Source organism: Amblyomma maculatum, chromosome 3, assembly GCF_055883805.1.
Source record: "Amblyomma maculatum isolate TAMU_Amacu chromosome 3, ASM5588380v1, whole genome shotgun sequence".
In the NCBI taxonomy this organism is placed as follows: domain Eukaryota; kingdom Metazoa; phylum Arthropoda; class Arachnida; order Ixodida; family Ixodidae; genus Amblyomma; species Amblyomma maculatum.
Window position 1 is genome coordinate 33,643,201 of NC_139346.1, and position 144,179 is coordinate 33,787,379.

Below are 144,179 nucleotides of genomic sequence, written 5' to 3' on the forward strand. Positions count from 1 at the left end.
GGCAAAGCAGTGCTAGGGTACAACCCCAAAAACGACCGAATGATTTCACTTCGAATCCAAGGTCACCCTTTCAACATAACAGTTATCCAAGCTTATGCACCGACCACTACTGCTGAAGAAGCTGACGTTGAGAGATTTTATGTGGACCTACAATGCCTTTTAGACCGCACCCCATCATCAGACGTCGTTTTTCTCATAGGAGACCGGAATGCTAAGGTCGGGAGTGAAGAAATATCCGGAATTATAGGCAAGTTCGGTCTTGGCGAGCCAAATGGAGCTGGGCAGAGGCTAGTAGAGCTTTGTCAAGAAAACAACCTGACCATAGCGAATACTCATTTTCAACAGCACAAGAGGCGCCTGTACACATGGACTTCACTGGACGGTCTGTACAGGAATCAGATCGATTATATTCTTTGCCGGCAGAGATGGAGAAGCGCTATACAAGCAGTAAAAACAAGGCCTGGGGCCGATTGGAGCACCGATCATCAGCTTCTTGTTGCCAAAATTAAGCTTCGATTGAGGAAAACGCAGAAAACTAGAAGGCCTTTCAGGTATGATCTGGATCGAATTCCATTAGAATATGCTGCGGAAGTGAGGAATCGATTTCAAGAATTAGATCTAGAAGACAGAGAGCCCGAAGAGATGTGGACTGATGTTCGTGATATAATACAAGAAGTTGCTACTAAGGTAGTTCCAAAGCAAAAGAAATGCAAGAAAGCAAACTGGTTATCTGAAGAGGCTTTGCAAATAGCTGAGGAAAGGAGGATGGCAAAAGTTATGGGAGAAAGAGAAAGATACAAGGTTCTCAATGCGGATTTTCAGAAAATAGCAAGGAGAGATAAGAATGCCTTCCTGAACATACAGTGCCAAGCAGTTGAGGACAACAACCAATTAAGGAACACAAGAGCTCTGTATAAGACAATCAAAGATATCAAAGGAAGCTTCTGTGCTAAGCTGGGCGTGATAAAGGACAAACGAGGCAAGGACCTCACTGAAGCCTCAGAGATCAAGGAGAGGTGGCAGGAATACACAGAAGAACTGTACAAGAAGGACCCGAATGTGCAAACCCAACATAAGACAGTTGTGATTACTGATCTCGAGCCGGGGCATCCTGAAGAGTGAAGTTGAATGGGCCTTAGCCAGCCTTGCTAAGAACAAAGCTAGCGGAATTGATGGCATTCCAGCTGAGTTGCTTCAAAACCTCAACCATGACGCTGTTAACATTCTGCATACATTATGTCAGAAGATTTGGACAACCCTGCAGTGGCCACAGGATTGGAGGAGGTCAGTTTACATCTCCATTCCAAAGAAAGGCAGTGCCAAAGATTGTTCCAACTACCGCACGATCGCGCTTATTTCGCATGCTAGCAAGGTGAAGTTGAAAATCCTCCAAGGAAGGCTGCAGTAGTACGTGAATCGGGAGCTTCCGGACGTGCAAGCTGGGTTTCGCAAGGGCAGAGGAACTAGAGACCAAATTGCCAATCTTCGCTGGATCATGGAAAAAGCAAGAGAGTTCCAGAAACTCATCTACTTCTGCTTTATTGATTATGCGAAAGCGTTTGACTGCGTAGATCACAGCAGATTGTGGCAAGCTCTCCAAGAGATGGGAGTTGCAATTCACCTCATCTGTCTCCTCAGGAACCTGTATAAAGGGCAAGAGGCCACAGTCAGAACTGGGCATGGTCTTACTGATTGGTTTACGATTAAGAAAGGAGTGAGACAAGGCTGCATACTGTCACCCTGCCTATTTAACCTATATACTGAGTGCATCATGAGGAAGGCCAGTCTGGACGAGTCTTCAGCTGAAGTGAAGATTGCTGGAAAACGTATCAGCAACCTTAGATATGCGGACGATACCACTTTAATGGCAGAAAGTGAAGTGGAACTCAAGAGACTTCTGATGTGCGTACAAGAAGAGAGTGAGAAGTTTGGGCTTAAACTGAACATTAAAAAGACAAAGATCATGGCGTCTTGCCCTATCAAGTCCTGGAGCATCAATGGACAAGAAGTGGAAGCTGTGACAGATTTTCTGTCTTTGGGCTCTAAGATTACCTCGAAAGGAGACTGCAGCCATGAAATTAGGAGATGCCTCCTTCTGGGAGAGAGAGCAATGGTTAGCCTTGACCGCCTAGTAAAGAGCAGAGACATTAGTCTGCCAACCAAGATCCGTATAACTCGTGCTATGGTCTTTCCAGTTGTGATGTATGGATGCGAGAGTTGAACTGTGAAAAAGGCTGACCGCCGAAGAATTGACGCGTTTGAATTGTGGTGCTGGCGAAGACTCTTGAGAGTTCCCTGGACTGCCAGAAGATCAAATCAGTCTATATTGTCGACCATAAACCCTGACTGCTCATTGGAGGGTCAAATTCTAAAGTTAAAGCTCAGCTACTTTGGTCATCTGATGAGAAGAGAGGAGTCGCTGGAGAAAGATTTGATGTTGGGAAAGGCTGAGGGTCACCGGAGAAGGGGTAGGCAGCGAACGCGATGGTCAGATGGCATCCTCGAGGCACTGCACATGAAGTTATGTGATGTTAGAAAGATAGTGAGAGACCGGAAAGCGTGGCGTGACATGGTCCATAGGGTCACGAAGAGTCGGACACGACTGAACTGAACTGAATTCGAGGTCATTGGAACTGATAAAAATGTTTTAATTAACCAGACTTTAAATTAACCAAACATGCAAAAAATCTGGCCCAGGCAAAAAATTTAATTGCGAGAACACACTAAGAAGAACACTAAGAGAACACACACACATCTTTTCACCCATAAGCACATGGTCAGCCGTGTTCATGATGCTGCCTTCTTAGTTATTCGCCCAAGACGCTGCCTTCTTGCCTTCTTAATTGTTCGCCCAAGAAAGCGTTTTCTGCTTTCACGTGTTCTAATTACTTTGTGGCAGTGGACGGTGCTCGCCCTGATCATGGCAAGATAAAGCGAACATACTGAAAACCAACAGGCTTGCGCAACCGAACGAGCAGAGCAAGGCGCTGCCGGCTCTCCTGTTGAGGGCACTGGCTAGGATTTCGAATTTAGTGAGTCTGAAATATCGAGGTGTTTGCTGTAGATGCGAGTTCTTTCTTCTGTTAGGGCTGGTGATCAGTGACCAGATTTAATTGTTAGAATCGATAATCTACCGTGAGATCATTGCTATGGGTGGTTTATTGTACCAAATAATGCATGGTATGCCGCAGTTGTTAATTGTTATACCCGATATATTGTTTAAAGCAGTATTACAAGTGGGTTTGACACCTTTACACATAATGCCAACTGTTAAATGTTAGAGCTCAAAGTGGGCGCACTTTTAATATGCAGCAGTTCAAGTTAATGAAAACCAGTCCATTCTAGCTGAAGCATTGCCCATGTCCAGAGCAAGTGTTGTGCTACTGATGAACACTAATACACAGTGTCTCCAGTAAAATAACAGATGCACTGTCGCGACCAAAAGAGGAGACTATGGGAAAGCTTCCCGCCAGCTTTTCTGACAGAGAAGCGGTTATTTCTGAGCATGCATAAGGTACTCTCCCAAATACACTTGCCATCTTGCCCAAACAATTTTGTCTGGCACCATCTTCTTATACATAAAAAAAAAAATCACAGTGGCTTAGCTCTGTTATGCCAGGATATACGTAGCGTGAGCTTGATTTATCTTGGCGCATCGACCGTGTGTCGCTTTGCATTTATATACATGGCGAAATCTCCTCATGCATGTGTAGTAACGCACAGCGTGCCAGTTGTGCGACAAACGGTGGTGTGCGAGCACCGGTCAGTGAACAACGGTGGTTTACGAACGCCGGTCTATGAACTACAAGCTAGGAATGCCGGACTACTCTGTCATGGGCACGGTTGCTCTCCCTGTTTCTTTCTCTCTCGCTTGACACACCCCAATAGAACTAACATCCTCTTCTTCCAGGTGCTGTTGTTAGAACAGTTATCTACGCCTTTAAGAGTGGAATGCAATAGCATTCTTCCTCTTCTTTTATTCATGCTACAAACACCGGTGTGTGAGCGCCGGTCTGCGAACACCGGTGGTTAACAAACGCTGGTCTACAAATGCCGAGCTACGAACACTGAACTACACTGTCATGGGCACAGTTGCTCTCCCTTTCCCTTTCTCTCGCACGACACACCCCCTTTCTTCTATTCCTCCTCCCCCTTCTTCTTGACTATATTGTCATGGGTATGGTTGCTCTTCCTTTCCTCTCTCTCGCTCGACACACCCTTTCTCCTTTTCCTCTGCTGGGGTTATGGCGGCGGCAGCAGCTGTGTCTTGTGACTTAGCGTGTCTTTCGAGCATGCACAGCTTCCTTCCAACCCACGTAGTGTAGCTCACGCAACAAAAGCAGTCACAGCAGTCCGCGCGACCTCTCCACATTTGCTCAGAAGTGTACCTGTCAACAAACACACGATTACGGAATCAAAATATAAAATTTTTACTCGCAATTCTCGATCCTAGAAGGCACGCATGGACAGAGTCAACAGTTGCACAGCCAGTTCACAAGCTCCCACCAAGCTTGCCATAGCACGATCACGGCTGGGAACTGACAGAGCTGATGGTGTCCACAACTCTCCAAGGCAAAGAAAAAGAAAACAGAAAACAGAGTTCCTGGAGCAAAAATGCTGTACAGGCTTGCATGCTACTCTCTCTATAAAAGGGAGGGGGAAAAAAAAACAAGAGAAAGAGAGCGCACGAAGCCAGCCATCTTGCTTCCTTTTGTCACGATTACCTTGGTTTGGTGTCACAATTACGGTCACTGCACAGATGTGGTGGTGAGCGCGCAAGCGCAGAGGAACATTGCACAAAGCAGGCACTTTGCATAGTGGCCGCCATTTGGGTGAAATCCAGGTGCAAGCAGCTGAAGCCAACGACAAGTGACAGTCTCCATGTTCTCTTCTCAACCTCTGCTAAAAGCATGGCTTGTGACGAAGTTAGCACACCATGGTTTCCACAACAGTTGCTGCAGCTATATAAAACTTGAAATTTCTCCAACCAACACTTTTCTCCAACCAACCAACCAACAAAATAAAAGTGTTGGTTGGAGAAATTTCAAGTTTTATTTAATTATCAACCCAACCAGACAGGCAAATCTGTCGAAATGTTTAGCTTGCTGCAGCTATGCACTACATTCCACTGCTGCATTCAAATGTGTGCTGGGTTGCCTCTAATGTGGAGTACAAGCCCACAAGAAACATATTCTGATAGCTTACTCTGCTGGTGGAGAGCAATGGAAGGCTAAATTTAGAAGCATCAGCAAATTCAGCTTGTCAAACTTGTTGTCGGTTAGTAAAAAGCATATCCAAAGGTTGAAGCCGGCTGTGGCACTCGTCACCACTGAGCACCACCTGCGCTCTAGAGCTTATGAGGTGGTGGTGCTGTGCCCTTCAGCTGCATAGTTAGCAGTCACTAGTGTGCAGTGGGGCGCTCCTTGAGGTGAACAGGCTGTTCATTGCTCTTTTTGAAGCTTGGTTAGATGACTTGCTCGAAATTGCCTTCACGCCGTCAAAAGGCAGCCTTTAGTCAGCAATGGAGGAATGTGAGAGAGCAATGCCTGTGCTAGGCACATTCAAAGCCTCCCTTCACACTGTTCTCTTTCTCTGCTTTGTTTTCTTTTTCAGGATGAAATTGATCACTCACACTTGGGCATTCAGGTGTCCAGTCAGGGGGACCTGTGTTGGCAGTCTTATGACAGTTCAGGAGCATGGACAAACAATGAGAGCCGAGGCCAAGGGCAGACGAGTTGTTGGATGCTTGCAACCGTGGCCTGCTTTGAAATGGTGGCCGCTGGAAAATGTCAGCGATAATGGCATCACTTGCTGCACTCAGGCCCGTAACGACTGCAGCAGCTTGAGCTTTGAATCGAGCATGGCTCCCAGTTCCTTGAAGGACTCGGCGTAGCTCTGCTCAATCCTCTGCCGCACCTGCTTGTTGACTTCACTGGTTCCCTGCAGTGATGTGAAACACAAAGCTTAACACATCTAAGACTTGCCCCGAGGCAATTCTTAAAGATTGCCAAATGCAGCAAGGCTAAAGAAAATGGAAAAGAAATCATCATGAAGAATAATAACTATGAATTAATATAAAAACTTGCACCTCAATAAGAACTGTGAAGACAGAACTTTAATGTCGCTCCCAATCTACAAACAGCAGTTTAAACAAGTTACGGAAACTGAAACTATTAAGAAATGCATCTTGCCAATATAATCTCAACCACGGTGGCAAAACTTGGAAGCTAACAAAAAGTCTAGACAGATGAATAAAAACAGCGCAGCAGGCAATGGAAATGAAAACACTTCATTCGTCTAACATTGTAACAGGAACCTCCTCATCAAGTTTGGCTTCATTACAATCTTTCCCTGCATAGTTCTGTTTTTGTAGGGTTGTTTGGGTTACTTGGTCACAAATGATGGCATCTATGGCCACACTGATGCCACCTAGTTTTCTGCAACAAAGAGCTCGTAAGTTGTTGCATGAAACACAATGGGGGCCGTTTGTGATGAGGCACCATTGCTAAGGCTTCACACTGCCCAAAGGGTTGAGGGGGCATGTACAATTTTGGAGAAATTCTTCCTCATTGCCGACAGTGAGCACAGTGCAAACAAAGCACTTGGCAAAACTACAAAAAGCTGTCGCTGTCACTCAGTTTTTGTATCAAATAGGCAAATAACCATATTTCAAACATTCATTAGAGTAAAACTGCTGTGACAGAAACAGTCTTCAACAGCTTTTTAGAGATATCTGATAATTTGAACATTTTTTCTGGGCCTTTCGAAGGCCAAACTAACGCGATATTACTTACATTAAACCTGAATGAGATTGTGAATATTTCGATACACTATTGATAATCTGCAGAGTGTTGCTAGGCTCAGACTGCTTCGCGCTGCTGCCATCAAAGATGCTTCTTTGAAACTGGCCAATGTCAAGCATAAGAGAGTGAATCATACCACTGGCACACTCGAAGCCTAATAATCTTGTATTAAGATTACGGTACAACTGATTCTTGCGACGCCTTGGACAGAAAGGTAGCAAAGCAAGCCTGGCAAGAAGCATTAATAAGGTTAGCTTCACAGCACAGCCAGCGTTGCACCAAATCCTGGCTTCCCCACATAGCAAAAGTGTAGCATAAAAAATGGTGCTGCCAGATTAAGGCTAACAGGAGAATGAATCTTCTTTTTCATGCTTGAAGTTGTACTATAGCCTATCAAGCATCAGCACTGCTTTGTGGCCCTGCTTCGTGGGCCGTCGCTTCATAGGTTGACGGCAAAGTTTGGATCGAGCAATCCTGCATAGCACCTCTCCTCAAACTTGGATTAACTCGGCTGGTGCAGGCCGTTGCTTTGAATTTTGATACAAATACAGCAGCAGATACAGCAGAAGTTGTTCAAATTACTGTTTTACTGCAATTCAAATCAAGGCAGATTACTAGTTCCAATGTTGGCCTGTGTCGCCCGCCGGATCTTCACTATGAAGCGCAGTCTCCCATGCTTCTGCGTCCTTGGCAAACCGCTTCGACTATTAACCCCTGCCCCTTAGGGTGACATCGGACTCCCTGGACACCTACGAGCGGTACCGGAAATCCGATGTCACCTCTTCCGAACAATACAAGTTTTCACCACCACCACTAGCTCCAAGGCATACCCTGTTCAGTAAATTAATTTGGTGTGGCATCAAATGTCCATAATTTAAGAACTAATTACTTCAACCTATTATGTCACTGCAAAACTTCATGAATGCCCAATCGTCCGGAAACGGCCGCTCATATTTATCGAACATCTGGAAGTCTGCATTACTGATACAGTGCAGTCCACTTATAACAATATTGAGAAAACCTGAAAATCCAATCGTTATAACTGATATCGTTATATCTGGACCGGAAAAAAAAAAAAAAAAAAAAAGCACTCCCACATATTTTCCATGCTGTAGGCTTGCCTGCTTACTAGCGATGAGTAAATCGGGTTGAACAATGCTAATCATTGTAAAGAGCACTAAAATCTTTTTTATAGCATACTAAGTAGCCATAAAGTAACTTGAGCATACTTAAAGAAGTCGGAAATTCGCGCTCGCTAGAGCAGCAGCTGAAGCTTGACAATCGCTGTGAACATCACTTTCAGTAGCGTGTACGCTGGTGGCAGTCCTTTTTGCGTGCACGAAACCGATTAGCGGCTGGATAAGCTGAAGAACATCCCCAGCCTTGACGATCGTTAAAATCGTAGAGTGCGAATGTCCGTATTTTTTAACGTGGCTTCCAACCTTGAAACCCTTTCAAAATTCCCGATGAATATAACGTTTCATTTCGTGAGCTATCACGCCGTCCGTCAATGTGATCGTCGCCATCTTCCACGGATGCGAAATTGGTGATGGCAATGACAATACGACCACAGCAGCACCCTTTACGTGGCTGCGATTGCAATGATGATAGTGCTTATTTCATTCCGTTTTCGCCGCATTTATAGTTTTCATGTCACTGTCTACTAAATATCTTATCTTTTATTGAATATTCAGTCAAATTTTCATGGTAAACACCTACCGGGCGGCGATAAATCTATCGTTGTATCTGATGTACCGCCGATAATCAATCGTTATATCTGGTTTAATTTTATATAGGCGCAATAGAAAAAATTATAAATCACAAGAATTTAATCGCTATAAGCGATATATCACTATATCTGGTATCGTTATAAGTGGGCTGCACTGTACTACAAAAGCGAAATAGGTGAATGACTCAGCTCTGCTGAAAAGTTGCAGGATGCAGCAGACGTCATATGCACCGCTGTGATGTGCCTTTTCACGACTTCTCATGAAAATGGCCACGTGGCCGCACATTTCAGAGTCAAGCTCCACAACTCGCACAGTAAAACAACTGCAAGAGCCACAAGAAAACAAAAAGGAACAAAAAATAAGAAAGGGCTGACCGGTAGGAACGGGTCCTCTTCGTCAAGACTGATGGATGCCACCAGTGTTGCAAGCAGGTCTACCGGTGCCCGTCCCACCACGGCCTGGAGGTCTGTCGCCGCCGCTTCCAATTCTCCCAGCAGAGCGGTGAACTGCTTCTGTGACGCCTGGACAGCATCCCGCACGGCATGCTGTGTAAGATGTCCAGAGAATGTCTAGCAAACAAGGCCAGCTGAAGCACAGGAGGTAGTGGTTGGCCACACTTGAGAGTTTATCATCCCAAAGTGAATTATGCAATAAGAGACTCCATAATGAAGGGCTCCAAAAAGTTATGGCCAATTCAGATTATTTAATATGTACTGCCAATACACAGTACATGAAAAGCGACCGCAGAAAGACACAGCAAACTTGAAATTGACAGTCAAGCCCCAAACCAATGAGCCACCCTGGTAGGGAGCGCAGGTGGAGGCGCCCAGCTGTTTAGTTGTGAATGATAGCCACTACCGGCCAGGAAGGCCCTACAGTTTCCCCATGACAAGCCGGTGAAAAGAGCCAACTGGTATGCATGTTTTTCTACTGCCACCCTATCATAAGCGCAGACAGTTCGCACGCTGCGAGATGAGCAAATTTAAGAGCAGATTACTGTAAGCATGCTCTAGCTTTTCCTAGAAAAATGTTCCACTCGGAACCGATGTCGATGACAACAGGACGAGCAAAACAGACCACGCAAAAATTTTCAAACATGCTTTCCACTGCCAAGTCTGTGAATGCTGATCTTGAAGAGCACGCACATTGTGCCTTTATATCAGCCACAGATGATGTGCGGTAGATGATCTATGCACCATGAAATCTAGTCGCCATATCCATGCTGCACTAACAGCACCAGAAATGCTACCATTGGGCAGGTACGAGTGTGTGTAGCTCAAATGGCCACCGAGTCTGATCCTTTCGAGGTAGTTTTTTTAGGATTGTAAGAACATTTGAACATTTCATATATATTGAAGCGAATTATGTAATATCTGATTCAGAATTTATAGTGAATATAAATATTTGAAAATTAGACTATTTTTAAAAGACTTCGATGAGGCATTTGCGGCGTTCCTGAATCGTGAACCTGGCAACGCTGAAATTTCTTTCGCTGTTCTAACTTGCGGCTGGAGTGACTAATACTTTCTTAGCAAGAAAAGCACAAGAGCAAGTTTTAAATAGGCGGCTTCTTTGCTGCTGCAAAAGAGAGCTGGCTCAAGCTCTGAATAAAAGTTGAATCTGTGGCCAAGTACACGATGAGCTCGTCTCGCTCCCCGTGTGCCGTTCATGGCATTGGCAAAACGTTGCCGCTGCATTGCCTGTGCCGAGAAATGAGGAAACTCCCAGCCCACGGATGCTTTGACTACATGTTATTTTTTGTTTCCACCGAGGTTGAGTCCAGGAGCAAGCCACTACAGAGAAGCGCGAGAGGTGAAAGCAGGGCACGAATCTCGAAATGGGTACCTAAACATCTGCACCAGTGTGACCGAGCTGGGAGACGTGAAAGTGAAAATTCGATAGCCCACAGGTTGCCCTTCTCGCCCAGTCGTTGACGGTTTGCAAATGTTTGTTCACAGCTGAGATGCGTGATGGAAAGGTGGGTCGACATCTGAAGAAAACTTGGCCACTGTCACGTGGGTAGGACGTATGAAAAAGCTTAATGCTCTGCATTTGAGACGCCTAGCACACTATGAAAGCCTGAATATGGCTTTGGCCAAAGTTGCGTGTACTCGGAATCGGTGTGCCCGGCCCACCCGAGAGAAATAATTCCCCAGCCCGGGCCCAAACTGGGCCCAGGGTGGAGGAGTTCCGAGAGGCCCAAGCCTGTGCACACCTCTAGCAAGCCTAACTTGAGATCAAGGGGTCCTGGAGGGCTGCATTCTGATCGCATTTTCTCATTTCAGTGGTGAAGCTTGAGTTGTCAGTGCCTGCCACGATCTTGACAGGGGCTTCATACAGACATGTCGCCTGCAAATAGCCACCTGTCACAGCACCTTCCAACTCCGAGATGAAATTTCTTGATTGGTTGAGCAGTTGATGACCCCACGACGTCAGGTGACCGGCCAGCCAAGTGCTGACTAGTCAGCATGTTATGCGACATCAAGCATTCTCTCTTGACCAAAGAGCGACGTCTTTGATGGGTGCAGGATGCTACCAGCCAGTCAAGGATCTTCGTGACAGACGTAGGGCGCTGTCAACAGTTTCTCATAATATGGACTCGAATTCTATGTATTAAACAGAAAACACAGGGACCAGACCACTGGCATGTCACGAGAGCTTATTCGACTGGCACGAACAGCTAGGACAGATGCAGCGCAACCACTTACTTCATCTGTAGAGCTGGCTTCTTTCGTCTTTTTCTTGCCCTTCTTGGGCATCGCGTGGCGAGCGGGCCGTGCCAGTGAGCTGCCCATGGCTGCCACCAAGCTGCACCACCCGATCACCTGGGCAGTAGGAGAGAGAACAACCACTGAGGTGTGTTGCTCGTGCCAGCCTAATGCGACAGCACAGATGCCAACTGCACTCTACCAACTCAAGGAAGCTTATGCCCCCAGAGAGCCCTGTAGGGAGCCCAGTGCACTTCTTATTGGTCGATGAATGCTGAACTATACGACCCTTTTCTGCACCGGCTACTTCCATCGTATTCTGGCTGTCTAGTATGTGAAGTCTCCCAACTGTGCTGGATAACTAACACAAGCATAAGCGTTACCTATGACAATGGTTCAGAAACAACTTTGGGGCAGGCAGGGAGGGCCTACTTACCTCTGTGGCATTGGCAAGCGCTTCTAGAAAGACATGCGTTGAGTGTAAGCTGTCCACCTTGAGATCCTTTACCTTGGACACCATACCTGGGCACAAAAAAAAGAAAATAGTACACGTGGGAAAAAAAAAATGTCGGGCTCAGCTTCAAGGGACCCGATGGCAAAAGAAAATTCTAATCAGAAAGCACTGCCTTCACAGGCTATGTTCCCCCGTCCACAGGTAAGAGATTCAACTCCTATGCCATGGCTCAGGAGGCTGAGATATGCTGAACTCAAGCTGGCCACTCCTTAATTTCAACTATGTACAGGGTTGTACACTTATAACACGGTCACTGCTTTCAAAGTGCCACTGTGTCTGACCCGGCCACACAATGAAGCTAGGTGGCCAGCAGTCCGAAGCGCCACCTCCAGGTCGCTCTTTTGTAGTATCGCTTTGCTTCAAGGGGTCATGACAGCTAAAATTCAAGCATAAACTGATTACAGTTGAACCTAGATATATCGAACTCGAAGGGGATCGCGAAATAGTTTGATAATCGATAATTCAATATACAGAAATCGGCTTGTGACGGCACTTACGATGCGAAAAAAACAATACCGTATCTGTCAACCCACTCCCGTAATGAACCCACCCTCCACTTTTGCACCCGAGAATTCGGAAAACAAACAAAAAAAAAAAAGCGTTAAGGCCAGCTTGCTCACATGCAAGCGATTGAGCGATCTCAGTGACGAGCGGCAGCGACAGAGCTAAAAATTTCCAACTTGTTGGAACTGCGTCCCTCTCGCCGCTCGAGCCACCACGGCAGCTCAAAACAAGGTTTCTGTGTTGCCGCGGCAGAAATCGCGAGCGTTTTCGCTTGCATGTCGATGGCGTGCGTCACTCCGTTTCGACGTCTCATCCACAGCTCATTTCTTGGCAGCGTGCTAAGATGCTGCGCAGTGATAACGTCATGGTGTGCTTATCTTTTGATAGCTCCTGCGGTGGCGGGGAGCGAGAGTGCCCGTGATGGCTTGATTGCACAAGCCTGGTTCGATTTATCACGCTGCGCTTAGGGCGGGCATGGTCCACTGCCATAAAATCATTGGAAAACGTGATAGCTGCAAATGCTGTTTGGAGCGAAAAATGCTAAAAGCCGGTGTCATGATCACAGCTGACCCCGTGCTTTCATTGATACAAAGATAAACGACTCCCGCAAGAAAAATAAAAAAAAAAAATCCGCAGCCGCCATATCTTACGCTATGCCGCGCATACTGCACAATGATAAGAATGATGAATGACGTTTTAATGACATTTTAAACAAGAATGAACGACTCTCAAAAAAAAAAAAATATCTGCTGCTTCCGCAGGTGCCATAGCCACGTCAGTTGCCGCATGCAGAGAGTTCACAACACACGCTGGAGAAAGCGTCCGACGTTCTGTTTGAAAACAGGCTGAGCTGGCTCGGCGCATGCGTAGCGCGTGCTACTGCGAAAGAAGGCCGTGAGTGAGGAAGGAGACCGATAGCTCGGCAAAAAAATGGGCACACCCTTGTGCTTCGCTCTATAGTGTTTTTCCCCTCTCGTTCCCACTGGTTCTCTCTGGTTCATTCACGCACATGGTTTGCAAACGTCACGTCCTGGTACGCAGGAAATGATAACCGCAGATGCGCGTGCCTTTGAGGAATGGGTGCAACACTGCCCTACACCAGCCGTCGCCGAACTGTCCCCTCTCATTCCTTTCACGCGTGGCTTGAAAACGTCACGCGGCAAACGACCGAGGGTGATGCGATCGTCTTTGGGGAAAGCACGCTTTCCAGTGCATGGTGCGGAGTTCAATATGTCGAACGACGGGTGAAATTGAGTTCGATATATGACGCGACTTTCCTATTCTTTTACATGGGATTTTCAAGGGGATATTCCGCGAGTTTGATATAACCAAAATTCGATATATGTATCCGGGTTCGACTGTATTGTGTTTCACTTCACAGATGTGAAATTATAATTCCTCAAAATTTGAACTCATTCCATGCAGCAGATATTTTTAAAATAATTTTCGTTTTATCATTTCGAAAGCAACTTCCTGGTCTGGCAACTACTGGCCGCTGATGTCACAACAGCATCTCATTCCCATGTCGTCTGCTATTCGTGGCAACGGCTGCACTCTTGCATGCACACCGTGGACGGTGGTCGCGGAGTTTTTCCTTCAGCAAAGAGATTTTACTTTCACGTTCTTTTTATTTGAGAAGCCTTCACTATATTATGCGACTTTAGTGATTCTTGGAGAACTGGACTTGTTTTACGTTTCCATTTAGAGACTAATGAGGAGGCCGAAATCGATGGGCTCATGCTGTATTATTTAAGCATACAATCAGGAGTATATTATTCGTGTGTTATGAGGCCTTGTTTTAGCAACAAGCACTCCCTCATTTAAAAAGGTACACATCCGTTTCCTTCTGCCATGTGTGCCACGAAAGGCGGGAGGGGGTTAGTGTGGTGTTGCTGATGATTGACGAGCTATCGCCCATTGTTTCGGTCTAAAAACTAAGAAGAAAACCCAACAAGCGTATGATGACGCGAGAGCACGCCTTGCGACATTAGAGGAGCAGACGAAACATTTGAATGAAGTGGTGGTACCTCTTGAGATGCTGTTGCATGCACGTGTTAGCCAAACAATTATTTTCGCTGGTAAAGCCTTTTTACAAAACTATCTTCAATCTGGCCACGACAAGCGCACGAAAGCATGTAGCCCAGCTGCTGCTTGAGTCCCATTATAGTAATACCCAATACAGTTCGAATGCGCTTCTCTGCCTGCTTTGAACAAGAGCCTCCCAGCCGCCAAAGTCTGTTTCGCCTCCCCTGCAACCGTACGCTTACGACTGTGACCAACTCCCGAGCCTAACCTTGCATTTTTTCTGGTGCTACATGCCCAGCAAATGACTCGTGAGAACTCCAAAATAAGTATACACCATTTAGTGTTTAATGTTTAGTGCTGAGCCCTGAACTCCTGCAGGAATGCGCCAATTAGCCGTCAAATGGCAGAACCTGCCAATATCCTCAAAGCTAGAGATTACCAGTAGAGTTGAACGCGGAGAACAGAAGTCGGTTGTTGTCGCAGCATACAGCATCCCTAGAAGCAAGCCGAGAATGATACTGAAAAATAAGGCGGGCATTAGGGCTAAGGCGGACAAGAGGCCTGCTGTTACCAGCGCCCGATGAGTATGAACGGCTGCATATGAATACGTGGAGGCAGCAGTGTATAAGTGGTTCATGAATGTTAGGTCACAAAACATCCATTTTTGGCTCAATGATTGAACAGAAAGCGGAGGATTTCGCTTTCATGCTCAACAGACCCAACTTTAAAGGCAGCTCTGGTTGGCTGCAGCATATCAAAAAGTGTCGCAGTATTATCGGCGGTGCTGTTACTAGTGAAAGCTGCACGGTAGACGTTGGCAGCGTGCACAAGTGGATTGAAGAAAACTGGAGCGACATTACGACAAGATACCATCCCCGTGATATTTTCAATGCCGATGAGACTGTTTTGTTCTGGCAAATGTTTTCAGACAAAACGCTGGCCTGTCGTGATGACAGGGCTCACGGTGGGAAAGTCAATAAAGCCTAAATATCAGTGTTACTCGCCATCAACATCAACAGATCAGCCAAGCTTCGACCGCTTGTGATCGGAAAGCAAATCGCCACAATGCCTGAAGAATGCACTTTCTATTCCAGTGACCTACAGATACAATGAAAAAGCTTGGATGACAAGCAAACTTTTTGGCAAGTTGCTCAAGTCCTGGGACGACGACCTGGTAAGCCAAGGCAGGAAGGTCTGCTTAATTGTTAACTGCTCTGCTCATCATTGCAACATCAGCAGCATCGAGCTTCGTTTCCTTCCGCTGAACACAACGCCGGTGCTACAGCCTTTAGATAAAGGTGTCATTCGTGCACTGAAGGCAGGCTACAGAAAGCGCCTTGTGAAACAGCTATTGCTAAACCTTCGCACTGGCAGGAAGTTGAAAACTGACCTCCTGGGCACAATAACGATGTTGAATGCATCATGGAACGATGTGCAAAAAACAATTCAGAACTGCTTCTGTCACTGTGGACTCAGCGTTTCCGGCGAGGCTGGTGTGAGTTCATCTGAAAATTGCAATGAACTCCTCAACAGCAGTGAACCACCAATTTGTTTAGCCAGTTGTCCGAGTTTCCAGGTGCAGTTTGTGGTGGGACTGCAGCAACAGACTTTGTCTTCGTCAACAACCATGTTGCGACTACTGGAGAGCTTGCTGATGAAGACATCGTTGCCGATCTGGTTAGGGATCTCGCCGGCGACAGTAACTGCAAGGACCCAACGAGTTCCGATCCGCCATCATGTTCCGAAGCACTTCATGAGCTGAGTGCTGTTCATCACGACCGTACGTCCATAGGAGGTTGTGGGCTCAGCTGTTCTCAGCCAGTGCATGATAAAAAAGTTCCAGGTGGCCAAAAGTTATCTAGAGCCCTTCTCTACCGTGGCTCTCATGGTTCTTTCAATCCATGCTTCATCTGTTCTCTGATGGCATAGTGCAACAGTTACAGTCGCTTTTCTTATCCTCAGAAGTGGTTTCCATCACCTTCTGGCTCCTCCCAGAGAAGCCACGGCTCTGTATGAGATGCAGAAACTGACAGAATATCTGCTGCTCCAAACTTAAAGGACAGATGCCAGTACTGTCTGCAGAATCAAGAGAAGCGAAGTAAAACACTTCCAAGCACACAGACACTAGCAATAGAATGCACAGGCAGTCACTAGACACCATGTGTGATTACTGTTGAGAAAAAAAAAAAGGAAGTACGCTTTCAACATAACAGCATCGACTGGTAGTGATTGCATGAGCTAATGATTTAATAAAGTGGCCATTTTAGAGCCAGAATTATACTATCTTCCCTCAAATCAGTTTCGTGCGAATTTCAGTGAGCACCCTCTGCCCTGTAATGTGATATACCACCTCAGCAGTGCAAAAAAAACTAATGCCCCAACAGCAAGAGAAAACTACAAACACCTTTTTCCACTCTTTCAGTTCAGTTCAGTCGTTCAGTTGTGTCCGACTCTTTGTGACTCTATGGACCATGTCACGCCACGCTTTCCGGTCTCTATCTTCCTAGCATCACGTAACTTCATCTGCAGTGCCTCGAGGATGCCATCTAACCATCGCGTTCGCTGCCTACCCCTTCTCCGGCGACCCTCAACCTTTCCCAACATCAAATCTTTCTCCAGCGACTCCTCTCTTCTCATCAGATGACCAAAGTAGCTGAGCTTTAACTTTAGAATTTGACCCTCCAATGAGCAGTCAGGGTTTATGGTCGACAATATCGACTGATTTGATATTTGGACTTCTGGCAGTCCAAGGAACTCTCAAGAGTCTTCGCCAGCACCACAATTCAAACGCGTCAATTCTTCGGCGGTCAGCCTTTTTCACAGTTCAACTCTCGCATCCATACATCACAACTGGAAAGACCATAGCACGAGTTATACGGATCTTGGTTGGCAGACTAATGTCTCTGCTCTTTACTAGGCAGTCAAGGCTAACCATTGCTCTCTCTCCCAGAAGGAGGCGTCTCCTAATTTCATGGCTGCAGTCTCCTTTCGAGGTAATCTTGGAGCCCAAGGACAGAAAATCTGTCACAGCTTCCACTTCTTGTCCATTGATGCTCCAGGACTTGATAGGGCAAGACGCCATGATCTTTGTCTTTTTAATGTTCAGTTTAAGCCCGAACTTCTCACTCTCTTCTTGTACGCGTATCAGAAGTCTCTTGAGTTCCACTTCACTTTCTGCCATTGAAGTGGTATCATCCGAATATCTAAGGTTGTTGATACGTTTTCCAGCAATCTTCACTCCAGCTGAAGACTCGTCCAGACCGGCCTTCCTCATGATGCACTCTGCATATAGGTTAAATAGGCAGGGCGGCAGTATGCAGCCTTGCCTCACTCCTTTCTCGATCGGAAACCAATCAGTAAGACCATGCCCAGTTTTGACTGTGGCCTCTTGCCCTTCATACAGGTTCCTGAGGAGACAGATGAGGTGAATTGGAACTCCCATCTCTTGGAGAGCTTGCCACAATCTGCTGTGATCTACTCAGTCAAACGCTTTCGCATAATCAATAAAGCAGAAGTAGATGGGTTTCTGGAACTCTTGCTTTTTCCATGATCCACTCTTGAAGTAAAATATCGTTACAAGAGACACTTGAAAATGGTTCGATTGGCTTTCATATGTTTGCCGTGGTAACAACATTGCATGCAAGAGACACTCTGTTACTAAGGTCAACTTTGCAGGTCCTTAAAGTAAATTCTTCACTATATATAAGGGACATAATTAACCCAGGTAGTATGCAATGCAGCTGACTCTTACTAACTCGTATGTATGACAATTCAGATTTCCACATCCAAATTCTGTTCCATACCAGTGTCCTTTTTTGTTGCAATATGTCAAGAACCAAGAAGCAGTACCTCCTCCTGACTGGGAAGTCAAAACATCCCTGCTGCTTACGTCACACAGGAATGTGATGACAATGGCGGAAACAATAAGGACATTTCGATTTCCCAGTCAAGAATCAAATTCATAAATTCCCAGACCGGAGCATTTAGTACAGAATGTGCAGAATTTCAGACGTTCCAAACAGTCTCCTGCAGCAATGACGTGAGCGTACAAGCCGCAACTGTAAACACACCACTGAGACACAAGCACTACATTGCCAATGTTGCTATCACTGGCCGCGCTGTACTCATGGCGACTAGTGAACTGTGGCCATGTGCACTGATGCGCAGGCCCGTGCACCGTACATCTCTCAGAGAGGAGTACGCACTTTGCAGGAATTCCTTATTTTCCTTGTCTACCATCGTCGTTCGTTCATTCGTGCAAGTTCACCAGATTTCTCATCAAAAACTGCTTCTGAAAAATGGGCTTTGTTCAGGGTATCCATGACAAAAACTCCGCAGAGTTTTTGTCATGGATACCCTGTGATGACCGTAGCGTGCTGGGACTTGGAACAATGCTTGTATGTCGATGATGAGGTGATCATTGCAGTTGTCAATGCACGGATGATAATGATGAATATTAACCTATTGAGTCACTTAGAAGGGCTTTACTAACAACAAGAGTCAACTCATGACTTCCTTTTTGCTCATCTCTCAGAGAAGAGCACGCACTTTGCGGGAATTCCTTATTTTCCTTGTCTACCATCATCGTTCCTTCATTCGTGCAAGTTCACCGGATTCCTCATCAAGAATTGCTTCGGAATGTCCCCAACTCGGGTAGACGTGGCCGTTAGTTAGATAGTTTGCAGAGAGATATGAAAAAAATTTGGGTGGACCAGTCCAAGCTGAGTGATCTGGATTTTTTATTGCAAAGAAATCAACAGTCTAGGCTACTTTCTTGCCATTAAATGCTGTGAAATTTGCAATTTTTTCCAGCATAACTTAATTATAGCCATGTTATTTCCTTAACACTCCAGTATGTTGTTACAAGTTTGCCTGACTGCATCATTGAGCAAACGTGTAAAGGTACAAAGAGATGCTTGGTCGTGGTGTACTTTACTGGTGACAACCATTTGTTTCCTAGCAGGGTGCTCTTACATGGAGCGTTTAACAAAACGTACACCCTTTGTCAAAAATTGGAACTCTTGAAGTGGAAGCCCCGTAACAAAGCTCGTTGCACTTCTACAGAGTTCAATACCTTGTAGATGACAAACCCTGTCCTCACTTAACTTAAGCTTACATGTATATTCCAGTACTACTTCCAGGAGCCCTATTACAAGGCTGAGACGCGAACCCCTTGGGACATATATTTTTGACAAAGACTGTACATAAAAGAGCGCGCAAAAGTGAATCTTTTCAAGTTGTCGCTATGTTCACAGAGCAGCGTTTGCCCATGCACATTGTTGGCATGTCCCATGAAGTGGAAAGTCACTCAATGCAAAGGCTAGACTCACTTGTGACTAGAGGAACAAGGCCATCCCCGACTTTGATTTCGGCACTGGTGGTGGGGGCCTCCGTGCTCAGCTCTGGAAAGGAAAATTCAAGGGCTTGCGTACTCAGTGCGAAATTTCGTAGCTGATGTCCAAGGGTCTCCTGATAAGGCAAAGAGTACAGTGCTGCGTAAACATCACCTATCTTTCACGCTCATTAATGACCTCCTGCAAGATAAACATTAATTATCAATAATTTAATAATGCTTTTCTGCGGGTTCTGTGCTGAAGCCTCAGCTTGACACTTATTCTAAAAGAAATTTGTTTGGTTTGACAACTAGTGGTTGGCTCCAAAGATTTAAGGACCACTACTCTATCACCGGAAAGGGGGTAGCAGGTGAGAGCCACACAGTGACTGCAGAAGGCGCCAAGATGTTGGTGCAGGATGTACGTCGTGATGTGGAGGGCTACGAAGGCATGCAACATTTTTAACACACACAAGACTGCCTTGTTTTGCGCCTACTGCTAAGTAGGGCTTTGGCGCTCAAAAATGGGAACTGCCATGGCCGAAATATGAATAAGCCACTAGTTACTGTTCATCTCACAATGAACATGAATGGGTCTGCAAAGTTGCGACTGCTTGTCAGTGGCAAGCTCATCTCCCTGCAAGGGTGCGGTTCGCTCAAAAACATTGAGCTCTGCTTTTTGCCACAGAATGCCACAGCGGTTTGACTGCCCCTTGATCAAGGAATCAAACGAGCATTCAAAATAGGCTACTGGTAGCGCATTGTAGAGCTCCTGTTGGTGAAATTGTGGGTAAATGATCAGCTGAAAATAAATTCGCCAGGCGCAATCAAAATGATCAGCCGTGCCAGGCACACATGATTGAAAACACATTCATCAACTGTTTGGAAATCGCAAGTGCAGTGCAAGGCGGCAGCGATATTGCCACGCTTTGGGAAGAACTCGCCGATATTCTGGACACTCTACCAGATAAAGTTGCCTTTGCAGACGTTTTGATAGTCAAAGACGTTGCTGTGGCAGTGAGCCCGCTGGACTCTGAAATTGCTGCCGATGTGTTGACGTCTGGTGTCAGTGGCACCGACAAGCTGCTGCCAGAAGATGGTTGCCCTCATCCGACGTGGCAAGAAGCCCTTTCTGCTACTGATGTGCTGCGGCAATACTGTGCCGAAATAGAGGGAAGTGGGCTGGACTTCACTGAGGCGATTTCGCCGTTGAGGACGCGGTTCTCACTGATGATGCCAAATGCTGTGTTGAGGTGGAAATCACTGCCTACTGCAAATAGATGTACAATTTTCTGCAATAAATTTATTTTGCTGCAGTATATTCATGGTGAGTGCCACAATTTTTCATTCATTAGTGCAGTTTCGATCAGCTGCTCACATTTTTTATAATGAATTTGATGTTGAAGTTGGCTATAAACAGGCTCAGTTAAAACAACTACTTCGCATATCGAACGAATCGCATTAAATCACACTGTTCATCATAAGTGGGCTCGACTTAGTGATTTGATATAAGGCTGAAAATGGTACTTCTTTAACAGTGTAAATGGCACTTATTCCCTTATTATCGCCTTTCTAACATCACACATACTCTCCTTAATATAGTAAAAAGCTACTATATTATCTGAAAGACCACCAGACAGGTACGAAGCCCCGTTTTCACCAGGTTGTAATGAATGTGCTTGCATGGCGAAGGGGAAGCATGTCTGACTTGGTATCCGAAGGTACTGGAAGGCTCAGTTCCCATCTTAGGCTCCCTTACTTTCCTTTTCAGCACAATTCATTATATTTTTGATTCCACTTCTTCATGCGCGGCGTAGAACCTTTTCAATCAATCGTGATTTTCTCAACATGCCAGTGCTGGGCTCTCCACTGAACAGCAACCTTAGTGAGACTGTGGAAAGATGTTTGTAATCCCATTTTAATGCAGCAGATGCGTAGAAGCGGCTTTTATGAGTATCTGAGTCAAATTTGAATGCTTTTCCTTTCGTTTGTAGGGTTGAACATCCCGAACTAACTCAGGCTAAGAGAGACACTGTAGTGGAGGACTCCGGAAATATCGACCACCTGGGGTTCTTTAACATGCAGAAGAGACGTGCTGCCTCTTCCTTAACAACTGCTTTAGCCATATGCAGCTTGCACAGCTTCAGGCCACAAAGGCGGTGCATTTTCCACCCTGCACAACGTGAAAAGCACAGCCTATTGACCAGGGCCTCATGGCTTCAGTGAAGTCTAGGTACTGTACGTCTTGTTGAGCGTTTGTTTTTTGACATGCAAGCGAAACTAAATTCTGTAATCGGCCTGAGATTTGCAGTGCAGATTCTTTTGTGTGGGCGCAGATTCAGCCAACTATCATAAAAAACTGCTTCAGAAAAGCTGGTTTTCCAGCCGGTGACAGCGACTGCTCAGCCGCCATATTGCCACAGGAAGATTAAGCAGATCCTGTTGAAGAGGCATTCGGGAGACAGGAATTCTCAAAGTACGTAATCGCGGATGATGACATGGTCAACACGGAACAGTTGACAGGTCAGGAAATTGTAGCTCAAGTCCACAGAGTGCCTACTGCAGATCAAGACGTAGAAGAGGAAGGGGAGGAATGTAGCAGAGGGGTTGTAGCTGACTTCTCAAGCCTTGGAATACATCCAAGGCCTAAAGAATTATTTTGAGCAAAATAATATGGCGGCAGATGAAGTGAACAGCTTTGTAACGATGTAGCCGCACATAGTGTCCAAAGCTGTCCATCGTACACAGCAGTCAAAGCTGAAAAGCTCCTTTCAGAAGACTTACAGAGGAAATAAATCCATTCTTTGTCAATGTTTGTGACTTGTAGTTCACTCTGGTTATTACAGACCCATTTAGTGCTCACATAAATGTTGGTTGTAACAGTAACTCTAACTACATACTTCTTTTACAGCAAACCAAAATCTTCACTTCTAAAGTTTGTTTTATTGAGGTTGTCCATACGTTTCGCGGTGTTTTACAGATACAGTCGAACCTCGTTATAACGAACATGGATACAGCGAATTATCGGATATAACGAAGTAAATGCAAAGTTTGGTTGGCTGTGCTTTATTTCTATGAGAGTTCTATCCGTATAACAAAATAAAAAACTGAAAATTTGACACTGAATCGGTTATAACGAAGCATATTTCGTATTCACACGCCTCAAAATCCGCAAAGAAGCAAAAAAAATTTTTTTTTCAAAACGCTAAATTTCGGTTTTATCATTCGCCTCCACCTAAAATGTGTTTGAATCACCCGCGCTTTCGCATGCCACGCCATCTAGGGACCGCGAATGAATCTAGCATCAACGGCTGCCTGGCATGTGACCGGCACGTGATCGAACCACCGCCCGCGTCGCCTCCATCTAAAATGTGTTTGAATCACCCGCGCTTTCGCACGCCCCGCCATCTAGAGACCGCGAGTGAATCTAGTATCAACGGCTGCCTGGCATGTAACCTGCACGTGATCGAACCACCGCCCGTGTGCCCCTGCCCCTACTTTTTGCTGACCCGCGCGTGTGCTCACTTTCCTCGAGGTCGTGCCGTCGTCTTGCAGCATGGCGGCGCCGAAACGCAAAGCAGTTTCTCTTGAAACAAAGATAAAAATATTCAGGGCAGTCGACAGCGGGTGCAAGAAGAAAGAGATTGCCGCAGACTTCGGCATTGCGCCTAGCACTCTGTCAACCGTACTGAGCGCAAGGCAGAAGATAGAAAACGTGCACTCTGCAGGCGCCGTGAAGAACGACAGGAAGCGCGTCAGGTATTGTCACCACCAGGATGTTGAAGATGCCTTGTTCGCATGGTTCAAGGACGTTAGAGCGCGCAACCTGCCTGTGTCTGGTGCCGTGCTTCAAATGAAGGCAAGAAGTCTCGCTTGCGTCTTAGGCCACGATGAAGCAGTGGCTGGCTGCAGCGATTTAAAGACCGCCACCAGATTGTTTGCCACACCTTGCCGGGCGAAGTAGCAGCCGTCGATGTAGAGAACTGCGAGAAGTGGGCAGAAAGCTTCCGCATGCAACTGGATGGCTACGAGATGCGCAATGTCTACAACGTAGACGAGACTGCGCTTTTTTTTAAGCTGATCCCGGAAAGGTCACTCGTTGCGAAGAACGAACTGTGCCGAGGAGGCAAGGAAAGCAAAGACCGCATCACCGTTGTTGTTTGTGTCAACATGGATGGGTCAGATAAAAGGCGGCTAACTGTTATTGGTAAATCTGCTCGCCCCAGATGCCTGCGCAACGCCCGGAATGTCCAAGCGGACTATCGCTCGAACAAAAAGGCGTGGATGACGTCGTCACTCTTTGAAGCATGGCTGAAGGCCTTTGACAAAGACATGGCAGAGCAGCGCAGGAAAGTGCTCCTTATATTGGACAACTGCTCTGCCCATAAGGTGTCTGTACCACTTGAAGCGGTCCGCCTAGTTTTTTGCCACCAAACTCGACCTCAGTGCTGCAGCCGTTAGACAGGGGCATCATTCGCTCACTAAAATGCTGCTACCGAAAGCGATTGGTTACGCAGCTCGTATCTGACATAAACAGGGGCATATCAACGGCCATAAACCTCAAAACTACGCTGGACATGCTGTACGGTGCATGGAACGAAGTGGCACAGTCGACAATAAGAAATTGCTTTGTTGATGCTGGCCTAGCCCCATCCACCAGCGAGACTGAGCCCATCGACGCCCACGATTCTGAAGGTGAAGCGGACAATTTCGACGAGACGACATGGCGTCAACTGGCGGTTCCGAATGTTACGTTCGAGGACTTTATTGCTGCCGATGACAACTTGGCTGTGGCGCCCGAATTGACCGACCAAGAAATTGTCGATCAGCTGCTTCCTACAGATGATGCTACGAGCAGCGATGAGAGTGAAGAAGAAGGCAAAGAGCGAGCTCTCAGCAGCACTGAGGCCGCCGATATGGCGAGGAAATTGAGAAGGTACCTTGAGAACCTACCTGTGGCCAAATCAGCTGACATTGGGAAAGCGCTCCACAGTGTCGATTTCGTTGAGAAATTTATTCTATCGAATAGTGTGAAGTGCCGCCAAATGAAGATTACGTCGTTTTTTAAACAAATCAGTTCTGCGTGGCCTAAATCCCGATTTGTGTGCTCATTTTTGCTTGGCAGTGCAAAATGAAAGGTAAGGTCTCGCGTGCTTATACCACGCTTTAAAGAAAAAAAAACAAGCTTTTTTTTTTCACCTCAGTGCTTTCCATTTTAGGGTAGCCTTTACTTGGGTTTATGAACAGAATTTATTTTGTAGGAATTTGTGTGTACATTTACAACGAATATCGGATACAACGAACGAATTTCCGCGCAAAATGAGACTTTGTTATAACGAGGTTTGACTGTACTTCGCCTCGGTAATGAGATTGCTTACTTTCACGATCTATTCTAGGATGTTCATGGCTGCTCTATGCTAAATAACGACATCATATGTGCCCTGTGAAATGAGAAAACTGCATAGAAATCTTTCGGTTCCATGTATTCCTGTGGGTGCTAATCCTAGTTTTCACACCCAGTCGGCTGCGGTGCCGTGAGCATCTCCTTTGTTTGTAAACACGGTGTTGGTCTATACAAGGCATTCTCTGCCTAAGCTAAGGTCATCGACAGGCTGGACTAGCTTCAGCTTTCCAGAGTGCTCCCAAGCAGACTACTGAAATAAAATTGGTAAAAACTAGGTACCATTTCAACGATGAAGTGCTTTGCAGTTTGCAATGAACTCAGAGCATGCCTAAAGTCGAAGCAAGGAAAGACGACTGACCCATCTTTTAGCATTCATAATGGTCAGTGGCAGCCTTTACCTTCGCTGAGCTTGCAGAGGTCCAGGAACCACTGGAAGGAGGCCAGCAGGGCTCTAAGGCAGCCACCAGAGGCAAATGACCCCAAGCGGCCAGGCTGGGGGCACAGCACTGGGTAGGGCTGCACACACAGAGGTCGAAAGAAAGCTCCCAAATATCATAAAGCTTTGCTACATTTGTTTCGCTGAATTTATTTTTCTCCATATCCCTACTAGCTCGTGTCTCTTTATTTTCTTTTTTCTTCTATGCAATGGTCATGTATGAAAGCTGCTTCAATGCCCAGGATTGTTTTTGGTTGTATAGGACCCTTGCTCAAAAAGTTCACTGCCATCTTTAAACACTGAATGGCTGGTAGTAGCGGTCACTCCGATCCCCAAAGCTTGCACAGAAACACACCAGATTTCTTTTTAGTGCAATGGCATCTTTGCGTGTCCCCACCCGGCAGCTGTAGTCACTTTGTGACAGCATAATGACATCTGCCCAAATGGCATTCAAACTGGTCTCGTCACGTAAACATTGGCGTTTAGGTTGGTTTAATTTGTAGGGTTTAATAAAAAAAAAATTCTTAATTATTTTATAATTTTTAAAATATAATTTCGACCATCTTGGGTTCTTTAACATGCATTGATCATTGCACAGTACATGAGGTGCCTTGCTTTTCACCTCCATCGAAAAGCGGCTGCTGTGCCCAGGATTGGACCCTCCGTCCTTGGGTTTAGCAGTTAAGTGCCCTAATCAATGAGCCCCAGTGGTGATGCAAACAGTGGCATTTACGCTTACAACGTACTGAGCCTGCAATAAGACGGTTCCCTACCATGTTATCGGCATAAGTCGGGGGCTCCCAAATTGGATTTCTTGAAGTACCTTTTAGTTCAAAGAACTGGCAATTTTCTTCTAATAACATCGAAGTTAATATTTCAAGTACTTTCTGCATGCGACGCAATTTTACAGATGGAGTTTTATGACAACAATTGCTGAGCTCTTTAAAGCTGCTAAGTCAACATTTCGCAAACATGGCCATTCTCAAAACACTCTCCCATGTCTCTACACATACATATAAAAATGCACCAGTCATGACCAGACTCTCATTATAAAAGTTAAGTGCTGCCTATACATTACCAGTGCCATGTTTGCCAGTCCTGAAGTAAACACTATGAGAAGCAACTGGCAGCACACGGTCCCCACACCACTGAAGTCGTGGTTGTCAGCCATGCTGTATGCACTCTGAGCAATGAGCTGTACTTTCGTGGCAATAAGCAAGTGCCCTCGGCCACAGATAGGTCAGCATGAATGCATTTCCCACACGTCTTCACATGAATAATGTCTCATTACCAAAATAAAAAATTTCAAATGGCAACATTTTTTCGCAGCCCACTAAGATTCACATCACCGAAATTCTACTGTTACATCCAAAATTTTGGCACAAGCATGAGGAGCTTTAAAGGAACCCTGAAACAGTAATTGCATTAATACTCTAATTAACACAAGAATTCTACACAGTTGGTCTTTTCGAGTAGTATTTGAGTGAAATGTAAAAGTCCTGCGAAGAGCCTATTAATTTACAAATAAATTTTAAAAACTGCTTCTGGCGACCACTTGCGACCGACCAGGGCGAGACCTCTCCACGCGCTCCCTTCCCGTTGATGTCAACTGGGCTTCATGGGAGTGTACCCGTCATTCGTCGGACATGGGACCGAGTTGGGAGGGGTGAGGAGGGGCGTCATTTTTGATTGCCGATATGTTCAGTGTTAGTGAGGTTAGCTAAGAAATTCTTGTGCTGTAGAGAGGACCGATGGAGTACCTGTTTCTCCTGTTTCTTATGTATGGCTTTTCTTTTAGTAATTAGCTTTCCATGATCCCTTTCACAAAAAAAAGTGAGTAACAGACAGTGTACAGGAAATAAATCATAGAACACAGCAGCAGGAACAACAAATAGTACCTAGCAAATGCAATGAAGTTAAGAAAACATGCTTCAGGTCGTATGCAAAATTACTGAAGTCAACAGTGTTAGTAAGGACAGAATTCCCCTTTTCGACAGTTCTCAGAAAAAAAAATGCCCTTGTAGGTTGCACCATGTTGTCCTTGCATAAGCTCGTGAGCAGACTTTAGCGCCGCGCAGCCGACATGTCGCCATCTCTTGTCGTGCTGCACGCGCCGTGAGAAGCCTGAGGAGGCACGTAGCCAACATCGCGATCGCCTATCGCGCTGTGTGTGCCGTGAGTAACGATCTGTGGCCATAACAAAACTTCTCAGCTGTAAACAGATCTGCGTGACTGCCTTTCCCATGCTTCTGCACTTACTTTCTTTTGTTTTTATAATACAAATTTTTTTCGCAACCCCATGAGATTCGTATCACCGAGGTTCTACTGTATGTAATTTCAAATGCTGAATATTTGGAATGAGTTGTACATCACACTGGGGTGGTAAGGACACTTAAGCTCCACCTTTCTGGGCATAAGACAGCATTGATGGCTCTCATCTCCAGCTCTGCTTGCGGACTTGCGGACCCTCGTTCATGCGCAGGCACTCTGCTTCAATTGATGGCTCTATTATCTCATACAGCATACAGTGGTAAGCTGAGATTCTATTAACCAAGCCACAGGAGCCGTGGCTCAGGGGCAGCCTGTCTGACTTGGGATCCAAGGGTACCGGAATGTTCAATTTCCATCTCACCCCCCCATATCATACGAACAGGCCGAGTTGGCAGGTGGTGTCATGCGGTTTCTCAACGTCACACAACCTGCCAACCAATCAGTGCCCCTACCAGCCAGAAGAGGTATGCGTGAGATTTTTCGCTCTCTGGCTACAATGACGCTACGTTCACTGGTGAATGGGACCTCTATTCCTGTCACATTAACACTGTACTACACGATCAAACATTAAAAACTTTTGCAAAATTGCCCAAGCCTACCCAACTCCGAGACATGCAGGGTTGCTCAGCACACTCTACCGGATTCTCCAGGGCTAAAAAAAATGGGGAGCCAATGCTGCAAGCAACTTGCCTGGGGGTGTGGCGGCATGGCGTCTGCTTCCTGTGCAGCCTCACGCAAGCTCTCCAGGAGGGAGGTGGCCACAGCCAGAAGGCCCCCCGTGCCAGCGCCACCACTAGGCGGTGCCCGCTCCCCATTGGCCAGGGGGCGCTCATAGTCTCCTGCTGCTGCACAAGGCGATGGCTGCCCAGACTGGTGCAGCTGGGACAGCTGGTGGCAGGCAGCCAGCAGGCGCAGCAGCAGGTTGCGTATGCGCAGCCACACCATCTGTCGCGCATAGGGGCAGAGAGCGAGTGGTGAGCTCATGGGCAAGGCACCCGGACCACAGCCACATCCACAGATAAGACATGAGGGTGGTGCTGTGAATGAACTGTCAAGTGGTGCCACTGGCACCCTAGGAAAAGAATATTTGTGGGTTACTCGATGATGATGATGGATTTTAATGGCGCAAGGGCGACTCAGGCCAAAGAGCGCCAAACTCAAGGGTAACGGTGTACTCAAGTTTATGTGATGGGATAGTTGTGATATTTCATGAAGGGATAAAAAACAGTGGTGCATAGGGCCTAAAAATGTATTCGCTCTGTAACATCGCTAAAAACAATGGTGTATAGGGCCTAAAATTCATTTGCGATATATAATGGATGTGCGATGTATATGTAGATGCTTTAAAAGATCTCATCCGTCCTCTTAAGGAGGAGCGGGCTCAGACCCATGTCGATAAGAAATTTCATGTAAAAAGCCTACTTGTGATAAAAATTTAAGCACCTGTTTTAAAGGAAACATTGGGTTGTCGCCAATAAAAATGGATGGGTGTGCAGGTATTTGATGAGTGAACAAGGAGGGAAAATGGCGTCTCCTTTCTTGTTCCAGTTGTGCACATATGATTAAAACATGAATGACAGTAAGCCGATCACCACATCTCGAGCAGTGTGGTGCAGGAGAGTTGGTTAAAAGATATGTATGTGTTGTGTATGTGTGACCAATTCTCAGCCTGCACAGGGCTACTTCTTTAAATCTGTCTTGTTTTTCTGTGGTGTACCTGCCTATCCTTGGCTTTATTGTGTGTAGTTTATTTTCTGTTGCTGCGTCCCATTCCTCTTGCCATTGTTGTCGAATCATGTTTTTGATGTGTGGCTTGAGGTCCTTATATGATATGTTATCAATGTCTGCAGTGTATCGAAGGGCAGCTGATGCAGCAAGCCTATCAGCTGCCTATTTGTGGGTTACTCGTGGAGGAACAAAGACACAGGAACAAATCAGGGCAATCAATCACTGTTAACCACCAGTCCACTATGGACAAGCACCCCCTTTCCATGGCGTTTCCCTAGTCGAGATCCGTGACTAGTATGTTGCATTTTCATTCTATTGCTTTTCCTGATCGAGTCCTCATATTCGTTTCCTCATTTTCCTCCCTCCTCCTTCACTGACCACGTAGGCTTAACACCACAACAATCTCCCAAGCCAGCTGTTTCTTAGCAAGATGCAAATAGTACAACTTGGCAGCTCCTCAGCTTGTACACACGACACTTTTCTGCAGCCTAAAAAAGGTGCACAAACCACCTCAGCCACCTTCACCACTGGGTTGCGCATAGGGTTGACATGCACATACGGGAGTGCCAACCCAGATTCTTGCATCACAAACCAGAGCAACAACAGTGAGCTTTGAACCTGTAACAAAACTGACCACATTTTCAACTTGCACCCATCTGCTTTAGCTTTAGTGGGTTGTTATAGCGAACAACTTCAAAAAAACATTTCTTAGCGTGAGCACCCAATAGAAGCAGTGGCTCTGGTCACAACCTGCATATGGTGACAAGAACTGACTGCAAATATATAACTAAAATCAAGCACATCAGTAATACCAGGCTGCGTAGATGTCCCAAAAGAACGCTATTATACCATGATTATGAAACATGCGTAATTATCTGTATTGGGCCACCAGAAGCTTAAAACAAACAGTACTACTTCACGTATATATACTTCTAAACCTAGCACAAATTTACCTGATCAAGCACTTTAAAGCTAAGCAGGTTACCTCAGCTCTTTCCCTACCGCGCCCATTGAGCAACGTTAACCCGTTAATGATGACTTCGCGCGCCAATTTTGAACCCTCTTGTGTTGCTCACGGACACACTATAATATCTAGTGTGTAGTCAGATAACTGAAGTTCCGATTTTGATGCTGTTTACATTTTTCCCGCAAAGCAGCTATTTTTGAGCGCGCTCCGAACACGCAACAGCGTCTCAGCCGCATGCCAGAATGGTAGCATCCGCGTCGACGACGCGCGCTTTGAAACGTCACAAATTTGAAGACTACGCACTATCTACGGTCAATTTTATCGATGACCCAAGCACAAAGCGACTCTGAAGATGCTGCCAATTATTGTCAGAATTCAGTTCTGACCCCGCTGACGACGAAAAGCAGCCTGGAACACCGGCGGCCGCACTCCGGCCCGCTAACAATGACTTCGCGCACAAATTTTGAACAATTTCGCATTGCTCACGGGCAAGCTACACCACCTAGCTTGTAGTCGGGTAAATGAACCTTAGATTTTATTGCTGTTGACATTTTTTTCGCGAGGTGGCTATTTCTGAACGCGCTCCGAGCACGCAGCATCGTCGGAGCGTCGAAGTCGCATGTAAGAATGGCGGCATCTGCGTCGGCCATGCGCACTTCGAAACGTCGCAAATCTGACGATTCTGCACTGTCTACGACCGATTTTATCGGTGACTTAAGCAGCAGTGACTCTGAAGATGCTGCCTTATTGTCAGCACTCAGTTCCAACCCCGATGGCGATGCAAACCAGCCACGAACATCAGCGGCTACACTTTGCTAGCCTGTTTTGCATGCGTCTGCCCGCTCTGGATGTTTTGTTTGTGTGTTGGTGCCATTTAGCTCATTCCCAGGGTGTCAACCTCATTTAGGCATGATATCTTGCCTCCCGCAATACAGGAAGTGGCATTCTGCCCAAGAAGGGAACCGGGCATCCATTTCGGCATGGCGCTCTGCAGCGGCCCTCGTTGATTGCTCATTATACAGTCGAACCCGGTTAAATCGAACCCGGATATATCGAATTTCGGTTATATCGAACTCACGGAATATCCCCTTGAAAATCCCATGTTAAAGTACAGGAAAGCCGCGTCATATATCGAACTTAATTTATATCGAACGACCTCGCACTGGAAAGTGTGCCTTGCCCAAAGACGATCGCATCACCCTTGGCCGTTTGCCGCGTGACGTTTTCAAGCCACGCGTGGAAGGAATGAGAGGGGACAGTTCGGCGACGGCTGGTCTGGGCAGCACCGCACCCATTCCCCGAAGGCGCGCTCATCTGCGGTTATCGTTTCCCGCGCGCCAACACATGAGGTTTGCAAGCCATGTGCGTGGGTGTGCCCATCCTTTGCCGAGTTATCTCTCTCCTTCAGCACGCGCTACGCATGCGCCAGGCCAGCTCAGCCCGTTTTCAGACAGGCGTCGGACGTTTTCTCCAGCGTGTGTTGCGAAACCTCTATGGCGCCTGCAGGCTAAAAAGCGGCAGCCTTTTTTTTTTTTTTGCGAGTCATCCTTTCGTATCGTTGTGCGGTTCGGACGTTAAGAAACGGCAGGGTTTTTTTTTTTTTTTTTTTTGGGAGTCATTTATTCTTGCATGCATGAATCAACAAAAGCATGCGGTCAGCTGCTGCGATCATGACGCCGCCCTAAGCACGGCGGCGTGATAAATCGAACCAGGCTTGTGCAATCAAGCCATCACGGGCACTCCGCCAAGTTCGCTCCCCCGCCACCACAGGAACTATCGAAAGATAAACGCGCCCCGACGTTCGTTATCGCTGCGCAGCATCTTGGCACGCTGCCAATGAGCTGTGGATGAGACGACCGAAACGGAGTGACGCTTGCCATGGACATACAAGAGGAAATTCTCCCGATTTCTGCCGCCGCGGCGACACAGAAACCTTGTTTTGAGCTGCCGCGGTGGCTCGAGCAGCGAGAGGGAGGCAGTTCCAACAAGTTTGAAATTTTTCGCTCTGTTGCTGCCGCTCGTCGCTGAGATCGCTTGCATGTGAGCGAGCTGGCCTTAACACATTTTTTTTTTCTTTCAAATTCTCGGTGCAAAAGTGGAGGGTGGGTTCATTATGCGAGTGGGTTGATTACGCGACAAATATGGTATCGTTTTTTCGCATCGTAAGTGCCGTCACAAGCCGATTTCTGTATATCGAATTATCGATATATCGAACTATTTCGCGATCCCCTCCGAGTTCGATAAATCCCGGTTCGACTGTATATCAAGAACACTATTCAATACTGAACTTTTATTTTTAGAGCGCAGCTCTTTGTCGCCTGTTCTTGCGTTTTGCGTCGTCGTTGGCAGCGTTGTACCTGTAACCAGCTCCACAGCTGGGGCAGTGCGCGCTCCTTCCTTCACCCTCCTCCCGCTTCCTCTGTGGCAGTACAGTGCTCTAGAACACTGTAGTGGCGGCGACCGCGCATTATTGGATAGCTGCGCGCGCTTCACACTTCAAATTTCAAGTTCCTGTCAATATATTTGTTCTGAACTGCACTCTCAAACTGCTACATATAGCTTGCAGCTGAGAATCATCAATGAAAAAAAATATATATATACATAAAAGGCAGCAGCATTAACAGCCAGCTTCTAAACATTTTGCAAATCTCAGCTGGTGAAACCAGTTTCCATTTTGCTTAAAAAAAAAGTTACTTTCAAAATTTAGCATCATCGCAACTTGTTGGCATAGAGAAGGAATCAACACCAGCCTCACAATTTTGAAGCCCCTGCTAAAGTAAACTGAGTTAACGCAGGTCTTCCGCCTCTGGTCCACAGCACTTTCCGAGGTTCGGTCCACGTGCAGTACCGACTAGGAAGCCCACCAGCAATCTGCACGTTCAGCCCCGTACTGCACATATGTTATCAGAGTCAGAGTGAGCAAAGCGGTGCTTGCCTCTTCCCGCCGAGTCCTCTCCAGGCATTCATCCAGCAATTTTCTGCACATGAAAAGAGGTGAGGAGGATCACTGAGAGGTGTCCCAGTGCAAGGGACAAAAAAAGGAAGCAAGGCAACGCCAGTTAGTACAGGGGGAGACGCGGGAGTTGCCTCATGGCCGCACACAGGGGTACATTATTATTAGACAATCACGTCTGACTGTGACTATGCTGTGACACAGAAGACAACCTAACACATAGTATAAAGTCGGTCAGGCTGATAGTATAGCAAATGAGAGAAAATGCCTATCCATTGCCAGGCCTGTACTGCGTTTTCTGACATCAAAGCGGCCTGACCATAAAAGCTTTCCTTCAAAGGCTGGCAGTGTTTTTAATCCTGCACAGAACATGTCCCTCGAAGCAAGGAAAAATGTACAGTCGTTATTATCTAATTCATCCCCATCTACAACATGAAAATCTGTAACCACAACAAACTACTAGCAGCAATGTTATTATGCAGTTTATTTTTCTCCAAATACCATTATTCATCACTTACCTTGTGCAATTATTTTATTCTATTAAAGGTAGCTATATATATTGTACAAAGGAGGAGGTCCCATAGTTGATGACTGAGCATACAGGGTCTTTCCTTAAACTGTGCACGTCTAAACAGCATATGGTGATACGAATAATTTGACACGAATTGTGTTGCGTTATGTGTTGCGATACATAAGCAGCCATGGCTATCATGTGCACAAAGTTATGATGCTTTTTTTTTTTGTGATGTTTATTGCCTCAGGGCATAAAAATGCTATGAATAAAGGTTGGCTGATGCAATGAAGTCGAGCAGTGAATGATGATGTGGTCCCTGCGTCCAAGCGGCATAAGACTGTGAATTATGGGGGAAGAGGCCAGCTGCCACCAGGTGCCAGATCAGCGTTGGCTTCAGCGCTGGACATTTCCACAGCAGGTGATGGATGTCAGCTTCTGTATTTCTGAATTTTGCAGACGGGGCACCCAGGGTGTGGATACCAATATCGAAATTGAGGCTACTTTCTAATTACTGCCGGTGTTAGGGCCACCCCAACTCTAATCCTCCGAAGCGCCACCTCCTCTGCATGGGTTAGACCGCGAGGGAGGCTTACCATACAGTGAAGTACACTTAATTCTACAGTTTGTTTTTCCTTTCCCTTATAAAGTAAAAACACATGACAAGCCCATTTTCACCTAAAATCAACGTTGGATGAAAAAGGGATGTGCACACTGCAAAATCGAGTGAAACATTTGGTCTTTAGCGCCTCAAGTGTTGTGCATAAGAATAAGACATGGTTCGCGGCGAGTTCACCTTCACATATTTCACATAAGAGTTCATCTCCTTTTCCGAACAAAAATTCTAGGCGGCACTTTGAACCACTAAAGTGCAATGAGGCGAAAGCCTCTGTTGCTAGTGGTCTGAAGCTTTCCTCTACTGCACCTCCTTTTCTCTTTTTTTCACTCCCACCTTCTTCCCTTTCCTTATGGCTGGGTTACGGTGTCAGCCGAGAATTGTGACAGATACTGCACCTTTTCTTTCCTGTAAACCAATTTGAAATGCTGATGATGCCTGCATCTGCTTCTGTATGCTCTGTGGTGCGGTGTTTGAAGAAGCCCCAAATGAAAGGCCCGATATGGACACCTGGATGGGACGCCTGGGGTGTCAGCTTCATAATAATAATTGGTTCACAGGAAAAGAAAAGCGCAGGAGCTGTCACAGCTGTTCTGCGAACACCTGAACCATGCCTTAGAGGAAGGAAGGAAGGTAAAAGTGAAAGTGGAAAGAGAGAAAGAAGAGCCGTAGTGGAGGGCTACGGGGTAATTTCGACAACCTGGGAATCTTTGGATGCCTCTTCGTTTCGCCTCCATTGAAACACAGCTGGCGGCAATTGGGATCGAACTCGGGAACTCCGGCACAGTAGTCGGGCATCTTACAGTTGTACCACCGCGGCAGGGCAAGGTCAGCTTCGTATATGTGTGAATCGCCTGATGACGCCATGACAAGATGACTGACTATGATGTCATCAACTGGTGACGTCATGACCGGATGTGCCGTTGTCATAACATCACATCCGGAGATGTCTAATAACTGGAACTGACGCCACGATGACGTCACATGCAGTCATGACGTCACGGTCAGCTTCGTATATGCATGAATCGCTTGGTGACGCTATGACCAGTCATGATGTCATGATGACGTCACATCCGGTAATGACATTACGACTTGTCATGACCTCACCAGGTGATGACATCATAGTCAGTCATCTCTGTGATTAGCATCATCGCTGTCACTAACAAACAAATTACTATTTAACCATTTACTAATCAACTAATTACCAATTAGCTAATTACATACTTAATTTATTATACAACTAAACTAATTACACTCCATGACAAACGTGCTGGCATGACGTTAGATAAAAATTGCCCGGCGTGGCTGTCAGAATGACTGACAGCTATAGTGGGACAGGACAGGACACCAGACGCCGTATGAGCCATTAAAGGCTTTCGCCTTATTATAACTGTGTCAGGTGTGTGTGACCATGCAGATACGGCAAACCATCACTTCTATGAAATTTTTCCCATGTCTGCATGATTTCCACTGCTCCAAAATGGGCTTCAAGTGTAGGTTATTTATTTATTTAATTTATTTACTATTCCACGAGGACTGCCATTTTCCCTTTAGTTCGCTATTTACTTTTGACAGGAAGTCCACAAGCTAGCAAGTGCAGTTGTGTGACACTCTGTCCATGCAAAAATAGGCTCCTCAGCAACTTCTGTCAAGGCAGCCATTTTGACTTTGCTACGAATCTCATTCCCCAATTTTCAGGCAATGCTACTAGGTGCAAGATGCTCAACAGGCAAAACTATAGCACATGCAATGCCCCAGATGGTCAGCCAATTATAAGCCATTGTGCCTTTTCATCATGATCTCCTCACTAGACATTCATCTTTTCTCTGCTCCTGTCTGTAAGAATAAGTTGTGACAAAAAGAAAAAGGGGGCACACGCACTTAAGCAAGCACACACATGCATGCACACGAGAGTACCAGCAGGTCCCCTGTCAGTGCCTTCGAGTCTCAAGGGCGTAGCCATAGCCATCTTGATTCTTATAGCGCTAACGAAACACCACAGGAAGAACGACACAAAAGGACAGAAGCGCAACTTCCAACTTTAATGAGCAGAAAAGGAACCCAGGCACTCTTTTATAATCTCTGGTCTGCATGAATGTGCGATAACCCCCACACTAAATCAGAAAAAAAACAAAAAAACAGTAACACTAGGCAGGATTGAACCAGTTCAATCATGACAAAACACATGGGTGAAAGGCAGGTCGCATGGATAAAGTCAAGAAACGAGAAAATGATAAAGGCGAGGAACCACAAGAGATTAAAAACCGAAGATGACATGAGAGAGAGAAGTCATAGCCACAGCCATGGGTAAGGCAGCACTATGGTGCGAAAGTAACACACCTCCGAGTGGCTCCCCACTCCCGGAATATCCTGACATCTCGGTTGTCCGTCAGGGCACTCCACTCCACCTTATCTGCAATAGGGTAAAAAAGTGGTCGGATGAGCCTGCGTCTCTTCCCACAGCAATGCGTACCAAAAGAACTGTTTTGGTTTTTATGGGGTTTAACGTCCCAAAGCAACACGATGTATGAGAGACACCATAGTGGAGGACTCCGGGAATTTCAACCTCCTGGGGTTTCTTAACATGCACTGACATTGCACAGCACATCGGCATTTTGCTTTTCGCCTGCATAGAAAAACAGCCGCTGTGGCCGGGATTCCATCCTGCATCCTTGGGCACAGCAGTCGACTGCATCATTGTGGCGGGGCGTACCAAAAGAACTCTACAAAGGGAGTTGAGCACGTGTCCCAGATCATTGTTTCTGGGACTACTGCACCCAATCGAGCTAACTGGCAGCAGTGAGGAAACAGAATGCAGTGTTGGAAACTGTTCAGTTGGGACATTTTCAGTTGACACCAATCGGACGCTATGCAGTTGTCCAGTGCTCTGATGCGAGTTGCCGAGTGAAACAGGCTCGGAAACTGCTTTCAAAGCAAGCCAGAAGAGTGCCTCTCAATGAACCATGAACTGTTTTGTGTTACTAATATGAACAAGACTAACACGGCAGAACATAATGGGTGGTGTATTCAAATGAAAATGTAAACACACATGAAAATACCCTGCACTGCAAGACTAAGCCACCATTTATGTCATGGTAGGCTGCAGTCAGCATCTGACAAAAGCCCATCATGAGGCGGTGAAAAAGAATTGCTACAAAGTTCCACTGCACTGAATATTCTGGGTACAGTCTCCATGAAAGTTATACAGCCCAAGGTGTTTCGTTCAGAGTCCTGCAGCATTCCTCGTTATGCATCCTCAGCAACCACAATCTTTACAAAGCGAAAGGCCTTGGTGCCTTTAATCCTGCCAAGTGCTGGACTGCCAGATACGCTACGGAGCTTTGCTAAGCAGCTCAGAAGCAAACCCCTTGGGTTGTGTACTTTTGATGGGGGCTATACACCAGCACAGTGCTCTTGCAGGTATTTAATGGCAGCAAATTTACGCTCAGTTTGCAAGCTGCGATAATAAACATACTGATGCTCTTTTAATCATTCCTTGTACACAAAACTACATGGGCTCTACAACTGCAGTTTTCAAAGCCACTGCCCCACAAGAATGGTGTTCCATTAGAATGCACCATCACAAGTGGATGCCAGTCTTGCTTGCAAAGGAGCTTCATAAATATGCCAATAGTTGACAGCCAGCCTTAATAAATGTGGCAACTCGGCACTGACATTGCACAGCACATGGACGCCTCTCCGTTTCGATGGAGGCGAAATAGAGAGAAGTCCGTGTACTGTGGGGTGTCAGTGCACATTAAAGATCCCCAGGTGGTCGAAATTACTCCATAGCCTTCCACTACAGTTCCTCTTTCTCTTTTTCCACTTTCTCTCCCACCTGCCTCCCTTCCCTTACTTCTCAATTCAGGGTCCACAGAAACAAGTGTGACAAATACTGTGCCTTTCCCTTCCTGTGAACTAATTAAAAAAAAAAACTATGCAAGCTACTATTCCTACCACATTTCTGTTCGTTTCAATGCTGCGCAGAGTGCCAATCGCCCCACCAGACTTCTCAATATAGGTTGCCGTAGGGTTGGTGAGCCCCCGTGGCACCTTCGACGTACCATTCACAGGGTCAATCTCCATGCCGGCCAGCACCTGCTTCAAACTCTCTGGGCTGCAACAATCAAGAAAGGTAGAGGGTCATTAACACTGCCTAGGCAAGGAATGTGATGTAGTTTCCCAAGCTGACGCCTCAAGGAATTATAGCTTTTCTACCAGAAACTGTGGCGCAATTAGTGGATATCACCAAGTTTATGTAAATCACCTCTCAATGTGTAGCTTTTGATGAGCAAGAAAGTGGTGTAAAAAAATGTGATGTGAACATTTACCCCTGCCCATTAGAACGACATCAGAGCGAAAAAAAAAATAAATAAATAAAATGCAACGAATGCAGTCGCAAGGCCTAGAAATGCAGTCGGGTGAAAAATGGAGATCAAAGGAGATCATTAATGCCCCATCCTCCCTTCCACACTAGTGTTCCATCAGCTAATTGGTGGTGGCAAATCAAACTGCCACAAGCCCTGGACAAGGACAACGCACACTTTGGAGGTTGATGAAATGTTCTCTCGTGCTGTCATTCTGTCCCTCGCACGACCAGCATAAATGAGCAGGACACACGTAGTGAACTTAGAAATGTCGCATTAGAAAAGGTTCGTATGCCTGTTGTCTTTTTTTCCTTTTATCGACACAAGGCGCTCGATATAACCGGCTGCCGAAGACTAAACTCTTGTATTTAAAGTGATGAAGGGGCTTGAGTGTATGCTCCTTATTCTAAGATGGAGTCCAGAACCACGGCCGCTCGATGGAAGCGCACTGGGTGCGGCCTGCTGCGTCGCGCCGCCGTCAATGGGCAAGCGCGTCCTTGGGGAGTTTGCAGTTGCGCCCGCTATTTCTGCTGAGGGCGCCACTGTTCGGGGACACGTCGCCGCCGGGGTCGCCGGCTCTGAGTGCGCGGTTTGCTTCCTTTTTGAGCGCGTTCGCCTCGCGTCTGCGTGGTAAATGAGACTGGATGCGTTTGTTTTTTAGGGCGAAAGCTGTTCTAGGTCCATGGAACGAAAATCTATGCGCAGAAGCTGTGCCTGTTATCTGTGCGTCGCATCTGTGCACTGGTCTGCTAGTCGCAAAAGCGGACGTGCAAGGAGAGAGATCAAGAATGAAAATGATTGATGGTGATAGGTAATCAATAAAAGTTATAGACATTGATAGAGATAATGACTAATGCTAATAACTAATAGTGGTTAATAATGATTAAAATGATTTGTAATGACCAGTATATCAAAGTACGACATGTAATGACCGCAATTGATTAGAAATGAGTAAAAGTGCTTAGCTATGTGTGGTAATGACTATAATAGCTAAGCATGACTCATCATTACGGTTAATGACAACGAAATGACCAATATGTGAAACGACATGTAATGACCACTGCTGATTCTAAATGAGTGATAAGGGCTACAATGACTACGCAGGCAGACTCATCATGACAGAGAAACGACCAATATATCAAACGACGACTTAAAATGGCGAACTGTGACAAACGATGAGAGGCAAATGATAGGAGAAGGGTAGGCTTTCGCCGTCTTGCGCTTAAGAGACATATAAGAGACCCTCTAATTTTATCTGCTGAGCTCGCTTCAGGCAAAGACAGCAGCGAGGAGTGGAAATGCACTCGCTTCCTCTGAAATGAAAGCGGCGCTGTGGTTAAAAAGTCCAGATGCTGAAGCATAATGCCCTATCAGCTGCCATTGAATCTGCTACAAGGGAGAGCAGATTGGACTTGTTGGTGATTAATTATAGGTTAACCGTGCAAACAACGCGACGGGAACACAGGAGAAGAAGACGGCATAACCGCGCTAGTTGTGTCGTCCTCTTTTCCTGTGTTCCCATCACGTTGTTTAACCTATTTAGTTACCAGGGAGCTGGCCAGTGAACTAGGATTTTTAACTATGTGTTGTGAAGCAGATGAACACGATGAGGTAGCACCAGAAGCTTTTCTCGCAGGTTACGTTGCGAGGACATATCAGAAAAAGCTACGAAGGTTGTTTGTTTATATAAGCATGCAATTTGTTCTATATTTTGCCGCGCTAGTCTGAGTGGCCTTGAAAGTAAAGGAGCCTGTGCATACAACATTTGTTTATACTGTTGAGACTGTTTGAGCCGATGCGATAAAATGAAAAGCCGCGTTCCACAGAAAATCCGGCACCCGCTCTGTCGGCGGACAGTCGGAAAAAAACCTCTCTTGTAAGAGGCACTTTAGTTGGTGATATGGCCAGACACCTTTGGTGCAATGAGAACACATGACATGTTCAATGTGGCAGGAGCTGCCAAACCAGAGAGAGTCAATCAAATGTAAGGGTGAAATGGGAATTATTGAAAGCAGGACCCTTAGATCCGAAGTCAGGCACACTATACTCCTATAGGGCACGTTCGTATGGCTGCGGTAAAGAGGGGCTTTATAGTATAGCTATGTGTAGGGTGCTATTTCATATAATGCGGTGGCTTAAGGCTGGATTCTAATGATATGAGACAGAGGCAGCAATTACGGGATACGGTGAATAAGCAGGTAGCAAAGTGCGGGCACTCTAACAAGGCTCCTCAAGGAGACTTAAGAACCACAAGTTTTGTTTATCACTACCAGGTTGTTGCTTAATTTATGCGATATTTGGTAATGGTTTTGAGGCGACATGTCAGTCGAGCAAGAGCCTGTTGCAGGAAATATAGTCAACTGGACCAGTTACAGGTTAATGAAAACCAAGGACAATGGAGGCTTGATATACCCCGCAAAGGAAGTAATCAAGCTTTGTCAGCTTACGAGCACCTTCATTAACAGGATGATGAAGTCTGAAGAGGTCCGGTGAAGTAGCAAGCTGTGTAAACTTTTGGTTTCATCATTTTTTTTCTCACTGTACACAGTACCTGCAGCTAACCTATAAAAACAATGATCGTGCCCATGCTAAGGCGCTATGCAGGATATCGTTAAGTTGCTGCCCCCACTGATAGCGAGCTGGGCTGGAAAAATCACCTCGAGAGTGGAGCGATGTGTATGGCTATGGCAAAACCTCTCTCAAGAAAGGTTTTCCGTCTGCGATTGGTAATTTTCTTCCTTTTTTTGTGTGGCCATTAAATAGGCGTACTTGGCTGCTCGCTGAATCTCGGCCGCAGTTGCGCTCTGACGCGTGAACATTCTTGTGATCACAGCTAATAGTTTCACAACAGCAACACTCAATGCGCGTTCTTCTATTGAAAATTACGAACCAGCAAAATTGTATGAGTTTGCGAGCAGCCAATAAAAATATTATTAAAAACTTTTGGCGCATATACGTAGCACCTTGAGGCAGACCGCCTCTATCAAGCGCGCTTACTTTGTCCGGTCATGCAAAATGCGGGAAGCCATGACGGATAACGTTCTGGCGTACAAAGTTTAAGGTCTCCAACTGAGTCGAAGATCCCAGGTTATCATCTAGATTTAACCTAATAAACATCTTCATATTTCCACCGTAAAATTTGTTACAATGAGATAGAAAGGTTGGTTACATGTCGCGTTTTCACAGAGGTTGCTCGTAATAGGACATTTTTTTAGTGGATAGCGCTGGCAGCTTAGAACAGGTTGACATCAATTTGTGTATAAACGCTGTATGCAGGAATGAGTAAATGGTATGAAAATGACACACGGAATTCGCGATACAGTTAAGTGGTTATGCATTAGGCTACCATGGCAGCTGAACAGCTTCGAATTGTTCACAGCCGGGTGACATTTTAATGTAACGAACAACTGGATCCGATGCAACATCACGGTAATGCGAGCTCTCCATTCGAGTGGCCCTGAACCACCGTGACTATAAGTTTTTCGGGGTACACTCCAGTGTACATCCTTGCCGAGCAAGCGTTAAGTGCTGACATGGTCACACCAGACATGACAGTATATACTAATTCTTGCTGCCAAATTGTGTGAAGCGGAGCTCTTATATCCTTAAAATAAAGCGCTTCTACTACGCCGACGCCTCCCTCAAGCGCAGCCAGGCGCAGCTGTCCGCGCGCGGCTGTCCCCGAACGGTGGCGCCGCGGCGGTGGCGACTGGAAGTAGGCGCCTCCCGCCGGTTTCGGGCGATGTAGCAGGCCGCACCTAGTGCGCTTCCATCGAGCGGCCGTGCCAGAACCTCCCAGTGCATGTGCCCCAGCAACATCCCTAGCAGTCTGCCTTTTCTCCGCTAGCTTGGAAGCAGAGATGGTGAAAAAGATTTAATACTACGCATAGCCAAATTTGCCACCCTATTTCCAGAAAGACATCGCTTAAAGGAAAAACACAAAAAAAAAGGTGGACATATATATATGTTGCAGAAACAAGACATACCCGACTGCTTAAACAATTAAAAGAATACAAAGTGAAGTATGCACTTCATTAAAGGAAGTATTTTGACTCACATCTCGACAGGAGGAGCTGATCTTATTCTACATATACATTATATTAAGTAAAATCTCGGTGATACGAATTCAGTTGATACAAATTTTGGGATGATACGAATTCACAGAATTCCCCGGCCAGAGTGCATTGTGTACAGTCGACGTCATCCTTATGTAGAGCGCTCGGGAGCCACAGTCCCGGTAAATCAGGCCAGATATCGGCCGCAGCTGGTAGGTTCTTGCAACAACACTCGACTGAAAGTGGTGCCACACATAGCCACAACCAAGATAGACACTAGCACCTAGCACAGAAGTCTGGAGCTGGAATTTATTTTTGGCTTTTGTAGCCCGATATGTCTTGCTCGAGCGCTCTACACAAGGGTGACGTCGACTGTACAATGTGCAAAATTTCGGATGGTCCGAACACTTTCCCAGACCACGACGGATGATACGAACGCACGAACTCGGACCGCAACCTTGAGCACTACGCACTGCCCGCACATCATTGACTCCGCGATCGCCAGCCGCACTGTATGTATGCATCATGAGCAGTTTGCGGTGACACGTGGTCCGCACCCCGCCGACGTCGCAATTATCTGTCGGGCTCACGTTGCGACCATGTCCGGTGTGCACGGACTGGACATCGTTGGCTCCGCGATCGCAATTTACGAGCAGTTTGCTGCGCCGCGCGGCCCGGCACATGCCGCATGAAGTATGCGGAGGCAGGCGGACCGCACATCGCTGGCATCGCAATCATTTTCCACGCTGCAAAAAGTTCGCAGTGGCGCGCGGCCGTGAGTAGTAGTTGACGGCACACACGGTTGGCATGCACGAACCGCACATCGTAGACTTCGCAACTGCTAGACACGCTGTACACGTCGCGAGCAGTCTGCGACGCCACACGGCTGGCATGTCGCCGTCTCTTGTCATGCTGTACGTGCCATGAGATGACCGCAGAGGCACGTGACCCACGCGTCGCTGACGTCGCGATCAACTGTCGCGCTGTGTGCGCCGCGAGTGGCAGCTGTGACCGCGCGACCATAATAAACCTTCTCGGACATAAACAGATATGCGCGACTGCCTTTTCTATGCTTCTGTATACTTAGTTTGGTTCGTTTTGATGATACAAATGTTCGGACGATACAAATTTTTGCGCGATCCTATTCGTATCACCGAGGCTCTGTTTATATGTATACGGTCGACCTTTGCTATAACGAACACGGATATAGTGATTAATCGAATCAAATGAACTAAAATCTAATTTTGGTTGGTTTATGCTTTATTTTTATGGGGGTTTTTTGTGTATAACAAAACAAAAAATTCAAAATTTGTCACTTGATCGGTTATAACGAAGCAGTTTTGTCTACATTCAAACGGCGAAAAATCTGTTAAGGAGTAAAAAAAAAACTTCAAGAATCAATTTTTCAACGTTTGAATTGCTCGTCGCAGAAGCGTGTTTATATCGCCCACGTGTTCGGGTGTCATGCCATCTAGCAGCAGCAACAAAAACTAGCACCAATGGTCTATGGCCTCTGAGGTCACCGCCCATGCGCGGTGATCTCGGAGGCTATGAACAGCCATGGCCGGGCCCGCCACCGCTCGAGTCCGGCCATGCAACGGCTGTCAAGCATGTGATCTCCATTGCCTCGTCATGCCGTGAGCCCCTGCTGTGCCTTCGCCACTCTGACTAACTCGTGTGCGAGCGCGCTGCACTCCACGAATCCGTTGGCTCTGTTGTGCAAAAATGGTAATACAGAAGTGCAAAGCTCTAAACAGTGCAGAGGCTGCCAACATGGCCACCGTTTCGCTCTTTTTTTCGCGCCCCATACTACTTCATTATAACGAGGTTCGGGCCCGCCACCGCTCGAGTCCGGCCATGCAACGGCTGTCAAGCATGTGATCTCCATTGCCTCGTCATGCCGTGAGCCCCTGCTGTGCCTTCGCCACTCTAACTCGTGTGCGAGCGCGCTGCACTCCACGAATCCGTTGGCTCTGTTGTGCAAAAATGGTAATACAGAAGTGCAAAGCTCTAAACAGTGCAGAGGCTGCCAACATGGCCACCATTTCGCTCTTTTTTTCGCGCCCCATACTACTTCATTATAACGAGGTTCGACTGTATATATACATAAATACAGATTTATATGTGGCAATATGTAGTAACTTACAAACAGGTTACCTCAAGAACAACGGCAAACAGCGAGAAAACATACACAAGAAAGGATGGACACAGGTGCTGCTTTGTCTTGCTGCCAGCACTGTTCTTTTGGTATGCGGTATCAACTAGCCTGGCACCTTGTACTTGTGTACAAACAGATGACCTGAAGATGAAGGGCACTGCTGACACATTTGTAAGAGACCGGTCTACATACCTTGCCCAGGGTCCTTTTGTGATTTAAATTTTCTAGAAACTATACCTTTACAGTCTACGACCAAAAATTCGGACCCCTGATTTTTTAGGACATGCTTGATTACTCTGACTTTTTCGTGACACTGCGAAATGCTCGGTATAACTAATGTATGTGAGTTTCCACAATTCTGGATGCATTGTGACTGACTGCTTGATTTGTCGGACTTCATTCGCATTCGCCTTGGCACCACTGCCAATAGCCCAGTCTCCATATAACACGCATTGCGGGACATCATTACTCCAGGCTTCAAGGAGGTCGAAAATTTGGTTGTATAAAGCCAATATTAAGTTAGAAATACAGGGCCCTGTAAGCAGTGCGGCAGAATAGCTGCCGATACATGTGGCCCCGCTGCGTTTCGAGGATGCTTCACAGCACAGCTGATATGACCATGCGGTGATACATCCTCAAAATGCGGCGATTCAGCAAAGTCGCAGCAGCACGTTCGCTTTCGCATTTGACTTATCTAAGCCAGTGCATTTGCCCGTGAGGTGCAGCACAGCCATCAAACGTCGGTTGCTGCCCACTGTCTGTGTAAACATTGCGCGACGAGACTCAAGCGTCAAACTGGCCTAGTGACCCCTTCCTACACCATAGTGGCAATCCTAAGTTTATGTAAAGTAATTTCTCTAAACAATTTGAGTTTTTTGGGCTGCCTGAATTTTTTTACATTTTTACAGTCCCCGGAGAGTGAAAAATTGGTCTTGACTTTCATTAACAAAGAAACTGAATCACCAGTGTATTTAAAGGGACACTGTGTATAATTTCAAGGCGGCCTTTACTGATAACATATTACTGCATCCTAATGAAAATGAGGCAACCTTAACTGAAAGCCATGCTTGCATAAGCTAGTAAAGGCCAAAGAATGAAATAACACAAACAGCCAAACAGCACGGGAAAACCATGATGTCACACTAAGCACTACAAGTTTCAACCGAGTGGTTTTCAATAAAAAAAAAGAATTCTCAATGAAGGTATTTGTCCTGCAAAGTGAATATCAACAAAGCCATAAAAAGTCAACCAGACAAACTTTACTCAAAGGCCAGAAAAGCAGCCAGTTAGTTTTGCGTCTTCAAGGTATTGACCTGCTGCAATCAATTAAGCACTATGATAAAGGAAGACAAGATGCAAGGATGTACCTCTTTGCTTCCAGAAACAGTTCCAGAATCATTTTGTCCGCTGTTAGCAAGGCAAAGTGAAGGGAGTTGTTTAGCCGTTCACGGAACCTCATCATCTCCTGGATCTGCAAGTCAAACAGAAACGTGCACGCAAAACTTAAAACTCATAAGGACCCAGTGCAGCCAAAAATGATGTCCCCATTAGGGATAGCCAATGTGCATCAGCACATTTTGGGAGGAGTCTGAAAAGAGGGACGGGAACTGTCCTGTTTGCGTTCAAGCTTCAGCCTATTTATATGAAGAGAAGGGAAACACGGCCTTCAGGTTAATTCCACTCCGCCTGATACATCTTAGTTACAGGTAGTCCTTCAGAAAATTGTTAGATGGTGCCTTAGATGTTAATTATCAAAGATATGCAATTTTATTTTTTTCCTTGTAAGGCACTGAGATTACTGTATTTGGCAGTCACATAACCTAAAAGCCTACATATGAGATGATTTCAGAGTTGCTTCTGAATAACACAAACTATGCACACACCAAATACCAATGAAGCATACAGGAACTCTTAGGTCCATATGGCAGGTAACAACATAGTTCACTGCCACCTCAACCAAGTGTATCAAGTGCATGAACACCTGTCTGTACAGCGCTGTGCCATCGTCCCTCTCAAGTGACCACCTGTAGACCAAGTTAGAAACTCTAAAGTCCTAATGAGTCGTCGTGAACACTTCAAATTCTTGAATATGCATGTCTGCTGCCAAATCGATTTCCAATGGCGTTTCACCCCTGTTTTCTACCTTCTAATCCAATGCTCCAAAATGATGTTTACTATGCAGAAGCGCACCATGCGTAGTCTAGCCAGTGGCCAATTTGTCCAAGGGCATAATTTAAACATGATGTGGTCTCACCTTTGTGAAGGAGCCGTACTTGTAGCAAGCAATGAGGTAGTCTGTAGTCTGTGGTCCAATGAGAAGAAACACAGAGAAGCCATGAAATAAAACCTCTAACCCTGCCACAGTATTTGCCCAATGGCACAAAAGCTGCACACAAATACAAAAAAAACTGGGAGGAGATTTAGGCTCTCCTTTGAAAGGACTATAGACAGCAAATTTTGGTGGCATTTTTCTTTTTGTTAATGAGTCATTCCTGTATATTGATCCACAAGCAGTTTTTGCCTACGACTGCTAAATAATTTATAATTGAATTTTCTTTTCTTGCCAGTTTCAATTTCGACAGCCGAGAGATGGCTGTGATGTCATGATCATGTCTTGATGCGCAGCATGAAAAAACAGCGATATAATCACTCATTCCTCACTTGTACATAGCGATTCCTTTTATAGAGGCAGGCTGGCTTTATCATTGCAGTGAATTCAAATGACACAGCAATGATTATATCACTGTATTTTCGTCCCTCGTGTGACCTAGACTTGACTGTAATGTCACAGCCATTGCTTGGCTGTTGAAACCGAAACAGGTGAGAAAAGAAATTAGATTATAAATTATTCAGCAGTCGTAGGCAAGTGCGACGTGATGATCCATGTACAGTAATGCCCTAGGCATCATTACAAAGGATAAAACACGAACCCAAAAATTAAGTGTCTATAGTCCTGTGACATGCCAGCATTAATGGCTCCCATCTGCCAGCTCTCCTTGCAGGTCCTTGTTCGCATACATGCACTTTGCCGGTCACTTAATCATTAAAGGGGCGCCGTGCCATTCTCCAGACCACTATTCCAGCTGGCCTCTAGGTTCTTTGAGCCTTCCCGATGCCCCAAAGCCCAATCATAACGGTGAAATCATAGCGCCTAATATTTTAATCCAATTCAATAATCAGTATTTTGGCACCGATGCGAGCGACACACGACGGTGAAGTTCATTAACAAATGTGATGTTTCCTTCTCGCTTGGGCGCTGCTTCGCTGATTGGTTAAACACGCACTTTAGATTTTACAATCAAATATTCAAGTTACTATGCAGAAAACAAACAAAAGGTGTTTTAGTTCCGCGTCTGTTCATTGAAGTGCTCATAAAGATACCATATTTACTCGCATAATGATCACACTCGCGTAATGATTGCACCCCGAGCTTGCCTCCGCCGTCATTTTTGTTTTCATGTCCCACACTGTTATAGCAGCAGCTGCCTGTTAGTTGACCTGCAGTCATTCTGCAGTGAATGCATTCCGACAAGTTCCCGTGATTCCTTGATTAAAGCACGCTTTGCGGCGTTCGCCATTTTGCAATTTGGCAGCATGATTTGTGATTTTGTGTGCGTTAACGCCATTTCACCATGGGGCGGTATGCCAGTTACACCGCCGCGTTCAAGCTCAAGGCTGTTGATTATGCACTGGAGCCTGGCAACTGCACTGCTGGTAGGCATTTAGCATTGATAAAATTCGGATACGCTATTAGAAGAATTGACGCGTTTGAATTGTGGTGCTGGCTAAGACTCTTGAGAGTTCCTTGGACTGCCAGATCAAATCAGTCGATATTGTCGACCATAAACCCTGACTGCTCATTGGAGGGTCAAATTTTAAAGTTAAAGCTCAGCTACTTTGGTCATCTGATGAGAAGAGAGGAGTCGCTGGAGAAAGATTTGATGTTGGGAAAGGTTGAGGGTCGCCGAAGAAGGGGTAGGCAGCGAACGCAATAGTTAGATGGCATCCTCGAGGCACTGCAGATGAAGTTATGTGATGTTAGGAAGATAGTGAGAGACCGGAAAGCGTGGCGTGACATGGTCCATAGGGTCACGAAGAGTCGGAAGCGACTGAACGACTGAACTGAACTGAACTGATTGGAAGAAGAAGCGAGAGAAGCTGATGGCTACAAACAAGACTCGCTGGGCTTTCCGCGGACCCAAAACAAACAAGATGTTGAGGAGGCGGTCCTAGAATATGTGAGGGACCTGCGCAAAGATGGTTGTGCAGTATCATTAGAAATGACACAGACGCAGGCGTGCACAACTGCCAGGAAGCTGTGAATCGCCGCAAAGGATTTCCGCTAGCTCCGGTTGGACAATTCGCTTTATGCGAAGGAACGAACTTTCGCTAAGGTGGCGGCCGTTGTGCCAGCGGCTCCCATCCGCGTATGAAAGCAAAGTGATAGACTTCCAACATTTCGTCACTAGGCTTCGCGAAGAAAGCGGTTATCTCATGTCACAAATAGGAAACGCTGATCAAACTCCATTGACCTTTGACATGCCCCGAAGCACAACTGTGAACGAGAAGGGTGCTCGGAGTGTCCCCGTGAAGACGTCTGGCGCAGAAAAGCAGCGATGCACTTTCATGCTTACTGTGACGGCCGACGAGCGGAAGCTGCCACAATACGTCATCCTCAAACGGATGACTGTTCCGAAGGGCAGCTTTCCTCGTGGCATCCATATATGTGCCCAAATGATAGGATGGATGACTGCAGACTTGATGGTCGACTGGATTAAGACTGTTTGGGGATGAAGACTAGGAGCACTTCAGCTTCTCTCGCTTCTGGTTTTGGACAATTTCAGGGGTCACCTTGTGGACAGCGTGCGTGCTAAGCTTAAAGAGCTGCGCACAGACATTGCAGTGATTCCTGGGGGGTCCGACTTCACTGCTGCAGCCTCTTGACGTGTCGCTGAGCAAACCATTCAAGGACAGTGTTCGAAGATTTTATGCAGAGTGGCCAGCATGATTTGACGCCGAGCGGAAAGATCAGAAGGCCATCCGTCGGGATGCTTTGCTCGTGGATCGCAGAGGCGTGGAGCAGTATCTCCGACGAGGTAGTGGCAAAGAGCTTCAAGAAGACAGGCATATTGAACGCGTTGGATGGAACAGAAGACTTTTTGTGGAACTGTGAAGATGATCCCAGTGACGACACTGCCATTTCCGATGATGAGTCGTGCAGCAATGAAAGTGAGGATGGCGAGGATTCAGACTCGGATTAGAGTACTGAACGAGAAAAAATAAATGGACATTGTGCAGTTCATGTAATGCTTATACAATGAGTGAGTTTATTGTGAAGGTAAGCCTTACTCAACTTTTATTTTTGGTTGTAATCGAGATACGCATCTGTTTTAAGACGTCTGACCTGCAACTTGTTTGCGTTTTCGGTGCTCAAAAATTTTTTTGTGGAAATTTTACCCTGCGTAATGTTCGCACCCCGAAATTTGGGTCAGTTTAAAAAAAAAAAATTGCGATCATTATGCGAGTAAATACGGTAGGCACGGCAAACTCGAGTAAATGCGGTGTTGTCAACAAGCACGGTGGAATGTCTGCTTGTTGTGATGATCGTGATGATGGCTTTGCCCTTTGTAGTGGGTCGTCGCTGCCTTCTGGCGTGGCAGAGCCAAAAAAAGAAAAAAAAAAACAAAAAACAGAAAAACAGAGGAAAGAAATGCCCGCCAATTTGCTGTCCAGGCTTACAGTCACAAGCAGAAAGGTCACACAGCCGTTGCCACTCATTGCCGAGGTCGCAGGGCTCCCCGTTGCCACCAGAATTTGAGACGCCGCTTTGTGATCTCCCCTCCCGCAGGCTCTTCAAATCCCAAGGCAGCTGACAACGTTCGGATCTCGGAGGTCGGCAAAATCGATGAACAGTCCAAAATCATGTGGCTGATCGTTTCTTTCGACGCTCCACAGATGGCATAAGTTGTGTTGAGATCACTCGTGAAGCGTGCTAGTCCCACCCGAGTCCACAGCACTCCATAGTGGGCTTCCGCTAGCAGGCCACTGCCCAGGAAGTTGCCATACAGTCGATCCCGGCAGATGAAATCCTTGCTGACCCTGTACAGGTCCAGAGTAGGCTTCGCCTTAGCTCATGTACGCCATTCCTCCGTCTCCGCTTTTCGCACTCGTTTTCGAACTTTCGCACAAGCAGCGCTCGATCGAGTGATCCACGCCAGCAACAGCGATGGACGCTGGCGGAACACCAAAACGGCGATGCAGATTTGCTAACAGTCGTGTCCACCTCGTCAACACCCTCGTAAACATGGTGGGGAGCAGTGTTTGGTGGGCTCTGCTAGCTTTGGGCAGACGGAGAAGCTGGTTCTCATAGCACAACTTTGCAGCGTCGTTACCATGGTAACAACATGGTAAACGACGCTGCCAAAAAGAGCGGCTACAGGTTGAGTTGGACAGGCAACCACGGTGGATAGCTTCTGATATGTCACAGAAAGCTGCGTTTCTCATAGGTTCCGTCCAAGTCGACCACTGGGTGAGTGAAATGAAAGAGGGGCTCCCTCTCACACCAGCTCAGACGCGTTGTTCTTTTTTTTCTTGTATTTAAAATTTTATAAATTGAACAACTCTTGTTTCGGCGCACCAATTTCTGTTAATTCTTTTTGAACTGACGTCGGCACGGTGCAAACAACCTAGAGGTCGGCTAGAATTAGCAGCCTGACGAAAGCCACTGTGCCCCTTTAATCCTTTCATGTTTGCATCTATTATCACTAGCATACAGTCACATGAAGTGCGGGACCACTCGACACAGGTATAAAGTTTCGTTTTAACCAAACCACATGACCCTGCCTGTGTGGCCTAGGAGCAGCATGTATCCAAGGGTCCAGAGTTCGATTCTTATCTCACAGGAGTTTGGGCAGCTCCTGCCATGTCATATGGTCTCGTGGCGTTATGCAACCTGCCAAACAATCAGTGCCCGGCAATCTCATTCACCAACGCGTGCAGAATGGGGCCTTTAATGCTAATGCATCAAAAAGGAAGCACCACTCACGTCCTTGTAGTTGCCCGTGAAGAGCTTCAGTGCCACGTTCATGTTTGCACTGGCTGCCTGGAAGTGACCGGCCTTCAGGTACACAGGTGTGACCAAGTACCTGCATCAAAGCAAGAGTAAAACCTCAGAACATTTACAGTACCTTGTCAGAAATGAAACCCCCTACTACATGATCCTGACAGCATTTCTTTTGTAAAATAAGTGTTTTTCATGATCTAATCTAGAACCAAAGTAAACATCCTCGCAGCCCTTGCTGAGGTAACAGAGGGGGCAAAAAACATACAAAACATAAACGGATGGGTTTCCGTCAATGTAAAAATCTTCGCTTTACATACCTAAAAACTGCCACTTACTAACAGAACACAGAATGCATGTGATTGCAATCTTTCAAACAGAATCGAGAATGTTCCACCCAGACTCAAGGATAAAACTATGGCGGTGGACAAAGTACACAAAAAGATAAATAAATAACAAGGCTTTGTTGTGATGACTTCAGCGAAGCCTGTCGTGAGCATGCAGCACTGCTAGTAGGTTGACGAGCCATGGAGGCACTCACCCCAAGGTGTCATGTTGAATGTGTTTGATGTCCAGCAGTTCGGCAACATGGTGGCACAAGCCTGCAGCACCTGCAGCCAGAGGCACAGGACAGCCCCTAATCAGTCAGAATAGAATAACACCAGCGGACCAAACACAGTTTGATCCCACGCAACATCATTACTGGTTCATCACAGCCTCAAGTCTCCACCAAGCCAGTTACGAAGATGTGCATTAAAAATGAATCCCCAAATTACTTCATTAAATGAAATGTTCGTGCATTATACTTGTGGACAGCTTTTTGCGGCTCTATAGCGAAGGCTAAGATGGAAAGAGAAAGAGGCCTTTGCGCCCACTAACTGGTGTGTACTGTTCGAAGTAGGGGTGCAGTGGGGCAAAAGAGGGGTTGGAAGGACAGTGCAGGGCCAGTGGAGCTGGGACAGTCCAATCTCCATGGGACAGGGACAAAAGATTGTCACCTTTCCTTTCCTGTAGAGCCACAGAAAGTTGTCTGCAAGCATAGCACAGTCACTTTACTTAGCTTTGTGTACCTTCTTTAACACTGGTGATGCAGCTGCCGGGGTTGAATTGGGGCTAAAATACAGGACAATTTTAGTGATGCAGAGTAAATGCAAAAGCATACACTCTTTTGACTCCGGTTATGTAGCAATGAGGAGCACAATGAACACTCTTGTTACATCCATATCTTTCGTCATACCTGGGTCTTTTGCATAGCCCACCTTTTCTGTACAAGAGGGAAGGGAAGAATTCCCTATTTTGGCGCCTGTCAACCGTGGCAGGTGGCAAGCAGCTCTTCCAATAATTAACCCTGCCTGGAGCCCCGAGGGTTCATCCCCAGACAAGACAGCTTTTTGCTAACAAGGCACTTGGTCCAAATAAAAATTGGTGAGAAAGCACAATGTTTTTTATTTCTGTTTCGGCTTTCAGATACACTATGTCATCATCATCAGCCTGACTATACCCACCGCAGAGCGAAGGCCTCTCCCATATTTCTCCAATTAATCCGGTTGTGTGCTAGCTGCATCCACTTGACCCTTGCGAACTTCCTAGCTTTCTGCCGCCCCCTGCTACGCTTCCCTTCCTTTGGAATCCAGTCTTTTACCCTAAGCGACCATCGGTTATCCTCTCTTCGCACTACATATCCTGCCCATGCCCATTTCTTCCTAATTTCCACTAGAATGTCAGTAACTTGAGTTATTTCTCTGACCCTCTGCACGCTTCCTATCTCTTAATATTACCCCTACCATTTTTCGATCCATAGCCCAAACCCTCTTTATAAGCCTGCACATTTCAGCCCCATAGGTGAGTACAGGTAAGATGCAACTGTTGTATACTTTCCTCTTGAGCGATACCATTTAGCTGCTAGTCATAATCTGCGAGTGCTCACCAAATGCACTCCATCCCAATCTTATTCTTCTTGTTATTTCCTTTTCATGGTTCGGATCTGCGGTTACTAAATGTCCTAAGTAGACATATTCGCCTACTACTTCCAGTGCTTCGCTACCTAATGTAAACTGCTGTTCTTTCCCGAGGCTGTTGAACATTACCTTAGTCTTCTGCATACTGATTTTTTAAGCCTATCTTTCTACTTTTCCTGTCTAGGTCATCAATCACTATTTGCAGTTCATCCTGCGAGTTACTTAGCAAGGCAATGTCATCAGCAAATCGCAGATTACTGTGGTATTCTCCATCTACCCTTATCCCTAACTGCTCCCATTCCAAGACTCCGAATACTTCCTCTAAGCAAGCTGTGAATAGTACTGGGGAGATTGTGTCTCCTTGCCTAACAACTTTTTTTATGGGAATTTCGTTACTTTCCTTATGCAGAAATATGGTTGATGTGCACCCACTATATATATCTTCCAGCTCTTTCACACACGGCTCGTCTACCGCCTGATTTCGCAATGCCTGCATCACCGCCGAGGTTTCAACTGAGTCAAATTCTTTTTCGTAATCAATGAATGCTATGTATAAGGGCTGGTCATATTCCGAGCATTTTTCTATCACCCGGTTGATGGTATGGATATGATTGATAGTAGAGTACCGTTTCCGAAACCCTGATTGATCCTTTGCTTGATTGAAGTCTAAGGTTGTCCCGATTCCATTAGTGATTACATTAGTAATACCTTATACGTAACAGACAGTAAGCTGATTGGTCTCTAATTATTAAGGTCCCTCAGTCAGTCAGTTTAGTCGTTCAGTCGTGTCCGACTCTTCGTGACCCTATGGACCATGTCACGCCACGCTTTCCGGTCTCTCACTATCTTCCTAACATCACATAACTTCATCTGCAGTGCCTCGAGGATGCCATCTAACCAACGCGTTCGCTGCCTACCCCTTCTCCGGCGACCCTCAACCTTTCCCAACATCAAATCTTTCTCCAGCGACTCCTCTCTTCTCATCAGATGACCAAAGTAGCTGAGCTTTAACTTTAAAATTTGACCCTCCAATGAGCAGTCAGGGTTTATGGTCGACAATATCGACTGATTTGATCTTCTGGCAGTCCAAGGAACTCTCAAGAGTCTTCGCCAGCACCACAATTCAAACGCGTCAATTCTTTGGCGGTCAGCCTTTTTCACAGTCCAACTCTCGCATCCATACATCACAACTGGAAAGACCATAGCACGAGTTATACGGATCTTGGTTGGCAGACTAATGTCTCTGCTCTTTACTAGGCGGTCAAGGCTAACCTTTGCTCTCTTTCCCAGAAGCAGATTAAGGTCCCTAGCATTCCCTTTATTATGAATGAAGATAATGTTTGCATTCCTCCATGGTTCCAGTACCGTCGATGACGCCAGGCACTGCGTATACAGGGTGGCCAGTGTTTCTGGCGTACGAAATCCCCCCCCGTCCTTTAACAAATTTGTAGCTATCTGAACCTCTCCAGCTGATTTCCCCCTTTTCATAGTTTCTAATGCTTTCTTGACCTCGTCCGTCGTGACTGGTGGAACGTCTGTAACCCTGCTATGTACCAGTGCAGAAGTAAATGAGCATGACAGCATACAAAGCATAGCGTGGCAGTTTAGCATGTAGGGTGTTCGGCTGAGGTGATGGCACAGTGGTCTTATGTTCTTGCTGTCCCAGGTTGGAAAACCATTTGCAACCATAAAGTGTTTCATCTTAGTTCATCAGTGCTCTGAGGCATGATCCCCACACGAGAATGTTTTTTCGCTACTGAAGAACTAAATGCTAGGCCACGCAAACCAACTTATGAACCTGGCACTCCCATTCTAATAGGTGTCAGTGTCCCAACAAAAACACCGGAATCTTGATTTATGACGAACATGCATATTACGAATTATTGGCTACCTCGAGCACACCCTAAGTATCTGCATCAAATGCAAGACATTTCCCCTTCATCTATCGGACATAGCTGGCCATGAATGAAACTTTCGAGCACCAAGGAGTGCTAGCTCTAATGGTATGAGGCAGTCTTCACTGCACTACTCAAGTGTTCACACCTTTATTTTGAACTCATCGGTACCCCTACGGATGGCTTGGGGGTTGACAACTAGTGTTTACGCGTTTGCACCTCTTGCACCGATCGACAGTGTCCAGAACAGAAGCAGCGGACAGCTATTGTTTAGCAGTAATTAGGGGCGTGCGAATGTTTGAAATATCGAATATGAATTGAATATGTTTGTTATTTGATTTGTATCGGTAAAACTGATACATATTCGAAATTTTCTAATATTCTAAAATTACCGAATACACCAAAAATGTTCGAATTTAACACACTTTCACCGCACTGCAATGCTTGACCGCCTGAACTTCCAGTGATGGGAAGGCCCTCTTCACAAAACGGCCCCATTGTGTTTTGCGGAGAGAGACCTTCATGATGTGAAGCACTTGAAATTGGGAAAAAATGTCATTCCAATTTGGGTTTCATCTCAAATGCAGACAACCATCGTGCAGGTGATTTCACCAGATAAAATTACTGAGACAAAAAAGTTTTTTTTGACTGTTTTTTTGAGGCCCATTCAATGGACATTTTTTCTGGCCCAGGCTGAACCAATCAGAGTTCATTGTAATCAGCAGCGATATGACAGCTCCACCCTGTCTCATGCCGATCCTTCCTGTACAGAAAACCAGTTTACAAAATCCTATATAAAATTTATACTGGGTATTTCAGTATGGTATAAACTTCTGTCATATTGTAGTTTAATTTCATTTGCAAATACAGGTGAATTGTGAAATGAACAAGATGAACAATGATTGCTAATTTTTAATTTTCCATTCTTATTTTACTGATCCGATATTCTAAATTCAATTTGATATTTGAAGACATTTTTTTTCCTATATTTGTATTAAAAGATTTCAATATTCGTACACCCCTAGTATTAATCATCGTATGCTCATGTCAACTGCCATGGGGGGGGGGACCAGACACAGGTTTCATTGTGATGTACCATTTTCAACGCAACACTGCTGTAATCCGGGTAGCCACCCTAGCTGGCACTTAATTTTCTGCTGTAGAAGGATGGTGGCACAGTAGGGGGAAGCCAACTCTAACACTTGGCACTAGGTTTTTATTTTCTGCCTCCACAATCAAGTCACCGTGAGCACCTTCCAAAAAGCGCTAAAACCTTAGGAAAATGTACTCCGCTACACTCTAGTAAAGATCCATGAGTTGCCGTTCCTTCACTGACAATTTCGCTGCTTGCACAGGTCTCAAAATTTTACATAATAAATTTCAGCTTATTTACTCAATTCTAATGCGCACTCCATTGTAATAAACACAGATTTTGTAAGGACAGGAAAAATAAACGGGTTGTTACCACAGTTTCATTTCAGCACTTGATTCTACTTTTTCCGAAAAAAGATATGCGTTAGGATGGAGTAAACGCCATACTTTATAATTCTATAGCTGTTTAGTATACTGAAGTTTAATTAACTCTTTTGTGAATGACCCCAGAGGATTGGTGATCAACACCCGGTAGTACCACAATATTGCCAGGGGGCGCTCAGAGTGAAAGACGACGCTGAAGTGAATCGGCTCCGGACTCGCAGGACGTATCTAAACCTTGGACCGTGTGATTCTACCTGTACCGGCTCTGTTAATCTAGCCCCAGTCGCCAACACCGTGACAAATCTGGTGGAGGTCAGGTCTGATGTCCCGTACCCCTACGCTAAGCAGGAGTGCTGGTCATATATTCGAGGAAACGCCCGTTCACCGCACTAGCCGCAGGCAACGAGGCCTACCACCTGAGTTTTCCCCCTCGGGCATGACTACCAGTAGCCACGATGTCGTCGCAATGCCTGGCGCGACCCCCCCCTACGTGACGTTGCAAAACCCCCGCGTCCCAAAGACCTTTCACGGGGACACCTATGAAGACGTCGACGACTGGTTGCAGCACTACGAAAGGGTAGCTACATTCAACCTCTGGGATGACGCCGCACGGCTTCGAAATGTATATTTCAGCCTCGAGGATGGCGCTCGGACGTGGTTCGAGAACCATGAAGAGCAGCTGTCGTCTTGGAGCGAGTTCAAACGTCATCTTGCGGCAACTTACGGAAGCTCAGATCGCCGCGAACGGGCCGAACGCGCTCTACACACTCGGATCCAAATGCCTAACGAAACTGTAGCGGCGTATATCGAAGACATGACGCGCCTGTTTAAGCGTGCGGATCCTACGATGTCCGAGGACAAAAAGCTGCGCTACCTCATGCGTGGCGTCAAAGAGCAGCTTTTCGCTGGCCTGGTGCGCAGCCCGCCAAAAACTGTTGCAGAATTCTTTGCTGAAACATCCACTATAGAGAAAGTGCTTCAGGAGCGAGCTTCAGCACGGGATCCCACCATCCACGCCGCCTCCGTCTCTGCTGAGTTCCCATCGCATAGCATGGACACATCGGCGCTACGGGAGCTCATACGTTCCGTTGTGCGCGACGAACTCCGACTGATGTATGGCCCACCTCAACCAGCTCCTTCCTCCATCGCCAGCGTTGTCCGCGACGAGGTGCAGCAAGCGCTCCGGCCTCCATTTCCAATCGGTGAACCTGGCCCTACTCCTCCTCCTACACCACCAGAGTGTCACCGCCCTACATACTCCCAGGTGCTGCAATACTCTCCGCCCTCGTCGCCGTCCCTGATTCCTCCGAACGTAGCTGGGCCGAAAACAGCAGCCCCCGTGATCCAGTACGTCACAGATTCTCGACCGCCTACACGGAAAGCAGACGAGTGGCGTACCCCCGACCGACGGCCGCTATGCTTTCACTGCGGCGAACCGGGTCATGTCTATCGGCGCTGTCCCTACCGTCGACTAGGTCTCGAAGGGTTTTCCGCTGATTCTCCGCGGCCTCGCTACGGCGAACGGCCTCGAGCCGTTGAAGATTTCGTCAATGATCAGCGCCGGATCGTTCCGTCTCGTCTGCGACCATCTAGATCACCGTCACCCAGGTCTCGCCCGTCGCCATCTGCTACGAGTTCCTCATGGGCAGCGCAGGGCCGCTCGCCCAGTCCCCAGAGGGAAAACTGAAACCAGCGACCTTTGGGGGTAGGCTCGCTGGACATCGCGGCGCGGGAGACCCCCCATTGATGCGGACACGGAAAGACTACGCATCGACATTGGAAAAGTCCGCGGTTACCGATCATACCGCCACCTCGACGCCACCACGACGCACCTGCAACCACGACGAATTGCCGGTGGAACCGACGACGAAACGACGCACCCGCAACGACGACGAATTGCCGGTGGAACAAACGACGCAACCACGCACCCGCAACGACAACGAATTGCCGGTGGAACAAACGACGCAACCACGCACCCGCAACGACGACGAATTGCCGGTGGGACACATGACGCAACAAGGCACCCGCAACGACGACGAACTGCCGGTGGAACGGACGCTGCAACAACGCACCTGCAACGACGACGAATTGCAGGTGAAGCAGACCACGTACACCAACGCAGAGCACTCAAAGACTCAGAAGCCTGACATTCGCGAGCAGATTTCGTTGGACATACCCGTAGTACTGGATGGTCGCCATGTTCGGGCTCTGTTGGATACTGGCGCTGATTATTCTATTTTGAGCAGCCAGTTTGCCGCAGTTCTCAAGAAGGTTTTGACTCCGTGGGCTGGCACAAACGTTCGCACCGCGGGTGGTCATCTGATTACTCCTCTGGGCATGTGCACGGCCAGAGTTCAAATTCAAGAATCAACATTTGTGGTAAGCTGCCTTGTTCTGAAAAGCTGTTCGCGTGACCTGATTCTGGGCGTAGATTTCCTTCGTGAATATGGCGCAATTATTGACCTCCGGAATTCTAAGGTCTCGTTTTCTACTGAAAAAGCAGTGGCCCTCAGCGGTGCAAAGCGACCACTCAATGTGCTTCGAGTTTATGAGGACAGTGTCACTCTGCCACCCCGAACCAGCACCTTCGTTAATGTCAAATGCAATGCCCTTAACGATGGTGACGCAATAGCCGAAACTAATGTATCGTTACTGTTGACACAAGGAGTCTGCGTGGCCCGCAGTTTGATACATCTTCACCGTGGTCAGTCCAAGGTACTTGTTACAAATTTTTCGCACGAGTATCGGCACCTTTTTCGTGACACTTCCGTAGCTTTCGCCGAACGCATATCTGATGTCTCCGAGTGCTTGTCCGCAGAAACCGTGCCACCGCCCACATCCCTCGACAATCTCGATGTCAGCTCAGAGCTATCGGTCAGCCAGCGCGACCAGCTATTTTCATTGTTACTCGAATTCAAAGAGTGTTTTGCATCGTCGTCAAAAGTGAGTCAAGCTCCCATCGCCAAGCACCAGATCGTGACGTTCGATAATGTGCGCCCAATCCGCCAGCACCCCTACCGCGTCTCTTCAACCGAGCGCGAAGTTATTAGGTCACAAGTTAAGGAAATGCTCAAAGATGAGGTTATCCAGCCTTCCAATAGCCCGTGGTCCTCCCCGGTCGTTCTAGTTAAAAAGAAAGACGGCACGTTACGTTTTTGCGTCAATTACCGCAAACTGAACGCCGTAACCAAGAAGGATGTCTACCCCTTGCCGCGGATTGACGACTCTCTCGACCGCCTTAGGCGTGCAAAGTATTTTTCGTCCATCGATCTAAAAAGTGGCTACTGGCAGATTGAGGTCGATGAGCGAGATCGTGAGAAGACGGCCTTCGTCACACCCGACGGCCTTTACGAATTTAAAGTTCTACCTTTCGGCCTGTGTTCCGCGCCGGCCACATTTCAGCGGATGATGGACACTGTCCTCGCCGGCCTTAAATGGCAGTGTTGTCTAGTCTACCTAGATGACGTGGTGGTCTTCGCAGAATCATTTGCACAACATCTTCAGCGCCTGCGGTCAGTACTCGAAGCCCTTCGATCCGCTAACTTGACACTTAAGCCACAGAAATGCCACTTTGGCTACCGAGAGCTTAAATTTCTCGGCCATGTCGTCAGCGCCGCCGGCGTGAAGCCCGACCCTGACAAGATTGCTGCTGTTGCGGAATTTCCGATTCCAAGTGACAAGAAAGCTGTTCACCGATTTCTCGGCTTGTGCAGTTACTACCGGCGTTTTATCGATAACTTTGCTGATCTCGCTGAACCGCTGACTCAGCTCACCCGGGGAGACACCCCTTTTGTTTGGACGCACGAACAAGAAGCTGCTTTTGCCGAGCTGCGTCTCCGTCTCCAATCGCCGCCTGTTCTAGCCCATTTCGATGAGCAGGGGGAGACAGAAATACACACCGACGCCAGTAACATTGGCCTTGGGGCGGTTCTCGTGCAACGTCAAGAGGGTGTTGAACGAGTCATCGCCTATGCCAGCCGTACTTTATCCCGCGCCGAGACGAACTATTCAACTACTGAAAAGGAATGCCTCGCCATTATTTGGGCTGCTGCGAAATTTCGCCCCTATCTTTATGGTCGCCCATTTAAAGTTGTCACTGACCACCATTCTTTGTGTTGGCTGGCCAACCTGCGTGACCCATGCGGCCGCCTGGCGCGATGGAGCCTTCGCCTACAGGAGTTCGATCTCACTATTGTTTATAAGTCCGGACATAAGCATGAAGATGCTGACACGCTCTCCCGCGCGCCTGTCGAGCTCGCTCCACCAGACACGGATGACGCTGACAGTTTCCTCGGAGCTGTTGATGCTTCAGATATGTCACATCAGCAGCGTGCAGATCCAGATTTACGAGCACTGATTGATTATTTAGAAGGTCAGCCAGCCACCATACCTAAGCGCTTTTCTCGGAGTCTCTAAACTTTCTGCCTGAGAGGTGGTGTGTGCTTTATAAGCAGAACTCTAGATCCGAGTCAAGAACCTACCTCCTCGTGGTACCCACAGCTCTGAGAGAGGAAATCCTTTCCGCGTGCCACGATGAACCAACATCTGGCCACTTGGGCTATTCTCGCACACTTGCTAGGATACGACAGACATTCTACTGGCCCAACCTTGCCACTGTTGTTAAGCGCTATGTCAAGAGCTGTCGGCAATGTCAGCGTCGGAAGGTTCCGCAATCAAAGCCTGCGGGCCTCCTCATGCCCATAATACCACCATGAGCACCATTTGATCAAGTCGGCATGGACCTTCTCGGTCCTTTCCCTCGGTCCTCTGGTGACAACCGTTGGATAATCATCGCCACAGACTATCTGACTCGCTATGCCGAGACCAAAGCGTTACCTAGTGGTACAGCGTCTGAAGTTGCCCATTTCTTTGTACACCAGATCATACTACGGCACGGTGCTCCTACCTGTATTATTACTGATAGAGGGACTGCCTTTACTTCAAAAATGATGGCCGAAGTCTTTCATCTCAGTGGTACGGCGCATCGAAAAGCTACTGCTTACTATCCGCAGACCAATGGGCTGACGGAAAGGCTTAATAAGACCATCGCGGATATGCTGGCGATGTACGTCGACGCCCAGCACAAGACTTGGGATGCGATCGTACCATATGTGACGTTCGCATACAATACGGCAGTCCAAGAGACTACACGTTTCACGCCGCTTCGCCTCGTTTACGGCAGGGAGGTTCGGACGATGCTGGACGCAATGCTCCCTTACCAAACAGATACCGAACTTTGTTCTGACGCCGAGCAGTTTGCCCAAGATGCTGAGCAAGCACGCCAACTAGCACGCGTCCACATCACCCAGCAACAGGACAGGGATTCACGCCGGTACAACCTCCGCCACAGACAAGCTTCCTACAACACCGGGGACCAGGTGTGGGTGTGGACTCCTGTTCGACGCCGCGGCCTTTCAGACAAGCTAATTTGCCGCTACTTCGGACCGTATAAAATCGTGCGACGCATCAGTAACGTCAATTACGAGGTGCTCCCGGATGGATCAGGGCACACAGGCCGTCGGCTACCTCGTCCAGAGACAGTTCATGTCTTGTGACTGAAGCCGTACTTTGCACGGTGACTGACAAACTACATCTACAAACTTTTTTTTGAGGGGGGGAGGTTGCTTTTGTACGCTTGTGTGACGTGTAACTGTGTGCGTTACGCTTAAGGAGGGAGGAATGCCAGGGGGCGCTCAGAGTGAAAGACGATGCTGATGTGAATCGGCTCCGGACTCGCAGGACGTATCTAAACCTTGGACCGTGTGATTCTACCTGTACCGGCTCTGTTAATCTAGCCCCAGTCGCCAACACCGTGACAATATTGAATTATGCGACCAGGTGCAAAAACTATAACACTATAAAATGCAAAAGAGTTATGAAATATGTGAGGCAGGAACATTTATGTAATTACAATGTCCACATGAAAGATGTTGTGCATATGAAGATCACAACTGACGGCCAACAAGACACCGCTGAACAAGCCCAGGCAGGCAGGCAGTGCTCATGGCCTGTGAAGTGGCAGGAGCTGCGATAAGCCATGCAATTCCCACTGTTATCTCATTGGTCAGCAGCAGAGAGTAATGGTATTGTTTCTCCACTGCTTTACACAAATCTGCACAATGCTTGTGTAATGGCAATATAGAGTGGGGAGTAGGGAGAGAGGGGTATGTACATCTTTGGAAGCTAAAGACAACATTAAGAAGAATCTCTACAAATAAATGCTGCGTTGCTAACGCATGCAAACTAATAAACAAGCAAGCACAGAAACACAGAAGAATCAATGTGTGAAGAGTAGAACTCCTTTATAGTGAAGTCACTAGGACATGCAAAAATCTTTACTACAGTAAAAGCTCGTTAATTCGACCCCCGTTAATTCGAAAAATTGGATAATTCGAACAGACAGCTTGGTCCCAGCCAGCGCCTATAGAACTATACAGAGTCGGGCGCTCAATAATTCGAACGCTGCTACTCTCTCGCGCCGGTTAATTCGGCCCAACTTCCGTAATGCAGGCGTGCCGAAGTAAGACTTTTACAGCAAATAATCACGAAAATATACTTCCAGAAGCCCGAAATGTACGATGAATTTATTGAAACACACTCTCGACTTGTTTAGTGAGCATGACAGGGGTTACAGGGCTTCGGGACACTAGTTTCGGTTTCTGAAACCCGCCAGTCAGAGCCGGCAGGCCAGTCAACTAGCCGAGCCGAGCAGAGCCGCCAGTCGTTTCGGACGCTTACTGGCTTATGTGCGTGTTTTGTAGGCAGTGAGTTCACACGATTTCGTGCTCCAGCATGCTGAGGCTATGCGCTTGTCTCGCTTTGTTCTTTGTGTGTGGTTCCACATTTGCATCGTTTGGCAGGCTCATTCTTGTCAAGCACAGTTCTGCTAGAGCTCGGCAACATAATGGCCACTCCGAAGCGACCAAAATACTGCCCAGCGAAGGACTTGGCCACAAAAGTGGAGATCTTGAATGCCTTGAAAGAGGGGCTGTCATGCAAAGAAGTTATCCGCAAATATGACGTGAAGAAGAGCACTTTCAACATATGTGAAGATGGAATCTGAGATTATGCAGGCATACGAGAGTGAAAAGTTTGACAAGAGGCGAAACCATCTGCGAACAGCAGCACATCCCGAGGTGGAGGACGCCGTTCTGCGATGGATTGGCGACTCTCGTAGTGTACTGCTGCCCTTAAGTGGTCCAATGGTATGCGCGCAGGCTGAAAGGTTTGCCTTGAAGATGGGGTTTACTACTTTTAAAGCGTCTGATGGTTGGCTGAGTCCTTTTAAGGAGAGACACGAACTTGTATTCAAAAGCGTGTGCAGGGAAAAAGCTGCCATCGATGAAAACGTCCCTGATAATTGGAAGGCTAGAGATCTCCACGAGCATACAGCTGCATTTTCACCAGAAAATATTTTCAATGCCGACGAAACTGCGCTTTTTGTCAAGGCACTCCTGAACAAAACTATCACATTTAGGGGGGATACCTGTATCGGTGGCAAACGCAGCAAAGAACGAGTGACGATTCTCCTTGCGGCAAACATGACAGGAACGGAGCGCCTGCCTCTGCTTGTGATTGGCAAGTCCCGAAAACATAGATGTTTTAAAAATTCAAGAACCCTTCTAGTTGACTATTATGCGAACCGTAAGGCATGGATGACCGCAGAGATATTTAGGGAATGGCTGCACAAGCTGGACCATCGGTTCCAGGTGAATGACCGGAAGGTGTTGATGATTGTTGATAATTGCAGCGCGCACTGCAACGTTTCTGGACTACAGGCTATAAAGCTAGCCTTTTTTCCTCTAAACACAACTGCTGTCTTGCAGCCGATGGACCAGGGGGTTATTTAGTTCATCAAGGGGAAGTATAGGAGGCACCTTCTGGAAAGGATGCTCCTGTGCAATGAGGCTATGAAAACGTATGAAGTGTCGCTCCTCAGTTGGGACACCGCAGGTGATCGCCAACTTTTTCCGTCACTGCAGCTTTGCTCAGTCCGGTGCAGACGAACCAGTGTGCGCTACAGACGAGTGCGCCAATGCACTGTCCAGTGACGATCGTTTTGAAGACTCGTTTTCTGAACAAGTGCGTCTCGAGACTATATCAACATAGACATGGGTGTGGCCGTTGCTGGGTCATTAACGGAGGACGAGATTGTTGAAGACGTGCTCGGTGCCTCGGACAACGAATCCTCGGAGGGCGACACCCCATGTGAGGAGCTGCCACAAGTACCAAGCTGCACGGTGAGAGAGGACGCGGAGGCTCTTGCTGTTCTGGAACAATTCTGTCTCGAGGCTCACAACAGCGTTCGCGAATGAAGCATCTCACAGAACTGCGCAAAATCGTAGTTGACGCGCAGTTTTCGCGTCGAAGGCAGGCGATTATTTCCGAGTTTTTCTCCAAATAAATTTGTAGCTATTGAATGTTTTGTCACAATTTTTTGTGGTGATTCGATAATTCGAACTTTCGGTTAATTTGAACTTTTCTTCCGGTCCCTTGAAGTTTGAATTAACGAGATTTTACTGTATATCAGGGTCTTTACTATCTCAGTTGTTGGTGATTACATGGTCCTGAAATGCTGACTGGTAATTAAATGGCTGCTTACTGAACACGTCCTTGTTGCTTTATGGAAAAAACATTCTGAAATACCTTCTATCTCTCTCTTATCATCTCTTTGTGCCATTTTCTTCTTTTGAGTTTTAAGATTTTTGTTTACATCTTGTGGAAGTACCTCTTAGGCACAAGGGCATCAAGGCTACAGATACAACTGAGTTTGATTTGGTGTGAAAACCAAAGCCTTACATGTACATGGCATCATCTTCCATTGTTTTTGTCGTTTAAAAGGCAATAGATGAGAAATGCACGCAGTAGTCAAGCGCTGCAAAACCGCACATGCCGCGCCTCCAGTTCTTGCCTCCGCTGCCTCATGCTTTGTGCTGCACAATACTATGAATATTCGCCCGTTTCTTCCCTTTCCTATTTTTCATTGAACTTTTACTCTCCTTTACTTTCTGAACGAACCGTGCCGCCTTCTTTCCACGTATGCAAACAGCTTTACTGTTTTTCCCCTATGTCCTGCATGCTTTCCCTCACGGCTACAGGCCTACGTAAGGTTGGCTTCTCCTGAGAGCTGCTAAGCCTAGTGGTAAAGCCATTAAAAAAAAAATTGCGTTTTTTTTTTCTTTTTATAAAAATTTGTTTTGCAATCCTAGGTAGCGCAGCTGCGACGATGTCCTTTTGTGGAAAGTCGTCGCCGCGGCCAGGCGCACTTTACTATAACCGATATTTATCAGAAGTATCTTTACTATATAGGGAGGAAAATGTAGTCCCATAGAAAATGAACTGGGACTTCAGTTCCTCTTTACTATATCCGAGTTTTTACTATATCAGAGTTTACTATAGTGGGGGGTCCTACTGTAATCATAGAAAGAAAACCACAGGACCAACTCACCAGTATTGGAAAAGAAAGAAATAAAAAAAAATGGCGATACATTTAGGCTCTGCCCTTTCCAACTGGCAGAGCTCCTAATCCCTTAATTGGTGCCTCTATTACATGACATATATTCATTATGTGTAACCACCTGACATAGATATCAAGCCCAGTATTAACCAAGCAGTACAAAAGTGCATTTGTGGCCTCGGAATAACGTGTTTAATTTGGGATCCAAGAGTCCCGGTGGGTTCTATCCCCATCTCAAAGAAGAAGCCAGAGTTGGTAGCACTTTCCAATTTGCCACGTCACGCGGTCTAATGACATGACACAACCCACCGACAGTCAGTGCCTGGACATGCCACTTGCGAGAGCAATGCTAATGATTTTTTACAGCTCCAACGTTAATGCCAGCTATTCTGGTGAATGGGTCTTTTAATGCTATTGTGTTGCTAAAAAGGGATTCATAATACAACAGCACAAAAAAACAAGGACAAAATGAAGAAAAGACGACACGAGCACTGACTTTCAACTAAACTTTCAGCGGTGAACTGGGTTTTCGGAGGGTGCCTTTACACAAACATAGGTAGTAGTCTATGTTGACAAGTTAGGTATCTTTGCCTTGGCAGGAAGGGGTGTAAATGCATAACAACATTTAGTTGAATGACTGCACTCATGTAGTCTTTTCTTTGTTTCGTCATATTTTGCACTGTTGTATTACTGATGTGATCATAACCAACTCGCCCAGCTTTCTGTCCTTCTAAAAAAGGTTATGATTTGATTAGCAAGTTTGCTCGCATCACTGGCTGCCATTTTTTTGCAGCGCATTATTATGACACTGTTAGTGTACTTTGTCTACTCTCTGCACAGCACCCTTTAATGCTGACTCTATCACCATGCTTTACTATCTCCCCAATTTTCGCACTGCTATAAAACACTGCCACGGGCCAGAGAGATAAGAGAGGGGGTGTACCAATGCGGGCGTATATCTTGAGCAGGAGCAGCTTGATCTGGAAACAGGAGGGGCTGTTGAGCAGGGCCTGCTCCAGGGCTACCAGCAGGCGCAGAAGAAGGCGGCAGTCCCCTAATCAGGAAAGCAAATAAGTTAACGGCCATCACCTGCAGTAAGGAGGTTTTTGCGTTGGGGCACTGAAAGGGCCCTACTAGATTGCAGGATAGCACTAGCGAGCACCATAGCCTACAGCAACCTCAAACACAGCGACTGTTAAATGCTGCAGAGAGTCGTGGCCACTGCCAGAGGTTTCAATGTGCTTGTATTGAAGTCCAAGGGAGAATGAAGGCCTTATATATAGGGGCCCTGCCAAATAGGGTATCCCAGGCGCAGAAGTTCACATAGCTATTCAAAGGAGGAAAAGAGGTGCCGTGATTTTTCTTACACAGCGAGAACGCTGAAAAAGATAAACTTCATCTGTGGCTTGGCAAATAGTTGGCAAAGAAAAATGCAAATTCACCTGATGAAATTGATCTTTTTCTTGAGACTAACATAAAGAAAACAAAGCCCTCCTCAGAAATTAATATAGAAGCGACAAAATCTTGTTGATAACATAACCCAGTTCATACGAAGCTGTCAGCACTAAAAGTGTTCCATAAAGCTAAACTTCCATGATGTAAGGCAGGAACGATGGCCTAAGCACAGAATAAACAGGGTGTAGTAAAAGCACACGAGAATTTTCAGCTTATTTGACTTAGCAACTGCTTCGAAGAGATAAAAATGCCTCATAGCCATTGTCAGCTGAGTCACGACCACTACCTCAAGCAAAAAGAGGAGGGCTGAAAGAGATGTGAAAAGAAAGATTGAAAGAGAAGATGCAGATTGCCCACTGAAGCACTAAGCATGATGGCACCATGAACAAAAGATACCCTTGTGGCAAGGAGCGCTTCATCATAATTGGTGAACGCCCCTAAGCTCAAAGCTCCGAAGAAGAGTTTCTCTCCCAGTAAATACATTCCCACATAACATGATTTCCGGGCAGCTACATTAAGAATTTCAACAAATTCTGGTTGTACAATACAGTTCGTGACCAACTGCAGGCATGAGAACACCAAAGTGGGCCAAACATGGGGGCACGTAACATGAGGAACTGAAAGGCAGCAACAGTCACGTGCTGCGGCAGATTTTCTGTGTGTGCCTGTGCAAGAGGTGAAGCACACGTGCGCACTTGTGCCTGCCCGCCTGTCAAAGTGGTCTTTAACGCAGCTTTGATGCAAGCATCAACTCCATAGCATTTCTGCCATGCGATGCGAGACATGAGCAGTGCGAACTCCTATGATCCTATGATCCAGTTTGGCCCATGGAACCACACGTGACCCAGAGCATTCTTACTTTTTGGCCTCTTGCCCCGGGTGTGCTCGCCGCAAGCACTGCATTGCCAGTATGCCGGCAGGCAACCCATCACTGCAAGAAGGGTGCTGCTAACCTGGGTACAGTGCATTCCCGCTTCTGTGTTACAGAGGAGCTCACCTGTTGGCATGTTTTTTTATGTCGAACTATTTTGCGATCCCCTTCGAGTTCGATACATCCGGGCTGTACTGTAAAGAGCAGGACTATTACATAGGACGGCCCATATCTTGACTCCAATGTGAGTGATACCCCATCAGCAATCCGCACACACTGATTGTATGAGCCAGTGAAAGTGGCAGAGACAGAAGTCAGATCATGAGGCAAAGTGTACTATCAGACCAGTAAGTGATGTGTGCATCCTTTCCTAGGTATAGTCAACACAATCGTACTGACAGAACTGAGACCATCATGAACGCAGGAAAAGTAACCCCCATTCATAACACTAGATGCATGCTGCTTTTGAAGAAACACTGGATCATTCCAACACATGGCGCCGGTAAGCGATGCACATGCTGTCATGTGAGCATGCCATAATAGATTACTTTGAGTAAAGAAAAAATATATATAATATGGTGCACACGACTGAACCGATTAGATTGTTACCATTGCACCCTTTAGATGTCAATCAATGTCTACAGTTGGAAGGGGATCATTCCTTGTGGCAATCAAAGACTAAGCATCGCACCAGAGTTGGCTACATAGCCCTGTCAGCTCGTTTCATCACACCAGGAATGCAATTGCCAAAGAGGGTCAGCATGTCCTAGGTCGCACCTGATTCTTGCCATTGCTCGAGCAGAAGGCAGCCTGCTAGGACGGCATAGTTATCGGCTGGCTGGAAGTCTGTCGGCAGAAGGTCCGCTCCTGTGGAGAAAAATAGACATCTTGCCATCAGTTCCAACAGGAGTAACAAAGCCAACCAATCAGAGCAAGGTAAGAAATGGCTCAGGACAGATGCAGCTGGCACACAGATAATGAAGCTCACAAAGTGAATGATTTGCAGTAGCTGACAGATTCTTCAAATTAGGACTTTACTGAGGAAACATCATGCACATCAAGACTCAATAAGAAACCATCAAGACTCTGTGCAGGGTGAAAAATAAATTTTTCCACCAAACTAACACAATGCACTTTCTTGGGTTCAAATGGATTTAGCTGGCTGTCCTGGCTTGGATATGCTTGGCAAATTGTGTTCCTCAAAGTTGCGACACCAGTATAATCGCACATTCTTGGTTGTCAACATTGCAACCAAAATATAACAAATGCATGAGCCTGGGCAGACAACTGTGTCTGATGAGACATTGAGAGTGTCTACTGTGTCTCAGACAATGATGTCCACGGTTTGGAGAGACCAGGGACCGGTGTTGGCAGTGAGAGCCAGTCAGATGCACTCACTTCCACTCTCAGTTGGGCCACCACTGCCCATGAGAAAAAGACTCTGTCCTTGGCACATGTGCAGTGCACTTTCAGTGGTTATAGGTGTGCACTGTTTTGCACAAGTGCGGAAATGGTTTTGGCAGGACCCACGCCAATGTTACAAATTTTAGGTGCCAGTGATCTCACGTGGACAACTGCAGTGCAGAAAAGCTCGACCCTGGTTCTAATAAAAGATATCACCTGCAAGCAGAAACACTGGGCAATCAGAAGGTTCCTAACATCTCTCAGAGTACGGCCTGAAAAAGGTGTGGTTTGATGGATGCACCATGACCAGGTCAACACTGGATACAAGATCCCCACGATAACCCAGTGTGGATTACATATGCAAATACTTTTTTAGTCTGGCCCAGGGTCCTGAGCAAAGTAAGATTTGAGAGGCCTGCAATGTGCAAGGATTCTACCTACCAAGGTCACACACCTTGACTTTGTACCCCATATGGCTCTCAAGGACTGTTTCATGTTTCAGAAACCAACCTTGACTTGAGTCATTCAATCAGGAAAGAGAAAAAAAAAAAAAAAACGAATTTCCTCCGGCGCCTCAAGGTAGCTGTGTCGATGCTACCTCGAGTGTTAATGGATGACCGTTTTGCCAGTATAAATATGGCAGATGTCGCATTGCATAGACACTGTTCTAGGCACCGATGAAACGTTTCACAAATGCACGTGCAATGCAGGCTACTGCTTTAAGAAGATGGTATGACTAACATCCCTACTCCCTGCTGCTGTCAGCATGCACAAATTATCACGGTCAACTGCTGTCTGCAATGCCGTAGCTGCCCATCGCATGTGGTGCGGTACATTTTAAATCGCCACTAGAAACCTGGTCCCTTTGTTTGGCAGCTCAGTCGAGGAGAATGCATGTCCTGACCAATCATGAGCTCACCCTTTGTTCCACAGGTGGTGTCGAGCGGAACAAACATACAAGGTGCTACAGTACACACATAAAATGGCTTGCCCAGTGCCTCACAGCATATGTACCCCTTCAGACAGATTCAGTATACTGTTGCTGAGGAAGAAAAGTGGTTTTTCCCGTCACACGGAAAGGGACATTCATGGCTAGCAGAAGGGATTAGGCCTCTCAAGAGCTCTTACAGTGAAAACTAACCACAGCCTTTGCAACTGCAATCAGGTCTTGCCTTGCTTTTGGGGGTCTAATTCACTAGCCTTGAATACTGCACATAAAAATATAGCCCCCCCCCCTTCTCCTTTCGAACGGATGTAAGAAAGTCTGACCAATCTTTTTCGTTCTTCACTTCCATGTGACATGCTGTGTTGCCTTAATAGGGAGCTTTAGGATAGGGGGACCCTATCGGTTAGGGGGATAGGGTAATAACGGGGCGCGAGTGCGCATGCGCAGAACCCAAGCGGGCCTTGGGTTTTTGGGTCAGCGGACGACGGTCACCCTATCTCGGCGAAATAGCGTGGACCCTATCGCCGGATAGGGTCGGGGAAAATGGCGGCGTCCGGCCAAGCGGCGGCCGCTCGCCTCGGCACACATTCGTCATTACCGCTCAAGGCAAACGAAAGGCCAACGAAGCTTGTGCTATGTCTCATGATGCCCGCACCACCAAATTTACGCGATAAAACGCCCCATATTTTCTGATTGCTTCCGGATTTACCGAGCCGCTAGGCTTAGCGAGTTCGCCTCGTTTGGTTGCCATGGTGACCAGGCGTCGGAAGCGCAGAAGGTTCAAATGAGGTTTCCCGGCTCAGCCTGAATCGGTAAAGATTGGCCGATTTCGTCTTGTCTGAAGAAAAGAGTTTATATAACTGGTATTTTTAAGATCGTTTTGTACAATGGCAGCAGTTTCTTTTTAATAAAATAGCATTGTTGGCTTTTATATATTTATATGCTTTTCACGGTTTACCGTCTCGGCGCTGCAATTGACAAACGCAAGCCCCGCTCCGCTGCATCGGTAAAACCCTATTCTAAAACTCGCCGGTCGGCTCGAACGTTGCGCCACGGCACGCTATTTTCTTGGGGGCCCCAAGCCTTGGGTTCCCCTATTCTAAAACTCCCTAATCTCATTTCCATGTACCGTTTCCGCCTCCTCACGGTAGGTGTGGTTAAGGGAGGATTCAAAGATTGTCTTGCCACAGAAAATGCCGAGGAGTGTACCTGAATCCCAGCTGCACCTGTCAGGGTGGAAGTGCGGAGTGAAGTCAAAGCGCATTCGCACGTGCATGCAGCCATGTGCCCTTGACCCACGTTTCCAGCATCGCCTCATCACTGTCTCACTTGGGACATGCGCACGTTGTACACATATGAAAAAATAAAAAAAAGTAGTACTCAATCAAGGAGAAAGAGCCAAAATGAAACTTGTACGCACCGAACTGCAGGCCATGCTGGTAGCTGGTGAAGATATCCCTGGCCACATGCAGCCGGTCTTCTGGTGAGAGGTGGTGGCTGCCATTGCTCATGTAGTACCGTAGCTGGCACACGGTCAGATGCCGCTGCATTGCACTAACCTGCACAGTCAGCACATGGCAGCATGGCAACATCAGCAAGCAACCATATGGCACGTCGATAAACCAAGCAGCCGGTTCCTCTGACCACAGCTTGTATGAGCCTTGCACTGCCCATAAACTCCAACACAAAAGCAAGTAAAAGCGAATGAACAAGCAAATAACTAAAAAGAAAAAAAAAAGAAAGAAAGGGCTAGTCGTAAGCACTGCTGTGATGTGTATACTAAGGATGTACAACTGTTCAAAATTTGCAATACACACCGGATATATTCATTATTCGGCTCGTATTTGATTCAGCTAACGGATATTTGAAAGTTTCTGAACTGGTAGCAACTAAATACTGCAGACTTTCATGAACTAGCTCTGATGGAATAACAGTATGTGAACAAATTACCCAAAGGTCAAGCTGAAAGTGAAAGAAAAGCAGTTCAAAAGCGTAATCTTTGCTTTCCTTCTCCACATTCTGCTACTGACATCATCGTATGCTGCAGCAGTCCATGTGAAATTCCACAAATAGACTTTCCCACATTCTCCCCTTGCTGGATGCAAACAAGATCTCACTGAATACATGCTTACTAGAGTTGCGAGAGCACTGCACAATGAGGAAACGCAAAAGCCTGAGAGTTGTTCTGCACACGGTACATCGCACACCCCTTGTTGAACACAACCAACGTTCCGCAGAAAGCATCAGAGTTCACTGGCATTCTATAATCGGTTTACAGGAAAGGAAAGAAGCAGTATCTATCACTCGTGGAATTGCGCTGACACATCTCGTGGACAAATCTTGCCGAGACAATGTATTTTCACCGTGAGCCTATAAACATTCTTTTTGTTTGAGGCCTACTGACATGTCGCTGATATATTGATCAGTGTTGCTGGAAACAGGCTTCACTTACCTACATACTTCGACAGGTGAAATTAAATTAAAGGTGAAATGTCCATTACTTCTGGTGCAATGAGAAAGCCAGAACTGTGAAGTGAACAGTTTTCGCTTCAAAGAGGACTGCCATTTCTTTGCCCTCATGGCCTTGGTGTAGGAATATGCATCCATCGCACTTCCCTGCTATGTCATTGCGTAATGAATGAAAAGCTCGCCTCAGAAGGGCACGATTTAATTGTACTCTTCAAGGATAAGTGCGCCCTGTGCCTTTGCATAGCAGCCCTTGAAACAACTGCAGGGTAACACGTTGTGCCGCTACAAGATGCATTACAGCAGTCAAAGATGGCCAGACATCAGTGCCACACACACTACCTGTGGAGGACAGAAAGGTGCACGGCTCCTAGTGTTCATTAAATGATACACAGCCGAAGGACCGAGATACAAGAGGCACACGGCTACCTTTGATGGGCACTTTCGAAGCACATGGAGCAGGATGGAAACCAACAACTTCTGTTCGATGCAGTGAGATTAAAGGTGCAGTTGGATAAAAAATAAAAACACAACAGTCGCATCTTGAAATAGGCCAATTTGAGCGTGTGCGTGTTTATGCTCTTAGTGTTCAACTCACTTCATACATAGGCTTCCAAAGCACCGTCGAGCGGCGCTGCTGCTCCTGACAGGGAGTGCCATCTCTGACAGAAAAATAGAAACTGGGGATACACGCGGCGGCACCACCTAGATATCCCGCGCAAGTTTTCTCCTTTCGCTCGCTCGCTTCCGCGCATGTGCAGACGTCTCGCACTGCTTTGTCGCACTGACAGAAAAGCACACACTGGACGGCGCCGGCTCAGCTCGCTGCCTTCACGGCGTGCGCCGTGCGCTTTCTCTCGCACGAGCACGCACCTTGACGCGCCCCCGCAGGCGCACCGCGACATGCCACCTGCATTCCGTCTTGATTGGGCAACCTGATGCGTATTTTCATGAAGGATACTTAATTATAGGCGGGAAACTTTTTATTCACGTCTGCACTGTAGAGCAGACAACAGACGGGGATGAGTAAATATTGATTGTGAATGCGTCCCACGTTAGCAAAAACGTAGGAAATGCATCTCGAGTTATGTCCACTATGTAATTATATTGTTGTACATAATATGTTTAAAAACTCTAAAGTATCATCAATACTGTGAAATAAAGTGGCCCGCTCGTTGACCATCGTTTTGGCCTGTAGCATGCGATCTATATACGGATTTGTATTTTTATTATTACGACGGTTGGTTTGTCGGGTTTAACATCCCAAAGCAACTCAGGCTATGAGAATCGCCGTAGTGGAGGACTCCGGATATTTCGGCCACCTGAGGTTCTTTAATGTGCACTGACATCGCACAGCACACGGGCGCCTTGCTTTTCGCCTCCACCAAAAAGCGGCCGCCGAGGCCGGGATTCGATCCCGCGTCCTTGGGAACAGTAGTTGAGCGCCGTAACCACTGCGCCACCCCGGCGGGGTTATTATTATTACGACGTTACCAAAGGAAATCTTGCAGTAGAAGAATAAGTATATTGTCCGAAGGAGGTGTTTCTTCAAAGACAAGAACGCTAGCAATCTCATAAGCACATGCGTGCTCCGTGCGCTGCACGCTACATAACCGGCTCGCTGGCTCGGAAGGCAGGTGAAATCTAAGCTTGTACTACATAGTGTTTTATTTCAATTCTTATTAAATGGTTGTGCTTCATTTATGATAATATTTGGTTTGCACTCACGAACCCTGTGACGCGAATGGGGTGCTTCGTGCGAGTAGTGTCAGTCGAGCCATAGTTAAGATCCCTTTTTTTACTGCACTTTCGACGTATCTTCGTTATTAATAATAATAATAATAATAATAATAATAATAATAATAATAATAATAGGTTCACTTATTGGCCAATTTGCAAAAATCTGTAAAAGCGTCTCAGAAGGCATGTTTTCCAACGCCGCCCCGACCCTCGAAAAAAAAAAAAAGGCCTCGTTCCTAGATATTTTCTTGGTCAATCTAAAAATGAAAAGGCACCTGTGGACACTTAGGGCACATTCACACATCAGTCTCGATCGTGGACGTCGCATCTGTTGTTTTGGTTGCTTTCAGAGCACCCACAAAGCAGGGAGAGAGCACAGAAAATCGGTAAAACTAGACAAACGGGGAGCGAAGAGCAGGATAATCTTCCATCCTCTTCACTTTTTATGCATGGTGTTAAACCACTGTACTTTTTTGATGCCTCTCCAAGCCGTCTTTGTAAACTGTCAACATTTCTGAGTTTACGAAGAAAGGGGAAATTGGCTCTTTTCATTTCCACAAAGAACGCAAGACTTCTCAGAACGCTGTCATGCGGTTGGAAAACAGGTCTTGCGGACACGCTTCTAAAGAAATCTGCAAAGTTTCACACGTGAGCCTCGTCTTTTGGTGCTTCGCCTACTATTGTGGGTTCCCATGATACAACGCTACTTAGTACACCTGTTTCGCATCAGTGGAAGCGTTTTTGTATCGCCAAATAACCGCCAGGCGCAACGCGATCGCCGCGCTTGCACAGGAAGCTAGCGGAGCGTCTGCTCCGGCGAAGCCCCATTGTTTCACATTTCGCCACCACGCCAGGATTGCGGCGCTGCCGTCACGCGGCGAAACTTGAGCTTGGGTTCCCTATAGTGCAATAAATGGTTTAGTATTTGCAATTATCCCATCCTTGGGAGGCTATTTCCTTCATTAGGTTTATGCTACATACCTATATCTGCACACAGCCAGCATCCCATATATTTTGTGGAAACTTCTGTTAAGACTACCTTTTGAAAAGATAAACAAGTTTTCTGGTCAATTCAATTTCGTCTTATAGAAAGTCTATAGTACTGTTGCACGGTCACTGGATGTCCTGCTGTACGGTCACTGGAGAAAGACAAACTAATCCCCAATGCAGTGATTCAAGAGCTCCCCCCCCTGCTGCCCTCCAAAAAATATATTACCGAGGACACATTACTAACGCTTGTTCAACAAACACAATAGTAGAGACACTATTTCCTGAAACCTGCACTAAACAGATGCCTCTTTTGAAACAAAAAAAAAAGGTAGAGTGGGTGTAGTAAGCCACTTCAGTAGATGTGAAGCAGCCCTCCACTAATGACAGACTTAGCTCCCGAAGGGCCCAGTGTAGCGACAGATGGTGTGGTAGAGGAAAAAGTAGCCCAGAAACCTCTCATGAGTGGCCATTGATGGGCTGGCTGGCACTTACGTCGGGAGGCCTTTTCCAGTCCTCGGGCAGGGATGCTTTCAGTGAGTCTTCCATCCTGTCGACCAGCTGCGAGGAGAACAGATGGTGTGACATCGCCAACTAGCACAACACACAAGGCTGGGCAGAAGGAGAAATCTGAGACTAGCTATCTGGGGTGGTGAGTGAGACAGCACTGAACAGTGTCAGCCCTAACCAATCCACACAGGGGTGGAAGCAGGCTTGAACATTTTACAGCAGCTTTGGGGCAATAAAATGAGTTTTAGAGCATTCTAATATGTTTTGGAACATGTCTGTACGGTCAAACGACTTTAAAATTGCGATTTTCTATTCCTTAAGACCACTAAACCTCCATTCGATCTCTTTTTACTCAAGACGGAATGCTCTGCTGAATACGCACACATCTCTGAGAAGGCTCTGTTGGTACATTGTCAAAAGTATTGTCAAAAGATGCGCAGATGTTTAAAATAACACAGCTGACCTTGGGAACAATTAAAAACAGACTAGCAGCAAATGGAAAGCTTGCTTCAGCACTTCATAACTGAAGTTTTACACAAAGCTTTTTCCCATTTTGACTTGACAGATTCGGACTATTACTGCAGTCTATCACGTTGATGACTTGAAGCACTGTCACTAGTTTGGAGCAGCATCAATGAGCAGCACATTTCTGCTCTCTATTTTGTGCATATCCTCTTTGATCCTGCAGCTGTGCTGATACCTTCCTGGGAACTGGTCAGTAGTGCCTTCAGTGAGGATAGACGGCAATGAAGGGTAGGCAGCCTTTTCCTTCTTCAGCTTCATTACAACAACTGCCTTCAGCCAGTGGCTTCTTACATTTATTACTAGCGCGGTATTAGAACTTCCTTAATCCCAACATGTTAAAAATAGCACTCTGTACAGTATTCTAACATCCTTGAGAAGGTAGACACGCTTGTTATTGACAAAAAGGCTCATGGCGAAGTACCTGCTTGTTTTCACGGCAGAAGCATAAAGGCTCGCAGTAGTTTGTGATAGTACCTGTTCCGCTCACTACTCTTTCAACTAGCGATTCAAAAAAGTTAGGTGGATGAGGTGCTATGCCACAAGCAGAGAGAATAATAGAGCAATTAATTTCTTCCAATCACTTGTGGCCTGTTTTAAATGTACTTGCAAACAAATATTATGCTTAGTACACATGTTATACCTCTGCCACCTGTGTGCTGCCACCACTTTGACTATACTAGCAACACCCCAGCCTGAATACACAGCTCACAGCATGACACCGGCCGGCTGCACTGCTCACGGTGGCTCAAGAGGGACACGGGTCTTCTCAGAACTAATTTTGTTATTGACTGCCCAAATTTGATAAGACTTCGCAGGATTGTAAAGTTGTTTTTCTGCTAATTCCAAATATGCAAAAAATTTTCCTTCTAGGACAATTAGTTCTAAAGCTATTAGAGAATTATCACTATTGTCTGCTCAAACAAAAGGGGGAAAAAAAGCTCATCAGAAATTAATTTTTAATAGACAGGTAGATATACTATAAAGTGTAAGGAATGCAAAAAAAAGCTTATCAGAAATTAATTTTTAATAGACAGGTAGATATACTATAAAGTGTAAGGAATGCAATGTTGGAATACACTCTTTATCTTCACTTGTAAAATTATTGTATTTTATCTTGAAATTCTTATACATGCCCGACAACTTTTTCCAGCTATACAGCCAAGGCTATGGGGGAAGGGCTTTCATCATTGTGTTACTACACGATGTAGTTCTGGCACATCCGGTATGGTTTCGGTTTGAGTTCTACTTTCAATTCAAATTGTAGTGTTCAAGCCGCCAATGATGCAGAAATGTCTTTTTTTAGAATGGTTAAGGCCCAAGTGAATGTAAACTTGTGATTAATGAATAGTACTAATCACGCGCTTTGCACATTGCAGAAACTAGCGTGTTGTGAAAGCGTACAGGAGGTAGGCACAGCCAGAAGCAGCCGACTCACTCTTTAGGAGATTCCCAACAGATGGCGCAGCCATCCCCTTTTGCTCGACGTACTGTAGTGATTTTAAAATGCACGACACTAACGTTGTACACACTTCTGTTGTAGGACAACCGTGATGTAATAATGCCAATGCTTCCGTAACCTTATCATATTCTAGAAGTTTACGAAGGGACTATACTCAGCTGTGCAGTCAGCTGATGGGTCTCGGCTCTGTAGCTTTGGCTGCATAGGCAGAAAAAGTTGTCCAGGAATATAGTTGCCATGGCTGTGAGTTCAAAGGTCAGTGGGCTGCTAAATCTCTAATATTAGTTCAATTTTAAAAGTATTTCCAGCATTGCATTCCTTAAGCTTTATAGTATCTACCTATATATTAAAAATCAATTTCTCATGAGCTCTATTTTCCCTACTGTTTGAGCAAACAATAGCAATAATTTTGTAATACCCCTAGAACTAATTACCCTAGAAGGAAACTTTTTGCATATTTGAAATCAGCAGAAGAAAACTACACAATTATGCGAGGTTTTATAAAATTCGGGGAATAAATAACAAAGCTAGTTTTAAGACCTATGTCCCCCTTAATGGGACTGGACTGATTTGCATTTTTGTGGGCATACAATGTGTTATTGGGTGGAAAAAAACCCGTGTTCCACTAAATTTGACAGCAAATATGGAGGCAGTCAGTTTTGAGCAGCTTTGGTGTAATATTTGTGCTTTGGAGCAGGATGGAGCAGATAAATCAGTCTGGAGCAAAATGGAGCAAACAAACCAGCACTTCCACACCTTGTCCACAGCCATCACTAAGGACAGAACACTGGAATTGCCTCGAATTTTTTTTGTCGCAGTGGAAAGATTGATGTCTAAAATGTTTGATTCAATAACGGTTTTGGAAGAAACGCTGTAGAAAATTTTTACCGAGAATTTTTGATCACTGTATGCTCCCATTTTATGTAGTCCGATACTGAAAACCATGAGCAGCGACCGTGATGACGACTGGTGGTCGACAAAAAAAGACACACCAAAAACAAATATTTCACTTTTCAGACAGTAATCAGACATTTTTTGCGTAGAGTAACGTCATTTTCAGTTTCACACTCAATGCTGTTACGGCACAATAACGCACGCCTTGTCGACGAAAGTTTTAGTGGGCACTACCACCTAGTCACTCATGAAATTCAAAACACTGTGGCGCCACCTAGTGGCAAAACCTGAATGCATGCCTCTCGCTATACGAAAGGAGGGGTGGTTTTTATTTAAGGACGCACTGGAGAGAGTGCAAAACATAATAAATTATGACAAGTACTCCTAAAAGAAAAAAGAATGGTGTGCAGTTTTGAAAATCAGAGATATTTTTAGTCAAGTGGCATACTAGAGTGAAAGTAATAGGGTTACTAGAGTGAAAGTAATAGGGTTTCTCCGCTAGATAGTGCTTCAGTTGTTTTTATGCGATTTTCAAAGGCAAATTAAAAGTGTAAAGCCTGTTTTCTTTGATATTGTAGTGCTCGACCTGTACTATATGAGGCAAGATCATTTTATCTCCCCCATAATCTCATGACATATTTTGGCCAGTGTTCTGTCCCTTTAAAAACCAGAGCAGCAGTTTTTAGGAGGTGTAGTTTTTAGCCAGGAACTATGGAAGCCTTCATGGTTGTGAAACACTTGTCATGCACACTCCCGAAAATGTAAAAAAACTGCACCTACGTGTCAGAGAAAAAAGAACGGTAAACAACTACAGGCTTTGTGCAGAAGTGAATTCATTAACACATTGTTACTCTCCCTAAATACCTTGAATGCCATGAATATACTTGAAATCAAAGAAAAGAGAACAGAGGACAGACAGCAGTGCACCCTATGGCAATTTCAGGGAGTCAAGAGAGTCATTCTGCCAATGATCAGACGACCACCTGCCTTGGCAATGTCTTCACTGGAGAAAGCACACAGGCTGAGGAGGTAGGACAGGTCGAGTAGACAGGAGGGCTTGTGGCCTGTCCTTGTGAAGAAGTCCATCAGGAGGTCAGCTGAGGGAGGCGGGCATGCACCAAAGGGGGATGAAAAAAATACATGACGGTAGAGATCCACACAAAGAGAAGAGAAGATGCTGACTGGTGGCCGCTTTCATGTCTTCAATTCTCCTTCCTATAAAGCTTGTCTTACACAAACTGCCTTCTTGCAGCATGCAGCTGCAAGGATTACATATTCTAACTCCATGGACGGACCACTCTGAAGCATTTGAAGCAGCTTTTTTTCGAAACGAGCCAAGTCTACCTTGCAAGAAACCAAGCAAAATGCAGAAGTTTCTTTATCCACAGCAACATATTGGAAGCTTTACACTGATGGACTGGTAGTTATAAGGACCATTTAATTTTGATCGTTTTTCAAAAGAAAGATATCCAGACCTACTGACAATTGCTGCTGGACTTCACGTAATTTTGGTGCCTGGATTTGGCTTCTCTGGGAAAAAAAAGTAAATAAAGAAAAAAAAATGCTTTCCTTGTTCTATAACCATAAGAAATGCCTTAGAACTGCAGAGGCTTCTTGCTTATTGTCACACCAATGGAATTTTCACTAAGTGGCAAAATATAGGAGAGGATAAAGGTACAACATTTTGCTTATGGGTGCTTTTCTGAACTGAAACTTTTTGCAACTTTCTTTTGCCTGATAACCGTGAGTCTGCGATACCCTACCTGTAGACAGACACAATTAAAGAAAAAAGTAGCTTCTGCTGCTTACAGGACCTTGAAGGATGCTCCTGCAGACAACGGCATCCACTAATAATTGCGATGTCACGGTTAGTCCCCGAAGTCCCGCTAGCGTGGCAGGTGTGGCAGAAAAATAGGGTTCACCACAGCTTAATCTAGTCCGCTTAGCCAAAGATTATTGCAACATCTTTATCTGGCCTTGAATAAAGTCTTTTACTCTCTTGGATTAACCGTGGAGCAATCAAAATCCGTTGATGCCACTGGAGAGGTATCTGCCATATTTTTCTTGGTTGCAACCAACTATATAAAAGAAGTGTACCAAATAGCTCACTAACTTTCTATGCACAGGAAAGTCTGACTGAATTTCATCTCACTAGACTCTGGCTATTATGAAGCACATCCCCATGGATAGAGCACAGGAGGTGCACAAAACTGCTCTAGGCACAAGCCTGAGCAAAAGTCTGTCATCACACGAAAGCATGGCATTCCCTTCCTCCTCTGCTGCGTTTTGCACCCAACCGCACTCCGCGTTCCCCATTGTCGACTGGTTTTACAAAGTCTCTGTATAATACCCAGTATTGCCAGCAGGCGTCTGAGGCCATGCAACCAACACAGCTGACCTTCCTGCTCTCCTAGACCACACAAGGACAGTGACTGCACGAGTGGTGCTATGAGATGCCAAACTCAAGGATGCAGTGTGCGATCCAATTGTACATCAAAGGTTCTGCCAAATAACTTTAAGTACAGTAGGCTCTCACAAAGACAAATTTCGGCCAAGAGGAATTCTCACATAAGATAAACAACTATACCATTTGGCTGGTCTAATAGGATTCCATGCAAAGTATGATCCACGCAAGAAAAACATTTTTGTGTATCCATTCGTCAAGAACTTTTTCCGCAATTGCGAACCGAACCACAGTTAATTCCAAACAACGGCATTCATGGGGCATTCACACAGCATTGTCAAAGGAAGAAAAAGAAAGAAAAATGCACAAATTGCTTATGTGTATGAATGCGCATCGTCACAAGATAGCTTCCATGCACCTTCGTATAAAGCTGTCGAAACACCACTCGGCAGAAATGCGCTTTTTTGGAGCTAAGCTTGCTTGTAAGCATGGAAAAGAGAAGCCACCATTGCACCTGTGCTGGCTCCAAGATCCCCATGGTAGGGTGCTAGTGTCACTCACATGCATCGTGCGCCAATGTGCCAACAAGCCCCTGTCCAAAAGAGGACAGGGGCTTCCCCGCACTCCACTTATCTGGCAGTCAAGGTAGGTGCGCTATGGATGCCATCAGTGATGGCCGAAGCCTAAAGAGTGGGCTAACAAGAGATGGAGCTCTAAAACACTCACAATTAGTAGCTGCGGCAAGATACAGTGAAAAAAAAAAAAAAGAAATGAAGCAAGACCAGTGCAAGTAAAATGACATGACCTCATTCCATGCCATTAGTCTTGGCCTCCCTTCATGCATAGTGTAATAAATGCTCTACCTGCTCTACCTGCAACTACCCTCTTCCTTAAAAGCTATCTTATTCACTGTTTTCATGTTTTCATGGTCACACCCTAGCATGCTCACCCATCTTCCTTAGGGGCACTTTGGGATGAACTCAAGTCCAAGAAGCTTCGTGGTCCCTTCAAGTTCGTCTTAAAGGCTGCATACTGAGTTTGATGTGGACATGACAGACCAAGAGACAATGTGCAGCCTCTGGACATGATACCTTTGGCGACATGAAATGGACATTAAGGACAACTCCTGCCCCGCCGGGGTGGCGCAGCGGTTACGGCCCTTGATTACTGTTCCCAAGGACGCGGGATCGAATCCCGGCCTCGGCGGCTGCTTTTCGGTGGAGGCGAAAAGCAAGGCGCCCGTGTGCTGTGCGATGTCAGTGCACGTTAAAGAACCCCAGGCGGTCAACATTTCCGGAGTCCTCCACTACGGCGTCTCTCATAGCCTGAGTCGCTTTGGTACGTTAAATGCCACAAACCAAACCAAAACATTAAGGACAACTCGCTCCAATTATTGTCTCAAGTGAAAATGGATTCTCTGGAGCATTAAGACCATGTTGACCGGCATTCAGCACTGAGACTGTTCGAATTTTGCCTGCCTTCACCCAGTTCAAATATGTGACCTCACCACAGTGGTGCAATGGTTAAGGAGACTGACTACGATGACAGTGGAGGCGAAATGCAGCGGCATGCATATGCTGTGCTATGTCAGTGTATGTTAAAGAACACCAAGTGGTGAAAATATCTGGAGTCCTCCACTACGGCGTCGCTCATAGCCCGAGTTGCTTTGAGATGTTAAACCCTAAAAAACGAAACCAAACCAAATCAAGCTAAATGTGACATTCTTAGCAAAAAGGATGCGTTATAATTTTTCTGAAATGAATGGTGGCATAGCCCAACCTCTAGGATTCGTGGCAAAAAAAAAAAAAAAAAAAAAATGCAGCCAATGAATGCACACTTGCAATGTGTGCCAGTGATGATAGCACCTGTATTTCATGTTTTCATCTCTTCTAGCTCCCAAAATGCTGTTATCAGCAAGAATAGTCTCTCTGAGATTAGATTAGAATGAAGTCAACTTCAATTTGCCCTCAATGATACTTTTAAGTGGACCATGAAGAGATATCTCCCCTAGGATTAAAAATTTGCATTAACAATCAATATTCCATCATTTGCCTTTGTAATGAAAAAATTTTTAAGTTAGTTCCACAAACCTTGAAAGTGTCAGTGATGATGTTCTTCCTCTGTCCCTCAACTCAGCACATGCCGATGCAAAGAAAAATTTTTGTAACAAACAAAATAAAAAGACAGGTCCCAGCAGTCCGCTGGAGCTACTGGGTCACGCCTAATGAGAAGATGCACCCAGACTGCCCACTTAGCGTTAGTGGACATATGCTGATAAGAATGTGTGCTGAGCTGTCACCCTAATCGGCTGTGAGCAGTTGCGGGGAGCAATTTTTAAAAATAATTCATAAATTATAGGGTCCATGCAGAGTGTTCACATTTCACTCGAACACTCAAAAGGCTACCCCCGGAGATTTGCTAGTTTAAAGATTAGCAGAAACCTCCAAGGTGGAGTACATTTGCAATAAGAGAGTGATTACTCATCGGCATCAACCTAAGCGCAACCACACGGCTATGAAGGAAAGCTATGCAGCTTTCTCAGAAACTCAGTATAGTTAAATGGAAATTCGTACTGGTCCGGGGTTCAACCCAGGAACACTGTCTCTGCTGGGTAGTCACTCTATGAGCTGAACTACCAGCACGAATCTGTTGCATTAATATGAGTCTATAAATATTTTTTTCTGGGTCCCCTAGCAGCTAGTGTGCTATGCATAGGCACAACCGGCAGAAAAGAGGTGCTCCTTCTTACCGAGGACGTCCGGGTCAGCTTTCTCCCGGACCATGACGGCAACGTGTGCCATGGACGTGCCTCGCATCAAGCCGCCCTTCTTGCAGCTCTCCCTGAGGGAGTCGATGAAGGCCAGGGCCATCGCATATGTGTGATCAACCGCTGGGCTCAGCTGCCCACTGCCATCCTCGCTGTAAATGCCACATCAAAACACAGAAGAGTGGTGTAACAGCCAAGAGAAGCCAGCCCTGTGCAATGCAGGTTTCAGAATAGGACAACCTGTTCTGGGAGCAAATTAGATTAGGGCATGCCATCCTCAAGGAATGAAACAGACCAGCTCACTATATCGGAACCTGAACTCGATAGGAACTAAAAGCAACCTGTATTCCATTGAACACCGGCACTGTTGTCATGGCTGCAAGGCCAACAAGTTCTTGCAAGAAAAAAGAAAAACTTTATACATTGAAAGCTCACTGATTCGAACTTCAGCGGGCCCAAAATAATATCTGGTTTATTGAATGACCTAGTAAAATCCAACAAAACCCACTTGTGCCACGGTACATTTATTCAACAAAAGACTGAGCTATGGTCACTTATTTTTGTGTTGAGGACAGCAAGAAAGCATCTATTATGAGCATCTCCATCAATGCTTTATTTATTATGTGCACATTGTCAAAGTCCTCAAAGCAGAACCGCGCTAAAATGGTAAGGGCCTCTCCGGAATTTTTTATGATGCGACACAATAGCGGCAATGCCCTCTTACCAAAAGCTTCATCAGGAGTGAGGAGGCTTTATACTGTGCAAAGTGCAAATAGCACTTGAGACAGCCACACAATTGCAGTGCGAGGGAAGAATCGCATGGATGGAAGGAAGGGAAACGCGTAGTGCTGCAGATCAGCGTCTAAAATGGAACACAATTAGACTTGGTTAGCTGGTTCATAAATGCAAAATGAAACTATGTGGTCGGCATATTCTCGGAGACGAGCTTCGTCACATTTGCCACTGCATAATCAACTTTGCAACACAAAGTTCAGTTTTGACAAGTCATATTTTCAAGATCACTTATCATGCTGATCATATCCGTTTGAATTAACTGTAGGGATCAAACTAGCCAGCATCTGAGCAACATACATACATGGGTGTTGGCCACAGAAAGCATTGAGAGTTTGAGTTATCCGATTTCCAAATATGAGGCTGAACTAATAAGGTTTTGCTGTAGATATGCAAGTCTCAGACGTCATGGGAAGAGGGAGAAAGCAGCTGCCCCATAGTGGTCAAGCCAGTCATGGCAGGTGTCTGGCATTGCAGACAGTTTCATGTGGTTTCGCATACTCTCCTCGTTTTGGAGGCACACACTCTGTGGCTAAGCCATCCTATTGTGGGGGCATTTCTCTGGCCATGTGACAAGCACCACGCTGCCTAGTTGTGGCAGCACATAGTTAGAATTATCCGTGGTGGAATCAACTCTAACTCAAATCAATGGGCTTTCTTACACATAGACTTTATGGAAGCTTTTCGCATCAAGTAGCCCAATTCAAATTGTCCAAACATTCAAATTACTCAACATTCTCTGCAGGCAAGGTGCAATTTTAGGTTAACAAGCTTTTATTATATGTATTTTCTCCTTTTGTGTGCCGATATAATACACTGCAAGGAGTGATACGTGATGACAGTAAAACAAGCAGAAGCTAATTGCAAAAGGCCTGCTCGCACACATCTGCCTTGAGAAAGGCTCAAAGGTGCACTGGGCACCCCTACTCGGCTTACGGTCTGTAAACACTATCGTAACTAAGTAAAAGAAAACTGGCTAAAGCGGGAAACAAAGTAGTTAAACAGTCAGCATGAGTCAGCAGCTGCTCCGTACTGATGCTGTGGCCCTCCTAGCATAGGCCTGGCCAGAGACAGCATACGCGAAACTGGAGATCTGCCTTCTATGCACTGTCACTGGTGCTGCTCACGACACAGCTGCGTGGTCTAGGTCATCTGCTACATCTGAGCTTTGCTACGCCACCAATCAGCTTCTTGCTAGGTGATGAAAAATAGTTTTGCCTCCAAATTGCAGCCACTTGCTTGGGTGATTCAGAGGTCGATACAAAGCTAGGAGTGGGACAGCAAGTTGGACAGCGAGGCCTGAGTGCCATAAATGTTCGAAGGCACTTACATCAGCAAAAACATCCCTTGTGAGCATGACGCAGTGCCAATAGTGATGGGTGAGAGCAACAAGAGATAAAGCCACAGCGTTCAGACTTTTCGATTTGTTGTTCTATTCTTTCATCTTTGTGTAGGTGACAGCGTCCGACCATTTTCTGGCACTACTTCTTTGTCTTATCACCCGCCTATCTCCATTCTGCTGTATTATTTTATTTTCCTGGCCATCTTGATCATTGCTCTCTGACAAAGCTCGTGCATGCGATGGCTTGGGGTATCCTCTGTATAATGTGAAATGCAAGAAAAGTTTAAAAAAAAAAATCCCTCACTGCTGGATGGCAGTGTTCACAACATGCTGTGGGATAGCGAAAGCTTCGTGCATTAGAAATACAGGCACCAAGCTGCCATTGCTGGCGTATGGTGATAGTGCTGAGTGTATGTCCCTGCAACCACCAGGACCTGAACGAAATGGGTCATAAGTACAAGGTCTGTTCCGAAAGTAGTAGGACTCATTTAAAAACAAAACATTTGTTCAGGAGAATAGTACAAACAATTAGAATTTTTCAAAGTATCCCACTTCCGTGTCTACACACTGCTGCCAATGAGTTTTCCAGTTTTCACACGTCTCCAGGAATGCCTGGACAGGAATACTGTTTAGCTCCCTCGTCACAGCCTGTTGAACCTCCTCTACCGATCCGTGATGCTTCCCCTTGAGCGTCGATTTTATTCTAAGGAATAGAAAAAGTCTGAAGGGGCCAAGTCAGGGCTGTGGGGGGCTGAGGCAGCGTTGTCACCTTGTGCTAGGCAAGATACTGCACTATGCGGAACACTGTGTGGCTTGGCGCGTTGTCATGGTACAGCCGCCAATTGCTGGCGATGGCTGGGCGGACACGAACAATGCGTTTTCGCGGTCTTTTGAGGACTTCCACGTAAAAACCTGCATTAACTATTTGTCCAAGTGGATGACTTTACTGAAAAAAGCAAATGAGTATGAACTTTTGCTTGGATTTGCTCATTCGCGCTGTCTGTCCAAAAAATCGGGGTCCTCATTCACATGATGAAGATCCCGGCAGATCACTTTCCGGTTGGCCTTTTGCTCCTCGATAACACTCGCGGCCCAAAGTTCGCGCACACTTTCCTCATGACTAAGCTTTCTGTCCCAATCTCAAGAACTTGGGTTTGAGGAGTGCTCAAGTTATCAGCAATCATTCTGATACTCATGCTACGATCACTGTTCAGTAAATTTTGCACTCGCAACACATTTCCGTTCGTCTTGCTGGTCGAAGGGCGTCCGGAGCGATCGTCGTCTTCCACTCTTTCCCTACCTTCTCGGAACAGCTTGTGCCACTCAAAAACACCTGATCTGCCCATGGCAGCATCACTGTAGGCCTGCTTAACCATGTTGTGGGTATCTTTGCCCGTTTTGCCAAACTTTACACAAAATTTGATCGCGCATCGCTAATCCAGTAAACGCTCCATGATTCTCCGTGATGAGGTGTTTCGACAGGGGTTCACAGTACAAGCGACCTGCGCTCTTCAGCAGCCAAAAGCCGACTGCCAATTTTTCCCAGCACGCCCAATATCCTGCTTCACTGATCCTCCGCAAGCAGACCGCCTTTCGTCCGCCTGTTCGCCAGAAAAAAAAACCTGTCCTACTACTTTCAGAACAGGCCCTGTATACATCCTACCTCTCTATCCTATCTAACTCTCTTTCTGTAAATGGACACCCTTTGCAGAAAAAAAAAAAAGACTTGAACGTAGCAGATCGATGTCATTGCATCTCTTCAGTAGTGGAAGGCAGACAATGGAGTACCAGCCTTAGCAAAACAGCAGCTGCGCACTTGATTTTGTCTTGTTTCACAGCCTGACTATACCCACTGCATGGCGAAGGCCTCTCCCATATTTCTTCAATTAACCCGGTTCTGTGCTAGCTGCATACAGTTGACCCCTGCGAACTTCTTAACCTCATCTGCCCACCTAACTTTCAGCCGCCCCCTGCTACGCTTTCCTTCCCTTGGAATCCAGTTTGTTACCCTAAGCGACCATCGGTTATCTTCTCTTCGCATTACATGCCCTGCCTATGCCCATTTCTTCCTCTTGGTTTGCACTAGAATGCCAGCAACTTGAGTTATTTCTCTGACCCACTCTGCACGCTTCTTATCTCTTAATGTTACCCCTACCATTTTTCGTTCCATGGCCCTCTGCGTTGTCCTCAACTTAAGTAGCAGAACCCTCTTGGCTAGCCTCCACGTTTCAGCCCCATAGGTGAGTACAGGTAAGATGCAACTGTTGTATACTTTCCTCTTCAGCGATACCGGTAAGCTGCTAGTCATAATCTGGGAGTGCTTGCCAAATGCGCTCCATCTCAATCTTATTCTTCTTGCTTCATCTGCATTTTGCTTAACACTGTTGTTTGTGACTGAACTGCAGGCGATTATGACATCTACTCATGCGTCCCACCTAAGGGCACTGAATGACTCACCTGGTGTCACCTCTGGGTGTCCAGCCAGAGGCCTGCAGCTTCTCCACACTGTCCAGGTACTGCTCGTAGTACTGCCAGTTGTCAGGACTACAGAGAGAAAAAAAGCGGACAAAAAGATCCTTGACCTCAACTAGTCTTGCTTGAGGACTTTGACGGTTCCACCTCTGTGAGCTGCCTCAGAGAGCGAATGGAACAAAGCTCTAAAGTGAGTGTGAGTGTGAGTGTGAGCTTTAGTGCACCTGTTGAGTAGCAGGGACTTGCAGACCGAGTTGACCTGATCCCACTTTCCCAGCTTGGACAGCAGCTCCACCTTGCGTTGGGGCACGAAATCCAGGTACGAAGTGAGACAGTCTGCAACAATTCAAGACCACCTTCCTTTTTAATGCTACCTGGTAGGTGCTCGCACTGCGACGACTGCAGACATCAATCAAAAAGCAATGCCAGAGATAAGATGCCGAAATAACCATTACAGCATCGTCAAAGAAAAGCACAGAACCCGAAGGCAGGCACAAGGAATGTATTGGTACAAGAAGGGTTCAGTTAAGTTTTCTTTGATTTCACTTGGTATCAAAGGAAAGTGTATGACAACAGTTACCGTATAAACCGAAATATAGGTCGAGATTTGTTCTAAAAAAAGCAAGCCAAAGTCACCCCTCCTTTTTTATATATAGCGACCTTTAGCAGGATTTAAAGCGCAGTCTGGCAACAAGTGGCGTGCCTGCTCGTTAATGGACAGCCAAAACTGTATTCACATCGTGCAGTTGCTGGCATTTTGTTTTTCAGTCCCAAAAACACTTATTTATTTATTTATTTATTTATTTATTTATTTATTTATTTATTTATTTGAAAATACCTTACAGGCCCATTAGGCATTGTGTAAGGGGAACATAAAATCTATACAGTGCAATATATACATAAAATGTAAGGAAACAGGCAAAAAATACAAAGGTAATTAATATATGAACAAACAAAATAGTATGACGCGGAAATTATTATATCATTAAGAAAAAGAAATACCCGACACAGATTAAAGCACAATGGTACACACACAGATTAAGCACAATAAACAGCAAGCGGCACACAGTGCCCCGAATGGCGCTTAAAAACAAGCATGCGCTCTTTTGTTTGACCTATGCGAGTATAAAATGCCTCTTTGGCAATGAATAATGGCATGCAGAAGCAGTTTTCAGTGCCTTTACTGAAAAAAATGATGTTCGCCAAAGCGAAAGGCAACATGGCCGCTCTCAGCAACAGTTCGGCGGTATGGCATGTGGTGCAGCGGACAACATCAGCTGAAATGCTGCGTAAGCAACACGCTTGACAGAACTAGATAACACAATCTGGGAGGTGGCGAGCAGCAAAGAGTCCTTTTCAGACGACGCTGCTGAGATCGTTTAGAAGTTTGGCGTGAGATCATAGCTCCGGTAATACAGGGACACAGGCGATGTAAACATATGCGCTTCTCCACTGTTGTTTGTTTTATTTTTCTCTTCTTCACTTGAACAAAGGGGGTCGACCTATACTCCCACTCGACCAATAATACGGCTTATACGGTACTTAAATATAGTAGTAATTTACATGACAGCTAGCGCTGCTGCTGGCACTTCTGCTCCCCCCACTTTGAGAGCCCGGCACAATAATTATTCTGCAGGTGGGCTTTCCCACATATCACAGTTGACCAAAGTGAGACGGCAGCACTAGCAAAGGTGACAAGACAAGCGCTACAGGTGCATGTGTTAACTACTAAGAATGCAACACATTATAAAAGCACTGAACTAAAAAATATGTGCCGGCACTTTGTGATTATTTGCAGCGGGTGGTTGGTCATAGTTTTTCATGAGATGAGCCCCCTACTGTAACTTCACATGGGGTGCCAGTCTAGCAGTGCCCAAGTGTCAACCAATAAACCACAGAGAAGAAAGCGAAGTGGAGGCGCCTATACTGCTCTCCTGGTGCCTGTTGACCGCCAGAAAACTTCTCCATGCGTTGCGGTTTCACCGTAAATAAATTCATAAAAACCGTCAGTATTCGGCCACTGTTACATATTTGGGGATTTTCAACAACTTTGTTTGAATTATTGCCAGCTTGTTTGTGAAGTCCTCCACCCCAATGCTCCAGCATCACAAAGTTCTCCTTTGTGAAGCTGGAGCAGAGCGGTGGAGCATGGTCCCCTTGACCAATGCGTGACCAACCCAACTTGCATTGCTGAAAGTGTGCAAACATGACTGAAAAGCGACAAAAGTGAGGTGGCTGGGTGAGTGACAAGAGTGAGAGCTGTACCTCCCAGTGGCCCATGAAGTACGTCCAGGGCTTCCTGGTACTTCTCCTGCATCTCCAGGACCATCAGGTAGAGCTGCACCTCTGCACAAGACATAGAACATGTGCCCTTAACTAAAGTGAATAGAGAAGTTGGAAGCAAAAAAAAACTGCATCCATGCAGGCAAGCACGAATAAGGCCCCCCCAACCTTCTGCAGCAAAAAATTTTAAACTGCATGAATTGAGGACAAATAGTCGCTGAAATTCCGCAGTACATAGGAAATTGAAGTTTCAAAGTCCACCTTGCGTCTTATCCTCGACCAAGGTACGAATGCAGTGCAAACGTGTTTTTTTTACTTCTTCAAGCTTTTCACAGCAGTGAAAGCAACCTTTGCCCAAATGGTTACAGACCTCCTAGAAAAAGGCAGCCTTTAATTCCCCCTGGCGCTAAACTTGCAGTATGCAAGAGCAAAGGAGGCCAAACATGTGAAGAGAAGGCAGTGTGGACCGCTGAGAAAGAGTAGCCACTCAAAATAGCAGAGTGCAGAAGTAAGACCAAACAAGGGTAAATGGGTGCAGGACAGGGCAGTATGAAATACTGACTGGTAGCTGGGGTAGTGTGGTGATGGCGCCTGCTACTGCGTGGGACACTGTGTACGTCACATCTGAAGTGCTGCCTCTGAAATAATGTTGATGTTTTCATATTTTAATGTGTTAGGGCCCCTGGCAGTGACTGGTCTGAAGAGTTTGAAATTTGTGACTGTGTTATAATTTTAATAATATCTCTCTAAAAAGTATGGGGGACACTTAAACTCCATCTATAAGGGTCACGACAAGATAGTGTAGGCAACCACCGGACATACAAAGGAACTGCATTTTGGAATTATATAGCGCAAGAGAATGAATCGGTTTTTAAGTAGCACTGCACATTTCATTTTTTTTTTTTTTTTTCAGACTTGCTTTTATCCCACAATTTTTCTCATTTCCTCTTGTTTTTCATGTTTTTTCCCCTCCAATAAAAATTAAGTTGTGAGAACCACTCATATCACATTCCTCTTATTTTCTATCCTTGTTTTTTTCACTCTACGTTCCCAAAATGCGACATATAAAGCCTCCGGCTTGACCAAGCCATATGAATGTGCCTGCGTAGCCTATGTACAGTGTCTGACTCGGCACCCAACAACACTGCAAGGTTCGTTCTTATTCCCCTTTCCCAAATGAGCAACCCAAGCTGGCAGTCCCTCCCAAAATTCCTGATGTCATGTGGTCTCGTTGTTGCACAAACCATTGAAGAATCACTGTTCGGTCATGCCAGCTGCCAGCTACCACCTGCCGGTGACCACTAGCCAATGACCCCCTGCCAGTGCCATGCTCGTGATTTTTCGCTCCCAAAGTCAACACTGACAATGCCGACGCTGGGTTTTCCAGTGAAAAGGGGCCTTTAACACTTTCGCACTGCAGTTCTCCTCACATTTCAAACTCCCCCGTTGCATTTATATTTATGCTAATAGGTTTATATAGAATAAATTATTGTTAATTTGACCCTGATTAGTTTGTATAACTTAACTATAAAGGCGGTCCCGGCCGATTCCCATAAAGATATATGCGGAGCCATATGCTCGTTAATTTGGAAATGTGCCAGCTTACCCTACTCAATTCAGACCGAGAGTTACATCAAGGTACAACCTGTAGACCTAAGTGAACATGAACTGCTAGAAGCAACGGTGCCCGCGCACCTCAGCTCTGTGTACTACTGTAGGTGCTAAAGCAATCACATGTCCACCATTGCCGAAATGTCACCCAATAGCATAGTTTCTGTTTCACTTCTCTTAAACTCCCGCCATCCTGCTATACTGCCATAGGGCGCACACATTAGAGATGCATGTCGTATTCTGCGCATAACTGGAGTATATTCTGGGATGACATCATGCCATCCTAAGGCTTATGCGTAGATAACTTTGTTTCATCCAGGGGCTTGCTCTCATCTTCGTCAGCATTTTGAGGATGCTTCACCGCACGCACAGGCCGTGAGGTGAAGCGTTCTCAAAATGCGATGGGGGCAGTTTGTGAAGGGGTACCCCTGCTACTGTGTCCCACAGCGAAAACTACCACGAAGGCACTAATTACTTTGGAGCAATTCTTTGACATTCCTTGACAGTGCGCGCAAAGCAAAGAATTTGACGAAATCCCAAAAATCGTTGCTGTATTTTAGTTTTCATCTCAAAATGTATGTAGCCCATTACAGGTTTCCATAAATATATTTACTGTGATGCAAACAGTTTTCGGTAGTTTTTTAAAGCCATTCGATAATTTGGACATTTAAATAATAAAAACGTAATCTCCTGTGTGATTGTGGAATCATCATCTATTCTGAGGATGAACGTCAAGTTTCAATTTCATTAAAATATTGAAGTTATTCCACGTGGCAAAATCTGTCTGCGCAAAAATGGCCAACAACATGCTACCCAGACCAGTTTCATGAAACATTATTTACTGCCTTTGCTGTCGCACATCAAGAAAATCCCCAACAGCCAGTTCGAAATAGGAACAACTTAATTTATATTATATACACTTTGTACAAAGCACTTTCAAGGGCTAACTCAAGAAACCTGACAAAATAGTATAATTTAGTTCATTTTGTTACAAGAACACAGGAGGTAAAAACTGCTACTAATTAAATCATGAATCAAGAATGCATAATTGAGGAAGTTAACGGAACATTCATAGTGAATAGAAAAAGGTTAAAGAACACACCATCCAGTCAGAGTCGGATGCTGTTACAGGACTGTTTAAGACAGTTACAGTAAAAATTCACATATAATACGAGGTGCAACCTTGGGATAGAAAAAAAAATGGAGATAAAAATTCCTCATCTGCATCTGCGAGAGAAGAAAGTTCACCAAAACCATTTATTTGCACTGCATTTTGTGGTTGTCCTGCAAGGTATTCGAATGCGGTCTGTGCTTGCATATCCAACACCACACAATGCCAGGTGTCAAACAGCAGCAAACACCTTCATGTGCAGGTGCTCATTTACCCTCCCCTTCTTTCGTCGCCATGCTTGATAAGAGAATGTCACACTCCGCGAGAAGAGCACTTCACACTCACCCCGGCAATTACGGAAGCCACAGAGCCCTCTAGTTGTTGTAAAACCATATTCCACATGCAACTTGGGCTCGGAACAGCAGCTCACGGGTTGCCAGCTAGCATGTACCACGCTCACGCCTACTTGCATCTACACAGCGTGCAGGTACGCGACGAGCGTGGCCAGGAAGTGTTCTCAGATTTGGGGCCTTAGCAATTAGCATTGTCCAGTTTCATCTCCTCTGTAGGAGACCCCTAGAGACATCTTTCCATAAAAACACTCCTTTGGCAGCAAACATGTTCAGTTATCCAGCATTTCATTAAAACGCGACCAATGAGCTATTCGGGAATGGTGGTAAAGCATCCGCTATCTGGCTGTAGGTAATAGCCAAAGTGGCCTTTCTAGCCACTTTGGCCATTACCTACAGCCATGAGAAACTTATGCAAAATGCCAAATGCTGCTTTTACAGTCCTGACAGGGTGCAATGGTGTGCTTGGCCTGGTTCCAGTCACATGGACAGATGGACATAGTGAGCACTGAGGCAGCAATGTCAGCATGGTGACATGGAATCGAAAGCGAAGCCATTGAAATGCCAATTGATGCCACCACTAGGATAGCATTTCCGGTTGCTGGAAGCCTGTCGCTGATAATGCTAAATAACATCAAGAATGTAGCTGCGAATTTAGGCTGAAAAATCGTTTGGATCCCCACGGCAGGTGGAAATTTGACATATTAAAATTGGCAAGAAAACCTCGCATTATGTATGCAGTTTTTCACAGTAATAGCATCCACAGGCAATATTGAGGCACTTCAAATGTTTGTGTCAACCAAGCCTCTTAGCCCCGTGTCTATAGGACACTGTCTATGGGACTAGTACAACCAAATGATCTCCATATTGAGATGCTAATGCTTCAATTCAGCTTAATGCAGTTTGCTGTAAATGAAAGTTCACTTCATAAAAAAAAGACCAATGGTTGAGCATGGCTAAGAGAAATGCAAATTAGGTGTACTAACACTAACACTAACGCTTCATTTTTCACATAGGTTTCGGTTCCAGGTTGCAAGCACTAACTAGCAGACAGTCATAATTTGCCACATTATGTGAAAGAAAACCAGGCGTAGGTGTAAAGCTCCGCTTCAGCCAAGCCATATGAACATGCCTCCATGGTCAAGGAATGGTGTGTCTGACTCGTGATTCAAGGGCTGGAGTGCACTCAATTCCCATCTCAAAAACTATGCCCAAGCCGGCCTTGTCTTCACATAGAGAAACAGAAACCAGCGAAATCAGTGAATGGGGGCTCCAATGCCAGCACACTAAAAGAAGAAAATGGAGGACAACGATGCGAGGGAAAGAGCAACCCACCAGCTTCGGCTTCGAGGCGCTTCTCCTTGACGAACTTGTCGACCATGCGCTGTGCCAGTAGCAGCAGGGTGCTGCGCTCGGCCGGGGCTGTGGCCGGCTGGGCCGCCTCCAGCACTAGGCTCATGACGGCCCAGAAGTAGTACGGGTTTTTGTGCCGCAGCCGGTGAAGTGCCAGGGCTGTGCGCCGCTGCTCCCGGGGACGCCCTACCCGCACGTAGCCCATGAACAAGTGTGACAACAGCTCCTCGTTCTGAGGCTCCTTCTGGGTGGCACGCTCGTAAGCCTCCACCACCAAGTCCGCTGCACGTACGGTTTGAAAATGATCAACCAGAGGAACCCCAGGCTTCTTGATAATTAAATGCTTATTCTAATCTTGTCAACAAACGTAAATGTATATATTAGGTATTGTAGTACAATATAGTGGCATGCAAAAAAAGGCTGGTACTTGGAAGCATTGGAGATCAAACTAAGCAACTTCCACATAGGAGGCGGATGAACAATCACACTGTATGGCTCACAAATTGAGAATAAGTGGCCTATAAGTAAAAAAAGTATGTTGTGGCTTTTAGCAGCCCGCAAGCTTTCTTATTAAAGACCTCCAACGTTTCTTAAAAAGCAAGAATACAGATATATTGAGTGCAACATAAAGAATGTCTATGAATTACTGTTCTCTTGCGGGAATGTGTACACTAGCCAGTCTGGCCATTGTCTTACCTAGCCCTTTAAGAGAAGAAAAAAATACTTAAGTAATGGGACTGCATCGAACTTAGTAGTACACTACTTTGGCACGGGCTTGCCTTTACCAAGGAAAGTGCAATCAAAAGAGGCTACGACAACTCTGTGTGAGTTAGTAAGGGGTATTCCATATCCGCAAAAATGACACCTACATCAGGACCCCTTCAGTTAAAATTTACTTTAACATATATCTGATGCCTTTCGTTGCTTTCACTGTTATCTGCATGAAAGACTGTGCTTTTTTGGGCATGTAAAAAAAGAAACTGCATAAAAATTTACAAAAGTAGCACCAACAAGAGGACACACAGAAAAGAAGAAGCAACATGAGCTTTCTCTAGCCCAACTAGCAAACTTCATACACTGATGTGAAAATGTGTACGTGTGATACATCCATAAAACAGCTTGAGAGTAGCACATCTTCCATCCATCTCCTGTCTCTCGAAATCCCTGTTGTGATGCATGTAGTTCGCCAAATAACTGCATTCACCTGTCAATCCTACGCACAAATTTTTTAATTCACAGCTTTATACAGCGTCTACACTTTATACAGCGCAAACTTCAGTACATGCAGGACACCTTGCAGGACAACATAACAAAGAAAGACCAGCGAAATAAATATTCATCCGGTATAACCCACCTTCTATGTAGAAAGAAGTACTCACTGCTTTGGTTTTTGCCCTTGAAAACTTGGGCCACAACTTCAATCTTTAATCTATGCTTTAATCTGACTCTAATCTATACCTAACTCATGAGTTGCCTAAAATGATGTCACAGGAAAACACAACTAGAGTTCACTGCAGTACAGTGAAGCCTAGCCACAAGTTGCTACAAATCCAAATGTTGCAGATCGAACAGGGAACCCTTAGTGACAGGCGTGGTTTATACTGTGTCTCAAATCCTGCACACAGCCTAATAACTTTTTGTATCATGGGCAATGCATTAGGTATAGTAGTCATTACATTCAACAGATGGTTTTTTCCTTCGGCATTCCAAAAAGGGTGCATGCTTGTATTCAACATCATCACAACCACACTGCACTACAAAAGAAAAGGGTGGAGTTGTTGCATGAGAGAAGAGAATTCTAAATCCTGGTTAACCAAGCTGGAGGGTGTATGCGAGTATGCCACTAGGAAAATTAATGCGGTAGTCCCTATTACAAACAATACAACTCGCAGCCGATGATAGGTGCTCACAGCCACAGAAGCAAGTCACATATGCAAAACACGATGCAAGCTAGAAAACTCAAGCTTGCGCCATCACTCACGACGTTCAAGCTCCCGATAGCAGAGGGTCATGGCTTGCAAGGTTGCATCGTCAGTGGGTGCCTCTGTCTGCAGCTCGTTCAGGATAGCCAGGGCCTCGTCCGAACGTGACAGCCGCACTAGGGCAAGTGCCTTGAGCGCCTGCAAATGGCAGAATGGTCCACAGGCAATATTGCTCCTGAAACTTTCAGCAGAATATACACACATAAAAAACATGTGGATGCGGTATGATATATGGGGTTGAACGTCACAAAGTTACAAGAGCTAGGAGGCACACTGCAGTAGACGGCTCGGGAATAATTTCTAAAGCCAGCAGTTCTTTAATGTGCATTGACATCCCACAGTACATGGGTTTCTCATGTTCCTGCTCCATCAAAATATGGCTGCCCCAATCGGGACCAAACCTGTGTCCTCAGGACTCAGCACTCAAGTGCCCTAACCACTGTGCAACCGTGGTAAAGCATGCGAAAACTAGTCCCAGCAACGATTCTGCAATTATCCTTCAAACGAATACCCCCACAAAGAAACAAAATACATATTTTGTTAAAGAATAGCTGTGGACAACGAAGGCATTTCCTATTCAGTCAACATAAATACTACAGCATGACACTGCTTCAAACGATTTTCTCCAAAAGCATTTTCGTACTTGGCACATCTGAACATCGTACTGCGATCAGCACTAATGTGTTGCGCGCATATCCCAGTTGTGCCATAATGCTCTTAATGCGTTTGCAATAAGGCTGAAACTAGGCTCTAAAAAGCAGGCCTTTAAGCATAATTGTACGATTTTGGTACTCTGAGGCCAAACAAATGATTGCATTAAAAAGGTAAAAACCTATCCCTTTTACGGATTTACAAAGCTTTTAAGCAGATTTGTAATGGTTCCAGTCTAGCGAACCATCACATCATGCTATTTGGCGAATAAACATAGCAAAGTTACAATTTTGCATTTCTAATTCAAACCGAGATGTCACTTTCCTCTCTGTTCAGCTAAAATTTGCTCACGGGGCACTACCACTGAGTTTAATGTGTTGGCGCGAACGCAGTGGTCCGAAAGGTCGGTGCTTAGTTTACACTCAAAGCCTGCGACTGACAAAACCTTCAATACGTCTGAAAAAGAGTATGTGTTCACTCAATCCGAGCGTGTTCGTGTCACAGAAGAAATCTGTGACAAACGCCGGTTTGTTGACGGCATTTAGCAACAGCGCTTTCGTAAAGTCACGAAGCAACGGACCAAGAAAGAGTTAGCGCTTTGATCGCTGTGGAGAGAGATAAAGGTGTAGTGATAGTTACTTGATCACTAACTTGCTTTTTTCTTAACTTTCTTTTTTGTCATTCCGTAAAAGAAGACCGGAACATCGATTTCCACCACTCGACGAAAGCGTCAACACAAGGGCCCCACAGAGACGAGCGTCGAAACGTCACTGGCTTACCTTCGCACAAGAGAAGTCCTTCTGTTTCTTGAGGAGCTTCTCCGCTTCCTGCAGCGCTTTTTTGTGGTTCCCATTATCCAGGTAATCTGCGGCAATACAAACCGGAGAGCGGCGCGTTAAAGGCCGCCCAGCTCCCCTATCACCGCACTCCGGGGAAAGCCTAAACTAATATCGCCGCATCCTGAACTTCACTAAACTGCAGGTGGGAAAGAAGCGCATAAGCGGTGGAATTTTATTTCAAAAGACCCTATAAACACAAAGCTAGGATGAAACAATTAATCAGTAACGTAATGAGCAGTGACCCCGTCAGGATAGCACGTTTTTAGCTATTGAAAAGCGATACATTCTTGCCACTGCTTTCGAACCGAATCGAAACGTTGAACATGCAGACTGTCTGTTTGAAAAACTTGTTTTCGACGAAATGCTCACCGTAGACAGGCCGCAATCGCCTTTCATTTATGCTAGAGTCTGCGTGTGAACGTGCGGCCAACATGCTCGCCATTGACCATGGACGTCCAGTGTTATGGAGACCGAAACGTATTAGCGCTAAATTTAGAAAATAATTACGACTCGCTCGAACGTTAAAACAAATCAATAAACTAAGTAATTCATAAATAATGACGAAACTGAAAAATAAGCATTAACATGAGCACATTAGTCAATATGCTGTAAATACATATATGGCGCCAAATACGAAGCGTTAGCGAGTGCGTTGGCACGGCCGCTCGATGGAAGCGCACTAATGGAAGCGCACTAGGTGCGCTTCCATCGAGCGGCCGTGGCGTTGAAATGGTTTCATGTGCAACGAGCAGCCTGACTATAGTGTCTAGAATATATTCTAGGCACTATAGCCTGATGGCTCAATAAATTAGCCGTCTGCAAGGAGCCTAGCTGGTCACCCTGGCAACAGCTGGACTGAGACGGTGGCGGCGGAGCGCTCCAATTCGATCATGGCCTGACGAATATTACTCGCACAACTCAACGTAGCTTTCTTTTTTTTTTCTCTCTGTCCAAGCAGATTTCGCATGCTGCATCTTCTGCTTATCGTTTGGCTGTCTGCCAAGGCACCAGTTGAAAATATTCGCGCAGTGCGCCGAAGTTACATAGAACACACCTCACCCCACATCCCTCTGCAACATCCGAATGTCGTGAAACAAGGAGCCTATACTCTGAAAAAGGGGCAGGAACAGAATAATAAATTTTCTCCTCTTGAAGTTGACTCGAACTCTGCGAAGATCCCTGGCTAAGAAAGGATTCGTTTTCACGGGACCTTGATTTGGCCAAATTCTTCTTTGCGTGTCATCGTCCCCACACAAACAATTGCGCGAGCATCGTGTGTCATCTACAAGTGTGCAAACCATGACCTTTTCTTGAGCGCGGCCCTTAACTGTCTGCTCTTAGAAAAATATCGCTGATCGTTCTGCAACAAGTGGGAATGAGGGCACATATGCGACTTTCTGTCACGTTGATTTCAGGCTGATTAATTTGCTTTTCATTTCATACAATTTCGTCATTATTATTTTTGTGTTTCCCCCTCCAGAAATCTCTCTAATGAAGGAGATATAAAAAATGAACCACTCTGCGACACGATCGTTCCTAACCAAGCCGCGGCAGGTCGACTGGGCTCGCGTCTGACCCATCACACTATCCTGCCCCCCCCCCCCTTTTTTTCTAATGAGGAATCAATGGTACTATAAAAAAAATTACAAGAGTTCAACGCTGCTGAACCAAATATTGAGCGAAAGCATTAGCTGCGGCTGACCGAGCGTTCTTCTTCTCTTTTTCTTCTTCCTCAGCCCACATATAAAGACCCGCTTTAACCAAGCCGTATGAACGTGCCAGGGTCCTAGCAGGCTGATCTGACAAGCGTTCCATGTGAAACGAGAAACCCAAGTTAGCAGCTCCTGCTAACTGAGTCGCGGCTCCGACCGCGCCACGCCGACCGCTTGAGCTGGGAGCCCATCTCTCGCTTTTGTGTCACGTGGGGTGTGACGTCACGTGGGTAAGACATACGTGGCTACCGCCGCGCTACGCTGAAGGCTCGAAACTATTCTAGTTCACTATACTCGAAACCTAGAGTAGTATGCTTTCGCAATAAAATAAAAAAAAACTGCTGAGTTAGCACCTGTCGTTCAACCACTTTAAAAACTAAGAATAACCCCAAGTAAACTCTCACACCTTGAGACATTATAGACATCGGCTGTTTCCCGGGTTCCTCGCTAATGCTTGAGATGCAGCACATTCAATCGTGTGCGCGTGTTAGTCGAACATTATTATTTTCGACTGGTAAGAGATTTTACAAAAATTATATGGCTGATAAGTCCATGGCCAGCGTATGAAAGCGTGCGCCGCCGCCGGTGGCCGCTGAAGTCCACACATGGCAAACATGGCAAAGGGCAACGGGACTAATGTTTCACCGCCCGTGCCAACCAAAAGCCGGGAGTGTCTCCGTCTTGCCGGCCTTCCTCGCAGCCACGCTTGTGACTGCGACCGGCTCCCGAGGATACGCTTGTTCTTGTTGAATGAAAAAAAAAAAATGCACGGGCCTGCTACTGGCTCTGTAGTTGAGCCACTTCCGCGGCCTCGTGCAGACAGAAGAGAAAAAGTAAAGAAAAAGAAAAGGGAGAAAAAGACGCGCGTCGAAATAGCCGTCGTCCACCAACGAAGCGGTTGCGGGTGCAATGACGGCCTACAACAGATAAAATTCGGTGGCAGGCTAGCCCCCGCCGCAAGCGGCGTTGTTCTAGCCCCCTAGGGCCAGGAACTGCCATCCTGATCGGATCAAGGGTGGCTGCCCCCCCCCCCCCCCCCCCCACACACACACACACTCCCGGAGACAGCGATGCATGGGGTCAGGGGTCAGCATATCTTCTGCTAGCTACGGACTGGTACATTCACACGGACGACGGGGAATCGCCGAGAGCGATGTCGCCGTTTCCAGCCGCACGCCTCACGCGGAAGGACCGGCGAAGTACACTGGAGCGAAGTAAAGCGCGCAGAAAAGTAAAATTAACAAACTCCTCCCGTCATCCCCTTTTTATCAGCACTAGCATATCGTTCATCACTTGTTGATCACCGACACAAAGTTCACGTGAGTCACTGCCCCATAAACACTTTTCCTTATTTTATCATGCCACCTGCGTTAAATGACTTTTTGTCAGTCACATCGTGCACATCGGAGAGATCATTTGCGCGCCTCCGTCGCGTCAAAAAGGTACCTCGGGTCAACAACAGGACAAGTTCGAATAAATCACATAGCACTCCTTCATGGGCACAACAAGCTCACGCTCAAAATAAATCACAGGGATCGCGGACGATTTGATTCAGGTGTCTAATGTGCGAAAGAATGCATTCTTTATTGTGCTGTTACCTTTGTATAATATATGAAGGACAGTGAAGTTCATCATAGTAAAATACATCAGCTTTATTCGAGCTGCTACTGACCATAAATTAAGCCCTCCCGTAAAATCGGCCCTCAATTTCTTGAGTTGCCGCTTCGCCATTACAACTTCTGCTCTTTGACTCATGTATGTCGTCGTTTACATTTTTGAAAGAATCATGAAGAGTTCATGTTCCTTCTTTAAATTTCAAATTATGTGCTTGTTGTGAGGATGTTTATATGGTCCACTGTTTCTAATACATGAAGAATTTAAATTATGTCTTCTATTGAAATCGTAATGTTGTCCAATGTTTGTGTCCTTTCAAAGTATCCGGATAAATAGGGGGGGTTTATGCATGGCTTGAACTTAGTGACAGAGCGAAAGCTGTGTGTGTGGCAGCGATAGCCCTAGCACTGCGTTTTCGATCCACGTTTTTATTCATAATTTTTTCGTTAATAGTAATAGTAAATATTATAATTATAATATTAATGAGGATGCTGGACTGATTTTAATGGCGCAAGGGCATCTTAGGCCAAAGAGCGCCAAACACAATGTGAATTATAGTAATTATAATAATATTAATTGGTTCACAAGAAAGAAAAGACACCTGATTTATTTATAGGAAGGGAAATGCGCGGTAACTGTCTCACTTGTTTTCTGTGGACACCTCAACTGATTTTTTTTAAACTGATTTATTTATAGGAAGGGAAGGCGCGGTAACTGTCACTTGTTTTTCTGTGGATACCGCGACCGCGCCGTAAGGGAAGGGAGGAAGATGGGAGTGAAAGTGGAAAGAGAGAAAGAGGGGCCGTAGTGGAGGGCTACAGAGTAATTTCGACCACCTGGGGATCTTTAACGTGCGCTGACATCGCACAGCACACGACGCCTCTTCGTTTCGCCTCCATCGAAACGCAGCATCGAACGCACCTCAACGCCTGAGAGAGAAGTGGTTCTTACCGCGCCGTAAGTGAAGGGAAGAAGGGAGTGAAAGCGGAAAGAGGGAAAGGGGACCCGCCGCTGTGGTGCAATGGTAAGAGGCCCAACTACTGTGCCGGTGTACCCGGGTTCGATTCCGACCGCGGCGGTTGCATTTCGATGGAGACAAAACGAAAAGGCGTCCGCGTGCTGTGCGATGTCAGTTTTGCTGTTGTTGTGGGTGTAGGAAGAAGGAAAAGAAAAGGCACGGGCCTGCTATTGGCTCTGTAGCTTAGCCACCCAGCTACATCCACCCAGCCTGCTCCAGCACCCAGCGCAGCTCACTTGAAGATCGGCTAAGTATTGGGTTGCTAGTCCCGGTTTTGTCTTTCCCCTGTGCTTCTTTTGTTCTCTGTTGACTAACGCACGCGGTGACATTGTCAATTTAAGGTAATGTCGACGCAGTCCCCCGGCCAAGGGCGCTCCCTTTGGTCGGCTTCCCTCCTGACCGATGATCTGCCCTTGGAAGCTTTTCAGAGACACGGTGTCCGCAACATCCCTGTGGCACTCGTACCTAAGGATGGGGGCACCATTAAAATGAACAACCCAGGAGCTGTTCGAGCTGCCCTTCAGGAAATCACTTCCTTCTACGAAGGAATAGCCGAGGTGCGCCAATTCGGTCGCGGCGGGATTCTTTGCCGTTCACCAGACCTGTTATGCATAAAGGACCTGCTAAAATGCTCTACGTTTGCCTCTCATCAGGTAAGCAGTTTTATCCCTTCACACCTGGCCTGCACAAAAGGTCTAGTCCGCGGTGTAGATTCCTTATTAAGTCCACAAGAAACCCTTGACCTTCTTTCCGCGGCAGGCGTTGTTGCGGTCTATCGCTGTAGCCGGGAGGTCAATAATGTTCGTGTGCCGACAGAGTCGGTTATTGCTACATTTGCATCGGATATTAAAGCGTGGCCTTTAATATTCAGAGTAGATCCCCTACCATCAAAGCCTCTGCAGTGCAACAACTGCTGGCGTTATGGCCATACTGCAGGCGGTTGCAAATCCACTTTGCGGTGTTGCAAATGCGGTGATGCCCATAAAGCACACTTGTGCCCTGATCAAATTGTCAAATGTTGTCTTTGCGGCGGACTTCACTCAGCAAATTCTTTGGAATGTCCTTATAGAGCGCATGAAATGAAAATCCTGGAGATTATTGACCGCAAACGTTGCTCGAGGCGTGAGGCAATTCAAGAAATTAAAGACAGAGCTCATGGGTATGCAGGTGTGTCAGCCCGTTCAGGAGCATCATTCGATTCCACGATGTCTAAAACCATAATAACTGCTGTGGAAGCAATCATGACCAAAATGGTGGATAGGATTGTGACAACAGTCACAGCATGCATATCCAACGTTCTAGCAGCTCACACTTCTCAGACTGTGCAAACTGCTATGGTTTCTCCTACGGCACCTGGGCATTCACTATCAGTGCAGCACTCATTAGCTGCAATGCCTTGTTCGCAAAATGAGTCTCTTTCCGCATCACCTATGCAAAATTCCCACAAGTCAGACGAGGCTCATGATGTAGATATGGGAGAGACAGATACGCGAATTCTAAAACGCAGTGGATCCCCGTTGTCAAACCCGTCATCACCTCGCCCACAAGCAAAATAAAAAAAGCAACAGCTAGGCTCTAAACCAAAGGAAAACATTTTGGGGCAGGCTGTTGCTGCTGCCCGGATTACATAACCATAGGAAAGTTAAAAGTTCTTCAGTGGAACTGTAGATCTCTTCTTTCAGCTAATACAGATTTAGTTTATCTTTCTTTAAAACATAATCCAGCAATAATCGTTTTGCAAGAAACTTGGCTTACAACTGAAAAACATTTTCGCTTACAAAATTATCGATCATTCCGACAAGATCGGCAGTCAAGAGGTGGTGGGTTACTAATTCTAGTTTCTTCAAAATTTTGTCATAGGGCTAAGATTTCTTTTCAATATTCTACTTTAGATTCTGAATTATTGGCTCTAGATTTTGAAATTCCAGGGTTCAGTCCGTTTACATTAGCGAATGTTTATTTCCCTCATGGTGTTCAGGACACCAGATCTCTAGACCACCTACTAGTTAATTGTCAAAGTTCGGTTATTTTGGCTGGAGATTTTAATTCGCACCATGTTTCGTGGGGTTGCAAGACGGATCCCTGCGGCGAGCGTCTGTGGGATTGTCTTTCAGACAATAACCTTAACTGCATGAATTCTGGCTTCATGGAAGGCTGCATGGAAGAAACTCCTTCATAACCAGTGCCCCAAAATTCGGCATGATTATAAATTTTTTGCAGCTACATTTAAACGCACAGTCGCACAAGCGAAAGATAATTATGATACTGAGTATTTCAATTACCTTTCACAATCTAATAACCGACGTGCACTTTTCAGGTTTTTAAAATCACGGGAAAAGATTCCTGTCTCAGAAAATTTACCCTCATGTGTTTCGACTCCTAAAGAAGCTCTTAAAACACTAGAAAACATCGCTAAAGGTTTAGAAAAGCGTTTTTTGTCAACACTTCCCAAATCACCTATGTTTGTAGGCCCAGTATATACGGTTAAGGATGTCCCTAAAATTACATTTTCTCAGCTTTCTTCGATTGCAATGACGTTGCCAACTGCTGCGCCTGGCCCTGATGGAGTAACGTCAAAAATGTTAAAGATCCTCTTTGATGTGTCTCCAAATTCTTTGTTAGAATTGGTAAATTACTCAATTATTCATTCTTGGATACCTGGTGACTGGAAACTAGCCAAAGTGATTTCTTTAGGGAAACATAATGGTGGTGGCTATACTTTGGAAAATATCAGACCAATATCTTTAACATCAAACTTGGTAAAATGAATAGAAAGCGTTGTACTCAAACGGGTTACCGAGTTTGTCGAACAAAAACATATTCTTAGTCCCTGTCAACTCGGATTCCGAGCAAAATTTTCAATATGGAATGCACATATACCGACCTTGAGAGTCGAATTCTTCTTGCGCGGCGCAAAAAAAAATGCATGCTGTATTGGTGACTCTCGATATAGAGAAGGCTTATAATAGTGTAGAGCCCCGAATTTTATTGCACAGATTAGAATCTCTACGTTTTCCACAATACTTAATTGATTGGATATCTACATTCCTACAAAACAGACAATTTTACTGTTTATTGAATGGAGTGCATTCAGGCAAATATCAACAAACCAGAGGTGCCCCTCAAGGGGCAGTTCTCTCGCCCGTGCTCTTTAACATTTTAATAAGTTCAATTCCCACTCATCAGGAGGTTCGCACGTATGTCTATGCGGATGACATCGTATTCTTTACGGCTGCACCTGACATTCAATCCCTCAACAGGCGCCTGCAATCGTACCTAAGCTCCCTTCAAAATTGGTTATGTGACTTAAGATTTACATTAAACGTTAAAAAGTGCGCGTTCCTTGTTTTCCAAATTCAGGATCCGGTAAATCTTTCTCTAACATTTAAGCAGGAAATGATTCCTCAAGTTAAGTCTGAAATATCTAGGGGTGATTTACGATGAACATCTGGCATGGAGGGATCACATTGAACATGTTGCAGCGAAGGGGGCACGTGCTGTGGGTATGTTGCGCAGGTTAAGCAATCCAAGGTCTGGGATGCGGCGAGACGCACTTTAAATGATTTATGTTATGTATGTCCGCCCAATTATAGAATTTGGATATGTGTTATAAATTTCTGGTTCACCTGCTTACAAAATTCATCCGCTTGTTCTTTTAGAGCGAGAAGCGCTTAGATTATGCCTTGGGCTCCCCAAATTTGTGGTTAATAATGTATTATACCTTGAAGCCCGAATACCACCGTTGCTAACTAGATTACAATCCTTAACTGTCCAGACGTATCTAAAAATATATGAATCACAATTCCACCGCTCCATATCAATTTTTTGTTGCGAGCCAGACTCCTTTTTTGAGGTCGGATGGCCTCGGTTTCATATCCCGCAGGTAATTCTAGTGCAAAATCTGTTACAACCTTTGCACGTAGTCCTTTCTAACATCCTTCCAACAAAAGTAAGTGCATCGTCGGTTCAAATTGTCTATGATGACGTTTTCCCAAATAATGCAAAACACTTATCACCTCACATTTTAAATGGATTATTAGAAGATCATTTACAAAGTCTTCCCGTTAGCATAACGATAGCAACGGATGCTTCTCAATTTAATGAAAAAGCCGGCGTTGGAATATACTGTCCGCTTTTAGATTGGGCTTTTTCAGCCCGTCTTCCGGATTTTACTCCAATTTTCCAGGCGGAGTTGCTGGCGGTGGTGCTTGCTCTGCGCAAACTAGACCCAACATACTCAACAGTGGCTGTAATTACAGACTCTTATTCCTTGTGCTTGTCGCTTTCTTCGAATATGGATTCGTCAATTTTAAACACCTTTCTTTCATTGCTCCTCTCACATTTGAGCCTCATACATATAGTGTGGGTACCAGGACACAGAAATGTGACAGCCAATGAGGTTGCTGACAGACTAGCTAAAGATTCTCTGAACGGCCCTGTATTGCCCCTCCTCCCGGCAACAGCGTACATAACAGCAGCACGATTTCGGCGCCGTGCCTTATTAAGCACGCAGTCTGGATCTATTTTCTCATCGGATGACTACCTGCATTTCAAGTATTCCTGGAATAGGAAATCATGTCAATCAAGGCAGACTGAGGTCTCTCTAACCAGGCTACGCTGTCGTATTCCGCCCCTAAATTTCTATATGCACAGGTCTGGTTTGGGCGATTTCTCCTGTCTGCGCATTCTGCGGGGAACCGGAAACTATAGATCATTTCTTGATATTTTGCCGCTGTTTTACCATGATGAGAAAACGGTATTTAGAGAAGCCGTTACAACAGCTGGGTCTTAATGTGAGCAGCCAAATTTTATTATCGTTCGGTGCCGCCATGCTTGGGTACAGCCACAGGCATGTTTTTAACGCCATTCATAACTTCTTAATAGAAACATAACGTCTACCTTGCTAATATGCTTTGAAGTTTTAATGTGTACAAATAAATAAGTTTTACAGAACATATAAATCTTAAAAAAAATAAATAAATATTCTCCTACTGCGTGCGTTAGTATTTAATCTTTTATATTTTGGTTTATCCTTTTCCTTCTCTATTCCCTTGCATTTTTTTTTTTTTTTTTGCGATGTAGTTATACATCTCAAAATCTAATATCTCTGCACCCCAATTCTTGGCCGATCCCCCTGTGTGGGTATGTGCCATCACAGTAGAGGAGAACAACAACAACAACAACTTCCGCTGCCTCGTGCAGACAGATGAGAAAAAGTAGAGAAAAGAAAAAGAAAAGGGAGAGAAAGACGCGCGTCGAAACAGCCGTTTATCTATTTACTGTCGGTTTGTGTGGGTAGGACAGTGCCCTACCGAATGACGAAGACGCCCCTGTGGAGCGATTTCCGCCTCGGTGGGCCCATTCTCAAGTAAGAAAGTCGAACCAGATCCCTCAGGCGCTGGCTAGGCTTAGCTCGGCGTTGTCGAGCGAGGCTGGGCTACGCGCCTGCATGGATTCTGCTCCGCCGATGACAGCTGTGCGGATTTCCGCGGTGTTACAACCTGGCGCAGCATCCACGTCCACGCAATCATCAACGCCTACATGCCCCAGTCTGCTTCGTCTTCGGATAGAACGACTTTGGCTTGTCCTGGATTGCTCCGCCGCCTCTGTGCCTGTAACCCTCCCTCAAGGAACTGTGCCCGTCGCACCGATTCAGTCTTCCCTTCCAAGGCCAACTACAGCGTGTCAGCCCCTGACACCACCACAGATGCCGCCAGTGAGTCGAGCCTCGCTTTCACTTGCTGCTAACTCGTTCCGCGTCACCATCAAGCCTACATTGCGCTTTGATATAACGACTATCCCTCCCCGGTGTGTCCAAGCCACAATAGAAGGTTTACAAAAGTACGTCTGGCAACCATGAGCGGCACGCTGATCCCGCTCTGGCCGCCATATCATATTTTGTTCGCTTCATCCGTTCGCTTCGTGTCCGTCCGTCAGCGCTCGCCGTTCTGTTCGCGCTTTTCACGTTTTAACCTAGTGTGCTGTGCTTGGACCTCTCTTCGGTCCATGGCGGTTTCTGTCAGCGACGCCTCGTATTTTGACAGCCGAGACGTGGCGGGGCCCACCGGCCGCGCTGCCGAGCGCAGTTACAAATTGCTCTATGAGTCGTGTATGAGCTCCTCGGCAATCCGCAGCGTCATCCCTACCCAGGTACAGTATCCAGAGTTCTGTAATGTGGATTTTTTTTTATCTGTGCGCCTTTGCTGTTTACTTAAACGCCTATGAGAGATCATCGCGAGTATGTTTGCTTGGTTTGCGCAATCACCGTCGCTCATCCCACTGGAAGATACTTGGTTGGTGAAATGAGCGAGGATGCATTTTATTTTATGATAAAAGGATCGTGCGTAATTTGACGTAAGTTGGACTGGCGCTTAGCACTTTCCTTCCCATGCCGTCGACGCAGTAGTTGGCATTAGTCTCGGAAATAATCGGGGTCTGCGTAAAAAGAAAAGTGCCATGGTAATTTGTGCTTCCAGTGATTGAATATTGATTGGTGTGCGATAGGCGATGACGAGTTAATAAAATCTTTGTAAATAATTGATTAATTGATGAAATAAAGAAACTAAAAAAAAGGAAAAATTGGAAAGTAAGGTGACAGAATGAAAAAACAGTGCTTGGTGATGCTAAGGAAGAAAATTTAGAATGTGTAATTTATTAATTGAAATAATTGAAGAATGTGTTCAAAAGTGTCAAATTGCTCAGAATGGAAAGCCGATTGTTGCTGACGCATGCGTATTGGTGTATAAAAATATAAAACGTCAAATAAAATAAAAATAAATAAAAATGATAGAAATATAACATAACATGCATAACATAGAAATATGACAAATAACATATAACGTACTACACTTGTGTGTAGTATGTTACTTTTGATGAATTCATATTTCACTGCATTGTATTCTTTTCGCCTCTCCTGCTAGGGCCCAGTTAGGGCTTGCAGTTTTTGATGAATAAAATAAAATAAATAAATAAAAGATAGAAAATAAAACACGTGAAGAAAGAAAACATCGTGCGTGTGTGTGTGTGTATGAGAGAGAGACACTATCGCGTTATACCTTTAACGGCGGAGCTTAAGTGATCCCCTAATCTTTCTATAACGATATGTTATAATATAAATCTGATTTGATGAACACAGCCAGTTGCACAAGGCACAAACACTTCGCAGTAATGTGAGTTGACTTTTCAAATTTGTTTTCGTTTCAGCCGAGTTCCTCCTCCTCCGAGTTCCTCGAAGCTTCCAATGTCAGCGCTTTCATATGAGATTACGGCTTCAAATGTTTACTTTCTTACAGAAGGAACAAACAAGAAATCGACATATTTAAAAATTCCACTGAATTTCAGGTAGCTGTGAATTAGCGAACCATCGGGTGACTCGAAAAAATACACAAAAGTGAAGCGCACGCTTCGTTATTTTATCGGCCGCGCTGGCAGGTACAAAACCTGAGCTCCGAGCTCTGGATGTGGACCGGCCGAAACGGGCTGCACGTGAGCATATTACAACACACTAGTGGGATGTCATCTTTTCCTGCTTTTCTAGACGCCGCAGGTTTGGCAGCCGCTTGCTTTTGCAGCGTGAAACACGCACCTTGGGCACACTAGACAACCGTATTGCTCTCTGCACCAAGCACTACCATTTCGTACGACTGTGAAAAGTAGTTTCGGTAATCATGCCCGGGTCTTAAATACAATACACAATGGTAAATGCCACCTACGTACAAAATGTTTCAAAGAACGTATTTGCACAATAGCGTTCGTTATACATGGATTGCTCCTTCTCCCGTGTCTTCCATCGCAGCATAAGCTTATCCTTCAAGTTCACAAGGCTCTATAGCGCGCAAAACAACCTTGCTGTTTTAGGTGACAGCACATTCTGTGAGCTAGCTCCCAGTCAGAGGGACGTGTAGTAATGCTTTATATGGCCCTTGTAAAGCCGATTAGGACTGCAAACGAACAGTCGCATACACGCGTATACCTTGATTCCGTGCGCGTCTACGACGGCGCGCTGCCTGCAGAAGGGCACGCAACAACATGCTGGCATCATTCCGAATAAAGCTTGTAGCTAAAAGCGACTGCTGTGATGTTAAAAAATGAAACAATCGCTTGTGAGTGCATGCACGAGTTCTACAAAGGCGCACGTTGACAGCGTACTCGATGGGAGGCGCGGGCGGACTGAGCAAAACATGGCCGCCGCGCACAGTTTCTGTTTCTTTCACTAGATGGCGCTAACTTTTGTAAAGCCTCTATTGACCAAGTTCTAGGTTCTACTAACTACTGTGGATTTGTCGTCCATCGCCCATCGAACACCCTTACGGTGAACTTGCCATCCTTGGTGGACGCCCAGAAAATGTGCGCAGTTACTCAAATTCCCCTGGATGCGAATGAGCATGTCCCAGTGCAAATATATTTTGCCTCTGGCCCTGACATCCTCCGCTGCGTTGTTTACCATGTTGACAGCAGAAGTCCTTCTGAGGAGGTGCGAGCAAACATTCGCTGTTCAACTCACACAGTGTTGCAAGCACGGCCTCTGGGGCGCCGGGGTTCATACCTACTCACCCTACAAGGCCCGTTGACTTTGCCTGAGTACCTAACCTATTATGGTGCGATTATCAAACCACAGCCCTTCCGACCTCGTCGTATATTTTGTTATCACTGCCATAAAGAAGGGCACATGCAAAATACCTGCCCTAATCCGGCAGCTGTGGCCGACATGAATGAACCAATAGCGCTTTGTGCCCTATGCAAATCGGCGGACCATGACATGCGCTCCTCCGCTTGTCGAAAGAAGAAGCGAACGAGGCCGTCGCGCAAGCCGCCTGGAAAAGCAGATATTCCTACAAGTAATCGCTTCGCTGCTCTTACATGTCATGAAACCGACTTCCGTGCACTTCCTTTACCTGACCCACCTGTTCATCATACGTCTTCTCAGCATCGTTCATACGCACAAGCGACTCACCCTCGTGGATCAAATGGTACACCAAAACGGCCAGTGCACCAATCAGAGGTGGATGCCGCAGATGAAGACGCTGTTTTAAACAATGCCATTGCAGAGACTCACCAACGTCTAGGCGAACTCACCCAGCTCCGAGACCAGCGTCGCTCTCACCCATCTCGAAGAAGTATAACACCTCGTGATACGATTTCAGATGAATCACCTCCAATAAGCATCAAACCACAATCACGTGCAGACAACACGTCAACCCCGAATACCCTGACAGTGGATAAAATATTAGCCCTTATGGAGCAGGTGACGAGTCCCTCATCGTAGAAGCTCTTCGGCCTCGTAATTGATAAGGCACTGTCTCTGGTGGTGCAGTGGAATTGTCGAGGCTATGCGAATAAGGCCTCTGAAGTGAACATTCGTCTTCGCGACAAAAGCTAAAGGCGTGGGCCTTCTTACTTCAAGAGCATAACTCACTTCCTCGCCTTTCAGGATTCTGCGCTTACCATTCACCTTCCATTCCTGATCGCCGTTGTATCACCTCTTCCCTCAGCCCAGGTAAATCTGCAATTTATATTCACACTTCAGTTCCCCGCACACCGATCGACCTTTCACGCTGGTGTAACACACGCCAAGAGGTGGTAGCACTCCTAGTTAAGCCTGTACGCACGCCACTTATACTAGTTTCCTTTTATGGCCGTCCTGGTTCCGCATCTCCTAATCTTGGATGGGTTCGTTTTCTGCGTTCTACCTACTCGGGTATCTCTATTCTAGTCGGTGGAGACTTCAACGGCGCACATACCTCGTGGGTTACCCAACGGATTCTCCCAGGGGTGCACACATATCCAGGGAAGCTTTTCAGATAATTCTTTTCATCTTTTAAACCACCCGCATACATCTACCCGTCCACGAGGTGGGCCTTATTCACCTGATTTGACTTGGTGGTTAGGCCCTGGTAGCCCTCGTTGGACTGTTGAACCAGATACCTGGGGTAGTGATCACAGTCCTATCTTTATCTCTCTCACTCCTTCGCGGATACTTAAAATACGCCGTAGCGTACGAATAACATCATGGGACTCTGTACGCGCAGACAATCGCTTATCTCATTTCACCCCATCATCAGCATTGTCTACTCTCGCTCACACGGCCCGCCAGCTTGTTCGCTCTATCCTCCAGCCGCGTATAATCTACCAGGCACAGTTTCAACGTCTCACCCGACGGCAGTGGGACTCCCTTGAGGCCATCAATCGTGAGGCTATGCGTGCAATAATATATCTTCCCCGCCTAACACCCAGACCAGTACTTCAGGAGTATGCCCAGCTAAATACGCTCATTCAACTCGTTGATCAGCGGATGGCAAACAGAGCTCGCAAACAGTCTTTATAACTACATCATTTAAAAACACTACCTCCATGGTCGTACTGCCAGCTCACGGACAATCGCACCATTGCTTCCCCGTCGGTATTATCCGCACATCTGCCTGAAGGGTGCATATTATATACCGAAGCATCACATACTGCAGAGCGAGGAGTTACTTCTGTGTATAGTCCCTCTCATTCGCATCTCAACACTCACGTGACATATACTGCGGATACGTGCACCCCTCTGGCACTGGAACTTCAAGCAATTTACAATGCCATACATTCCCTTCCACCAGTTCCTACATTCAATGCAGTTCATCTTTACACAGACTCTCTCACTGCCCTTAAACAGCTTAAGGCCGTGCGACGCACATTCCAAATAACACAGTCCATACATTTGCTCTGTTAAAGTACCCATGTCCTGTGCGCATACACCGGATTCGCGGCCATGCTCGCGATCCACATAATATTCAAGCGGATGCTAGGACGCATATAAACACATCAGGCGATCCATCACCTTCCCCTCTTCCCCCAGATCCGTTCCTGTTGGTTGGTTGGTTGGTTCACAGGAAGGGAAGGGCGCAGTATCTGTCACACTTGCTCTGTGGACACCTGAACCGCGCCGTAAGGGAAGGGAGGAAGGTGGGAGTGAAAGTGGAAAGAGAGAAAGGGGAGCCGTAGTTGAGGGCTACGGAGTAATTTCGACCACCTGGGGATCTTTAACGTGCGCTGACATCGCTCAGCACACGGACGCCACTTCGTTTCGCCTCCATCGAAACGCAGCCGCCGAGGTCGGGTTCGAACCCGGGAACCCGCGGCACGTTTCCGATTTGCAAGTTCTGCGCCAGCGAACACGCGCTCTCATTCCTCCGTGTTCGCACCCCCTCCCCCATAGTCTTACTCGGCAGGAGGAGGTGACAGTGCGCCTGAGACAGTTACCACGCCTTTCCCTTCCTATAAATTAATCAAATGACTGCACCGGATCCGGGCAGGGGCGGCTCTGACCCCATCTGTTCGACATCGATGGAGGGAAAAGATCTACCAGTGACTGACAGGTGCCCTCATTGTGACACTCCACCTGACGTCTGCGATGTGCGCCACTTGTGGAAGTGTTCATCAACGACTCACATTAGGCAACGGATAACCATGAAGGTGGGCCTGCGGTGGAATCGCGATAGTGATTATGAGAAATGGACAATGGACAATCGCTATACTGCCAACCTTCTCGAATACATAAGCGCAACTGGACTGACCCGTCGTGCACGACCTCCCATCTTCTGGTTCCCAACGGCGAAGCGACCGGTAAATACCGCACGCTCTCGCCGCCTCCCGCGGCAAACGCTGTGGTATGGCTTCGTCCGAAGAATGCGGCGCGCACGGGAGATCCCGGCCGCCATATTCACGGCGCGTGCAAATGTCCGCCGCCGAAATCGCACCCCCATTTCCCAGCCGGTGAGTCAAAAGCCCTTCTTACGTAGCCTTGCCCTTCCAAGGAAAACCTTGTTGATGTATAGCTAGCCGACATGCTCTGTATTATTTGCAAGTGCAATAAATAGCATTCGAGTATTAACGATGTGTCTTCCCCGTCCTTTGTACCCTTTGTTCCCTCCGCGGGTCGCCAGCGAGGACGCTGCACCTGTGGAGTAGGAGCGGGGCGGAAGACCGTCTCCCCTTTAAACCCCACACTTTCTATCTCCTGCATCCCATTCCCCCTTTCTCAACTTATGCCTTGTGGCAAACTCTTCGAAAAAAAAAAGCCGTCGTCCACCACCGAAGCGGTGGCGGGTGCAATGACGGCCTACAACAGATAAAATTCGGTGGCTGGCTAGCCCCCTCAAGCGGCGTTGACCTACCGTCCCAGCACCGTAGGGCCAGGAACTGCCACTCTTCACCACCTTCTCTCGTTAAAGATCCCCAGGTGGTCGAAATTTGTCCGGAGCCCTCCACAATGGCACCCCTTTCTCTCCCGTTTTTCTCTCCCACCCTCCTCTCTTTCCTTACGGCACACCTGAACCAGGGAACGGAGGAAGGTGGGACTGAAAAGGGCAAGAGAGAAAGAGGACCCATAGTGGAGGGCTACGGAGTAATTTTGACCCCCTGTGGGGCTTTAACGTGCACTGACATCACACAGCACACGAACGCCTCTTCGTTTCTAGGGGGACGGAGGGTGGCTGGTCCTGGCCCTGACGGCCTAGGATAAGTAGGTCACCGCCGCTTGCGGCGGGGGCTAGCCTGCCACCGAATTTTATTTGTTTTATTTGTTGTAGGCCGTCATTGCACCCACCACCGCTTCGATGGTGGACGACGGCTGTTGCGGCGCGTGTCTTTATCTCCCTCTTCTTTTTCCTATATCTATATCTCTATATTTATCTCTATATCTCTCTTTCCACTTCCACTCCAACCTTCCTCCCTTCCCCTACGGTGTGGTTTAGGTGTCCACAGTAAACAAGTGAGACAGTTACTGCGCCTTTCCCTTCCTATAAATCAATCAATCAATATCTTCTGTCCGCACGAGGCAGCGGAGATTGCTCAGCTACAGAGTCAGTAGCAGGCCGTGCATTTTCTTTTCTTTCTTCTTACAGCCACAGCAATAACAGCATGAGCCATTAAAGGCTTTCGCCTTATAATTTGCTTGGTTTAGCCTGTGGTTAAGCCTGGACTAATTTACGCGAGAGCTATCTGCATGGGTATACGCTCAGGTTCCGCTTGAAAGTAAAGACATGGCTTTTGCACATATTCATTCATTCATAAATATTCATGAGGATGACCTGAGGCCTAGAGGGGAAGGGGGTGGGTTAGGTGAGGTTAAGGGAGCCTGACTCCGACATGAAGTCTAGCAGGGCACTAAGCTTGCGCTTGGCGTCGGTATTGGGGGCTGTCCAGTATTCGTAAGTCTGATGGTGGTGAGCCATCTTGGTTCGGCGCCATTGACTCAGGATGTCAGATGTGTACGCTGCACCGGCTCGCGCCTTGTGAGTCAGAACTTGGGCAGGGCGAGAGGCCTGAAGGGATCGGAAGAGTAATATCAGGGACAAGGTCCCGGAACAAACCCCTCCGCTCATGTTTAAGCCGTTTGATGACAGAGTCCGGTATGATGAGGGTGGCTGGAGAACAGTAAGGTTGGTCCTAGTTGGACGGGCCTACATCAAGGCTATGCCAGCGATCTTCCTCTAGCTGCGCTCTAGCAGCCTTGTGGATGCAGTCTTGTTCCCGGTACCTTGTGCGTTATGTCCAGGTGTTCAGTGAATCCGTACTGAGTCTTGTGAGGTCTCTCGCAGGTAGCGGCAGCGCTGTTTGATGCGGTGTTGCACTGAGGTCTTGTAAGAACGGATTTTCAAAGTTTTTGACTGTCGGTGTAGATGTGGATGAAACGATCTGTTCCTTTGGTGCAGTGTTGAAGGGCCTCGTCGATGGCCGTTAACTCGAGTTGAGTTTTTTGTACATATTAGTTTACTCTATGGTTTCAGCTTTGTTTATGCTATAGGGGGCACTTTTGATCCCTAAAGTGCGATGAGGCGAAAGCATGTATCGCGCTGTGGCCCACAGCCCTCCAATACGGCACCTCCTTTTCTCTTTTTTCACTCCCACCTTCGCGATGACGCGATAGCATAAGCTACCAGCCAACGTATAAAGCCCCGCTTTAACCAAACCGCGTAAACGTGCCCGCGTGATCTAAGGATAATGTGAATACAAAGGTTTGGCAGGCTGATTGTGATATCACGTACCCACCCATATGAAAGGAGAGGCCCGAGTTGGCAGCTCCTGCCAAATATAATGTCAGGAAGGCCTACGTCCAGTTAGTGCTCGGCCATGTCAGCTGCCAGTTGTTGTTGTTGTTGTCCAAATAACTTATGGCACATACCCACAGAGGGGGATCGGCCAAGAATTGGGTAGCAAATTTTTTTTTTATTATTTAAGTATACTTGCATAAAAAAATGATTTGAGGGGTAGAGGAAAGGACACAAAACGGGAAATAAGTGAAATATAAAATGAATAGTGGTAACACTCACGGGAGATTGACGCTAAAATTGTAGAACAAGTGATGTTTAAATATTTAGCAAGGCAAACGATTTAACTGCAGTAAAAAATTTTGCATGGCGGTAAAAACAGACCTATGACTATGCCCAAGGATGGTGGCGCCAAATGATAACAATGTCGGGCTGCTTAAACTAAGGCCAAGCTGTTGCAATGGCCTTTCCATCAACTGTTTTCTCAACGTAGTAAAGCGGCGGCAAAACAATAAAAAGTGATCTAATGTTTCTTGTTCACCGCAAAATGTACAGACAGGAGACAGTGCCAAACCAGACCTGTAAAGATAGAAATTTAAAGGTGGGATACTGCATCGCAGCCTTGTTAGAGAAATCTCAAGTTGCCGTGAATGACACAATTTTCTGTTCCAAGAATAATTTAGATGCAGGTAGTCATCAAATCTTAAAAGATGTCCATTTTTCATATTTAATAGAACGTTTCTCCGAAACCTCGCTGCGGTGATGTACACTGTCGCCGGAAGGATAGATAATACGGGGCCATTAAGGGACTCTTTTGCCAATTGTCAGCATAGTCACATTGCTGTGGCCTGGTACCCATACCATATGTACAATTTTCAAATGTCTAGGGATCAGGGAGACAAAGGTTTTTACTATTGCAGAATCCACTGACGAAGAGAGAGATGAGCACAAGGATAGAGAGTCGGAAATTACAGCCACTTTAGAAAATGAGGAGTCTAATTTCCGTAAAGCGAGTACCACCGCCAGAAACTCCGCTTCAAAAATTGGGGTGAAGTCCTGAAGCCGGACAGAAAAAGACCAGTCTAAATGTGGACAATATATACCTACACCCGCCTTTTCATTACTTTGAGATGCGTCAGTAGCTACTACTAAACTAGCAGAAAGGCTTATGATCTTCTAATAATCCGTTTAGAATAACGGATGATAAGTTTTTAGCATTATTTGGGAATATGTCGTCAAAGACAATTTCAATAGATGAACCGATGGTTTGTATGGGTAGAATACTAGGAAGGGAAACATTTAAAGGGTCCAGCAAATTTTTGACCATAACAACCTGCGGGGAGTGAAATTTAGGCCAATGGACACCGAAAAAGGAGATCGGTTGACAGCAAAAAATAGGCATAGATCGGTGAAACTCTGATTCATATATCCTTAAGTACGTCTGAACGGTTAGAATTTGTAATCTATATATCAAGGGTGGAATCCGGGCTTCAAGGTAGAGCACATTGTTGGCAACAAATTTTGGAAGTCCAGGACACAACCGAAGCGCTTCTCGCTCCAAGAGAGCAAGCGGTCGAATTTTATAACCTGCTGATCCAGAAAACAAGACTGAACCGAACTCTAAAATTGGACGCACATACATAACATAAACCATTAAAAGGACATCTCTCCGCATTCCAGACCTGGGACGACTAATTCGGCGCAACATGCCCACGGCCCGAGCCCCTTTCGTAGCAATATGGTTAATGTGGGGCTGCCATGAAAGATTATCATCATAAGTGACCCCTAAATACTTTAATGATTTAACCTGTGGTATTAATTGCTGCTGATACATTACAGACGGACTTACAGAATCTTTTATATTTAATACGAGGACTGCGCTTTTGTTGACATTTAATGTGAGACGCAAGCCACACAACCAATTTTCAATAGAGTTTAGGTACGTTTGCAAGTGGAGATAAAGGGATTGAATATCCGATGCAGTTGCAAAAAACGCAATATAATCCGCATATACGTAAGTGCGAACGTCATGATTAACAGGTATTGAGCTGAGCAGTATGTTGAAAAGGACTGGTGAAAGGACTGCTCCTTGCGGCACTCCCCTGGCTTGCTTATATCTGCCAGAACGAAAGCCATTTAATGCACAGTAAAACTCTCGGTTTTGGAGGAATTCAGATATCCAGGCTACTAAATAATGTCGAAATTGAAGAGATTTTAATTTTTGCAATAGAATGCTATGCTCAACGCTATCATAGGCCTTGGCTATATCTAGCGTTATCAAGGCAGCGTGCATTTTTTGGCGCCGCGCTAAAAGAACTCGACTCTCGAGATCAGCATGCGCATTCCAGATGAAACACTTTTGACGGAAACCAATTTGGCAAGGGCTGAGGATATTTTCTTTGTTCATGAATTCCGAAATACGTATAAGTATTTCTATACGTATTTCTCTTTCAATTAATTATACAATGTTTGATGTTAATGCAATTGGTCTAATATTATCAATTGACAAGGCACCGCCTTTATTCTTAAGTAAAGGAATTATTTTGGCAAGTTTCCATTCTGGGTGTATCTACGCATGTTTGCTGGAAAAATTTACTAGCTCTAATAACGCCTCAGGTGACTCGTCAAAAAGAAATTTTAACATTTTTGAAGTTACGTTATCAGGACCTCATACTCTTTCACTGAACGCGCTGTAGAATGTACTCTATGAGCTGAGGGCATATAATTTGGCCATGAAGGAGTTTGTACAGGAAAAGTATATCTACCCTGACACAACGGCAGTTAGGGGACGAAAGATGCAGTGGGGTACTCCCGGTGGAGCGAGAGGAGGAAGTTAAGCAAGGAAAGCGATAACGAAATATCCGTAAATTTATTATTATTATTATTTTTTTTTGCTGTGCTCTATCGACCTTGCCACAATTCGATTTGCAAGTGCCATTCCAAACAACCGACGCTTACTCCAAAAGCGGCAAGCATATGAACAGGTACAGCTTTAAGAACGGAAGCGAAATACGGACCTCTCTCGAAAGTTTGCAGATGAATCTGAGTGTGCGCATAGCCCGCTGAGCAATGCGTTTAGTATTAGAGGAGAAGCTGAGGGTGTGGTCAAAAAATACACCAAGGTCAATAATTTCAACAACCGTGTCCAACAGCACAGAATTCAAAGAATAATGCTGTGCGTTTTACGAGTAAATGAAACAACCCTATTTTTGGAAGAATTGAGGGTGAGTACATTCTTCGCACACCATTAAGAGAAAGCAGATATGTCCGATTGCAACGACAAACAAGCAATCTTGAAAAGAATGTATGACCTTGAATATGTTTTATATCATCATCATAAAGGAGAAACGAGGAGTTCCTAATAACGGAGGAAACGTCATTAATAAAAACGGAGAAGAGAAGCGGGCCTAATACAGAAGCTTGAGGAACTCCACTGGTTGCAGGGTAAACGAAGGAGGTCTGTCCATTCACATTGACAAAGCAGGAGCAATCAAGGAGATAGGCATACGTAGTAGGGCTACGATTGAGACTTCGACGCCTGAGAGTAAAAGCTTCCCAAGAAATAATGAGTAGTTACAACGTCGAAAGCTTTGATCAAATCACCGTATACAGTGTCAACCTGACCTGCTGCAGAGGCACACGTCATAAACGCGACTAAGTTTTAAGTAGAGCGACCTGATATGAAGCCATGTTGATTCGGTATGGAGACATGTTTGAGGTGGTAGGAAAGTACATTGTGTAAAGTTAATTTGAAAAGCTTAGAGGTTGCACATAGAAGAGAAATCGGACGATAATTGGGAACATTAGATTTGTTTCCTGACTTGAAGACAGGAAACACGTGTACCATTTTCCACACGCGAGGAAAGGCGGCATTTTTCAAGCAGTCAATACTGGTACAAAGATACTATTGAAGGCTTTTATTATGACGGCTGGAATGACATAAGGTCCAGGAGACAAAATGGTTTCAGATGCTTAAGAGTGGCAGTTATCAACTTCTCGTCAAAGAGAACGGAATTAGGTGGTGCACCAGATGGGAGACAGGGCAAAAACTGTCGGCAGCATCTCGAATTTCTTCTGACCCCTGAGAGTCAACTAAGTTGATACTCGAATCCGATCTATTGGAACGCTTGCACACGTGTCACCAGAACTGACTAGAACGATTTGAGGCACTCCTCTATAAAGACTGAAGATAAGAGTCGGGGTCCAGCTAGTATAAATGTTTGCAAAGAGAATGTAAGTGGCGAAACTCATGTGCCCAATTGTCAAACCCAGGGCGTTTCGTTTACGATGGGCCCTTTTCCTTACGTTTTAACGCCGTTCTTAGTTCCCCGGAACACCATAAAGGAAACTTGCTAGGAGTAGGAGCATGCATGGTACGTACTGGCGCACACCATCAAGAACTATTTCAGTGAAGCGACTGACTTGTCCGTCGGCATCACTAATGTCATTTAAAAAGGACCAGTCGACAGAAGAAATTAAAGAGACCGACATAGTCGCCACGTGCATACTCGAAACGGGGAAAATTCTGCGCCCGATCTGAATTAGTAGAAGGTGAGGCCGAGACAGAAGTAGTAACTAGAAGTGCAGGGCGAAATTTGTCACAGCGAGTCAACGGTATGTCGGAACAATTCGATAGACAAATATCAAGAATATTACCGCAGAAGTTTTCATTGAAATTATGTTGCTGCAAGAGTTAAAAGTTATAAAATCATAGCATGTTGCTGCAAGAGTTAAAAGTTATAAAATCATAGCATGTTGCTGCAAGAGTTAAAAGTTATAAAATCATAGCATGCTGCTGCAAGAGTTAAAAGTTATAAAATCATAGCATGTTGCTGCAAGAGTTAAAAGTTATAAAATCATAGCATGTTGCACGTACTTAATATATATTGATTGTTGGTAGAAGTAAATGAGTTCCAGTTGATACCTGGAGTATTTAAATCGCCTAAAATTAGTATTTTGTGTTTGCTATTAGACGTTATAGCATGTGCGATTAAGAGCAAAACATCATCGTAGGCTGGAAGAGGAAGATTAGGAGGAATATAGAAAGCTGCCAGAAAAAGTTTTTCATGTCGATTAAAGTGATCTCAAGCTACACACATTCTTCAACATTTCCAGGTCGAAACGTTGAACATACTGCAGAGAACTGTCAATAGCAATGACCACTCCCCCCTCCTTTTTGTTTGGGTCCTATTTCAGGGCGGTCGCTTCTAAAAACAAAGTAATTATTACGAAAAAATCACTGGAAGGGATATCGCTTGACAGCCAAGTATCGGTAACTACAAAAGCGGGGTAACAACACGGCAAAACGCTAGACAAAAATTTAGATACCTTAGTCCGAAGACGTCGGGCGTTTTGATAACAGATGCCCAAATTAGTTGCAACTAGCGTCAGTTCGGAGGGAGGCAGCATATAGACGTGAAGCTTTCCACGAAAATCCTTCTAAATGCAGCCCGTCGGCCACATTCGAAGGCTCAACACGCTTAATGTACGATTCTTCTACTGCAACATGGAAGGATGAGTAGGAGTCATACCTTGTTTTCAGCTGCCGGCAGGAAATGGGGGTAACATTAATTGACTTAATAATAATAATAAAAATTATGAGGGACTTTAGTGACTAAAATAGTGAAAGACGAAAGCCTGAGTGCAGAATTCTGCTACGCAACTGGCACTGATTAGCAATTGTTTATTTAATTAATTGGTCAATAATTAATAATGCAGTCAATAAGAGGTAATTCATTAATTGGGAAACTACCCAATTACTCCATTCATCGTTAATTAGCAATAAATAAATAATCAGTCATTAATAGTAATTGATCATTGATTGGCATATGGCCATACAAGGCATGCGTTCGCGCATACTATAGTGGTGCTCTGTGATTGGTCGATACCTCTATGACGTCTTCCCGCCTCGGCCAATCAGAGCCGCCGCAAAAGCGGGACACATTTTGTCCACGACAGCATGAGGCATTAAAGGATTGCTTTAATAATAATTGGTCCACAGGAAAGGAAAGGGGCAGTCACACTGGTTCTGTGGACACCAGGACCGCGCCGTAAGGGGGTAAAGCAACGCCGGTAAAGTGGGAGTGAAAGCGGAAAGAGAGAAAGGGGTGCCGTAGCAGCGCCGGAGTAATTTCGACTACCTGGGGATATTTAACGGGCATTGACATCGCACAGCACACAGACGCCACTTCGTTTCGCCTCTATGTAAACGCAGTCGCCGGCGGTCGGGATATAACCCGGGAGAACGCCGGTTAACTTTGATGCGTTCAAACGGAAAGCTGGTCGTGTTCGACAAGTTGCGCGCGATGCACTGTATGCAGCAGCAGCGCTCAGGCTTTCGCGTTTCTCCATTGCTGATTATGCAGTGCTGTTGCTATTTTTAAGGAGAAAGCCTTTCTAGGTTGATGGAATGAAATCCGGTAGGAGGTGAAGGGTTCCTGGACCTGATGGAGCTGGGAGGGGACAGTTAGGTCACCGCCGCATGCGGCGGGGGCTAGCCTGCCACGAATTTTTATCTGTTGTAGGCCGTCATTGCACCCGCCACTTCTCTGGTGGTAGACGACGGCTGTTGCGGCTCGCGTCTTTCTCTCCCTCTTCTTTTTCTCTCTTCTCTATTTTGTCTTCTGTTCGCACGAGGACCGGTCGGGGTGGTGCAGGGGTAAGACGCCCGACTACTGTGCCGGAGTACCCGGGTCCGAACCCGACCTCGGCGGCTGCGTTTCGATGGAGGCGAAACAAAGAGGCGTCGTGTGCTGTGCGATGTCAGCGCATGTTAAAGATCCCCAGGTGGTCGAAATTACTCCGTAGCCTTCCACTACGGCTCCTCTTTCTCTCTTTCCACTTTCACTCCCACCTTACTCCCTTCCCTTACGGCGTGGTTGAGGTGTCCACAGAAAACAAGTGAGACAGTTACCGCGCCTTTCCCTTCCTATAAATTAATCAGGCAGCGGAGGTGGAGTGGCGGTGAAGGGTGGCAGTTGGCAGGTGGTGGTCAACGCCGCTTGCGGCGGGGGCTAGCCAGCTAACGAATTTTTATGCACCCGCCACTGCTTCGGTGGTGTACGACGGCTGTTGCGGAGGGCGTCTTTCTCTCCCTCTTCTTTTTCTTTCTTCTCTTTTTTCTCTTCTATCCGTACGAGGCAGCGGATATGGCTCGGCTACAGAGCCAGTAGCAGGCCCGTGCATTTTCTTTTCCTTCTTCCTACAGCCACAACAGTGGAGGTGGCTCAGCTTGTCGTGACGCTGGGGCTATGGCGACCCGGCCTTCACTTGGTAGCGTGCAGAGACTCCGGGTTGAAGAAGGACTGAATCTTCGAAGTTGGTAAAATATGTACAAGCAGGTTTACTGGCACTTTGAGAAAACGTATTTACAATATTTACACGAAAAAGAAGGGTACATCAGCAAAATGGCAAGCGTTAAGGGTTCATAGCGAGAAGCGACTGGATGAGCCGTTTACCCAGGGCTCAGAGCGACATTTCGTGCTCTGCAGCGTCCTTAAAAACCCCCTATGTCCAGCCCCTCTCTGAAGATGCTGACCAACCAAATCCAGGGCACGCCCCTCAGGTATCGGCATCCAATCGAACACATCACTGCACTGATGGTCTGAAGCACTGACTGGTCCGGCATTCATTCGTTGGGCGTGATCACTTGTTGGCGGGAAAAGCTTGGGAACGGCGAGGAGAGGAGGTACATTTCTATTCTTCAGCAAAGAAACCACAGGCTGGTTCTGACAAGGGGTTTTACTTCTCAGAAACCCGAGTGCACGTGGCGCCGCATAGGGCTCCCAACATTGTCCCTTTTCGACAATTGCAAATCTTTCCTGCATTCCCGGGAAATCACTTAATGGCCGTATGAGTCATGCTCCTTTCTTGTCCTGCACGTCAGCGGACATGTCACTCTGTCGTCTCCTTTGGATAGGAGGCATTCATCACTGGAGGATAGCACTTCTCGACTGGAAGGGTGAACAAAAGAAAGAAAGCACTTCCTGCTATTTCCCGCAGGGGGACGTTTCTTTGTGTTTTTCCAGACGTTCTCTTGACAGGGTCAGTTTGGCATTTGCAGGTTGTCCACAAAGCAAAACAGGCTTACAAAACAAGATTCCTGGAAAAAGGCTCACTTAGAGCCATTGGACCATCACCACATATTCACAAAACTTATCCATGCCCACAGGCGAACAATAGAGCGCGCAAATGCGGATGCTTGGTCGTAACAACCTCCTCCCCCGCCAGAAGAGACTCGGAGGGCAGCAGTCCCAGCTGCTGCATGAAGAGACGACTTAATGGCCTGCACGTGAACGCTTGAAGCTCGCTGTTGCTTGTCGCGTTGTCTTGATTGTTGTAGGCCAAATTGCTCGAGCTGTCTGAAACTCAACCACATGTCGAAGCAAGCACTCGGCTCCCGTCTGAAGAGACCAGGTCAAAAGAAAACTGCCATTGTTGTTCGAGAAAAGCCCACACTCAAGACGTTAGGACCTACGTATTCCTAGAAAACCAAACGTGCTGCTTTACATAGTCACACATATACAAGCGCACGAAAAAAAAAAAAAACCTGATTATCAATTTGGATACATGGTGAGGAACATCTCGGACCGCTTAGAAAGAGCGGCTAAGCGCGTCCGCATTCCCATTTAACTTCCCCTTTTTGTATCTTATTTCAAAATTGTACTGCTGTAAAATCAAGCTCCACCTAAGAAGGCGACTGTTCTTCGATGTCGCAGTTTGCAGCCAAGCCAGGGGACAATGGTCCGTCTCTACGGTGAATTTGGCCCCTCCAAGATAGCACTGCAATTTTTGAATGGCCCATACAATGCAAGCGCATTCTTTCTCTGACGCGCAATAAGCCCTCTCTCTAGAACTCAGTTTTCTGCTCAAGTAGAGCACGGGGTGCTCATTACCGTCGTCATCTCTCTGGCAGAGAACAGCACCTAACCCTCGATCACTGGCATCACACTGGACCGTGAATTCTCGGCCATAGTCTGGAGCTCGCAATACCGGACGGCTAATCAGCACAGCCTTCAGGTTTACGAAGGAGGCTTCCTTTTGTTCGTCCCAGACTACATTTGTCGGTTCTGTCTTGCGGAGAGCGTCGGTCAGAGGGCTAGCCAAAGATGAATAGTTAGGGATGTAGTGATTGTAGTATCCCGTCAGACCTAGGAATGCTCGAATTTCCGTCTTCGTGCTCGGCCGCGGGTAGTCTGCTACCGCAGAAATCTTAATCTCGCTGGGTTTCCTGAAACCTTGACCTACATTGTGACCCAAGTAGTCCACGGTCGCCCTTGCCAGGCAACATTTCTCGGCCTTTACGGTTAGTCCAGCTTGACGCAAAAGGCTCAGTACAGCTCTTAGATGTACCATATGGTCCGCCCATGAGTCGGAAAAAACCGCAATGTCGTCTAAATAAGGCACCGCGAATGTTTCACACCCCTTTAAAACCCTATCCATGAGTCGTGAAAAACAAAATGGAGCATTTTTGAGCCCGAAACTCATCATTGTTGGCTGGTAGCTGCCCGTCGGAGTGACGAAAGCCGCGTATCTGCTGGCGCGTTCAGTGAGCGGTACTTGCCAATATCCTCGAGTAAGGTCCAGCGTAGTCACATATGCCGCTCTACTGACCTGTTCTACTCTCTCCTCAATATTCGGAATAGGATACACTTGATCCCTGGTGAGAGAATTTAGCTTTCGGTAGTCTACCACAGGCCTAGGGTCTTTACCTGGAGCTTCTACTAAGATCATAGGCGAAGCATAATCGCTTTCCGAGGGTTTTATTACTCCCAATTCCAGCATGCGAGTTACTTCCCTATCCAGAATTTCTCTTTTTCCCACTCTTTCTGCTGTCTGAGCTGTTCCTTTTTTTGACCGATGAGGTTCCATGCTTCACTGAGCTCCTCATCATCGGTTCCCAGATCAGTGATTGCCTTTATAATCAAGGGTTTTCGTGCCAAACCACTTGTATCAATTCCCAATTCCTCACACAATAGCAACAGGTCCGGTTTCTGCAGCTTTTGTAGGTCCATGATCGCTCCGAGTGTCGGCTACTTCCAAAACAACAGTGCAAACTACCAAACCTAAAGGCGTTTCAACACTTTTTACCAGTTCTAAAATCTAACCCTGTTCTAGAACCTGGTCCACATCAGAAGAAAAGCCAAGCACTCACCCACACATGCGATCGATGTTCCGAGCTGCTCTCTTGTTGGCCGATTGTTGCGCCTGCTTGTTGCTTGAGATGCCACCTCCGATCACCAGATGTTGTGGCTTGTAGCTTCAGATCCACCTCCAATCACCAGATGTTGTGGCTTGTAGATTCAGATCCCAACGCTGGTCACCAGTCGTTGTGCTTGTAGATTCAGATCCCACCGCTGATCACCAGTTGTCGTGACGCTGGGGCTATGGCGACCCGGCCTTCACTTGGTAGCGTGCAGAGACTCCGGGTTGAAGAAGGACTGAATCTTCGAAGTTGGTAAAATATGTACAAGCAGGTTTACTGGCACTTTGAGAAAACGTATTTACAATATTTACACGAAAAAGAAGGGTACATCAGCAAAATGGCAAGCGTTAAGGGTTCATAGCGAGAAGCGACTGGATGAGCCGTTTACCCAGGGCTCAGAGCGACATTTCGTGCTCTGCAGCGTCCTTAAAAACCCCCTATGTCCAGCCCCTCTCTGAAGATGCTGACCAACCAAATCCAGGGCACGCCCCTCAGGTATCGGCATCCAATCGAACACATCACTGCACTGATGGTCTGAAGCACTGACTGGTCCGGCATTCATTCGTTGGGCGTGATCACTTGTTGGCGGGAAAAGCTTGGGAACGGCGAGGAGAGGAGGTACATTTCTATTCTTCAGCAAAGAAACCACAGGCTGGTTCTGACAAGGGGTTTTACTTCTCAGAAACCCGAGTGCACGTGGCGCCGCATAGGGCTCCCAACATTGTCCCTTTTCGACAATTGCAAATCTTTCCTGCATTCCCGGGAAATCACTTAATGGCCGTATGAGTCATGCTCCTTTCTTGTCCTGCACGTCAGCGGACATGTCACTCTGTCGTCTCCTTTGGATAGGAGGCATTCATCACTGGAGGATAGCACTTCTCGACTGGAAGGGTGAACAAAAGAAAGAAAGCACTTCCTGCTATTTCCCGCAGGGGGACGTTTCTTTGTGTTTTTCCAGACGTTCTCTTGACAGGGTCAGTTTGGCATTTGCAGGTTGTCCACAAAGCAAAACAGGCTTACAAAACAAGATTCCTGGAAAAAGGCTCACTTAGAGCCATTGGACCATCACCACATATTCACAAAACTTATCCATGCCCACAGGCGAACAATAGAGCGCGCAAATGCGGATGCTTGGTCGTAACAAGCTACAGAGCCAGTACCAGGCCCGTGTATTTTCTGATTCATCGCCTTATTTCTCTCTTCAGTGTGTGTACTCCACTAGCCATGCTCCATGGCATAAGAGATATTTAAAACAATTTTTTAACAAAAAAAAAATACTTATTTGAACGGATAAGTATTCATTAAAACCTGCCCATTGAACAGCATACAAAACAGCTGCTTTAGCATGTTAACGAGCACTGAGGTCTACTACATCCACCGTCTTTAAAATAACCCTCCTGAACATTCAGAAGACTAATCCAAAGCGCGCATTTGGAACATAATAAAACCTGGAAACACAAATAAGGTGACGTTATTACCCCACAGGCGAACCTGCTGGACTACATCTATGCTACTGATTAAATTATACTTCCATTAGGTCGTTCCCTTCATCCAATGTTACCCGATTTCCCGATCACCAACTGTCTGATCATTTCGCGATGGGTCCCACCATGCGTAGAAAGAGTTGGTTACAATTGTGAGACCTTCGTCCATGGGATTTTCGTACGCTGAATCTAGCAGTGGTCCCACCATGTTCGACTTGTAACGCATCATATCAATTTTCATTTTGAAACTAACATTTTCTGGCGGCATTGCCTATATAAACGTCAAAGTTACACGGAATACTAAAGTGTATAGTTCGATTATAGTGAAATGCATATTCTAACAATCGTACCATCATGTTCTACTGAAGACGGAAAGACTGCCTGCTTTGGTCACACCACAACATGAAGCCGGAGATAAATAAAATCCATCTAACCATTAACCTATATATTTGAGATCAATATTTACACATCTTGTTATTTTTCTGGAGGATAACAATTACTCCTCTCTAACAGAGTATGGATTCCGAAAGTTTTTCACTTCTAGTTGAATGTACATTCAACTACTTTCCTACACTTACGACTTGCACTTCTATTTGGACTCCGCTTTTTCATCTGACGGCATATTTCTTGACTTTGCTAAAGTATTCGACAAAGTTAACTCACTGCTATTACTTAAACTAAGTGTACAGTTAAAACTCGATTTAACGAAGTTGAGGGGAGCCGTGAATTATTTCGTTAAATCTAGAACTTCGTTAAATTGAATGAGGCATTTCTTGGGCACATAATTCAGTACATTCGATTACAGTAAAACCTCGTTAAAACGTACCCGCTTAAACAGTACTTTCGTTTTAAAAGTAGTAAAGTCAAGTCCCCGACTGAGCACCCATTGAACATAATGCATTTTGCATCCGCATAAACCGTACCAGCTTATCGCGGTCGTAACGGTTAGCACGTACCATTTTCACTTTTCGTCGCACTCGCGCGTGACGAATTCACGCCGGTAGCACCGACCCAAAGGACGGTTCGGCTAGCGGCGCAACAATCTTCCCTAAATACCGCCGACGGGACGGCAAGCCACACAGCTAATGACAAATTGGCGCCAAAGTTGGTAATCATACAACTAGCGCAATCTTTGGGGGTCCTTATGGTCATCGTCATGACCCCCCGCGCTACTTTCGAGTGGGTAGCGCCAACACCACGACCGGCGCCGCTAGCGCGTATGAAAAGAAACAACAATTCTTACTAAAATTCTAATTTTGGGGTGCTGTCTACAAAATAGACCAAAAATTAACACTTTTTCACCTTTATTTCTCGAAAAAAGGTTCGTTAAATCGGGACAAATCACGGAATCGGTTTCGTTATTTCGGGTTAGTCAAAGCATTGAACCCTATGGGTGTCTGAGGGGGAATTAGGATACCTTCGTTAAATCGAGATTTTCGTTAAATCGGGTTTCGTTAAATCGAGTTTTGACTGTACTGAATATTAACTCTCCAGTTTTTTAGCTAGATTCGCGGATTATTTTCGTCTTGTGGTGAATTTATCAGCATTAATGACGCTAATTCCTCTACTCACTTGGTTCTGCCCCGCCGCGGTGGTGCAGTGGTTATGTTCCACTACTGCGCGATAGAGTACCCGGGTTCGATCCCGGCTGCTGGCAACTGGGATTCAATGTAGGTGAAACGAAGGATCATCCGTGTGCTGTGCGATGCCAGTGCACTTAAAAAATCACAAGATCCCCAGGTGGTCGGAATTAATCCGGAGCCCTCTACTACGACTCCTCTATCTCTTTTCCCAGTTTTGCTTCCACCTTACTCCCTTCCCTAACGGCGCGGCTCAGGTGTCCACAGAAACAAGTGTGATAAATACAGCGCATTTCTTTTGCTGTGAACCAATTGTTATTGCGAAAGCAATACTGCTTGCACTTTCTGCCATTGATGGTCGTGGCGCCTCCTCACACAGCTGCGCGCCACGTGACCGTGTGACGTCACGACAGACTGAGAGACGGGGCCCCGGCTTGCGCCTTCGATGGCGGAGGTGAGGCTTCACAGGCCGGCTGCGCCGCTGCCGAGACAAAGCGCTCGCTAGAGCGGGATAAAACGAGGGGCTGCAGCTGCGCTTCTCTCACTGCGCTATGTCGGATGATGTGTACAAGGCGAGGCTGGAACGACCTGCTGCGGCCAAGCGACGGCGCCGTGCCAAAGAAACATAGGCATTCCGACGACTATGTCATCATCGATGAACAGACCAAAAGTCATTTCTTCACGGATCACCAAAGCGTATTCATCAGATCAAATAAAGCAAAATTACAGTAGAACTATGTTTTATCCAGAGTGAATCCATGCATAAGCCATACGGGGCAACCATGTCCAAACTACCAGCTGAACCAAGGAGTTGCTTTCGCAATCTTCCACGCTTAACGAAGCTAAGCCACAGCCAATTTTTATTTATTACAACTAATTGGTTCTGGGGTTCTTCAAGGATTAGTACTTGGCCCCCTTACCTTTTTTATCTTCTATATTGCTGCGAATGGCTGCTTCCCTCTATAATGTACTCTGTACCTGAAAGTAAAAAAAATTAGCTGGGGCTTAGCTTTAGTTAAGCCTGAAAATTGCGAAAGCAATGTCAGCTTGGCTACGCAAAGTGTTTCGCTTGTGGTGGTGCACATTGCTAATCTCCTGTGTACCTACCAAATGAAAAGCAAATTTTTTAGACGTCTCTAAACTTTATTATTCATTCACAGATTCTTCTTTCTGTAGCCCAATGAACCTCAGCAAGGCCTGCAAGCTCTTGCAACTTGCATGACGCCAATTGCTTGCCGCCGTTTGCAGGTAGTCGACCGACCGTGGAGCGTAGCTGCGGCGCGCTGAAGAACCGACTTGGTCCTCCCGTCTCTCGCTCTGGTATGACGTCAGTAGTCACGTGACCGACCCCCGCCGTCGCTCGACCGTGGAGCGTAGCTACGGCGCGCCGAAGAGCCGACTTGCTACCCCGTCTCTGTCTCTATGACGTCAGTAGTCACGTGACCGACCGCCGCCGTCGCTCGACGGGGAGGCGTAGCTACGGCGCGCTGAAGAGCCGACTTGCTACCCTGTCTCTCGCTCTGGTATGACGTCAGTTGTCACATGAACGACCACCGACCGTCCGTGAAGGGTTGGCTCCGGTACGGCGAGAAGGCGAAACCTGGCGTATGCTTTCGCAATAAAATAAGTAAATAAAAAATTCCGAAGACACTGTGGAATCTACACTGCAGAAATGCGAAAGCCGGAGAATTGCTGCTGCACATGGTACATCAAGTTTGTTCTCATTATCATTATCAACTAAATGCACCGTTATTATCATTGGTGCTGTTGTCATTGCCATTATCACTACAGTCGGATACAGGTCAAGAAAAAAACGGCATCAAGCTATCAAAGGACTACAACAAAAACCGCCGAGCTATACTATGACGTCACGGACTACCGCTTTGCACCTACGAGTAGCGCTTGGAACGTGGCTTCTTCGAGTGAGTCCGTGCTTGGAAGTAGTTCCTAAATGCTTCGTGAGTTCCAGCAAAAATGCATACCTTTACTCAATTCGATCGATAGTCGTTTGCTCATCAGAGTGAAACAAATAAAACGACGAATTGTGATGGTGAATTGCACGACTCTCGAGTTTTCACGGAACCGCTTCGTTGTTCTGCGTTTCACGGCATCAGACGCCCGCTCTACCCCGGAAGAAATGCCGCTGAGCGACAGAGTTGGGAGTAGAAGGACGAAGACTTGTTTATTTGCATTGTTAGGAGGAGTAGAGAAGAACTGACGATGCCCGAACACACACACAGTTTTAAAGGGTTCGTGTTCTCCAGGTTCCCTAGGTGAAGGGCGGGCTCGTCGTTTGAGGGAGCGTCCTTGTCACTTTAAGGTTACTCACATTGACACACTTTCACTCTCGTAGACATACCCCCTCGAAAGTTTGGACTTGGTGGGGAAGAGGAAGCCGTTATGGCGGTGTAGATGGTAGCGCACGAGGAGCTCGATATCTGCCGGCGTCTGGGACACACCTGCGTCGAACGGGCCGCCGCGCGCCGTCAGCAAAAGGAATTGGGGAAGCGTAGCCGACGACGTCCCTGCTTGTCGCTACGTTGGAATTCTCGAGATGTCCGCATGGCCACTTTGAGGGTACCGACCAATGCCGGAGACACCGGGAGCACCTTTTTGTTCCAGATGTCCGGTAGTTGACCGCTGTCGCTGATCGTCGGAACCTTCCTTTCCGGCTTTCTTTTGCGATGACCACTCAAAGTGGCGTCTCGCTGTCGCCGTTCCTGACCGTTCACCTCTTTCGGTCGGGACTTCTTACCTTGATGAACGGAAGCGGCAGCTCCCGCGCCAACCCGTTGTCGCCATCCTTAACAAGCACTACGAGGTGACACCGCAGGAGAACCTGACGGACAACCGGAGGCAGGCATTTTAGTAAAAGTCCGCGAGACCGTGAGAGCGGAAAAACATGTTTTTCTGTTGTTGTTTTTTACTTTTCCCATGTTTGCCGCGACGTCAAACATTTGGAGCGATGCCACTAGCTGGAAGGGTGTGATTTCAGCTAGGGCTGTTTGCTGATTTTTTCTTCACCTGTATCCGGCTGTAATTGCAGGATCATTGTCATCGCTACTATCGTCCTCACGATAGACAAGATTTCTGATGCGCGTTTCACGATCCCGGGCATAGCGCAGTTGGTTAAAATGCTCAGCTGAGGATACGAAGGATGGAGGTTCGATGCCCGGCGTAGACAGGATTTCAATTTCTCTGATGACGTCATCAGGGTGACTGACAAGTAACACATCATTCGAAGCTTTATTGCCACAATGGGACCTCTGGCTCATTGAAGATCAAGTTGACGTCAATGTTTACCTTCTATACGTGGCGTAGTGAAACCTTCGCTTCAATATGGTGAGAGGAAATGGTGGTCGAAGGTATGACTGCCGTTGTCCCATTAAAGGTATGAAAATATTTACTTCCTTCCAGCTTTAGCGGGCGAGAATACTTCACGTACTTGTCAATGGTGTATTTCGATTTGTGCTCAGTTTTAGTGATTTTTTACTTTCTTCCAGCTTTAGCGGGCGAGAACACTTCACGTACTTGTCAATGATGTATTTCGACCTGTGCTCAGTTTTAGTGATTGAGTCTGGCCTACTATTCTCCGACAGCAGGGACGCAAACACAAGGCTTGCATCAATCGATAACATGGCCAAATAAAGGCTGCAATGTCTCTGTAGCAGTGGGCCCGTTAGAAAAAGTGTAATTGATTACTGGTTATAAACCCTATTAGACAAGAGAAATAAACTAACCACTAAATTAACAACTGTACAGCGTACTTCGATGTCGCTACATAAAGGTCTCTCCCTTCACTGAGCGTTAAAGAAATTATTTGCATTAAGGTAACTGATGGCGCTGGCTGCACTCCTGACGTGTATGTTCCTAGTCACGCCACGCGAAACCACGACGGATTTCTGCCGCTGACCTCGTTCTTTAGAGCGCATTAGAAAATAAAAATCCGCACATTCACGAATACATGCTCAGGAAGCAGCACAAAGTACTATGCTCAGAGTCAGACTAAATCTTCTGCCAATTTCCCCCTAGAATACTTCGTAAAACCACATTACATGGCCAGCCTTATGTAGTAATCAGCCCGAGCTCCTTTTCAGGCGTAAATAAAAAGGAGTTGAGATGAGATGATGACCATTCCTCAGTCAAATAAAACAAAAAAAATTTGATAGCATTTTTTTTTGTAAAGCTTCAGGTTCCTCCTGAACGAACGAATTCGCCGTAATAAATATCTAGCGATGAAAATAGGATTCGCCCTGCAACCGGCGGATTTTATCCGCCGAAAAATTAGCACAACGAGGAGCTTTCGTGTGCGCCTGAAAAAAGCTGCACTTTTTTCCTTAGATAAAAGTAAGTAAAACTGGCACATTGCACTAGCTCGGAAAGTGCAACTGTCTATACGTCATATACGTCAGCAGAGTGTACTGACTCAAAGGAGCCTGAAATAACTTGAAGTACGTTCGAGAAAGTTAGCTAGCTGGCCGCGCAAAGCAAGCCGTAAGAAACGTATTCGAACACAGTGCAACAAAAGCAGTAATATTTCGTTGACGAGCAGAATAACGTGCTCGCGTTCTCCGTTTTGTGGTTACGTTAAATCCTCTGCAACCTGTGCGCTACATATCGATGTGTGAAATTGCTCTGCGACTTGTATGCTAAATGATGATCTTGCTGCGAACGTACGGCTCACTAACCAAAACTTGGTAAAACTTACTTTCAGTGTACATAAGGAATGCTGTTGTGTGGCAGAACCGAAGGCGATAAATGTTCAACATCAACGCCATATATATTCACAGATTCGAGTACATTAACAGCACAACAATTGTAGCCACTTTCTCCTCTACTCCCCTTTATTTTACCCTGCGGCGCAGTCAGAAACATACGGAACTTGTCGGACTCATCTCTTTTGGGGAACATCCAAAGCAACCGCTGTGCATTTATTTTCTGAAAATAGTCTTTGTAGGTATATTTTTTTTTTGTACATTGTGTACTTCCACTTATCTATAACCCAGCCTTACTGGGCAGGATACAAGTGTTTTGCTATTATTGTTTTTCAAAAAGCGCCCCGTTGGCTTCCTATAGCCGTCTTGGTGGCTCATTGTGAGCGCCGGAACAATTAAGAAGAAAACTTTCGCTAGGCGTTAGAAGTTTAGATTATATATATGTTCTTATGAAGTATCTGATAATATTGAAAAGTTTCCCAACATTTCCCCACAAGTTTCCTCACAGCGCAAGAAAAAGCTTTAGCAGCAAATTTTGCCACGTGTTGGAAGCTTAGACCAGTTCCATCAAAATTATTTTACAGTTTCCAGAATCCTGAAATGCGTTCCAAGTTTGCTTTTAGCGCTCTAATAGAACAATCGCAGGCAGCAGGAGGCGGTTTTTATAGAGCAGACAAATGTTTATGTGATGAAACTTACTTAGAACCAAGAAGCTTGCGCATAGAAGACATACTCTTTCCGGACAAATTTATTTCATAGAATTCCTTTATTAGGAATCAAAAACTGCCTTAATGCATTTGCTAGAACAAAACCTGCGCCCTGTTTACATCCGTGCATTCGCCGTGCCCATATTCCTGCTTTAGATTCCATGTCACCGCCATACACCAACCGCCTCATGTTACGCTCTTTTGACTCATTATAACAATATCAGTTGCAACTTTCACGCACAAAAAATATTGCCAAGAGTTTCATGGATATATGCGCCAGGAAAGACGACAATGAAATTTCAAAAAAGAAGCCACGGACATTAGATAATCAGTAACGCCGCCTACACCGACCTGGGTACTCGGCGTTTACCATAATTCTGAACTCTCACCCAGAAATGATTTCCAGATCGCACGCCTTTCCTTCTTTTGGATACTGGAATACCTAGACCTTTTCTGAACGGTGGTGGTTATATTGCCTTTTTCTTTTTTTCGTGATTATAGACGCAGCTACTGCCAGTTCTAGTTTAATGCGGAAGTATAGTACACGCCGAAGTAAGTGCGGGCAAAGAAAGATGTCGATCGATCATCCCACTTTTCGACGTTTATCCTCGCTATTGTTTTTCTCAATGCTTATTGGCAAGACTCCTTGCGAGCGAGTGTGCGTGTGCAGCTTCCGTGTGTCGGGCAGACCCGATTACAACTGCGCATCTAGCGGAGAAAATGCAAGAAAAACAGTGTGTACCGAAAAGCAGTGGGGCACTAAGGCACGAGTTCATTCTCTTGCGCACATTGAGACCGCTATCCCACGGCACCATTGCGAGTAAGCGAGAGACTCAGTCCTGCAGGTGCACTGCTGTCGATGTCTATTTATCCCCGCTGGGGGCAATCAACGCTCCACTACTCCTGTTCGCGTTGCGAGCGCAGGTGGCGATCGATATATGTGTGACGAGCGTGCGCTTGCCGCCGTGTGAATTCGCACGTGCCAGTGTGTAATTGCCCCGTCAATTACTCTCGATCTTGCTTACAGCTGTATCCCGGCTCTCCTAATGCGCATGCAGCGGCCGCGTTTCGATCTCAGGTAGTCGAAATTATTGCGGAGCCTACGACGCCCATCATGGGCCATATGCGATGTCACTCTGGGAAGTTAAAAAATAATAACCATCGTCAGTTAAAACACTGCCACTTGCATCTCGAGCCTTAGTACTAAACAGGCAAAAAAGAAAAATACCGAACCCGCGCTTTTTGTATGCCGGAAGAACATACAAAGAGTGTTCTTTGAGAAATTTCACCATATATAGGGCAAACAAGGACGGGGCACTATAGCTTGCATTTTGGCCATTAAACTCCTATATATTCCAGTCGCATAAATACTACAGAAGATTTTTCTTGCCACAAAAGAATTTCTGAGCGCGTGAATCTGTTGTGACAAGGAAAATTTCTATATTAGTGTCAGATTTTCTGCAGTCTCAACAGAAAAAAGTACTACAAAACTACAGACTACAGAAAACTACGAAACAAGAGATTACAGAACTGCAGGAAAGTATTACAAAGCTACAGAAAATTCTGACGTTTACAACAGAATTACATAACATTTTGTCCTATTTTTGACACAATTCTGTAGATTTTTTTCGGCGGGGATAAGTACAGCAACCTTTTTGTTTTCTCTCGAGCCAGCTGTTAGACACCCGCCCCACGAGAGACAGGGCGCTTTACAATCTCGGCAGTGCTGCTCCCTTCTTACTTAACGGCGAATTTTGAGCCAAATGCATCGGCAATGCCCTTGGTCCGCTTCAGATTTTCTAGATTTGAAGTTGCCCACTAGCGGCATGATGTATTTCCGTTTACTGGGATGCGACGAATCATTCTAATTTGCTGTAAGCGTATACGTATCGCTTACTGAGGGCTCGCCCAGGCAGGGAACAGATATGTGGGTCGGGAGATACTTAACTCAAAGAAGCAGCAAAAGACAAAAGCCATTTCCCGCATAAATGCATTATTCCAGATCATAAATATAGCGCAGTGCTCGCATATTCGAGTGGTCTTTCCTGCACAGTGCAAGCTTTATAAGCTTCGATGCATTACCAATACCGCGGCGGAGACATACGATACGTTGAAAACGAGACGCCATGACTGATGTTTTGATCGCACGTCATGGAGGGCTTGTAAAGAGAGTACTTTAGACAGAAGGAGCATAACCTGAACGATTGAATGAGAGAAAATAACAGTGACGCAGTTAATTCCTCAGGCATATCCACAGTTCACTTAAGTTCGTTGAGTGCATAAAAAAAAAGAAGAAAAAAGCCCCCTTCATGGGTTCTCATGAGCGTTCCGACTCGGCCGCCTTACCCCGGCGTTTGGTTCATCCCACAGCGCCAGTTCTACTTACCAAAAGTAGCCCACTTGGCACTCTCATCGCAGCGGGAGGCCTCAACTCAGAAGGCCCCCCGTACACCTGCTGGTAGAAGCAATGATTAATTTCTTTAATTACAATATAAACAGCACACCAAACCCTTTTTCGCGTATAGTCAAAGCTCCAAAGATAAAGTAGTGGTACAAGGTATAGTAGTGGCAGCGGAATAATACACAAGCAAGACAAAATATTATTTAAGAGAAGACAATATACAAAAAGGAAACTTCAAGATTATGCAGAAGAAATAATCTTTTCGCAGAACACTTAAAATTTCCGAACATTTTGTTTTAATGCAGAACATCACACCATATTTTTCACAAATAACGCCAATAACCGCTGAAGCTAAGAGCCGCGTGTGGCGGGGAGAATAATATTATTATTGGGGGGAAAACTTGCTTACTTAGCAGGGTCTTTACTACGCGATCAATATCTGATATATTTATTGCTCGCGCATTTCTCTTGTCATACGTCATGCATCATGCCATGCATGTGTGCAAGTAACATTTTTTGCAACAAACACAATTGAAAGTCGGCGCCGTTTCAGTACTGTTTCGCCTTTGTCCACCTCCTCAGCTCCGTTTTAAAAAAGCATGGACAACCAACCAGCCAACGTTGAACCAACCCTTATCATTAGCTTTGCAAGCAGAATTAAGGTGCTTGTCATCGCGGTTTCACGCACAGGCCACAAGCGATAAGACGCGGGATCCCCGCGGAGATCCGCCACGTATATATAAACGCTGTTAATAAAGTCTATTTCTCCTCTGGCAAGTTTGCGCACCAAAGGGTTGTCCTGGGTAGTCCCGTGCACGAGGAGCACCTGGATGTTATGGTTGCGCTTCTACTAGCCTGTTTCGCGGACTCATGCATCTCTCATTCGTTTTCCACTTCCACGAGATCTGTTGCAAAAATGGCTTCACGACGTGGAGTGCGGCTTTAAAGTGCTTTGACGGTATTAGAAGACATTTAACCCTTACACTTGCTGTCTACGACCAGGTACACAGAAATAGCAATTATTGTAATCAGGTAGGATCAAATTATCCCTGTAACACCTAAACCCCATCGTCGCGAGAGGCAAAAGTTCCTGATTGGTTAAGGCGGTCATCATGTAACAGAGATCCCCTGACCCGGTAGGACCAATTGCGGAGCACAGCCCGTAGAAATCAGATTAAAAATTGGCCCTTTCGCCCAACCGAAAATTTCGGGTCCTACAGCAAAACACCGGAAGGTGTCGGGCGATGTGGTGCCGAATGCAGCAACGTAATGACGCGAACGTACAAATACGAGATGCAGCTGAGAACTCGAGGGTCCTCGCATTCCCTCCAATGGAGTCTTCAGTGGCCTTCCACTGAAGACTACCACGTTTCGCGCTAACACATAGCGGCGCGCAGACCTTGCTGAAGAAAGCATGTACTATAAGTATTAACCCATGTACAAAAACACGCTGCCTGCGTACAAATGAAGAGCATGCGAAAGAATCAGGTAAATAAAAGGGGCACTTTTTGCTTGTACAGCTTAGATTCTAAGCTAAGGAATTTTCCCAATAGTTTTCCGATACCTCCATCATGCCACACAGGCAACAGCATGTTTGTGCTCGCAGGCAACACAGCGGAAAACGTTTCGAGAAAGGCGGAAAAACTCTGTCAAATATTCACCCTCCTCTCCTCCCCCTCGGAAGGTCGAGGCTAGACTAGTCGGATGCTTGAAAAAAAAATTCCCAGATATTTGTTCAGCAATCATGCCTATCTTGCAAACGTGTACGGTCGCTAAAGTGCCTCTCTAGAGTGCTGTACAGTGGTGTGCAGCGTAACCAAAGAAACTGAAATCTTGGCTCAGCTAACTTGTAAATGGTAAACACACACACACACACACACACACACACACACACACACACACACACACACACACACACACACACACACACACACACACACACACACACACACACACACACACACACACACACACACACACACACACACACACACACACACACACACACACACACACACACACACACACACACACACACACACACACACACACACACACACACACACACACACACACACACACACACACACACACACACACACACACACACACACACACACACACACACACACACACACACACACACACACACACACACACACACACACACACACACACACACACACGCGCGCGCGCGCGCGCGCGCGTGTGTGTGTGTGTGTACAGGCATACTTTGCTTAATTCCATTGACATCCGAATGCTGAACAAAACTAATAATTGGTGTGTAAATACTGACAAAAGGCTTCTGCTCGAGACTTCTCATTCTCGTCGGACTTTCAAATTATCCTTCCGTTCATTGTCGAACAAGTCCCGAAGCATGCGCAACCGGTTACGCGCGCGGGGCTCATGCATATTGGTCCGAGGACACGCTCGACTGGGCAACGCGGCGCATGTGTTTACGTCCGGCGTCAGCGGTCAAGATCGACCTCGGTCACCTATGTTTACTCAAGGGCGCCTCCTTTGTTCGCTCATCTGTGCGGCCTTCTTCGGTCGAGACGCGCCGATGAGCGTGCACCGACCAGTAACAGCATACAGCTCAGAGGATGTGGATGCGCTGAGGCGTCTATTATGGCGTCACTCTTATGACGTCACGGCTGTTTACGAGCAGCGGGATCGGAGGGTATAGTTGAGTATGATGCAAGCCATCGTTGACATCATTGGAAGTTTGTATATAGGGTGTATTCATGCATATATCGGGTTGAAATGAAAGGCGCAGAAACTTTACACCGCTGGCGACAACTAATGGCGTCTCAAAGGCACTGAAATAAATTAAAAGTTAAATTGGTTCACAGGAAGGGAAAGGCGCAGTAACTGTCACACTTGCTCTGTGGACACCCGAACCGCGCCGTAAGGGAAGGGAGGAGGGTGGGAATGAAAGTGGAAAGAGAGAAAGAGGAGCCGTAGTGGAGGGCTACGGAGTAATTTCGGCCACCTGGAGATCTTTAACGTGCGCTGACATCGCACAGCACACGGACGCCTCTTCGTTTCGCCTCCATCGAAACGCAGCCGCCGAGGTCGGGTTCGAACCCGGGAACTCCGGCACAGTAGTCGGGCGTCTTACCACTGCACCACCCCGGCGGGGCCGTTTATGATTTTTAGAGCCGCAGAGTGACACTGATAGCTTAGAGGTAGTACAATACTCCTGATTAAGTTTGATCATCTGGGAGCTCTCCGACGTCAGATAGCATAGTACGACGCAGGGTGGCATCTGTAATTTGTTCCCAGATAAATTCACCCGTCGAGGTCGGGTTAAATCCCTCAGTTTTCGGCTCCGCACTCGAATATATGCGGTACCGTGATATTTGGACACAGACATCTGGCCGTCGGCCATGCGGCAAATTTTCCTGATATTCCCTGAAGCGGTGGCGCAGTGGTTAGGGTGCTCGACTACTGCGCCCAAGGATGCGATATCGAATCCCTCCCGCGGCGGCCGCTTTTTGATGAAGGCGAAACGGAAGGCCCCGTGTGCTGTGCGATGTCGGTGCGCATTAAACAGCCTAAAGTAGTCGAAATTTCCGGAGCCCTGCACTACGGCGTCTCTCATAGCCCGAGTCGCTTTGGGCCGGTAAATCCCGTCAACCAGACCAAACCAAACCCTTTTTCTATATACCACAGACTCTTAGTTTTCGGGTATAAATCGAAGTTTGTAAAATTTCGGTCGTACAACGTTTGACAAAAATCGGGATACACCTTGAAAAAGGCCCTCTTCTCAGCGCGGAAAGCTGAAGTCGTATTGTATACTACATTTCACAAGCTGTCTAGAATAGCAGCTTGGGAATGTTGGTTATGCATCTTGAGGTAACAGCGCGGAACGTGGACGGGAGCACAAGATTAGAGGACGACACAACGAGCGCTGTGCTGTGTCGTCCTCTAATCTTGTGCTCCCGTCCACGTTCCGCGCTGTTACCTCAACAAGCTGTCTGTAGCGCTGTGAAAGGTATGTGATCTAGGCCAATTATGATGACGCAATGACTATGCACCCGTCGCTGACAAGAGAATAGAAATACCTATAGCCATCCTTAATGGTAGATTGCACTTACCTTTACTCTTGCTACAAACAGCTTGTGAGACGGAGTACACAGAGAAGTATTCCTAAATGTGTAACCTATTCCTTGTTCCGGTTATTATTATACTTTGATCGTCCTTTAACGTCCATTGTTATTCGTGGCGTGGCAATTCCCCTCCGGATAATTGTCCCTTGCTCGTGGCCGCGCTTGATTGCTTTTATATTCTTCTGTAATTGACCTCCTGCTTGAGCTTCAATGACTGCAGTATGTTTTTTTGTGATGGCAAAGAAATAGCTTCGAGAGGGACCTATTCACAATTAGTTAACCGATTCACCACCGACGTAACAGGCAATTAAGCGCTACCCGCGGTTTATAAAAGCGCACCGCCGAGATGTCGGAAAACATTTTCCCTCTCTTGTGCTACGTTACATAGGCGGCAGGTCTACATCAGCGAAACGAAGAGGCGTCCGTGTGCTGTGCGATGTCAGCGCACGTTAAATATTCCCAG

At 46.1% G+C, this 144,179-nt stretch overlaps 1 protein-coding gene across 2 annotated transcripts; it reads right to left on the bottom strand.

Moving 5' to 3' along the window:
• Positions 1-4,414: 4,414 nt before the first annotated feature.
• On the bottom strand, positions 4,415-100,666 carry psidin (phagocyte signaling impaired). 2 transcript variants are annotated; one of them, XM_084597435.1, is made up of 27 exons: positions 100,512-100,666; positions 100,083-100,168; positions 98,652-98,790; positions 96,653-96,952; positions 92,228-92,308; positions 90,187-90,298; positions 89,948-90,034; positions 85,339-85,508; positions 81,173-81,282; positions 77,293-77,358; positions 73,025-73,163; positions 70,032-70,121; positions 67,872-67,982; positions 52,684-52,753; positions 52,128-52,227; positions 47,337-47,384; positions 46,450-46,553; positions 38,567-38,619; positions 36,843-36,915; positions 33,358-33,400; positions 28,418-28,672; positions 25,419-25,536; positions 19,615-19,686; positions 11,678-11,763; positions 11,242-11,358; positions 8,908-9,054; positions 4,415-5,940 (listed from the first exon to the last, which is right to left on the bottom strand). In XM_084597435.1, exons 1-27 carry the CDS (start codon positions 100,582-100,584, stop codon positions 5,818-5,820), a joined length of 2,973 nt encoding a protein of 990 aa, XP_084453561.1. In that variant the 5' UTR covers positions 100,585-100,666; the 3' UTR covers positions 4,415-5,817. The 2 variants fall into 2 exon arrangements, with proteins under 2 accessions (XP_084453561.1, XP_084453560.1); XM_084597434.1 differs by having other exon boundaries at positions 8,908-9,078.
• Positions 100,667-144,179: the final 43,513 nt, after the last annotated feature.

Excerpts from the sequence above, each read along its gene's own strand:
- psidin (XM_084597434.1), bottom strand. The coding sequence starts at position 100,584 with ATGGCGAGCATGTTGGCCGCACGTTCACACGCAGACTCTAGCATAAAT. Across the intron at positions 36,916-38,566 it reads GGAGATTGACCCTGTGAATG|ATAAGGTGGAGTGGAGTGCC; the intron begins GTACGTCGAAGG and ends ACCCTATTGCAG. Across the intron at positions 11,764-19,614 it reads CCTTGTTCCTCTAGTCACAA|GTATGGTGTCCAAGGTAAAG; the intron begins GTGAGTCTAGCC and ends TTTTGTGCCCAG.